The sequence below is a fragment of the Lepidochelys olivacea genome (assembly GCF_965140295.1).
Source record: "Lepidochelys olivacea isolate rLepOli2 genome assembly, chromosome: 14".
Lineage (NCBI taxonomy): Eukaryota > Metazoa > Chordata > Testudines > Cheloniidae > Lepidochelys > Lepidochelys olivacea.
This window is the reverse complement of record NC_140424.1, coordinates 27,097,700-27,202,391: the sequence shown is the minus strand read 5'-3', so window position 1 is coordinate 27,202,391 and position 104,692 is coordinate 27,097,700. Positions and strand designations below refer to the sequence as shown.

Sequence of the window (104,692 nt, the reverse complement as noted above, 5' to 3'; positions counted from 1 at the left end):
AGAAGGTAGTGCAGGATCCAAAGGAAAGCCCTGGAGCTTTTTTGCAGCACATTCGAAACACGATCCAACAGTATACCAATGCAGATCCTAATAATCCACAAACTGAGGCAATTATTAAAAAACTATTTACAAGCAGGGCAGCCCCCGACATTAAGAGAAAGCTACAGAAAAAGGAGGATTTGATAAGTATGACCATGGCACAGATTTTAGAAGCAGCAAATCAAGTGCATAGTTTAAAAGAAGTAAAAAAAAAAAAGCAAGTAAAATTAATGGTAGCGGCAGTGCAGGCAGGCACGAAGAAAAGTAAACAAAAAAAAGGGGGCCGTGGCCACAGACGTCCAGGCCCGCGAAAAAGACGATTGGGGCGCAATCAGTGTGCCCTGTGTCGGCAAGAGGGACACTAAAAAAATAAGTGCCCAAACAAAAAGAAAAGGGGAAGTACCTCTATGATGGCGATAAAAAAACAAAAATAAGGGTGTCAGGGGAAACAGATCATCCTACCCCCGGAACCCCGAGTAAAAATGCGGGTGGGAAATGAAGAAATAAATTTTTTAGTCTCCTGAATTTTGTGGGACTCCAAGGATATCGGGTAGCACGAAGTAAGGCTCAGATTGCTCTCCCGCAGGTACAGTACCTCGGGTTCTACATACAGCAGGGGGAACGCCAGCTTTCAAATAAAAAAATAAAAGCCATATGCCAAGTTCCTATCCCGAGTAATCGCAAGCGGCTCAGAGCATTTCTGGGGATGGCAGGCTTCTGTAGAATATAAATCCCAGAGTTTGAACTATAGGCTAGACCCCTGTACGACTGTGTAAAAGGAGCAGACCATGACCCCTTTCATTGGACCCCAGAGGCTGACAGGGCATTTAAAATCCTAAAAAAAAAGCTAATGGAAGCCCCGGCTCTAGGTCTGCCAGATCTCTCCAAGCCATTTCAGTTGTATGTACATGAACGAAAGGAGGTGGCCCTGGAAGTACTCACACAGCTGCTAGGAGCATGAAAACGTCCGGTGGCATATTTTTCGAAATAACTGGACCAAGTAGCCAAGGGCTGGCCAGCGTGCCTGCGGGCAGTGGCAGCCACCGCCCTGACCCTGGCAGAAGCAGAGAAACTGACACTAGGGGGAACAATACAGGTTTTTACACCAAACATGGTACGCGCTTTACTGGATGTTAAGGGCGGCCTCTGGCTCACACAAGCGCGTATGGCAAGATACCAAGCAAAGCTCTTAGAGAACCCTGAGGTCACGCTGCAGCCTTGTCCATCCCTTAACCCTGCCACCCTCTTACCAAAAACTGAGAAACAGAAACATGACTGTTTAAAAATCATAGATGCCCAATATTCTAGCCGCCCGGACTTGAAGGATGTGCCCCTCCCAAATGCAGATTATGAGTGGTACACTGATAGTAGCAGCGTGGTAATAAATGAGCAAAAAACGGCGGGTTATGCTATTGTAACCCTCAGTGACACCGTGGAAGCTGAAAGTTTGCCCGCTGGGACCTCTGCCCAGTTGGCTGAGCTAGTGGCCCTGACCCGTGCACTCGAACTGTTCAAAAAAAAACAGGTCAATATTTTCACTGATTCCAAATATGCTTTTGGGGTGCTGCATGCTCCTGCTGGCCTGTGGAAGCAGAGGGGAATGCTGACAGCCCAAGGCTCCCCAGTCAAGTACGGGCCCCAAATCCTCCGGCTTCTAGAGGCAGTGCAACTCCCTTTGGAAGTGGCAGTGGGACACTATAAAGCCCATCAGAGGGAGGATCAAGATGTGACCAGGGGTAATGCCAGGGCAGATAAAGAGGCAAAGCATGCTGCCACCCTGCTGTTCCCTCAGACTAAAAACACCTATATGCATGCCCTTATCCCATCAGTGGGGAAGCTCCCGACCCCTCAGTATTCTGGGGAGGAGAAACAGCTAGCTGACAAACTTGGTCTCCAGGAAAAGGAGGGATGGCTTCATTCCCCAGAAGGGAAAGTCCTCTTACCAAAGGGCCTAATTCTGCCAGTATTACAAAAATTACATCAAACCACTCATGCTGGCAGGGAGGCACTTATCCAAGTAATAAAAAAGTACTTCATAACCTCCAGACTCGGAGCCCTAGCTGCCCAAGTACAAACAAAATGCCTAGTCTGTCAAAAGAATAACCCCCAATCAGGACACCCAGTACCACCAGCGGCCCTGGAACCCACTCCAGGCCCCGGACGGGTGTGGCAAATAGACTTTGCTAAGTTTCCCCGGACCCAAAAGTTCAAGTATCTCCTTGTCATAGTAAATGGATTCAGCAGATGGTCAGAAACCTTTCCATGTCTCAATTGCACTGCCAGGACAGTGGCTCTCAAGTTTGTTAAAAAGATTATTCCTCCCTTTGGACTTCCCCAGTGAATAAAATCTGACAATAAAACACACTTCACGTCAAAAATCGTCCAAAGCATCTCAGACACCGTACAGATTCCCTGAAAACTCCATACACCCTGGAGACCTCAAGCCAGTGGGGTAGTGAAGTGGATCAATCAGACCCTTAAGCAACATCTCTCGAAAGTATGCCAGGAGGCCTCCCTACTGTGGCCTGATGCCCTGCCCCTAGTTCTGCTCCGCAGCCGTGCTCTCCCAAAGGGTAAATTAAAGCTCAGTCCCTTTAAAATTATGTTTAAAAAAACACGGCCTATAAATAGTACACCGCTTATGTCAAAAAAAAAAGTAAAAATTAAAAAACAAGTTTCTCTCTCAGTATATGTGTTCCCTGTCTGCTGTTCTTTGTCTCTTCACAGGTATGCTAAGGATTCCCAGCCTCTACCCTTGGACTCACCCATCCACTCCCTGCAGCCTGGTGATTCAGTGCTTGTACGTACCTGGAAAGACGAGCCCCTCCAGAAAAAGTGGAAGGGTCCTGTTGGTCTCCCACACGGCAGCAAATGCCGAGGGACACAAGAATTAGATTCATTATACCCAGCTGAAAGACGTGTCAAACCCCCCCCCCCCGCCCCCCGGCTGAAAGGTAGACCGTGCATTCAGCCCCCTCCAGTGAAGATCTTAGACTAAAATTACTATTTAAACAGCAGCCCACCAAAAAAGCAAAAAAATAAATAAAAAAGTATATTTTATTCCCCCTCTTAGCCATGTGCCTAACCGGTACTGCTGTTTCAAGCATTGTACCCGTAGATACCTGGCTGGCACTGGCCCAGAGTGCAGTGAACGCAACGTCGTTCTCAGAGAACCTTATTCTCAGAGACTAAGGCAGCAGCTCTGGCCTTTTCTTTCGTTAGTATCCCTGGGCTTGTGGTGCATAATTACCACGCAGTAGAGCACCTTGCCTGCACAGTGGCAAAGGCCATTAATTTAACCTCAGCCGTCCTGGCCCAACTCTCACATGAGTTGGGGGAAGTACGTCAGGGCATGCTACAGAACAGGCTGGCTGTAGACTATTTACTTCTACGCCATGGTCACCTATGCCAGGAGTTTGCAAGCATGTGTTGCTTTAATATAACAGATGCAGAGCCGTCCGTAAAAGCTGATTTCCAACGCCTAAAGCAGCTAGCAAAGAGCATTCATCAGCAAACCAGAGAAAATTAGCTAAGCTCTCTATTTTCTAGTTGAAGCCTTTCCCCGTAGCTAAATAAGTTATTTAGCCTATTATTTAAGTTTTTTTTCCTGTATGAATCATGTTATATTTACTATGTTATATATAGTCCTGGTAAAAATGCTTATTTTGCATAGTTTTAAAAATCTTAATTTTATGCATAGCCCGCTAGTAAGTAAATAAAAATAAAAAAACTCAAGCAATAAAAATAAATAGTCTAAAAAAAAAATGTTAAAAACCCCAGGACATGGCCACTAGTTAAAGTAAAAAAATAAAAGGCCATAAAGGTCAAAAAAGTCTCCCTGCTAAAGCCCTAAGAGCTTCTTCTCAATCCCCCTTAATAAAATTCAGGCCTGGCTGGTTTGAGTAAGCTCTTTTGCTCTTAAAACAATGTAGCAGCCGCATATAATGCCTCATAGTGTAAAGTTTGCTAACGCCAAGTTAAAAATAATAAAAAAAACAGCTACAAGGCCAAACAAGATGTGCTGGTCGTTTAAGTTGCTAAAAATGCTTGTTAAAAGTTGCAAAAAATAAACATTGTTGTAAACCATATAAAAAAAGCAAAATATTTGTGCAAAGTTTTAATTACCTAATGTGTAGTGCAGTCGCATTAAGGAATATAAAAGTGTGTGTAATGACCTGCTCTAATGTGCAAAATTTAAAATTCTATTCCCCCTGTACCTTGTTTGCAGCTGCAAATAAACTTTTCTGCTTCTCCACCCCGTTGTGATTATTAAGTGACGCATACCGGGTAACAAACCCCCCCTGCTGTTGTTCGCCTCTGGCACTGGGTGCCGGCAACACCTCCATGAATTTAATTCTCCTCCCCTCACAGTGTCTTCTACAGCGCCTTGCCTACTGCTGAGCTCACTGACAGAAAAGCAAGAGGGAGCGAAAAGCTGGGATGTGGCCACTAGATGGGGACAAAGAGCTGCATCCGCTGGCCAAGAGCAGCTGGGGGAAGCCTGGGAGCAACAGGTATCAGAATAAGCAGGTCAATCTCAGACCGTGGCCTAGTTTCCAGACATCTCTGGGCCGATTCTTGGAGGACACAGCTCCTGGCAAAGCCACCCCCCAGAGTCAGGCCCTCAATGGTTCTCCCAGCGCAGTGGGCCCTGGGTGCAGCAATGGTGCAGAGATCGGTGTGAAATAGGAAACCCTGCAAGATGCTGGCTCTCCCTGCGGTCCCTGACCCCTCCAGGGGCTCCAGTGCAGCTCCCCCATACGCAGGCAGAGCTCAGAGCAGAGTCCGCAGCAGCCCCACCCCAGCGAGAGCTCCCAGTGAAGGCAGAGGCCTGGCAGAGAGAGGAGAGGGGCACAGGCAGGTCAGCGGAGAGCTGGAAGGTGGCTTCCACCCCAGGAGGATTAACAGAGAAAGAAGAGCGGAGCTGGGAGAGCACAAAACAGAGACACCCCCCAGCAAATCCCCCCCGCCCCCAGACACCGAGATCCCGGCCTGGGAGAGCCCTAGCAGAGGGGTTCACTCCCCGATACTTACTCATGACAGTTGCAGCAAGGGGTCGTTGTGGGGTGGGAGGAGGTGCCACCCCGCTCTGGCTGGCTGGCTTTGGAGAGATACAAGGGTGAAGAGCGCGGTGAGGAATTGGTGCCCTGGGAAAGAGGTGGAACAAGAGTAGGGGCTAAGGGCCGAACAGGGGTGGAGCATCTACGGGGAAAAATAAGTCAGTGCCCGTGGAGGGGAAGGCCGGGGGCTCTGTTCCACGAGGGCTGAGCATGTCAGAGCAAAACTCCTGAGCAGCGTCATTGTGGCCTCCCCGTGAGTGTCCCTGATTCCTCAGGGTATACTGCATTTCCCCGGCTCCTTCCCTTGCTAGGTGTAATTTCAGAAAATCACTCTCCTGTCCCTAACTCCCACAGCCGCTGTGTATGAGCCACTGCCAGGCCTCTCTAGATGGGCTAACATCTGGATCCTGCCCAAGCTGGTTCTATCCCACGTGGCCAATTGCAAGTGACCAAAAAAAAAAAAATCACAAGTCAGAGCCCCCCTGAAAAACGATTGTTTTTAAAGTCTCGTTGGTTTTAAGCCAACAAGTTTGGGTTCTGTTCTCCAGCTCCTGGTGTTGGAGCCTTTTGGGGGGGGGGTCACCTTTTCAAGCTTTTCTCCCCATCCAGGAGAGCAAGATCATGAAAAACTTCTGCCAAGAATGGCCAACCCCGCCAAAACCTTCTACCAGCACCGGAAAACAGTTAGTCCCAAATTGGGGAAGAAACAAAACAAAAAACCCCACATCATCCAAACCATTTTTGGTTTTTGAATTTTCCAACAAAAAATTGATTTTTTCCTGTTAAAATGACACTTTCCACAAAAAATTGTCTTTAATCGAACACCCAATTTTCCCTAGCACAAAATGTTGATGGAAACATTTCAGTGTATTAGTTAAAGTTGCTGTGAAATCCTCACCTCCCCATACCTCCCTACCAGCACCAGCCCCAGCACCTATGGGGCGTGCAGCTGTGCAGCCTGCCTGGCTGTAGGGCCCCTTCCCTGCCTCCCAAACAGCAGCTGGAGCCAGGGAGCCATCGGGGATCCCCACAGGGACTGGCTGCACTTGCTGCTGCTCAGCTCAGCCCCACAGGGTCAGCATCAGCCTCTCCCCATCCCTTTCCTGGGCAGAGAAGCGGCAGTACCTGGAGCTCCGCTGCCCTGAAGATGCCCCACGGGCTGCGGTGCCTTGGCGCAGGGAGAAGCTGCTGGATGCGGCTGGGCTGGGGGTGAGCGCTGGGCTCGGGAACCTCTGGGACAGCCGGGCGGTCGGTTTGCGGGGCTGGTCCTGCTCCTGTGAACACAGCGCGCTTCTCTCCAAGGGGAGCTTGAACAGGGCCTCCAGCCCCAGCAGGAGGAAGCGTCTGCAACAGCCCCGGGGACCCAGCACAGAGACACCCCCGACCCCAGTGAGCTCCCCTGGGGCAGCAGCAGCCTGGCCTGAGGGGAGAGAGGGAGAGAGACACAGCAGGGGAGAGTAATGGGATAGTTCTGGTTTTGCACCAGGCAGCTAGGGAGAGCTCAGCTGAGCACCCAGGGCAGGCAGGGTGTTAGGGCAAGGGGCTGACAAAGGAGGAACTAGAGAATGCCTGAATCCTGTACAATCCTCTAGTAAAGCTCAAATCTTGACCGCCTCAGGAAGCAAAGCATGGCTCGGAAAACTCTCCTCCCATTGCAAAGCCATTCCGGAGTTGTTAAATGAATCTCTAACCGGCTCTGTTGATCGTCTGGTGGAACTGCCCATGCCCCGTTTACACCACCAGCTTACTGCGCTTTCGTAGAGTCAGGTGACGGGGGGCTGGCCTTAGCTTTTGGTGAAGTTGCCGCCGATCTCGCCCGTTCCTTTTGCGCCTCTGCCATGCCGTGGGTCGGGGTGTTTCTGGGGCTCTTCCTTCCAGCCCGCCCCTCTGGGTTTTTGGATGGCACTTCAGGGAAGAGATTCCATCTCCCGTCTGGACCGTTCAGTGGGGCTGGAGTCCTAAGCAGAAAAGGGGAGGGGGAGGTGTGTTGTCTGGGGGTTAGAGAAGGTAGAGCTGGGGCGGGCGGGCGGGGGGCATGGCGGGGGGGCAGCTGCAGGGCCCATGTGTTCCCAACACCTCCGCATGCCCCTTTCTTCAGGCCCTGTCCCGCCCAGGGGCGCTGGAACCATTTGTACAGTGAGGGGGCAGAGAGCCACTGAGCCAAACTGTAAACCCTGGATAAGATGGAAACCGCTTCAAGCCGGGTGTGGGGGGGCGGCCCCGCCAGGTCCAGCACTGGTGGTCCTGCCCATGTCGATTTTACAGAAAATATTTGGGGCTTTTTTGTCCAGTTTTTTTATTTTTATTTATTTATTTGCAAATCCCCAGCTGCTGGCTGAGCAGGCGAGACTGAGAGGCGCAGAGAATAGGGACGGAGGGAAGAGCGCGTGGAAAGAACACACAGAGGAGGGGGGAGGGATTATTTTGTAAACTTTCTTTGAATGCAGTTTAGCAGCTGGAGACAGAGAGGATTGGCCAGCGCCTTGCATCCAGCCAGCCCCACTTGATCACAAGCAGAGAATCCCCTGGCAAGCCCCAGGTTAGGGAACTGGGGCTGCGGGGTGGGGCAGGGTTGAAGCGTGTGTTTTCTCGAGCAGGGGGAGTCGACCTTGGGTTTTAAGGTCTTGGGGCTGGGGGGAGCATGTCCTCACTGCAGAGTTAACTGGAGTTATGGACCCTGGGGGTTATAATCTGCTTGCAGAGATGTGCTGTGTAAATGCATGAGATGAAATCAGATCTGGTGCCGGCGTGAGAGGTGTGCATGGCGTGATGGGGGGTGTGTGTGTGAGTATGAGAAGCAGCCCTTGTTAATTACACGCTGCCCACTCATGGCAGGGAAACCCCAGCACTCACCTCTAGATCTTTCTGTGATCTACCTACAGGAAGGAGCAGGTGGATGTGAAACCCCTTCATTCCCTGTCTCAGGATCTTCCCAGGCCTTCCTCACCTCTGACTCCGCTCTCCCGGTTGATTGTTAGGGCTGAGCTCTGGCTCTTTGTCCGGACAAGCCCCAGCAGAAAATGCACAAGCCCCATGCCTGTAGAACGAATTGTAAGAAGCTTGGGGTCACATTCTTTTAGATCAAAACCCCCTTTGTTCTGCCACAGCAAATATCTCAAACTTTTTGGTAGCAAGTTGTTCGTTTAAAATCTTTTTGTTTAAGAAGAGTCCTACCTCTCTTCGAGCCAGCATTGTTGATGTTCCTGGAGATGTTTTGCTCAGTCATGGAATGTCGGGGGTTTAAAAAACGCATGGTTTGCTACGAAAAAGCTCTAAAAGTCTTGAGCAGGTTTTGCAAAATAATGCTCAGAGTTCGGCTCCTAAATCCAGGTATAAATGGGCAGCGCCCTGCAAATCTGCAGAGATCCGCTTCGTAGCCGTGGATCGTGTGCAGAAACAAATGTTGTACTCGCACAGGGCTCTATAAACGTGGCCTGATGCACAAGAGTGTGAGACCCTCTCGCTCTCACTGCAGCTGCTGAAGGCCTGGCACTTCAGTGTCCTTACAGGACCAAGAATGGATGGAAGGACATGAGAATAATTGCATTGCACGCTTCCCGTTGTGCTGCCCTGCAGCAGAATTGCATGAAGTGCAATGGGTGGGGAGTGAAGGGTTGTCAAGGGGAGAGGTACCTTCAGGAACAAGACCACCTGAAGGGGGAACCGGCACCTATAACTGAGCTCCTCCTGGTTAGCAGAGCTCTGTGGTTCGTTTTCCGCTGTAGTGCTAAGATTCTTTCCTAGTGTTACATGGGGAAGATCTCAGCTGAGCATTTCCTGGTTTTCTAACAGCTGAGTTTGGGGCAGTGACACCCCGGAAGGGCCTGGGGAGCAGAACTGCCTGTTGGTCAGCAAAAACAGGGTGGATTTGATTTTAAATCAAATTGATTTAAATCACTAGTCAGGACGACTCGATTTAATCATGGATTTCTACATAAAAGTGTATTCTTGTTGGTTGTTATAACCTTAATACATGTTCTTCACAACTCAGAGATAGATGTAGGTTTCATTTTTAGAAGGTACACACTATACATTTTTAAAGGGTGATTTATTCTGAAAACTTTTCAGATGAGTTTTACAGCTATCTCAGAAAATGAATGATTGTTTGGTTATTTCATTTACCCAAGGTTATTGAAGCAGATAGTTCCCCTCCCAATGACTTCATAAATATCTCCAATTCAACAGGTTAATCGTTAATATTTGGAGGATTTTCTTGCCAGGCTGTATATCACCTCTCCATATTTATTTATTTATTTATTTGAAAACATTTTTGCTGTTAACAAGCATGTTACCTCTGGAGACACAAATCCACAGTTTGAGAACTGCAAAACTAAGCATCTCTGATGGTATCTTCTAGACTGAGCACTGAATCCCATTGGGTAGATAGAAAGATTAACCTACACAATCTATACAGAAGCCTGTGGAACCCCATAAGATTGGGTCCTTCATCCATGAAGTATTGGAACTCATTTACAAAACTTTTCTTAAACATTACATGAATATATTGTCTCATACTATAGAGTTAGAATTTATCATCCCTATTCCATGATGAGAGATCTTGGAGCTAGAATGTATCTTAATTAAAACTATCTTTAGATAGCTTTTTGAGGGGCAAAAACCATTTTATCAAAAAAATCCAATTTTTTTGATTTGTTTTTTTAAATCATTGATTTTTATCCACCCTGGTTGCAAGTGAATAGCAAAGGTGGTCCCAGCAGGGAGCCAGAGCGTCCAAATTCTTAGTTGGTGGGAGAGCCTGTCTGTGAGCATCTGTAAAGCATCTCACTTCAACAGTGACTGGTTGAACGATTTATTGTAAGGGACGCCCTTTCTCAGACCCTTTCCCTTTATTGTCTCCCAACCCCTCACGTCAGTCCCTGACCCAGGATTGCCAAGCCAAACTCAAATACAACTTGTTTGAAATCTCACAGCTCGCCAAGATTACCTAATTGTCCAGGTGGCTGAGCCCGTTTTCCACAGGGTCAGTCTGAGTTCAAGTCAATGCCGCAGGGCATTTCAGGCTGCTGTCCTGTCTGGTCCAGCCCAGGGGACAATATCTGATGCTTCCAGGAAAAGCAAGAACCCGCTGAAACATACATGGCTAGTTTTACCATGCTGTAAATGCAGGTGGGGAATTAATTACTGACCTCGGTGGCGTTCAGACTATGTCCTGGAGCATGGGATTGGGCCAGAGGGACAGCTAGCGCTGGACAGTGTCTAGGGTCTCGGAGTGGGAAGTTCCTTGGAGAATTCCACTGGGTGGGAGACTCAGCTGTGAAGGGAGGGGGCGAGCAGGAGCATCTCATAAACCCAAGATTGGAATAACTGAAGTAATGTTCCTTTTACATGGAGCCTCAGCTCTCTGGAACCTCTGCAAACGCTTTAACCACATGTTTAACTCCATCTGTAGGAGTAGCCTTGGATCGCAGTGGGAGGGCTCAGGTGCGTAAGTGTTTGCAGGGTGGGCGCTCAGGGCAGTCCCTGACACGAGGGCAAAGCGGATGTGACGTGCCACTGTCTGGATTTGGGAGCCTGCCTGCACACCGAACTCAGTAGGCGCTGGGTGCATGACTGCAAGGCGCTGGGCTGGGGAAAATCAGCCCCGGGTGGTTATTTTGAGTAGAAAACCAGAGCCACTTCTGGGGTCTTTCAGCTTCTAATGCCCTTTCTCTTCTGCAGCTGGATGTAAGCCTATGATAAAATCCTTCTCAATGCCAAGTCAGTGCCATAAATCACTGGACTGGGTGCAGGAATCAGTAGGCGACGTTCTCTGGCCTGGGTTATGCCAGGGCTCAGACTAAATTATTCTTCCCAAAACTTTTAAAAGCTGAGCCCCCTCCTCAAGGCAAAGAAACCAATCGTGCCCCTCACCCATCAGCAATGTGTTAGTGACCCCACCCCCCATTTTCCTCTGTACATCTTCAAACCCCACCCTTCCCACCATGGCTAGCCCTTCCCCACGCTTCAGGAGACGCTGGAGGAGATGATCCTAACCGTCCCCTCTAACCTTAAGAACCTGAGGGACCCCATCTTGGAGCATCTTAAAAATCCCAGTTCCCAGAGTCTGGAACAGGGGCTGCTTTGCCAGGCTCACCTTTCTCCCTCCGTCAGGTTGGCCGATGGGGATAATGAGCCTGGAGATCTCATTCCCGCTGCTCTGAGTGCTGCCCATGTGCACTCAACCCAACTCAGCTCTTACTGTACCCCAGGAATGTCTTCATCTTCTGGGATCCTCATGGCAGCAGTGGGATGATTTAACGGAGTCCCTTAGTCATGGGGCCTTTCTCTCTCTTTTGTTTCAGAGCCAGCGTCCTGGAATCGTCTCATGGTGCGTGGAGTGGTGGGGGTGGTGGGTGTGCTAGTCTTACTATACCTATGTGGGTTTTGGAAAGGTAGAGGGAAAGTGTTTGCCTACTCGCAACTAGTCTTCAGGAAGCTGCTGACTCATCCCTCCCAGTACCTTGGAAGTCCGCAGGATTCCCAGGAATCTGAGCTCCCCACAGTGTGTGACAGGGACGGGGACCAGGCCCAGGGAACCAGAAACAGGAATCGAGACCCAGCCCTGGAGAATGGGGAAGGAGACCTGTTTGCGAATTCGTATCCAGTCTGCTGAATTGTTCACGTCCAGACCCTCCCCGCAGTTCTTAAAAAGTCGAAGCATTTCATTTAGACACTTTCCAAACAAACCATTTTGATTTTTCAGTTTGAAACTATTTTTTATTTAAAAATGTCCTTCACTTTTATTTTAAAAATTCAAAAAGTTATAACCCTTGAAATGTTCCTGGGTCTTTTCTTTTTTTTTTTAAAGCTTTTTGGTTCATCAAAAATTTGGAAAAATGTTAGTTTTGTTCAACCTGAAACTGGTTTTTTTCCATCTCTTTTTTGGAATTGCCAGTGACTAAAAAATTCTGTTTGCCCAGCTCGAGGTGCGGGTCAGGATTTTGGCGGTTATATTGTGGGTCTCTAAGTCCCCTTGTTGCTCAAAGTTTTCTTACTGCAACAAATTAATTTGGGATGAGGGCAGGATGGGCAAAAGCTTCCTAAAAGTGGTGGTGGGGGGGGGCTGCTGGCACAAAAACTGTGGCCCACCCCCTGTGCCACCCCTTCTCCTCGAGGTCCTGCCCCCTCAAGCTGCCCTTTTCTCTGAGCCCCCCCCTCACACCGCCTTTCTCCCTGAGCTCCCACTTCATGCCACCCCTTGCCCACAAAACACTGCCCTCCCCACTCCCTTCTCTCCCCCATCATCCAGTCGCTCACACTTATGGCCAGTAAAAAGTGGTGGGCCCTGGTCTCCCCTGTTCTGGCACCCCTGGATGAGAGTGGGAGAGGATGAAGAACTCCTTTCAAATATAACCCCCCCCACCCTCAGAAAAGCACAATTTGCCAGCAACAGCAAAACATGCACCTAACCAACCCGGGCCAGTCACGCTGTGTTGTGTGTGACATTCCCGTCCTGGGGCGGTTTATGTCTTGGAGAATGTGAACCCTGCAGGCCTGGGTGTTTCTCTGCGTAATGTGACCTCAGTGCTCCTGATGAGAGCCATTGTTTGTAAATGTTTCAGTAGCAGACATATTTATCATTCATGTACAGACAGACATTTATTCACAATTAGAACTGGTCAAAAATAGGGAGGGTGGAGAGGGTCATGAAAATTGAAGAAGAAACCACTCCCCCCCCCATATTCTTCCAACTTATTTGGAAATGTTTTTAATGATCAAATTTTTGTTTCGTTTTGGTGGGAAAAACTCCATGTTCTCTCTCAAGTGGGCAGAGAAATCCCAAAAGTTTTTTTTAAAGAGGTAACTTTTTTCAAATGATCAATGTAATCCAAAGTGGCATTTTTAGTTCAAAGGTTGCATTGTCAGTGTAAAACCCTTTTGAACCAGCTCTGTTACTGTATAACAAGATGAGTTTATTTTTCATGATGCATTGTTTGGGCCAGGTTCCAAGTGGCATTTCAGTTTTTGCACAGCTCTTCTCTTCTTGCATCTGCACCTCTCATAAGCTGTGGCCTTAATCTTGGGCCTGGAAACACTTACGTGCATGTTTAACTTTAATTACTGCTGTGAATAATTCCATTTCAATGGGACAACTCTGAGATCGGCTTTACACTACGGCCCTGTATCGGTGTACCTATGTCATTTATTTAATTTTCTTTCTTTTATATGTGAAAGTTCTTGAGAGGTTAAAGCAGGTAAAATACATGAACAGGTTCGGACAGTCCGAGTTTGTCCGTGCAAAGTGACAGCAGAGATGTGGGATCTGCTAGTTTTCCATAAGTCTCTCAGGGTTACCCAGGATAACTTTGGGGATCTCTGTCTTGCATCGGGAATGTTCCCTGAAAGTGTCCAAACAGCTCAGAGCTACAGAACCATTCCCTGGATCCATTCTTCTAGCTGTCTTCCCCAGAAAGCAGTCTGGCAAGTGTTCCTGTCAGCTCATTGCTAAGTTATCTGTCAAAACACTAGAGTTTTCAGGTGCCTAAGTAGCCCCTGGAATCATGGTGAAATTATCCTCCCCGCCACCACCAAAATTGGAAATGGTGCCCCGGAGTGGACGGTACCCTACCGTGCTTCCCCCATAGGAACTGCATGAACAGGCAACTCTGCAAGTTCTCTGCATGCCTCTGCAAGTGACCCCCATGCCTCTCCATTTCCTTGGCCACATGTATCCTGTCCCCATGCCGGCGGTGAATCCAGAAAAAGAGGAAAAGCTCATCACTGCGACCACCTGAGGGCGGTGTTGGGTTTAGATCAGCTGGTCAAAGCAGGCAATAGGGCCAGAATCTGAGACTTGAAGCTCCTCGAGCGACCTCTGACCTTTCTAGACCTGCCCTTCAATCAGACACCGCGATTGTAAAGTTGAATGTGATAGTAACTAGACCCATTTTAAACCCTTCACCACACAAGACAAAGCCCCTAGGATTCATCATGAACTATTTATTTCTCCTCCCCTGGCTCCATGCAGCCACCAGCCACCTTGAAGCTTTCTCTCGTCTCTCCCAGGCTGTGCTCACTTGATTGCAGGAGCTCAGTGGAGGGTCCAGCTTTGCTCTTTCGCTTCCATTCTTTACCTCTTTGGGTGGCTGCATTTGCAAGTGAGCAGCCTGATGGAAGCACTGAGTCCTCTGTCTCGGCAGGCAGGCCCAGCCGCGAAAGCCAAAGACTCCCTGAGAACAGGGGGAGGTTCGCCTGAACTCTCAGGAGTGGAGGCTTGGCCCATAGGTTAGGGTTACCATATTTGAACTTTCAAAAAAGAGGACACTCTGAGGGTGGGGGGGGAGTGGTAGCCCTGCCACCTATCTACTCCCTCCCACTTCCTGCCCCCTGACTGCCCCCCACAGAACCGCCATCCCATCCAACCCCCCCTGCTCCTTGTCCCCTGATCACCCCCTCCCAGGACCCTGCCCTCTATTTAAGTCTTCCTTCTCCCTGTCTCCAACTGCCCCCTCCTTAGACCCCTCCACCCTAACTGCCCCCCTTGAACTACACCCCCTACCTGTCCCCTGACTGCCCCGCCCCCTATCCGCACCCCCGCCCCCTGACAGACCCCTGGCTCTCCCACACCCATCCAACTAATCCCTGTCCCCTGACTGCCCCCGCAGAATCCCCAACCCATCTAATCCCCCCTGCTCCCTGCCCCTGACTCCCCCCCGAACCTCCGCCCCGTCCAACCCCTCCCACTCCCTGTCCCTTGACTCCCCCAACCCCTCTTCAAATGCCCACCCCCTGACAGGCTCCCCCCAGAACCCCTCATCCATCCAACCCCTCCTGCTCCCTGTCTCCTGACTGTCCCTTGGGACCCCATGCCCCTTCTCCAGCCCCCCCGGCACCCGTACCCTGCTGCTCAGAGCAGTGTGTCTGGGGTGCGGAGCCAGACACAGTGCTGTGCTCCCCCACAGAGCGCGCAGCTCCCCCTCTGCCCCCAGAATGCTGCCTTGGGAGGGAAATCCCGGCCCTTTGGAGAGTTTTACAAATTCCTCCCTGCGGGCAATTTAAAACCCAAAAAGCCGGACATGTCCGGGAAACTCCGGACGCATGGTAACCCGACCACAGGGACTCCAAGATCTGCAGCTGCTACCACCAGTATGGTGAATCCTCCGACTCATCACCAACCAGCTCTTCCCCATTCTGCAACCTGGCCCCATGGTCTGACCGTGCAGGAGAACAGAAACCCTTTGGGACAGCAGGAGAGTCTCCTCAATGCCGCACTCTTCGCATGGCTTCCCGCGGTCATCGTGAAACACGACTACCCTGCCCCCAGAAGTGTCTCAAGGAGCTGCCGGCGCAGTCACTGGGCACCCACTCGTAATGCTCTCGGGCAGTGGCATTGCAAAGGGAGCTGAGCAGACCATCCCTCTCTGACTTCCTGAATTGCTGCCAGGACGGATTCTCCTCTGCGCTTGGGAGAGTCCCCGAGGACAAGCAGCTGTGGTGGGGGAGGGGGCAAGACAAACACTCCCCATGAGCCCTTGACTAGCAGGCAAGCAGGACTCTGGGAGCCAAGGCATCGGTTTGTCTTGCTGGGAGAACAGAGCTGGAGAGCAGAAAAGGGCATTGGAGGAATTGTAGAAAAGTCAGTGTCATGGCTGGGTCATGGGCAGCCAGACCTAGTGGTCAGAGGCAGAGTCCACACTCACAAGACAGGAGTCGAGAGTCAGCTGGGTCAGGACACTGGAAGGGCAAAAGCAAAAGACCAAATTGTGTTCAGCACCTCAAGTCAGATGAGTCACCCCGAGTCAGGATGCCAGGAAATCAAGCCTGGGGAGTGGGAGCAGGAACAGCCAACACACGGTCCAGAGCCGGAGAGGAGCTCGGCTGTTCAGACAGCTTCTTTTTCCTGCTGCTGGTTTAAGGAGGTCCTGGGGTCCAATTAGCTGCTCTGGGACTCTGCCGATAAGAGCCTCAAACTGGGTCTGGACTTCGTCAGTCCTACTTAAGCAGTTTTTCGTAGGCTTCCAGGTGGCGTGCTGGAGGGTGGCTGCTCCCAGGAACCCTGCAGACCCGGGTTAATGACCCAGGGGTCAGGACAGTGAGTGATCTCTCCCCGCTCAAACCTCCTGCACAAAACAGTCTCCAGGGTCCCGGGCGCATCCTCTCAGAAGAAAGAAACACAGTCATGAGGACAAATAGGCTATGGAACAGGAGCCCCCTCTTTGTTGCAACAGCCCCAAGTGCCCAGAAGAGTGGATGGTTCTTACCTCCAGGAGATGCCTGGGATCTTCCATCTAAGCCTCAATGGGACACCTGTTGCTTGGTCTGACAGGAGGAGATCATCTGTCCCCACTGCTCCCTGCACTGGGCTGGCTGCAGCACACATCTGTGTAAGAGGCTGGGCCAGAGAGATGTTACAATCAGGGTCCAGGCAGCCCAGAAGGAGAACAGAGGGTCTGAAACCAGAAGACGAAGCAATCAAATCAGCGGATTCGACAGAGAAGTTTTCTACCCTACAGGGACATCAAAGAAGGTCTGTTAGGAAAGTTGAGATGTTAGTCTGGAAACTGCTTAGGCAAAGATTGTGACTTGTTAAGATTCAGTTTTAGTCACTACAAAGTGTGTTGTGTTTTGTTTCTCTCTTTGAAATGTGTCTCTTTCTCTTGCTTAGTATCACTTAAATCTCTTCTTTGTTACTATGCTTTCCAAACCACCTCAGTGTTGTGTGTTCGAGTGAAGTGTGATTCTCCAGCCTACCCAACAGGCTGAGCTGTGCCCTGTCTCTCTGAAGGTAGCGAATAATTTCTGAGCGGTGCTGGGCCCAGAGTCCAAGGGCAGTTCACCAGACATCTCGTGGGAAGCCCAGAGACCAAAGGAGCAGGAGAGAATCCGGCCCCACTGACCCATGGGAACTTCCCACAGAAGAGCCTACACAGGGCTCTAGACACGGCAACTTTGGGTGTGTACCAGAGTTCACTCACTGCTAGATGCTGGCCAGGCCTCGTGTCACCGCTTTCTCTCTGGGCTAGCAACCCCGCTGATACTCACTCTTGCTGTTTGTTGGCTGGGAACTCAGCCCTCCAACCAGGTGACTGTCCTTTACTCCACTCCTTCCTGGGTTGTGCTCCTTGCAAACAAAGTCCCAAAATGTCTTGAACAGAAACAAGGCCTTCCACCCTCATGGGGAGTTCTGCCTCAGCCTGATTTCGGTTCCGGTTGCCCTTCTTGGGTTTCTCTGGTCTTCTATGTCCCCTTCCTTCGGGATGGTGAGAGAAGCCAGTCCGACCCTGGACTCCAGAGTTTGGCCCAAGGCCATGTACTGAACAGCTCACTCTACTTCTGGACTTTTGATGCTGTTTTCCCTTGTTTCCTCTCAGGTGGGGCTCACTTGATCATCAATTTGGCCTAGCCCCAGGCTAGGCAGCCATAGGCCAGGCCACCCTGTTAGACACCTCCTCCTTCAAATCCGGTCCAGCCTGGCTGACAGGTTTGCTGAGGGGAGGGGGAAACCCCTCTGATCAGAAGGAGGTCAGAGTCTGTTCTCTAGGAGCTGAAGGTCCGTTTGTCCTGCTGCGGGAAGTGGAGCTGGAGGGCAGAGATGTTAGGTGAAAGAGACTGCATGATGGAGTTGGAGACTGAGGGATGGGAGCCTCCTCCCAGAAACCCTGCCAGGAGAAGAGGTTTGAGGAGGAGTTCTCTGGGGAGCCTCTTGCTTGGAAAAAAACAAGGGTGGCACATTGATGGAGATGTCTCTGTCCCAGGGATGGGGGAAGCTCCCAGCCAGGCTATGCAGCAGGGATCCCATTTCTCCCCCAAGAAACCCAGATGCCCAAAGAAGTCAATGGCTCTTACCTCCAAGAGGGAGCGGGGTCTTCCTTCTCAGCCTCTTTGAGAACTACCACTGCTTGGCTTCCTAGGACAAGGGACCTGTCCCCACTGCTCCCTAAGGTGGTTCAGCTTCTGACTGCACCCATCTGGGAGGCTGTCACACACCCCAGGACCTAGAAGACACGGGGGGAGGAGGCTCCTCTTCATCTCAGACTCGGAGAGCCCAGAGAAGGGCCAAAGGAGGAATAAAGGGCAGGAGATGAAGCTAGCCCTGAGCCTCTGTCCCATCCTCACCTCTTCAAATGTGGAGCTTCCTGAGCTTCAGTTGGGCAGACAGTCTGTAGCCCTGACCCAAAGGTCCTTCTGCGCCATATGGGGCAGGAAGATCTCTGCCTGGGAGCACGGGGAATGGGATGGGGGTGAGATCAAGGAAAGAGGGGAGGGATATGGGTATGAGGGAAAGAGCTCCTGCCCCAGATGAAGGTATCTGGGGGGCCGTGGGAAGGACACAGCTCCACAGAGATGGGAGAGAATTTCTGTGAGTGCCAGGTGCCTCCATTTCCGCTTCCACTAGCCTGGCATTTACAGTGAGACAGCGCAGTACCTGCAGCAGGGAGTGGGACTTGCTGAACAGGGAGGGGAACCTTGAAGAGCGTCAGATGAGCCACAGCCCTTGCAGCACCTCGGGCATCTGGTGCAAGTGCCGGATGATGTGAAGCTGGCACATGACCTTGGCTGTGACATCCTCTTGCTGCAGGGGGACGAGAACATGGCAGAGACTGAGACACTCCCCAGGAATCAGGGAGGATGAAGGGCACCTGGAACCAGCACCATCATTTCCAACCAGCAGCTGCTCATGTCTGAGTGGTAGATTCACCCTCCTGACCCCCAGGATGGAGGCTTGCTGTCCTCTCTAGTGACCTCCAGTGCCAACCCCCCTCCTTGTCGGGTGAGCTCCTGCCACCTCCCCATCAGTGCCCGTGACAGCTGTTCCACCTCCAACCCACCTGGGGACACCGCTCAAGTTCGGAGAACCCTCTCTTCCACCCCTACCTCCATCCCCACCCAGGTAGGGCATGGAGGGGGCTCTAGAAGGGTGGCGGGAGGGATTCTGGCAGCAGTGAAGTGGGATGAGGAGAGCTTGAGACCTTTCCCCAACACACACCCCCAGTGACAAAACCTGAAACCACAGGATGGCAGCCCTGTTGAACGGGGCAGGTCAGCAGCCCCTGCCAACTGAATCCTCCCAATCTCTCGAGAGCGGGTCCAGCCCTACCAGCAGCAAGACCAGCTTCCCACGCCCATGTGCCTCAGTCAGTCACCATCACCACTCAGTCCTTAGCCTCCCAGGCTGCCAGGGATGGGAGCAACTCTCGATGGTGGCTCGGGTGACATGGACACTAGGTCATGGGGAAATGGGTGCAGCTCTGTGGGGCAGGAAAGGTTCCCAGAGGGCACTTAGGAGACTCTCCTGTCCTTCCCAGGAGTGATAGCAGAGCACCACATCCTAAGAACAGAAGTCCATGAAGGCCAGAAGTCCCCACTAGGCTCCTTGCGACCAGGCCAGCGCATGGCGAGAGGATGGGAATGAGGCCCTGGGCCCCACCCCAAGCTTCTGAGTCGATTGCAGCTGCTTACCGTGTCCCGCATCAGTTGCTGGGCTTCCCCCAGGAGGGAGTAGACGAGCACCAGCCCAGCCTGGCTGACACGCAGCAGGGGGTCGTGGATGGCCAGCAATGCTGTCTGCACGAAGGATCTTCTCTGCCCGACGGAGAAGAATTTTCCAAAGACCTAAAACCAAGAGGACATGAGGCTCGAGCAGATTGCCCAGAGACAGCCTCCAAGTCCTGGCGGTACAATGGCGTCTCATGCCCCAAAGGGCGGGGAAGAGACCTGCTGTGGCCAAGGCAGTTCATTCCCCAGGAGGCTTTCAGGCTCCCAGGGCTCAGGGAAGCCCCTTTATTAAAAGGTCACAGATGCTGAGGGACCAAAGCCTCCAGTGGCTCTTTCGGGAAGGCAATTTATGGCAGGGGCCAGGATGGGCTGGAAATGGATCTCTAATGTGTGTGAGCAGGCCCAATCTGCTGTGCAGGGCACAGAGATGACAGGGGACCCTGTCTTGCTTCCAGCAGAGAGATCTCCTGCACTTCAGCAACTAGAGGAGAGTGCATGTGTTCTTACGTGGGGAGGGGGTTGGAGCTGACAGACCAATGGTCTCTTCCCCGAGCTAAGTGATTTCTCTAGTTGCTGGCTATGGCCTCTGCAACTCCTTGGTTTCTTCAAGGGGAATCCAACCTGCAGCCTGACAAGAACAAGGAGACTCATGGCCCAGTCCCAGTGTGGGACCTTTAGCACCAGCGTGTCCCACTGGTTGCTGGATGAGGAACTCTGAACTGGAAATAAGGAGCGGGCTCTTTTCCTGTCTCCAGGAGGCATCCACTGCAGGGAACCCAGCTAGCTACACTCCCTGAGCTGTGTCATGCCCTGGCACAGTGCCCTTACCTCCCCCACTCTGGCTGTATTCTTGTAGCCCAACAGCCTGCTGTCCTGGTGCCAGTCGTAGCACCAGAGATCTTCCGCCTCATGTATGGTCAGGCCTGGAAGAAAGAGAGAGAGAGAGACTTTTCTCCTCATTCTGGTTGCAGTTTCTGTGTCCTTCCAATCCCATTGGTGGCTGCACAGTGGAGTGGAGAAGAACAGAGGCAGAGAGAGACTTGTCCTCCAGCTGGGGTCAGTCTAAGAGAAATGGTCTGGGGTCCCATTATCAACCTGTGGTCACTCTCAGTCCGCTATTGAGTTCCGTGTCCCAGCTGGGTTCCTTACCCCTCTGTTGGAGCAGCAGTTGGTAGAGCCGGTAAGTCCCCTCCCTGGCCTGCCGGCTGATGTCCTTGTCTGGATCGCTGACAAATAGAGCCAGCTGGGCCACATGGTGCCCCATCCGAGGGAACTCGGCTGAGATCTAATGGAAGGGAGAGCAGAGGGGTCTCCATCAGCATTTTCCTCTCAGCTCCCTGTCTGCCCTGGGCCAGAGGGCTCCTTCCCCTTAGCCCCTCTGCAGGAGATGCTGGGGGAGAGGAGCTTGAGATCGAGCCTTCATTTGCTCTGCTGCCAAGGGAGCCCGGAGCTGCTTTGGGATGCCAAGCAGGGGCTGGAGCGTGGGCCCCTTAAAGGCTCAGGGACAACACTGAACCAGGACAAGAAGAACTTGACTCAAGCCTAGCTCAATCCTGCTCTGACACTGCCTCCCCATGAAGAACCCTCCTAAGCCACAGCCCCGGCAGCAGCAGCAGATCCTGCAGCCCGCTGGAGCCAGCCCACCTCCTCCTGGAGCCAGCAAGCTGGGCTTGGAGCTCACTTACGTCAAACTCAGGGAGGGTGACTGTGTATCTCAGCAGGGCTGTGCTGCTCCTGATGGCCCTGGCTCGCTCCTGGGACACCCTGGACACGACCCAGAGGTTGACATGCTGTGGGGAAAGGAGGCAGGTCAGACTCAGTGGCCAGCTGCTCCTGCTTTGCAAATGAGCCCCCCACGCCCCCAGCCCCAGGGGCCTGAGACATTCTGCGCAGGGGGGAATATCTGAGTCCTTGATGGCAGAGCTTTAGAAGGGGATTCTTTCCCCCAGGATGCAGCTTGTACTCTTCAGGTCACAACTTCTCTGCGTCTCTCTAGATTGGGACAATGTTCGGGGTCGGGGCTGGTCCCATCCTCCCAGAATTCCTGATTCCTGAACAGTTCACCAGAAAGAAGACTGAACCCTCGGCCCTTCCCTGCTACGCAAATCCTTGGGGGGATGTAGGGAGTGACTGAGAGTACAATCCCCCCAGGAATTTCAGAGCAGATCAGAGGGAAGGGCTGATTCCCTGGGGCCCTTCTGTTTCTCTAGGAAGGAGCATGTGCCTCTTCTCTGAGAACTATCTCCCTAATCTCATGGGCTCTGTGTGTTGGAGGGGAGGGGGAAGGGTGGATTTTCTGACTCTCACTCCCCAAGACAGCCAGGAGCCCTGTGCTTAGTGCTCAGCAGAACCAGGCAGAGCTCTGGCTTGGAGTCCCAGCTCCTTACTCTGTTCCTCAAAAAGGAAGGACCTGACACTACATTGCACTCACCCACCAACCAAGGACGGCCCACTGGGGACCCAGCTAGGAGGACAGAGTAGAAAATGGATCTTCCAGTCTCTCCTTACCAGTCCCCCAAAGAGTTACGGTGAAATGGGGCTCACCTCCAAGATGAAGTGGAGCCTGTCTGTGTCTGGGGACTCTGCCAGCAGGTTCCCCAGCATGGCATCCAGGACCTCTGGGATGACTTTGTGCAGAGTCTGCAAAGCATGGGTCAGACTTAGGGAACCTGAGCCTACACCTGCCACAGGATGGGAAGAGGGGTCTCTGGAAAGCACTGGGGAGACTCCCAAACACATCTCCCAGCCTCTCTCCTTCACATCCCACTGCAGGCAATTTGCAAGAATTGATGACCCCTGGACCTTTGATCCATGAGCTTAGCAGGTCTCTGCAGAGGGCCTTGTAGGCAGAAGAGTAGGAAACAGCCAAGTTGATATGGATGGAAGCTGGGCTTCTGGGCAAAACACGGCTTATGAAAGAAAGAAAGAAAGAAAGAAAGAAAGAAAGAAAGAAAGAAAGAAAGAAAGAAAGAAAGAAAGAAAGAAAGAAAGAAAGAAAGAAAGAAAGAAAGCAATCCCCCAGGGTGGCGTAATCTCTTCCCTGCTGGAGGGAAGGATCCAAGCCTGCAGCTTGTTCCATCTCCACTACCCCACCCCTAAAGATGGAGCTCCAGTGAATCAAGAGAGGAGGGACCAAGGACCACTCTGGAAGAGGAGGAGGATGGAGGAGGAGGAGGTACCTGGATGCCGGTGGTGTCCTTCTCCGTGCCCAGGGTGAAGACGGAGTGAAGGGCAGCTCGCAAGAGGTGGGTCTCTAGGGCTGGCTCCAGGGCAGGTTTCATGGTGCTGGCAAGAGAGAGGAGCTGCTATTAGACTGTGCAGTATGGGGGTGGGACTGTCGCCAACACAGACACCAAGCCACAGGGATAGAGGCACAGTCTGGCGAGAATGGAAACTGAGGCACTTAGCTCGGGAATGACAAGGCCAAGGCGTCCCAGACAGACAGTGGCAGGACAGGAATAGCTGCTGTTCCCTGGAGCCTGCTGCCCCTCCTGTATCTGATCCCCGGAGTGAGCCCCTCCCCAAGGCCCCTGTCATGTTATGGGAGTGAAAAGAAGAGCCCCGCCAGGAGAGAGTGACCCTTCCCACCCCACCATCTCTGCCAGAGGCACCACTCTTGGGAGGTGACCTGGGAGGGACAGTGACGGTGACTCCCAGCCTTGGGCCTGAGCAGCACTGGGGTGAGGGGAGCCGGCAGGGTGGGGGGGTGGGGCTGTCTCAGTACCAGAGGTAGCCCACTGCAGCCAGGGAGTGGGCGAGGACGGCGCTGGGTGACGAGTCATCGGGAAGCTCCTCGATGAGCTCCTGTGAGACGTGAAGGAGACAAAGGAGCGTATGAGATTCAGGCCCGACTGACACCTCCCAATGACGAGATGACACAGCCAGTGCCCCACATGGCCAGCAGGATCCCCCACCACCTCCCGCTCCTCCAATTCCTTCCTGCCCATCAAACTTGTCCTCCTTCCCAGATTCCTGCAAAGCTCACTCCCAATCCCCTTCTCTCCTCCTCCCTGTCAAAACTGCCCCCATTCAGCCCCATCCTGATGACCGAGCTGGGACCATGTGATTCCTTGGCCCCCACTCTCAGCTGTCCTCCAGCCCCACAATTCCCCCCCTGCCCACTACTGACCAATCTCACAATTTCTCCCTTCTCTTCTCCCAAGTCTTCAGCCCGAGGAATCCTTGTCCTCTGCTGCCCCCTCCAACACCACCCAGTCCCCACCCATGAGCCCAGCCATACCCCTGCCAAACCCATGTCTCTCTCCTCCCTCCAGCTGCTGTATGGCGTGTCTCACTCACCACGATCCTCTTCACCACAGCCGCCTTGCAGCAGCGCGGCTCCAGCGTGTCCTCCCCTCTCTCCCGTGCAGCCAGACATGCGGGGTAGATGGCCTGAAGGAACAGGAGCTGCTGCCCCTCATCCTGTACCCACTGGGAGTGGGGTATAGCAAGAGAGAACCTGTTAGCTAGGGACCTTCCTACCCCACCCAAACCAGCTCCAGGGCTCAGGCCTCAATGGGCGATTGTGGGGACCCGCCTATTGTCCAAATCCCCCACCACTCCTACACAAGCAGGATCAGGAAGTGGGACAGTGCCTGTGGGAGGAAACGACCTCGGCTGTTGTGGGACAAACACCCCCTTCTTGGGGGTCCCACATCATGGGTGTAAAAGGGCCCCATTAGGGGTGGTGGATCATGAGGGACAAGACCCTTGGCAGGGGGTGGGGATGCTGGGAAGGGACAGGGCAATCTTGGTTCAAGCCCAGGTGGGGAACATTTGTACCTTATCTCTGCACTGGAGCTGCTCTCGGATGACCTTGAGAGCAGCTACATCTTTGGCCATGTGCACCCCTTCCTCCTGCTCCGAATCCCGGGGGGTCCCTGCACCAGGGAGGGAAGGAGAGGGGCGTGGTGGGCAGAGCAGGATTCAAGATCCCCCTTCCCACCTCAGGCACCCAGGGCAGATCGGGCCCCAAACCTCCCTCTCAGGGATGCCTTCAGGCCCCAACAGCTTCAGAAGCCCAGAGCAGAGCCCCCCTCCCCTGCCCAGGAGTCCAGGGCAGGTGCCTGTTCTCCCAGCCCTGGAGTAGCAAGGACCAAAGTGGCAGCAGCTCTTCACGCCCCCACCCCCAGGTCCCCGTGCGGAAGGGGCAGCTGTGTGACGGCTGCTGCTGTCCGTGGGGTTCCCGTGGCTCAGGCCAGACACCTGGGATGGGGACCTCCCCCCCCCCACCCGTATCCCTGGGAGAGTGTCTGGGCCCAGGGTGTTCACATCCCCGTCCTCACCCCTCCCACAGCCCAGCCTGGCTCCTCACCTGGAACAAAGCAGTGGCCTCCATCGGCCTGGCTGCTGCCAGAGGCCCAGGTGCTGCCACTGTCCCATGCTGAGCTGCCGGTGCTGGGACAGGGACCTTCCCCCTCCTGGCCAGCGGGGGCTGGAAGGGCCTCAGAGACTGGGCAGGGCGAGGCCTCCTGATGGGAAGGAGGGCTGGGCTCCTGGGGCCGCTGCTGCCCACACAACAAGCCCCAGAGCCACCCTGCCCGGCGCCCCTCCTGGGCTGGGTCCTGTCTGCAAAACCGCCGCAGCCTGGGCCAGCTACATTGGGGCCTGGTCGGGGCCTCTCCCAGCTCGGCGCCTGCGCCGGGAGCTGGGGTCCTTTTCCAGAAGGCCGGGCACTTCCGCCGTCTGGCCTGGACGGGAGCTGCTTCCCCGCCAGCGGGGACGCAGGGGTTGCTCTGCCCCTTGGGAAGGTGGCAGCTGCTTCCCTCAGGCTCTGGGGCCACCTGCAGAGCCTTCCTCCGCAACATCCGCAGGAGCCTGGCCATCCTGGAACTGAGCGGGGAGCAGGGGTGAGACTGGGCTCAAGGCAGCCTTTCACTCCTGGGCCTTTTCTGTCCCTCCTCTTCCCTCCTCCAACCACAGCAGCCCCTTCTGCCCCCACAGGAGTGCAGGGAGTGCCATCTACACACACGGGCAGGAGTTCATTGCATGATCTGCTCCCAACGTTCCCCCTCGTAATCCCTGCTGCTGCAATAGCCAGGAAGTCTCATCCTTTTCCAGCAATGGGGTCAGTCCCAAAGACCATCGGTTCCTCTGGACAAGCAGTCCCCTCCTGTCGTCCCAGGCCATTCTCCCACCCAGGCTAGAGAAGGAACAGAAGCCAGGAGTCCGGACTTCTCCTGGGAAACCATTCCCCACGTCAAAGTCACAAAGAGCCTAGGCACAGGAAGACCAGGGCCCTCCTCGTTCCCCCTTGATTTCCAGACTCAGCAGCTCACAGGGTCTGGCCCAGCTCCGAGACTCTCAGCCTGGGAACAGTGTCCCACAAGGGAAGGGCTGGGAGCCCCATTTCTTGAACCTTTCCAAACACACTGGAGACGGCTCTGGAGAAGCCCCTGCCTGGCCTAAGTGTGAGGGGCTCTTGGGGGCTGTTTGCAAAGGAAATCCCCCTTTGGAGATAGTCTCTCCCCATTTCTGCCTCTCCCTAGACAGACAGGGGAAGCCACCGAGGAACCCGAATGCCACTCACTTGCTCTCAGGGATGGGATGATGGATGGCGGATGTACAGGGTCAGCAGACGTCCCACGCCCTCCTCCTCACTCTCCAAGCCCAACGCAGGCTGGAGAGGGTGGTGACCTCAGGAGTTACCCTGCCCAGCCAGCAGGCAGGGTGATGACACTAGGGCGATCGACTAGCTGTGAAAACAAGAGTCTGTCTTATTGCCAAGGGACGGAGAAACTCAGCCAGCAGCAGGGGGGTGCAGAACACTGCCCTAGGGCGGAGGTGACAGCGCCTCCAGGATCCTGACATCCCAGCACTTGACACACCTTCCTGGAGCCTCCCAAACCCACTGAGCTGTAGCCATGGGATCCCAACCCTACTGATGGAAACGGGCCTCAGCTAGGAGCACAGGGTCACACTGAGTGTCAGAGCCATGGATGGACCCCTTCACTAACCACTGCCGCACACTCCCTCCACAGCTGGCAATTGCAACCAGGCCCTAATGGATGGTCCCCCTGCCTTTGAGAGGGAGGGTCACTCCTGCTTCCATTGCTGCCTCTTGATCTGTGGGACTTTGGGCAAGTTGCTCCCCCTCTCCATGGCTCTCTGGGACTCACATCCCTGAATGGGCTTTAAAAAAAAACATTGGTTAAAGTTTGGCCCCAACTAGTTCTTGTTTCTCGAGACTAGCCATTTCAACAAAGTTTAGAATTCTTGACATTCAACACCTGGAAACATCCCTTTCTCCTTTGCAGACGGCCTTAACATCCCTTATCTCACCCAGGCTCCCTGCTGCCTGGAATTAGAGAATTGACCCTATTCCCACTGGACCTACCCAAGGTGTCACACAGAAAAGCGTGACGGAGCCAGAAAGAGAAGACAACAATCCTGACTCCTGTTCTAACTAACAGACAACAACCCCCCCAGAGGCAGGGATAAAGCCTGGGAAATAAGGTGTGAACATTTTCATGGAAACCGTTTTCTGTCTGAAAATCCATTCAGATAAAACCACTTTGTTTCTTGAAATCATAAGAAGTAGGATGAAAATTCTTTGCAAAAATATTTGTTTGCAAAACAAGAGCATCTCCTGTTTGTCACAGTGCATTCAACTGTCTCGTCGTACACAAAGGGGAGACACTATGATCTAGCAAAAAGAAAAAGGAGTACTTGTGGCACCTTAGAGACTAACGAATTTATTTGAGCATAAGCTTTCGTGAGCTCCAGCTCACTTCATCAGATGCATCTGTAGCTCACGACAGCTGTAGCTCACGAAAGCATGTGCTCAAATAAATTGGTTAGTCTCTAAGGTGCCACAAGTCCTCCTGTTCTTTTTTGCAAATACAGACTAACACGACTGCTAATCTGAAACCAACTATGATCTAGAAAATTAGATGAGATGCTTCAGTCTGAGCGAAGTAGTTGCTGCTCTTCACAATTTCAAAAGAATAAAATACAAATAAAAGAGAATATTAGGTTATAATCTGATATGGCTCAGTGTGATCGGACACCTCCTAGTCTGTACTGCTCCAAGTGACACTCTTCAGTGGATCCCCAGCATCCACCCATGGCGAGGTAGGTGGGAGAGCATTGTTATTCCTACTTGACAGAAGGAGAAACAAAGGCTGAGAAACGAGCAGGGACTTGTCTTAGCTGATGCTGACAGTCAGTAGCAGAATTGCTCTCAAATGAGCTACAGACCAGCAATTGTTCATAGTAATTATGCAGCAAGTATTTGAGAAGAATTAGATTGTTCAAGAGGATATTGAACTGCTCCGAGACAATGAATGGAGAGCAGCATCCACATTGGTCAGAGATATAACTGGTTGTGACTTATTTGCTTGGTCATAAAAGAGAACAACAAAGACCAGAGTTTCCTCCCTGTCAATAGCTCCCTCCTCAGCCAATCAACGTTGAGACTTTGAGGGGGGGAGGCGAAGGGTTCTCATCAAATAGCCCAAAGAATGGCCCTGGTCACCACCGAGGCGATCATTCTCGGAGCCCTATTCCAGTCTCACCTCTCTGTGAGGGCCTCCCACAACGCCCCCGGCCCCCGCTCCACACACAGAGCTCCTGGTGGTGGGAGGAGAGCAGAAGAAAATGACAAAGGAAGCAAGAAGAGAAAGGTAGGAGGGACAGAGGAAAAGGGAAAACAAAAAGGAGAAAAACCAACATCCCCAGTGATTCTAAGGGACAAAGTCCTAGATCGGAAATAAAATACTTCCGCCACAATCTAATGTTTTCCTTTCCTAAAAATCAACCGGCACCTGATGGATCAGACTGAAGAGGTTCCAAACCTCTCCGAGGCTCTTACCTTCTATACAGGGATGTCTGTTTTCGATCAAAACCACTACAAGAAAAGGAGAAAACTCCAAAGAGGGTCCTCCTTGTTCACACGAATGTGAAAGTGAATGCTCTCTCAGTCCTCCAGGAGAGACCTCGAGAAGGAGACGTGCTGAAGCAAAGCCACAGGGATCTCCGAGCTTGCCCCTGTCCTGCACCCCTGTCCTGCCCGGCTGATGTCAAGATCTCTCTGTGAGATCATCGCCTCCCCGCCACCTTTGTCCAATAGGCTGAGGTCCTGCCAAAGGCCCTTGTGATGTCACTGCCACACCCACCCCTCCCTTGCAGTGCTGATGTCCTGCCCATGTCCAGCCACATTGGATGTTTCAGCCGCTTCCCCTGGATCACCCCACTCAATGACTCTTCCTTGTGGGGATGACACCCACTACACAGTATAACACAGAGCTTCTTCCCCAGGCCGCAATTAGGTTTTCACAAGTTAGTTGACTTTATGGCCAGAAGCAACCGTTAGAGCATTTAATCTCATCCCCTGCATATCCTAAGGCCTCCTGTATATCAGAAGAGCTGGGCTTTTCTTTTACTCAAATGTTTTCCAGAAAGGCATCTAGTCTTTATTCGAAGAGATCAAGAGATGGAGAATCCATCATTTCTCTTGGTAGTTTGTGCCAATGACGAATCACCCTCTTACAAATCCGGGTCTTATTGTCTTTATACTTTTTCTGATTTCTGCTTCCATCCATGGGGTCTTGTCATGCCTTTCTCTGCTACATAAAAGAGCCCTTTTATACTCAACATTTTCTCTCCATGAAGTCAAGCAACTCACCTCTCATTTGTCTTTTGTGGATACTAAACAGATTGAGCTTTTTCAATGTCTCATTAGAAGGCATCATCCCCATCACTTAATTACGAATCTTTTCTGTACCCTCTCCAATTGTTTTAACATAATCTTCAAAATGTGGACACAAGAACTGGATTCAACATTCCAGCATCGGTCTCACCAATGCTCTTTCACTTCCCTTTCCATTCTCACTACTCTATCCAGCCAAGAATGGCTTTAACCTTTTTTAACACAGTTTCACATTGACGGACCGTGCTGAGCAGCTCGTCCTCTATGGCCCCGAAATCCTTTTCAGGGTCGCTGCTTTCCAGCGGATTGTCCCCCATTCTGTAGGGTGCCACCTGACTCCTTTGTTACTGAAGCTATGGGGTTGCATTTGGCTTTAATTAAACCTAATTATTTCGTAAGTATTTTAGAAGAACTAGCCCATTAGAGAGAGAATCGTGACTTACTCCAAGACAATGAATGGAGAAAAGCGGCAAGAGCAATCAAATACATGTTTGGTTATGGCCTATTTCCTTGGTCTTAAAAGAGAGTAAGGAGGACCTGAGTCTCCTCCCTCACAATAGCCCAAGCTCCCCCAATCAGCATTGAGACTCTGAGAAGCAGAAAGCTAAGAGTCCTCACCAGGTGTCCCGGGTCACCACCGGAGGGAGTCACTCTTAGAGCACCATTCCAGCCACATGTCTTTGGGAGCAACCCCCCATCCCCAACTCCACATGCACAGACAGGTCCTGGTGGTAAAAGGAAACCAGGGGAAAAGGACAAAGATGCAAGAGAAGACGAGAAAGGAGGGAGAGACAGGGAAAGGGAAAACAAAAAGGAGAAACCCCAGTGTCCCCAGTAATTCTAAGGGACAAAGTCCTAGGTCTGAGTTAAAATGCTGCCCCCACAATCTAGTGTTTTCCTTTCCTAAAAATCAGCTGGCACCTGATTGATCAGACTGGTCAGGTTCCAAACCTCTCCGAGGCTCTTACCTTCTATACAGGAACGTCTGTTTTTGAGCAAAACCACTACAGGAAAAGGAGAAAACTCCGAAGAGGGTCCTCCTTGCGCTCACAAATGTGAAAGTGAATGCTCTCTCAGTCCTCCAGGAGAGACCTCGAGAAGGAGACGTGCTGAAGCAAAGCCACAGGGATCTCCGAGCTTGCCCCTGTCCTGCACCCCTGTCCTGCCTGGCTGATGTCAAGATCTCTCTGTGAGATCATCGCCTCCCCGCCACCTTTGTCCAATAGGCTGAGGTCCTGCCAAAGGCCCTTGTGATGTCACTGTCACACCCACCCCTCCCCTGCAGTGCTGATGTCCTGCCCCTGTCCAGCTACATTGGATGTTTCAGCTGCTTCCCCTGGATCACCCCACGCAATGAGCGTTCATTGTGGGCTCAAGCCGAACACAGTAAAACATCAGAGGCTTCTCCCCATGCTATGCTCAGTTTTTCATAAATTAGCAGACTTTATGGACAGAAGACACAATTAGAGCATGTCATCCGACCCCCTGCATATCACATGCTTTCTGTAGAGCATAGGAGCTAGTTTTTGACTACACACGTTCCAGAAAGGCATCTAGTCTTCATTAGAAGACATCAGGAGGTGGGGAATTCCCACCACTTCCCCTTCTGGTTTGTTCCTTTGGTGATTCATCCTCACGGTTGAATATGTGTGCCCTCTTTCTAATATGAATTGGTCTCTTTTGAGTTTCCAGCCACTGGGTCTTGTTATTCTTTTCTCTGCTAGATTAATGAGCCCTTTCATACCCGATATTTTCTCTCCATGAAGTCACTTCAACACTTCAATGACGTCACCTCCCAATCTTTTTTATCATCTAAACAGGCTGAGCTCTTTCAATAGCTTATTCACAGGCATTTTTCTCAAGCCCTCAAAACGTTTCATTGCTTTTTGCTGCCCTATCTCCAATATTTCCAAATCTTTTTTCAAAGGTGGATGCCAAAACTGCATGCAGGATTCCATGACCAGTCTCCCTCATGGTTTCAGAGTAAGAGCAATGTTAATCTGTATTCGCAAAAAGAAAAGGAGTACTTGTGGCACCTTAGAGACGAACCAATTTATTTGAGCATAAGCTTTCGTGAGCTACAGCTCACTTCATCAGATGCATACTGTGGAAAGTGTAGAAGATCTTTTTATATACATACAAAGCATGAAAAAATACCTCCTCCCACCCCACTCTCCTGCTACTAATAGCTTATCTAAAGTGATCACTCTCCTTACAATGTGTATGATAATCAAGTTGGGCCATTTCCAGCACAAATCCAGGTTTTCTCACACACACACCCCCCACCGCACACACACAAACCCACTCTCCTGCTGGGAATAGCTTATCTAAAGTGACCACTCTCCTTACAATGTGTATGATTATCAAGGTGGGCCATTTCCAGCACAAATCCAAATTTTTTCATGCTTTGTGTGTATATAAAAAGATCTTCTACACTTTCCACAGTATGCATCCGATGAAGTGAGCTGTAGCTCACAAAAGCTTATGCTCAAATAAATTGGTTCGTCTCTAAGGTGCCACAAGTACTCCTTTTCTTCCTCATGGTGTGTCACCTCCCTATGCTCCTCACTGCTCTTTTCATCCATCTAATGATGGCTTTAGCCCTGTTCACCACAGCATCACCCTGGGTGCTCATGTTGAATGGCTTGCCTAGCATGGCCCCGAAATCCTCTTCACAGTCAGTGCTTTCCTGGATACACTTCCCCACTCTGCAGGTGTGGCCTGCATGCTTTGTTGCTAGCTATAGGACCCTTCCTTTGGTTCTTTTCCAACTTGTTTTCTTTGAATGGCTCCACTTTATCAAGGGATCCCATTGCTCTGTGTCACTGCCCTCTCCTCATCATTAATTACCACTCTGCTACTATTTTATCACCCACCAACGTTAGCAGCAGTGATATTTTATTTGGGTTGCAGTTCATTGATATTTATTTTCAAGAATTAGTCCTTGAGAGCCTCTTCATATCCCTCGTGCCCATAACCTGCTCCACACAGCACAGTGAGAAAAGGCCGCCCAGCCCAGCTGTGCCCTAGGGGCTAAGCACAGAACAAATGTAGGAGCTTGTGTCATCCATAGCTTCTGAACAACATGTGGGGGTCATCAGCTTACAAAGACACTCTAGACCGGTAGCATAGACAGGCCCCAAATGTATCTAAGTGTCCCGCCTTGAAAAACAGAAGACAAAAAAAACATAACCTTGAGTAGCTTTATTTTATAGTCGTGGAAACTGAGGCACACAGAAGCAAAGAGATTCGCTCATGGTCAAAAAGTCAGGAATAGAAAATGGACAATCTGCTGATAGTCAGTCCTGGGCCCTAGCCGTGTTTGTCTTGGCCTCTCTGCTTCAGCTCCAGTAACAACCCGAGTGGAGGTTTTCTTCCTCTCCGTATCCTTTAACTTCACGTCACTGGAGAAGAAAGATTGCTTCTGACCAGCTGGCTCTAATGCTTAAAAACCTTCATTTTTTTCTTTTGCTAGGAGGATAACGCTGGACGTTTTCTCTCATTCACTTTCCTTTGGAATAATTTCAATGCAGTCCAAAGGATTTCCTTTTCCATTGTGTCTTCAGTACCTTTCCAAGCAAACAGTTCCTGTTCGAGCACAGGTTTCCAGTTTCAGGCTGTCCCAGGGGGAGATGGCCATGAAAGGGGTAGTAGCTCAACTGAACCTATCCCCAGGTGAAGGGAATAAGTGCAGGGGTCACATGGGAAGGAGCAGCACGTAACTAGGATCCAGGCCTGTTGGGCAATATAAGAACAGCCTGTGCTCAGCCAGGAGAGAGACCCGCAATGGGAGCAGGCCTGGGAGGGGCTTGGATAGTCCTTTCAAGTCAGTTTCAGTACACAGTAGGGGATGGAACAGCCAAGCTGCTAGGGTTGGGAGCTGGGCCTCCTGGCAGTGCCCAGGAACGAAAGCACAGCACCTGCCAGGAAGGGAGTCCCCACAGAGGGACACCGTAATCTCCCAGGGAGAGAAAAGGCTCTCACTGCCATTTCTTAACCTCATGGGGTGTTCTCCTGCTCTGCCAACCCCACCCCTATTTCAGCATCTCCAGGTGCCTGAGGAAGCAGGCACCAGAGGCCATCCTGCAGCTGGGACAGAGATGCAGGTTGATGACCTACCTGCCCGTGGTGACCATGGTGCAGGACAGCCCTCAGGACATGCGAATGCAGCTCCAGATCTGCAGAATGCACCTTCCCTTTGCTGGCACGAGACCTTGCAGGTTGCGGGAGGTGAGACAGGCACTAACTTTTGGTAACCCTCAGTGGGATCAGAGGGTAATGGTTTGTAGAAAGTGGTGTTGGAGAGCTTTACAAAAACTAGGCAAGCCATTTACAACACACACTTTGTTTCTCTACAAAAGAAAAAGGACACTAAACTATCAAAACTCCTACATGCCACAAGGGGCCACAGCAGTGGTTCCCTTAACCCACCCAGCAATATTGTTAATGTATCCAACTATACTCTTAGCCCAGCAGAAGAATCTGTCCTATCTCGGGGCCTCTCCTTCTGCCCCTCCACCCCCACAAATATGATACCGTTCTGTGGTGACCTAGAATCCTATTTTCGATGTCTCCGACTCAAGGAATATTTCTCACACCTCTGAACAACATACTAACCCACAGAGAGCTTCCTACCAAGATGACAAAAAGAAGGATTCTGGGTGGACTCCTCCTGGAGGTCGAAACAACAGACTGGACTTCTACAGAGAGTGCTTCTGCCGACGTGCACGGGCTGAAATTGTGGAAAGCAACATCACTTGCCCCATAACCTCAGCCGTGCAGAACACAACACCATCCACAGCCTCAGAAACAGCTCAGACATCATAATCAAAAAGGCTGACAAAGGTGGTGCTGTCGTCATCATGAATAGGTCAGAATATAAACAAGAGGCTGCTAGGCAGGTCTCCAACACCACTGTCTACAAGCCATTACCCTCTGATCCCACTGCGGGTTACCAAAAGAAACTACACCATCTGCTCAAGAAACTCCCTGAAAAAGCACAAGAACAAATCCGCACAGACACACCCCTAGAACCCCGACCTGGGATATTCTATCTGCTACCCAAGATCCATAAAACTGGAAATCCTGGATGCCCCATCATCTCAGGCATTGGCACCCTGACAGCAGGATTGTCTAGCTATGTAGACTCTCTCCTCAGGCCCTATGCTACCAGCACTCCCAGCTATCTTCCAGACACCACTGACTTCCTGAGGAAACTACAATCCATCGGTGATCTTCCTGAAAACACCATCCTGGCCACTATGGATGTAGAAGCCCTCTACACCAACATTCCACACAAAGATGGACTACAAGCCGTCAAGAACAGTATCCCCGATAATGTCACGGCAAACCTGGTGGCTGAACTTTGTGACTTTGTCCTCACCCATAACTATTTCACATTTGGGGATAATGTATACCTTCAAGTCGGCCGGATTGCTACGGGTACCCGCATGGCCCCACAGTATGCCCGCATTTTTATGACTGACTTAGAATAACGCTTCCTCAGCTCTCGTCCCCTAATGCCCCTACTCTACTTGGGCTACATTGATGACACCTTCATCATCTGGACCCATGGAAAAGAAGCCCTTGAGGAATTCCACCATGATTTCAACAATTTGCATCCCACCATCATCCTCAGCCTGGACCAGTCCACACAAGAGATCCACTTCCTGGACACTACGGTGCTAATAAGCGATGGTCACATAAACACCACCCTATACTGGAAACCTATTGACCGCTATACTTACCTACATGCCTCCAGCTTCCAACCAGGACACACCACACGATCCATTGTCTACAGGCAAACTCTAGGATACAACCGCATTTGCTCCAACCCCTCAGGCAGAGACAAATATCTACAAGATCTCTATCAAGCATTCTTACAACTACAATACACACCTGCTGAAGTGAAGAAACAGATTGACAGAGCCAGAAGAGTACCCAGAAGTTACCTACTACAGGACAGGCCCAACAAAGAAAATAACAGAACGCCACTAGCCATCACCTTCAGCCCCCAACTAAAACCTCTCCAATGCATCATCAAGGATCTACAACCTATCCTGAAGGACGCCCCATCACTCTCACAGATCTTTGGAGACAGGCCAGTCCTTGTGTACAGACAGCCCCACAACCTGAAGCAAATACTCACCAGCCACCACACACCACACAACAGAACCCAGGATCCTATCCTTGCAACAAAGCCCGTTGCCAACTGTGTCCACATATCTATTCAGGGGACACCATCATAGGGCCTAATCACATCAGCCACACTATCAGAGGCTCGTTCACCTGCACATCTACCAATGTGATATATGCCATCATGTGCCAGCAGTGCCCCTCTGCCATGTACATTGGCCAAACTGGACAGTCTCTACATAAAAGAATATATGGACCCAAATCAGACGTCAAGTATTATAACATTCAAAACCAGTCGGAGAACACTTCAATCTCTCTGGTCATTCGAACTCAGACCTAAAAGGGGCAATTCTTCAACAACAAAAAACTTCAAAAACAGACTCCAAGGAGAGACTGCTGAATTGGAATTAATTTGCAAACTGGATACAATTAATTTAGGCTTGAATAATGACTGGGAGTGGATGTGTCATTACACAAAGTAAAACTATTTCCCCTTGTTTATTTCCCCCCCTACTGTTCTTGTCAACTGCTGGAAATGGCCCACCTTGATTATCACTACAAAAGGTTTTCTTCACCCTCCGCCCCCTCCCCCGCCCACCCCTGCTCTCCTGCTGGTAATAGCTCACCTTTCCTGATCACTCTTGTTACAGTCTGTATGGTAACACCAATTCTTTCATGTTCTTTTTGTATATAAAATCTCCACACTGTATTTTCCATTGCATGCATCCGATGAAGTGAGCTGTAGCTCATGAAAGCTTACGCTCAAATGTCTTTGTTAGTCTCTAAGGTGCCACAAGTCCTCCTTTTCTTTTTGTGGATACAGACTAACATGGCTGCTACTCTGAAACAGTGTTAGTCTTGCAGATGCAGACTAACACGGCTGTTACTCTGCCATGCCTCCACCCACTTTAACCCAAAACAAACTCAGGTTTGGGGTCAAAGGGGGTAGAGGCATGGAAGAGAGTATATAGTGAACAAAAGACTGATTTTAAAAGTGTCAGAAAAATATTGTGAAAACAGGAAATTCCTAGTCTTGACAATCTTTCACGAAAAAACCCTTGCATTCCAAAAATAGTCACTTTTCTACAGACAATCCTTCCTTTGGAAAAGATTTTCAACCGTGTCTAGAAATTGCTCCCAGGTCAGTGTCTCTCTGAGCGTGGGGTGCACTCATTTGCCCTCCCCTTCCCCTGGGGATGTGTATGAAGCACTAGTTAGAGGGGTACAGAGGAGGTATAAATAAAGATGATTAGGTCTTGATGAATACACATGTGGAGGGTGTGGGGGGAGAGAGACATGACTGATTGTATTGTCCTGAAGCAGTGCACAGCTTCCAAAGATTTGGTGAATGCTTCTCTGGGGGTCTGATTCTGCAAACCAACTTCCAGGAGCATCAGATGTGCATCTGACAAGGCCCTGCTCCCTCCTCATGTCCAGGCCACTTGGCCAGTGGCTTGGCATGAGTAACTCTGATGCTGGACTACCATTTTCCTACCCCTGCCTCTATGTGCATTGTGAGCAGCTGCACTGCTGCACATCCAAGTGGCTAAAGAACCATCAACAGGCTTCACTCTTCTTCACTCTCTGGTCACGCAATTACAGACATGAAAGTTGCGATATTACAACAGAAAAACTTCAGAAACAGACTCCAACCAGAGACTGCTGAATTGGAATTCATTTGCAAATTGGATACAATTAACTTAGGCTTGAATAGAGACTGGGAGTGGTTGAGTCATTATGCAAGGTAACCTATTTCTCCTTGTTTATTCCTTCCCCCTCCCACCCACTGTTCCTCAGACATTCTTGTTAAACCCTAGATTTGTGCTGGAAATGACCCACCTTGATTATCATACACTTTGTAAGGAGAGTGATCACTTTAGGTAAGCTATTACCAGCAGGAGAGTGGGGTGGGGGAGAGAAAATCTTTTGAAGTGATAAACACCCATTTTTTCATGGTCTGTGTGTATAAAAACATCCTCACTGTATTTTCCACTTTATGCATCTGATGAAGTGAGCTGTAGCTCACGAAAGCTTATGCTCAAATAAATTGGTTAGTCTCTAAGGTGCCACAAGTCCTCCTTTTCTTTTTGCGAATACAGACGAACACGGCTGCTACTCTGAAACCTGACTACACAGAGTGCTGTCATTTGCACAAAGATAAAATGGAGGAATGTTGTGTGTGTTTAACCTCTTTCAAACAGTGGGCTCTTAAATGTTGCAAATAATTTCTAGCTCAACCAGAAGTTAGGGGCTTGAGGTAGGAGTCTCCCAGGCATTGTCTTCACTGCAAAAGTGTGTTTACATGGAGATAGCTAACTTGATGTAAAATCCGAGTGGAGACATAGAATAGAAACATAGAATATCAGGGTTGGAAGGGACCTCAGGTGGTCATCTAGTCCAACCCCCTGCTCAAAGCAGGACCAATCCCGAATTAAATCATCCCAGCCAGGGCTTTGTCAAGCCTGACCTTAAAAACTTCTAAGGCAGGTGATTCTACCACCTCCCTAGGTAACGCATTCCAGTGTTTCACCACCCTCCGAGTGAAAATGTTTTTCCTAATATCCAACCTAAACCTCCCCCACTGCAACTTGAGACCATTACTCCTTGTCCTGTCCTCTTCTACCACTGAGAATAGTCTAGAACCATCCTCTCTGGAACCACCTCTCAGGTAGTTGAAAGCAGGTAGTATCAAATCCCCCCTCATTCTTCTCTTCTGCAGGCTAAACAATCCCAGTTCCCTCACCTCTCCTCATAAGTCATGTGTTCCAGACCCCTAATCATTTTTGTTGCCCTTCACTGGACTCTCTCCAATTTATCCACATCCTTCTTGTAGTGTGGGGCCCAAAACTGGACACAGTAGTCCAGATGAGGCCTCACCAATGTCGAATAGAGGGGAACGATCACGTCCCTCGATCTGCTCGCTATGCCCCTACTTATACATCCCAAAATGCCATTGACCTTCTTGGCAACAAGGGCACACTGCTGACTCATATCCAGCTTCTCGTCCACTGTCACCCCTAGTCCTTTTCCGCAGAACTGCTGCCTAGCCATTCGGTCCCTAGTCTGTAGCTGTGCATTGGGTTCTTCCGTCCTAAGTGCAGGACCCTGCACTTATCCTTATTGAACCTCATCAGATTTCTTTTGGCCCAATCCTCCAATTTGTCTAGGTCCCTCTGTATCCTATCCCTGCCCTCCAGTGTATCTACCACTCCTACCAGTTTAGTATCATCCGCAAATTTGCTGAGAATGCAATCCACACCATCCTCCAGATCATTTATGAAGATATTGAACAAAACCGGCCCCCGGACCGACCCCTGGGGCACTCCACTTGACACCGACTGCCAACTAGACATGGAGCCATTCATCACTACCTGTTGAGCCCGACAATCTAGCCAACTTTCTACCCACCTTAGAGTGCATTCATCCAGCCCATACTTCTTTAATTGCTGACAAGAATACTGCGGGAGACCGTGTCAAAAGCTTTGCTAAAGTCAAGAAACAATACATCCACTGCTTTCCCTTCATCCACAGAACCAGTAATTTCATCATAGAAGGCGATTAGATTAGTCAGGCATGACCTTCCCTTGGTGAATCCATGCTGACTGTTCCTGATCACTTTCCTCTCATGTAAGTGCTTCAGGATAAGTGCTTCAGACAAGGCACAGGTGGCTTTAACCTCTGTGTCACTTGTCCAGGTAAATACCAGGCTGAGCGTATAACATTCCTGGACTAGCTACATCAAGGTAAAAGACACCTCTCCCTCACCTCTACTAGTACTTTACATTGAGTTTGCCAGCTGAGTGTAAACACATACGTTTTGAGCTGGGAGGTTGATTTTTTTTGTTTTGTTTTGCTGCTTTTTGGTGGTGGGGGGGGGAGGGCAGTGAAGCCATAATAGTGACATTCTCTAGCCTGTGTTATTTGTATTACTGTAGCACATAGGAGCCCCAGTCATGGATCAGGAACCAATTGTGCTAGGTGCTGTACAAAAAAGTACAAAAGACAGTCCCTGCCCCAAAGAGTTGACAATCTAAGTATAAGACAAGAGACAGATGGAGACAGACAGACAGGGGAGTGCAAGGAAATAATGAGACTGTATCGGTCGGTATGATAGGCAGTGGTCTGAGCGCCCCAGGAGACAGGCTGTTGAATTTTTGGTAGACACCAGGGCAAAGAAGAGCATTGATTTGGGAATTGGAGATGGATAATGAGGTAGGTTTGCGAATGTTTAAGGGGCTTTCCTCCCGAGCATGTAGGGCATGTGGCAGAAAGCATGAAGGTGGTTGTCTGAAAATTTAACAAGTGGATGTTGCTGGCAGCATGGACCGATTGGAGGTGGGAGTCAACACCTTGGTACGGTGAATGAAAGATGTCCAGTTGGGAGAGGACAGTACGTGAAGGGCCTTGAAAGAGAAGACAAGCAGCTTCTGTTTGATGCAATAGAGAAGGGGGAGCCAGTAGAGGGATGCAAAGAGGGGTGACATGGTGAAAGCAATGGGCTAGGAGAATGATCTTTGCAGCTTGCTGCAATATTCTGAATGGATCTGAGCTGGCAAGAGGGAGAAGAGAAGCATGTTGCGGTAACTGAGATGTGATGTGATCAGAGCCTCGATGGGAATTTTAGCTGTGTGGATGGAGAGGAAAGGCTGTGTCCTCTCCATCCACACAGGAAAACTCCACAAGACTTAGGCACAGCCCTGGATGTGAGGACCTAGAGCAGAGATGGGCAAACTATGGCCCGCGGGCCACATCTGGCCTGTGGGACTGTCCTGCCTGGCCCCTGAGCTCCTGGCAGGGGAGGCTAGCCCGCGGTCCCTCCCCTGCTGTCCCCTCGCCCCTGCAGCCTCACCTCACTGCGCCATCGGCGCTCTGGCCCGCTGCTCCTACCGGGCAGTGAGGTGGCGGGGCTGCGAGCTCCTGCTGCTCTGAGCAGCATGGTAAGGGGTTGGGGGGTGTTAGATAAGGGGCAGTCAGGGGACGGGGGCAGTTGGATGGGGTGGAGGTTCTGGGGGGCGGTCAGGAGATGAGGAACAGGGGGGTTGGATAGGTGTGGGATTCCCGGGGGGGCTGTAAGGGAGCAGGGGTGTGGATAGGGGTCAGGGCACTTAGGGGACAGGGGTTGGATATGGGATGGGGTCCCAGAGGGGGCGGTTAGGGATGGGGGTCAGTCAGGGGGCAGGAAGTGGGAGGGGGTGGATAGGGGGTGGGGGCCAGGCTATCTGGGGAGTCACAGCCTTCCCTACCCGGCCCTCCTCCGGTGGGTGGGGGAGGGAAATGAACAATTCATGAAAAGGAGTCAGACTGATCTTTGAAAACAGTGTGAGAAAACTCAAACGCTGTAACCACCATTTCTGGGTGGGATCTGGGGTCCCGCCCACCTCAGGGCCAGGGGGCACAGGAGGAGGAGGAGGGGAGGGTGGCGTGGCGTTGATAGCCATGTAAACAGAGTATTAGGGAAGGTTTCTGGCTGTAACAACCGTAACACAAAATGTCCACTGGAAACCAAAGGACAGCACATTGTTCATCACAGAGAGCAGGGCTCCCCTTGAAAGCTCCTATCCCCACACCCAGAGAACGGGCTGCATGCAGAGCAGACTCAGGAGAGGGGGTGGGGAGAACACGCGGGGCGGGAGGGGAGAGATTGAAATTGAGGTGAGGAAAGGAAGGAGGGAGGATTAAGAAAAGGGGGAACAGGAGAAACGCAGGAAGGGGACGGGGGAGAGAAAGAACTAGGGTAGAAGCAGGTACTGGAGAAGGAAAGAGAGAGAAGAGAGGAGGGAGAAGAAGAAAAACCTGAAAGAATCAGGGAGGGAAGGTGGGAGCAGCTCCCAGCGACTGCGACAAAGAAAACCCAGAGGTGGGAATGAAACCTACAGTCACGGCCCCTGGAATCAAAGTGCACCTCTGAGAGGTGAACCACTGAGGGGGGTTGGGGGATCAGATTGCACCCTTCAGCATGGCCCCCCTCCATGCACCATGTAACCTAAACCAGCTCCCCACATCTGCCTGGAATCAGGGAGGTGTTTGCTGCTAGCCAGAGACGCCCAGGTGGGATATGTGAGCCGTGGCTCCAGGGCTCCCTGGCTGGCCACCAACCAGTTGTTCCAGCAGCCCCGGGGCTGGATCGGCTAGCAGGAGGCGCTCGGGGGAGGGGCGGAGAGGAGCAAGTGGCAGGCGGGGGAGGGGCCTTGGGGGAGGGGATGGAGAGGAGTGAGTGGCGGCCATGCGGGGCTGGACCTCGGGGGAAGGGGGCAGGAAGAGGCGGAGCGAGGGCTGGGCCTCGGGGTGGAGCACCCACCAGGAGAAACAAAAGTCTGCACATGTGACGGGCCGGGCCTCCTCTTCGACCACACAGCCTCGTGCCTGTGTCACGCTCTGTGCTCCCCCCTTCCGGGGGACCTGCAGGCCGCTGGTCAGCCACTTCCCTTAGTGGCTACTGCAGCGTATTGTCTGGCCATTTTCTCATGGCCCCAGCATCCTCTTTGCCCTCGCCTCAGGGCCTCAGCCTGCAAGCCCCAGCAGCCTCTCTCGCTCCCCCATTCCCCGCACACGGCCCCTTAGGTCAAGTGGCTGCAACGCGGCTGTTAGCCCATCCTGGGTCTTTGTCCCAGCCCTGCCGCCAGCCAGCCATGGGCCCTGCATAATCCAGCAGGTTTTGGTCATTGCCTGACTGCTGCGTATGATCTGCATGCTCTGGGCCTCTTTGGCTCCTGGCAACCAGCAAGCAAGAAGTGGCCATGAGCCGCGAGGCTCCTATCATGGCTCTAAATCACGTGCTTGACCCCCTGGGTCCTGTACTGCCGTGGCAGGTTGTTAGACACTGCAATGGCCCATGCTGTCTGTTCCCTGCTGCACACGTAGGAGGGCTGAACCAAAGGGCTCTGTCCCCCTGAAGGGATTTGGCGCGCTTTGTGCTAATCTGATCAGTGTCATTACAAATGTCCCGCCACGCTGGTCAAGTTTCATTCATTTCAACAGCGGATGTAGTTAAGGCTCTTGGTGCCTTGTCCAATCCAGGATCAGGATGCTAATAGAGTATATGGCCATGCCCCTGTGTGTATTGCAGTCCCCTTGCGGCTGGCTTTTTTCGCGGGTTTTTCCTTGCCCTAGCAATGGGGGAAGACATGATGTGTGTGAAGGGGGGAGTTCGGGCTCCCCCCTCAGCGAATGCACAGAGCGGGGGAGATGGAGCAGGGACCTGAGCTGCAAGGAGTGCTGCAGCCATGAAGTCCCTGGACGAGGGAAGCTGTGATCTTCCTACGTAGCAGTGGCTTGTGACACTGACTCCCAACCCTCTGCTCTGCAAAGAGGGACATGGGCTTGGGTGGAGATCAGAGGTTCTTTGGGAGACCCTGATATTGCAGCAGCCCTATTGTTGTTTTTACAGCCCCCAAAGGTGGGCTAAAGGGCCTCCCAGGACACATGAATGATGTACTATTATTTGCAGATTTAATAATTTTATTAAGATGATGTTGAAGAAAAAAGAAAATGGTACAGAGTTTAAGCATAGAAGTTTCTGGTTATCAGGGAATAAGGTACAGATTACCAAGGGGTGCGAAATTTGGTTTAGGAACAGATGGCGTAAGGAATACATAATCTGCAATCTCCCCGATTGGGGGTAAAAGTTTAATGGGTCAAAATACAGACATTGAGATATGGGGTCATGTTGTTCATATAATGAGTATGTTCAGATGTGGAGTATAATGAGTGGATACCATGATGAGGCTGGATTTACCCTCATTTGGTGGGATTTAATGTTCAGTGATTTATGGCTCCCAGCAGAACAGAATCCCATTGTGCTCGGTGCTGTATCTGTATGTAGTAAGAGACTGTCTCTGCCCTGAAGAGCTGTGCTAGGTGCTGTAGAGACACTTAGTTAGAACTGCATGGTCTCTACCCTGAAGCTGGTATGATCCAGTTTCACATGTGTCACCAGGAAAGGGATGAACAAAATACCTGAAAGGAGGATAGGTGTGTTACTGACTCAGTTTCTATAGATACAGGTTTTTTAGACCAGTACTGGCCAGTACTCTGTTCTGAGTCTTCAGCTTGCCTAATCCCTATGGTATATCACAGCCCCAGTGCATGAAATGCAGCCACCTCTGGGTTGGGGCAGCTGGCAATAGCCATGCAGCAAGGTTGCCCAGGGATTGTGTAGGCATATTCTTAATATTTGTGATTCTGTTCATAATAAATTGTAAACCTGCAATATTGATTAATTGTATTTGTAAATCTGCATTTATAACATTTATAATTCTTCCATTTGACATAATTGTAAATCTGCAATATTGATTTACAATTCTGTATTCAAGCTTGCAAACCGTACCTTGCAAACTGCTCAACTGGCTCTGCTTTCTCTGAAGTGATACTTTCTCTCATTTGTTAGTAAGACTGACGCTTGTAAAACTAAACCGCTCAATTGATTCTGCTTTCTCTGTATTGAGGCTTTCCATTGATTGTAATTGAGATTGACGCTTATAAATGTAAACCAATCAATTAACGTGACTTTCTTAAATGGTTATGTTCAATTGGCTCTACTTTGCAAAGGGATACTTTGTGATGGAGATTGACATGATTTATGTAACACGGTCAAGAGCCGCGATTTGGAGCGGCGCTCATAGAAATGCCACATAGAGACTCCCACCCTCTATAGTTTGGATCAGGAATGTTAAAAAACGGGGAGTCTCAAATAAATAACACCTTTGTATGATAAAAGAAAGTCAATACCGAAGGAATGTTAAGAGACAGGGAGTCTCAAATAAAATAACAATAGTCGGTGAAATGAGAAATGTGTTTTTATTAAAGTAAGGAATGTATGTGAATGAATGGTGGGTTTTGAATAATCAGGGAAGTGCCAGCCTAGGAATTTAACATCAATTGGCCGAAGAAGACGCCAGGTGGAGACAACCAGAGAACCCCACCGGAGGGCAAATTAGGATCCACCCGACCAATTCAAAGGATGAAGAAAGCTGATGAGCACCTGACAGCCGTCCTGGAGCAGTCATGTCTAACAATATGACAAAGCAAATTCCACGGACTGGCATAGGAAGAAATTCCTACAAAAATGGACACTAAGGACTGAGAACTTTGAGTCTCCACTTCTGCCACTACCCTTCAGGAGCATCGGATGCGCATCTGACACGGACTTGGCTCCACTCTCGTGTACAGGTTACCTGGCCAGTACTCTGTCACGAGCAACTTCTAGGCTGGTAACTATAACCCCTATGCAGAACTGGTATGAATGAATGAATGAATGAATGAATGAATGAATGAATATATATATATATATATATATATATATATATATATATATATATATATATATATATATAAGTAAGGAATAAGTAACAATACAACAGTGTGAGTTTTATATTTCTTTTTATTATATTTACAATACATGTGGCATTTCACTTTGTCCCTTTTATAAGATCCTGCTGGTTTTTATTTTATTGGTACAACAATTGCTTGCCAAGTACTGAAATATAACTGCCTCTGGGGTTGGGTGCAGCAGCTGGTTGACAGCCATATGGTAACAATGCACAGCGATCGTTCATCCAGTGCTGAAATGCAGCCATCTCTGGGGTGGGACTCATCAAATGTTTAAATGTATATCAACATTTTTTGCAAAAAAATTTAGTTGCATTTTTTCCACTTAGAACAAACTCAGGTTTTGGGTCAAAGGGGGTGGAGGCATGAAAGAGAGTATATAGTGAACAAAAAATTGATTTTAAAAGTGTCAGAACAATATTGTGAAAACAGGAAAGTCCTATAGTCTTGACAATCTTTCCTGAAAACCCTTGCATTCCAAAAATAGTCACTTTTCTACAGACAATCCTTCCTTTGGAAAAGATTTTCAACCGTGTCTAGAAATCGCTCCCAGGTCAGTGTCTCTCTGAGCGTGGGGTGCACTCATTTGCCCTCTCCTTCCCCTGGGGATGTGTATGAAGCACTAGTTAGAGGGGTACAGAAGAGGTATAAATAAAGATGATTAGGTCTTGATGAATACACATGTGGAGGGTGTGGGGGGAGAGAGACATGACTGATTGTATTGTCCTGAAGCAGAGCACAGCTTCCAAAGATTTGATGAATGCTTCTCTGGGGGAAGCAGTGAAACTGACTACACAGAGTGCTGTTAGTTGCACAAAGATAAAATAGAGAAATGTTGTGTGTGTTTAACCTCTTTCAATCAGTGGGCTCTTAAATGTTGCAAATAATTTCTAGCTCAACCAGAAGTTCGGGGCTTGAGGTAGGAGTCTCCCAGGCATTGTCTTCACTGCAAAAGTGTATTTACAAGGAGATAGCTAACTTGATGTAAAATCCGAGTGGAGACAACGCACAGGTGGCTTTAACCTCTGTTTCACTTGTCCAGGTAAATACCAGGCTGAGCGTATAGCATTCCTGGACTAGCTACATCAAGGTAAAAGACACCTCTCCCTCACCTTTACTAGTACTTTACATTGAGTTCGCCAGCTGAGTGTAAACACATACGTTTTGAGCTGGGAGGTTGATTTTTTTTTGTTTTGTTTTGCTGCTTTTTGGTGGGGGCGGGGGAGGGCACTGAAGCCATAATAGTGACATTCTCTAGCCTGTGTTATTTGTATTACTGTAGCACATAGGAGCCCCAGTCATGGATCAGGACCCGATTGTGCTAGGTGCTGCACAAAATAGTACAAAAGACAGTCCCTGCCCCAAAGAGTTGACAATCTAAGTATAAGACAAGAGACAGATGGAGACAGACAGACAGGGGAGTGCAAGGAAATAATGAGACTGTATCGGTCGGTATGATAGGCAGTGGTCTGAGCGCCCCAGGAGACAGGCTGTTGAATTTTTGGTAGACACCAGGGCAAAGAAGAGCATTGATTTGGGAATTGGAGATGGATAATGAGGTAGGTTTGCAAATGTTTAACGGGCTCTCCTTCCGAGCATGAAGGGCATGTGGCAGAAAGAATGAAGGTGGTTGTCTGAAAATTTAACAAGTGGGTGTTGCTGGCAGCATGGATCGATTGGAGGTGGGAGTCAACACCTTGGTACAGTGAATGAGAGATGTCCGGTTGGGAGAGGACAGTATGTGAAGGGCCTTGAAAGAGAAGACAAGCAGCTTCTGTTTGATGCAATAGAGAAGGGGGAGCCAGTGGAGGGATGCAAAGAGGGGTGACATAGTGAAAGCAGTGGGCTCAGAGAATGATCTTTGCAGCTTGCAGCAATATTCTGAATGGATATGAGCTGGGGAAGAGGGAAAAGAGAAGCATGTGGCGGTAACTGAGATGTGATGTGATCAAAGCCTGGATGGGAATTTTAGCTGTGTGGATGGAGAGGAAAGGCTGTATCTTAGAAATGTTGTGCAGGAAAACACCACAAGACTTAGGCACAGCTCTGGATGTGAGGACCTAGAGCAGAGGTGGGCAAAGTATGGTCCGCGGGCCACATCCAGCCTCCGGGACTGTCCTGCCCGGCCCCTGAGCTCCCAGCAGGGGAGGCTATCCCCAGGTCCCTCCCCGCTGTCCCCTCGCCCCTGCGGCCTCACCTCACTGTGCCGCTGGTGCTCTGGCCTGCTGCTCCTACCAGGCAGCGTGGCTGTGAGCTCCTGCTGCTCTGAGCAGCGTGGTAAGGGGGTGGGTTGGATAAGGGGCAGTCAGGGGACAGGGGGCAGTTGGATGGGGTGGAGGTTCTGGGGGGGGCGGTCAGGGGATGGGGAACAGGGGGGGTTGGATAGGTGTGGGAATCCCGGGGGGGGGGGCTGTCAGGGATTAGCAGGGGTGTGGACAGGGGTTGGGGCACTCAGGGACAGAGGTTGGTTAGGGGATGGGGTCCCAGAGGGGGCGGTTAGGGATGGGGGTCAGTCAGGGGGCGGGAAGTTGGAGGAGGTGGATAGGGGGTGGGTGCTGCTGGCTGCTCGGCGGTGGCTGGCTCGCTCGCTGCGCGGCGGGGTTTGCGGGCCGGTTCCAGCCACCGCCGGACTGGGGCAAGGGGGGACCGCGGGCCCGAATGGGGAGGGGGAGGGGCCGGGGCTTGGGCCCGAATGGGGGGTGGGGCTCGGGCTCAGGGACCAAATGGGGAGGGGGAGGGACCGGAGCCCAAATGGGTGGCGGGGCTCGGGCTCGGAGCTGGGGACCGCATGGGGGGCGGGGCTCCGAAGGGGGGGCGGGGCTCTGGGCCAAAGGGTGGTGATTCCGGGGGCAGGCCCTGGGCCGAAGAGCGGGGGGGGGGGGTTTGGGAGAGCCCCCCCGGAAGGGAAAGGAGGGGCTGGGCAGAGGAGCGCTGGACACTGATTCAAGTCCCGCCCTTCAAGGAGGGGGCTGGACCAGGGACAAGGCTGTTTCGAGCCCCAGCCCCTCCCCTTCTGATATCCGACTCACACTTACTTCTAAGAGGATTGTGTGTGTGAGGAGGGTCTTCTCCCCCACCCCCCAGCTGGGTGCCTGTCACGGGTGGGAGGGGCCTGTAGTAGATCAGGTCTCTGAGGCCCTGGGGGCGGAGGGGCCGATAGGAGTTAAGGGGTTTTAATCATCATGGCACCGCCTTTGGCAGGAGGTTGGGCTGCTGGGCAGGGAACAAGAAACCACAAATAGCCTCCCCCACCCCTGACCTGTCCTGCTTGGTCCGTCTCGGGTTCAGATCGGCTGGAGAGTCTGGAGCAGGGACGGGGAGCCAGGGCCAGGACCTCTGCCTCGGCTTTGCTGCTGCCAAATTGGACCCACTCAGACTGAGAGGAGCCGACCCCAGCCCAGCACCTGCAGCAGCGTCTGTGGCCTGAGTGTCGCTGAGAGGGACAATGGGGCCAGCAGCTGGGTTGCTGAGAGCGAAGAGCCGCTGTAGGAGTTGTGTGTTAATGGCAATGGACACCTGGAGACTGGAGGGAACCCAGGTAATGGGGCATCTCTGCCTGGGGGCAGGCTGGAGAGAGACACTGAGACTGCCTGGGGTGCTGGAAGGGGGCGTGGCCCTCCCACTTTTTGTCATTGGCCCCGCCCCTCCCCCTCCTCTTCCCCCTGAGGTCCCCCCACCCCATCTCTGGCTGGGAGCTGGAGTCCAGGCAGTTGCAGGGAGCCGTGGATGACCCTCCACTTGCCTGGGGTGGGGGGCTGAGAGCAGCCCCAGGTCCGTATCCCTCCCCCCAGGCTCCCTGCCCAGAGCAGGGGGAGGGTCTGTAGTTCCCCACAGCTGCGTCTTACCATGGCCTGGCTGCTGCTCTGAGGCCCTGCTACCCAGCCAGAGCCGGATCTTGGTAACAGCCCCAGGGTAGCTCTAGGGAGCCATGGACCCTCCATCTGCCCTTGGTGAGGGAGTCTGCCTGACCCTCTGGGCTCCCCTCCCAGAGCGTCTGACGGAAGGAGCAATCGACAGAACGGTGCATGTTCCAGGGCAGCTCCAGCCCCGGTGCTGTCAGTGAGACGTGTCCTCCCAGCCCTGCCTGACGGGTCTTTCTGTTGCCGGCACCTAGTGCCGAGAGGCTGAACAACAGCTTGAGTTGGTTCGTTGCCCGGTGTGCTACACCCAATAATCACAACGGGGTGGAGAAGCAGAAAATTTTATTTGAAGCTTCAAAAAGGTACAGGGAGATTTGAATCTCAAATCCTGTACAACAGAGCAGGAAATTACACAGGCTTTTATACATCCTTTTTCCCAGCATACTTATCCAATAGCAAGCTGCTCCAAGTATCCATATAGCCAGCCAATCCAGTTCCCAGCTAGTTCCCTGATTCTCTGTATCATTTGTTAAACTATACATAAAGCTGCTTTATTCAGCATTGTTCTTCCATATCTCCCCTGTTTGGCCTTGCTTAGTTTCAGGCAGTCTGACTCTGCAACATACTGTTGCAGATTCTCAGCATAACTGCTGTGAGTGCCTCCAGGCGGGGGGGCCAAGGACACTTGGGCCTAGCACGCAGAGCTGCTGCGAGTGCCTCCAGGCAGGAGGGGGGGCCAAGGACACAGGGGCCTAGTGCGAGGGGGCTTCATCGATACTCGTGGTCTTCCATCCCCTCGAGTTACCTAGTGGCCATGCCCCAGTGTTCCCAACATTTCTGTTTCAGACCCTCCTTGTAACTGCAAGAAAAGTCCAACCCCTAGAGTTGTGGTTGCACTGACAGTTGTATCGTCTGCTTTGATCGCTGCCATCATTGCTCTGGCAGGTGAGTTCCCAGCTTCCGCCCCCTCCCTTCCCCTCCATCTACGATCTCCGTGCATCCCATTCCCCCGTGACCTACCACGCTCACTCTCTCCTCCCGGCCTGTCCGGCTTCTGCCCCTTAGACAGAGAATTCCTGGGGGATGTTCCTCCCCGACCCTCCTCCTGCTCCCTCCCAGACCCCTGCACCTGGGCACTCTGTGTCAGGACGATCTGAGTGACATTAGCCCCTCAGCCCATCTCTGAGCAGTTTGGACCCAAGTCGCCTTTGCCACGTGCCATGAAGCAGTCCCTGTCCAGGGTGTCCAATGGGACAGGGTGCAGTGCATCCCTGAGCCCTTTGCCTTCCCTGTGTTGCTCTGAGGTTACCAGCCTGGCCTTCCTGGATCTTCAGGTCATGCCTGTGGCCGAGTGGGAGGTGCTGCAGTGTTATTGAAATGAGCCGTAGAACTCAGTCGAGACCCCTCCAGTGTGGAAACCCACAAATCGCTGAGCTTGGCCATGAAGGGTCCCTTAGCACCATTCACACCCCCGGGCTGTCCAGACAGCATGTGCTCGTGCAGAGGGCATCTGTTTGCCGTGAACATGAACCCTGCTGTATCCCCCCGTCGTCTGGGGCAGGGCATGCTGGAGACTGTCAGGGATGGGATTTCTCTATTGCCCTGGGATCTGATCACTGGGCCCCAGGAGGGTTTAGCAGCTGGCAGAGGGGATTGAATCCAGGTCCGTCTGCATTAGGAATCCTCTGTGCCGATGTCATGACGTCCGTGCAGTTGAATTGGTGCAAACCGCTAAAGCAGACGCACTGCACTGGTGCACAAAGGAGCTTGCCTTGGTGCAGTTCGCTGCAGGAAGTTACCAGAGCGAGCCGCACTGCTCCAGTGTATCTCCAGGAGGTGTTTGCCCGGATGTCACTGCGTCACTGTGATTATACTGGTGCAGCTTGCTCTGATACAGATGGGCCCTGAATCCCAGCTCCCTGCTGTAATGGCAGGCTGTTGCAATGGGCAGCATTGGCTCTCACTGTGTAAGGTGGGAATCTGTGAGCTTAGGGTTGGTTACACACCTGCAGGTGCAGGGAGCTCTGCAGAACATGTGGCATCTGACCTGGAGATGGATGGTGGAGACAGCCTGTGCCATCAACTGTTAGTCACTGACTTCTCTGCTCAGTTCAGTAGGGCAGGGGTGTGGGCTACCATGCACTGGACAGTTAAATCTACAGGGTCAGACATGCCTTGTGCGTGAGGTGAACACATGCTCGTTTTCTGATCACCGCTGCCACGTTTCCTAACTCTTCCAGACTTCGAGTGTCTGTTCCTCGCTGAGCGCCAGCCACATGAGAAGGCTTGAAAACCAGCTACCGAGTTACTGTGGTGCAAACAAAAGTGACGTGCTCGAAAACATCTGGAGGGGTTTGAGTCCGACCCCTCTCAACTAGACAGGTCTTTCAAATCCTCTTTGGTGTCACTTATGGGTGACCCCACTGCTGCTCTTTCATGGCTCTGAAAGGGTTACACTGTGAAGTGAGCTGTAGCTCACGAAAGCTTATGCTCTAATAAATTGGTTAGTCTCTAAGGTGCCACAAGTACTCCTTTTCTTTTTGCGAATACAGACTAACACGGCTGTTACTCTGAAAACTGCCGTGAGGACTTCCAGAAAGTGCCTTTCTTGCTGCTGTGTTTGGAGAGAGAAAAGTCTGCAGGTAGGAGGTGAAATGCTCTGAGCTGTGTCAGTCCCTTGCAGGCTGGGAGTGTCCCTGGAATCCTTCTTGCCAGGCAAATTTACAGTGACAAACGTCTCCGTCCCCCTGCGTCTGATTACCATGGTCCAGCCGCAGCTGGGGGTCCCAATGGGCTTGGCAAGCCGGTCAACTGACTGCCTGTTTGGCCACAGTCAAATACTCCAGCGAGAGCCCTGGGGGTAGGAGGCTGCTGTGCACCGGGTGCCTCCCTGGCTGGGATCAACAGTGAGCAGGAAATGGTGAGAGACTCTCGAATTGCCATACACTGATCTTGGCACAGTGGTGGCTGCTGCAGTAGGCCCTGGGCTCTGCCCCGTGGGGTGAGGAGCAGCTCTGAGCCCTCCCGTGCTGGGAGGCCAGAGTGAATGAACTTCCAGCTGCTGAACGCCAGCCCTGGCTGGGCCCAGGGCCCTACTGTCTGTGTGTGATCACAGGGATTGCCCATTCTCAGCTGCCCCCCTCCCCAAATAGGGAGACAGTTTCTTTCTAGGGCAGGGCTGGCTCAGGCATCTCCTGGCCTGCTGGCTGCTGGAGTGGGACTGAGAACCCAGCTAGTGCTCCTGTTGTGGGGATGGGAAAGGAGCAGCCAGCCGAGGAGGCGGGGGAGGAGGGGATCCTCTCACATTGACTTCAGCTTGACTCGCTCCCACTTCAGCTTGACTCGCTCCCTCCTCCTGCCTTGCTGTGGTAAGCGTGGGCTGATCTGTGAGAAGAGAGGTCTCTGCAGAGAGCTCAGACCCAGCAGCTGCCCCTAGCCCAGGGGGACTTGGGGTGTGGGTGACTGGGAGCACAGGGGTGGGGCTGCTCTGTGCAGGGGGAGGGTTAATACTGCCTGGGTGATCTTGTACTTTGCAAAAGGCAGGGGAACACCCCCCCCCCCAAAAATAAACTGAGCACTCTTCAATATGGGGGGAGGGATAGCTCAGTGGTTTGAGCAATGGCCTGCTAAACCCAGGGTTGTGAGTTCAATTCTTGAGGGGGCCATTTAGGGATATGGGACAAAAATCTGTTGGATGATTTAATTGGGGATGGGGGTGGGACTAGAAGATCTCCTGAGGTCCCTTCCAACCCTGATACTCTATGAATATGAGACTGGGATTCTCTGCGGCACAGAGCCCTGGAGGGGTGGGGGTGGGGAAGCACCGGTGCTGGGGCTGATACCTGCTGTCCCTCGGCTTTCTTGAAGGCGTTCCTGCTGCGACATAAGGGTGTCCAGGACCACTGGATCGGCCTCCGGAGGGAACAGGGTCAGCCCTGGAAATGGACCAACGGCACCAAATTCAACCACCTGTGAGTCTCTCTCACCCCTCTGGACTAATTCCCTGGGCTTGGGGATTCTGGTGTCTGAGCGGTTTGAGCTCAGGTAGATCCACCATTCAGTGCTAGTGAAACCACCAGACACGACCCTGGTCCGTTCGCGTCCTGCGTGTATCGGAGACCGATGGGAGCCGGCGTGTCCCTGAACTCTCGGCTCCTCCCCGCAGCACGGTGCTGGGCCGGAGACAGAGCCCGCCATAGCCAGAGGTGCCCTCGCAGCGCGCTGGGATTTCAGCTGGGACACTCGCTGTTCTCCCCCAGCCCTCTTCAGCAAGGTCCCTGGGGTGTCTGACCCCCCCCGGGGAAAGGAGGCAGCAGGGAGCTCAGGTTAACAGTGGCTGCTAGAGAGGGCCGCATGCGGAGCGCTGCATGGCAGGTGCAGGTCCTGCTGGGGATTGCAGCCGGCAGGTTTGAGTGACTTGGCTGGTGAGGCCTCTGAATCCACAACAAGGCACCGATGTTAAAGGAGCCTGCGGTTCACAGGTGCTGGACGCCTGGGGCTCCCACGGGAACGGGGTACAGTAGTGATGGCTGCCCAGCCACCACCCCGCGATGGGTTTCAGTGGGCTCCAAGTGTTATCACAAAACCAGTGCTACTTGAACCCTGGGACTTCAGGACTAGAAGCATGAGCCTCTGCCATAGGAGCGAAAGAATCCACTTCTTTAACTGAAACTCCCCCCCGATTGATAAAGCTCTTTTGCAGGCCAGCCATTAGAGGGGGATGGAGACCCCCCCACTTCTCTGGTCTGGGTTACTTCAGTACTTTGAAAAATCAGGCTCTTTTGGCGCTGGGTCAGGGCTCCCCAATGGACAGTCCCCATTCTGCTGTATTGGACCCAACCTTTGGATCCCACCTGCTTCCAGCCTCACTGGGTCTGAAGAGCTACCAGACACTGTCCTGAGTTCGGGCCTCTGTGGCACTCTCCTGGGGTACAGACTCCCTGTCTGGTATGCTCCTTAGGATGTGGGACCCTGCAGATCAGCTGCTGTAGGACCCAAAACCAGTGCTGAACCCTCCCAAATCTCCCGAGAGGCATGTTGTCCCTAGAGCTCCACCCTCCACACCAGATGAACTCTGGGAGAGTCACGTGAGGGTTACAAACAAGGAACACATGCTTTCACAAAGGAACTTCTTCAACACTCTCTTTTTCCCCCATCCCCAATGGAAAGCTCAAGAGTTATAGATCAACGGAAAAGGAAACCCCTGAATGCAATTTCTTCTTTCAGTGTCATCTTGGTTCTGCTCCATGTGTTTCAAGGAGGCGAGATCCCTCCTGTCCCCCGCTTTTCCTGCTCAGTCGTCTGGTTCTGGTGATGGTCTGCCCCTCTTGTTAGAGGGCCGGTCCCTTTTGACAATCAGTCTAACAAATTCTCTCTGTCCTGCTGGGGACTGTCCATTCTCCAGTACCCCTGTGGGCTGCTCAGCATAGAGGGTCAGGAACAGTCAGCGGTTCTGCAAAGCCCCCGCTGTTCTGAGCTCTGCTCCTGAGGGGCTGGGAGAGTAGCTGCTCCGCACTCAGGCCTGCACTGTGGAGAACGGCTCCCCTGGCTGGGACTGGTGTGAAATGCCTGGCCTCTGCCTGACTGCAGCTCCCTGGCTTCTGTGTTGCAGGTTTCACTTAAGAGGAGGAGGTGACTGCGCGTATCTGAATGACGAGAAAGGAGTCAGCAGCTCACGGTGCTACATGGGAAGACGGTGGATCTGTAGCAAACCTGAGGTGTATGTGATGGTGTCATAAATATAAAGGGAAGGGTACACACCTTTAAAATCCCTCCTGGCCAGAGGAAAAATCCTTTCACGTGTAAAGGGTTAAGAAGCTAGGATAACCTCGCTGGCACCTGACCAAAATGACCAATGAGGAGACAAGATACTTTCAAAAGCTGGAAAGAGGGAGAACATCAAAGGGGTCTGTGTCTGTCTGGGTGAGGCTTTTGCCAGGGTCAGAACAGGAATGGAGTCTTAGAACTTAGTAAGTAATCTAGCTAGATATGCGTTAGCTTATGATTTCTTTAAATGGCTGATAAAATAAGTTGTGCTGAATAGAATGAATATTCCTGTCTGTGTGTCTTTTTGTAACCTAAGGTTTTGCCTAGAGGGATTCTCTATGTTTTGAATCTAATTACCCTGTAAGGTATTTACCGTCCTGATCTTACAGAGGTGATCCTTTTCTTTTTACTGTTTCTTCTATTAAAATGTTTCTTTTCAAGAACTGAATGCTTTTGTCATTGTTCTAAGATCCAAGGGCTTGGGTCTGTGGTCACCTATGCAAATTGGTGAGGATTTTTACCAAACGTTCCCCAGGAAGTAGGGTGCAAGGTTTTGGGGAGGATTTTTGGGGGAAAGACGTTTCCAAACAACACTTTCCCAGAAACCCGGTTAAACGTTTGGTGGTGGCAGTGGAAGTCCAAGGATCAAATACTTTGTACTTTGGGGAAGTTTTAACCTCAGCTGGTAAAGTAAGCTTAGGAGGTTTTCATGCAGGTCCCCACATTTGTACCCTAGAGTTCAAAGTGGGGAAGGAACCTTGACAGATGGGAAAAGAGACTGCAATCGAAAGGGGCTCAAAATGAGACTCCTAGAAGTGACACTTATACAACTCACACCTACTTGAACGAGCCAAGATCTCAAAATCAGGCAGTGGGGCCCTCAAGCAGTAAGTGTGTCTCGTTTAAACTCCGTATGTGCCTTCTGCTTTTGAACCTTTTAAACTCAGGGTCACGTTGTCAAGCTTTTCTCTGCAGCTGAGAGGGAGTGATCTCATGAGAAGGAGTCTTACCTCATTTCCCCAGCATGTGGCTAAGGGAAGGCCTTGTTCATTTAGACTCCAGAACAGCATTTCTCAAATGCAGCCACCAGCTGATTGTTTGCAGCCACAAGAGCCTCCAAAGTGCCCCAACAATCGCTCAGATGTTAAGTATTAAAGGTGTCTTCTAAATGCCATAAATCCTAATGCGTGCTCCCTTTTAAATAGTACCATGCCGGCAGAGCTGAGCTACATAGGTGTGGTTTTCTTTCAAGTCACAAAGTGTATTCTTTGGCTAAGAACATAAGAACGGCCATACTGGGTCAGAGCAAAGGTCCATCCAGCCCAGTATCCTGTCTGCCAACAGCGGCCAACACCAGGTGCCCCAGAGGGAGTGAACCTAACAGGCAATGATCAAGTGATCTGTCTCCCGCCATCCATCTCCACCCTCTGACAAACAGAGGCTAGGGACACCATTCCTTACCCATCCTAGCTAATAGCCATTCATGGACTTAACTTCCATGAATTTATCCTGTTCTCTTTTAAACCCTGTTATAGTCCTAGCCTTCACAACCTCCTCAGGCAAGGAGTTCCACAGGTTGACTGTGCGCTGTGTGAGGAAGAACTTCCTTTTATTTGTTTTAAACCTGATGCCCATTAATTTCATTTGGTGGCCCCTAATTCTTGTGTTATGGGAACAAGTAAATAGCTTTTCCTTAGTCACTTTCTCTGCACCACTCATGATTTTATAGACCTCTAACCACTGTGTTTACATCTCATGTTATTGTAGCTCTGTAAGTGGCTATGGGCCATCTCACTGCGTGGTGTTTGGGTAGGTTGCGATTGTTCATGGGGGTGGGGAGGGAGGTGAAAAAGTTAAAATGTGACTGGGTATCAGAAAGTATTTCAGATAATCTAGTGCCAGAAAATGACCTTGAATGTGACAGCAGGTGGCTCCTCTGGGACCTTCTGCTAAGAAAAGCAAAACATAGAAAGAAAAAGAAACACTTCAGCACCAGGGGGAAAGGCAGTTTCCTGTGTTTCCGAAGCCATCTGATTCCATTTCTGAACAAGTTGCAGTGTGAGAGAGAAATTCATCAAATTGAAATGTATGTCGTGCAACGTCCCTACAGCACTTGTGCAAGGGAAGTTGAACCAAATTACTACGGTGAGCTTCAGAGGCGCAAGCTGTTAAATGATGCAAAAACCAAGCTGAAAAGACAACAGCAACGGCTCAGATTTTGTTGTTACTGTTATCATTATTATTACTGGGCTACGTTGATTGGGTTTTTTTGTCTGTGAAAGAAACTTTGGACATATTGGCAGATACATTCTTTCGTTATTAGTCATTATCCTTTCTATTATGTAAAGCATTTTTAAATTTAGTTCAGAATTGTTGTACAGCCGTCCACCTTTGACCAAAAGAGCAAAAGAACAACAAAAAAGACAAGACTCTGCAAAGCACTGGTTTGTTCTGTGTTTAGGTCCAGTAAAGATAAGACACAACTAACTGTACCTTATATTTATTATTGAGTCTGCAAAAAATCCCAATGTAAATATGCACATGTAATTTATTTATTTGTTTTTCCTACAGTTAGTTAAGTATTGTCAGAGCCTCATTCTGAGGCTGCCAAAAATTTGTGAGAACCTGTAGCCAGACAGCCAGCCCCCCCCCCCCCGCCCCTCCCCTCAGACCAGCATTGCTGGGAACACAAGGGAGCCAAAACAACAGGGCACTTAACATCAATTCCAGCACAGCCTTTGAAGCTGTGAGAAGCACAGGTGTGCTGCTACAATGTGCCTCTGGGAACATATACAACGATTAGGCTCACAGCAAACAGAGAAGCTGTGACAGACATGGCTCTTAGCCCCCACTAAATAGCGTGATGCACACACCCCAACATCCTAGGTGGGAAAATATTTACCCTAATAAAAGGAATGTCCAGTAGTCAAAACTTATTGTTTCTCTCCCTTGCAAGTGTAAACTACTCTTGCGAAAGCTGGCGTCACCCCGACAGACCAGCCTCAATTTGGCATAAGAAAGGAGAAAGAGAATAAAGGAGTACAGAGGTATAAGTATGGGACCTACAGCACCATGATTTTTGAGTGCTTTTCACTATCTATCTGCTGGTCAGATAGGTGACAGCCTCCCAAGGCTTCTGCAGCTAAGAGGGTCCCTACGCCTTGTCCCTTATTCGTCTTTCCGCGGAATTGAGTGACCGATCCTGGCTTGGCACCGCTGGAATCGAGAGATGCAAGGAGGGTAAGAAGCACCCACACCTGATCTCCTATCTTTAGTGTACACATATTTTGAAATAGAGCTCTATACTTTGTTTTCTTTCTTTGGGATTGTGGCGTCAGTTTTGTAACTTGTTTGTATGTGTAACATCTCTACATTTAAATAAGTAGGCACTAGCAATTTTGTAACCACATGATTAGAATCTAGTTTAATAAATTTTGGTAACCATTTGTGCATAAGCCTGACTTGTTTCTCTGGTTTACTGTAAAGCAGCCAACACAATTAAAGAACCTCAGCCGTTTTGGCTATAAAGCCTGGCCATTAGGTGACAGTACTAAGAGCCTAGCGTTGAGTTGTGCCGCCTCCACGGGGCAAACTCTTGGGGTGCCTGTCAGTCAATCCTGACTGCCCACTGCGAAGGAGCTCTGAGCTCTAGCAGTTAAAGTCACGGGTGTTTAGGACCTTGGGGCATCCTTCAGCCTAGCCCGGGCTGCCCGCTGCGAAGGGACAGTGTGTCCTAGCGGTTAAAGTCACGGATGGTATAAAACGGGCATAGCTGGCACCTCACCAAACATCCTTGGCCATCGGCTAACACAGGAGACCTTGCAGGTTGAGCTGGGGTGAGACAGGCATTCAGATGGGCAGGGAAGTTTGGGGAACAGGACAGAGGCCAGGGCTGGGCAAGGAGGGCAGGGACTTGGGAAGAAAGAGAGAAGATCAACCACTTTCTGAATGTGGGTCAGGATTATCCCCAGTTTAGAGAGTGGGAAATTGAGGTGCCACATGGGAGCAGGATTGCCATTTGGCCAAGCGTCTGAAGAATCGCTACAGCCAAAATAGAAAAGCTATTAAGTGTCAGAAGAAGATTAATCATGGAATTCAGAGTTCGGGGCTGACCAGCAAAGATGTCGTATATGTCATAAACCAGTCTGTGTTCTGCCACCTCCCTGGTCTCAGAGACAGGGGTACATCCCTTGGACAGGGCTTAGAGAATCTTTCTCTCAGACATACAACTGTGGATAGTTTGGAAAACAAACCCTACTTAGAATCATAGAATCATAGAATATCAGGGTTGGAAGGGACCCCAGAAGGTCATCTAGTCCAACCCCCTGCTCGAAGCAGGACCAATTCCCAGTTAAATCATCCCAGCCAGGGCTTTGTCAAGCCTGACCTTAAAAACCTCAAAGGAAGGAGATTCTACCACCTCCCTAGGTAACGCATTCCAGTGTTTCACCACCCTCTTAGTGAAAAAGTTTTTCCTAATATCCAATCTAAACCTCCCCCACTGCAACTTATAATGTTGTTCACTGGCCCTGCTAGAAACTCCACCCTCCAACCATTGTGAACCAGGACCAGGGACACCATTCCCCTCTCCTGTCTACAGGTACCTGTGCACCTGCAGACATTGCAGCTGGCACATGCATTGGTGCAGGCTCTGTCACGGAGCTGGATGAATCACCCTGCTGGCCCACATACCCAGCGTTCTCTCCCTGAGCAATCCGTCCCGCTGTCTGAGCCACCTCTCTTCATCCAGGAACCTCTAGAGCAGTCTCTCTTGATGGACTGTGTCCTTCTCCTTCTTGGCTCTTTTGGAAGCAAGGTGCTTTTGGCTTCTCTTTGCCTCTATTGGCAAACCTCCTGCATGGTCCTCATCCTTCTGGCCCACTGCTGGCCACTTGTAGCACCCGCAGTCCCAGGCAGCAGTCTTGGCCCAGCAGGTGTGCAAGTGTCTTCCAGTGGAAGGAAACAGAGGCTATATTCATTGTACTGCCTGGGGTGGGGTGAAGAATCCCCCACTTTGCTTTCTGTCTGTCCGCAAGGCCATGATTTGCAACACTGTGGAATGCTTCTAGATCACTTTTTCATAAATTCTCGTGTACACTCCATCTCACTTCCGTCCCTGGAAGATTCACAGAGGCACAAGCAACCTGTCTTCCGACAATGGCCAATGCCAGGTTCTCCAGAGGGAATGAACAAAACAGGTATTCGTCAAGTGATCCATCTCCCGTTGACCATTTCCAGCTTCTGGCAAACAGAGGCTAAGGACACCATTCCTGCCCATACTGGTTAATAGCCATTGATGGACCTTTCCTTCATCAATTTCTCTAGTTATTTTTTGAACCCTGTTATAATCTTGGCATTCACAACATCCCCTGGCAAAGAGTTTCATGGGTTGACTGAGCATCAACCTCTTGTTTCACTTTAAATCAATTACAAATAATTAAGACGCTGGATCTGGCTGACGCAGGGTAGGCTGCAGTTGTGTTTTGGGGACCTTTACCAATCCTGGCTCTGACTTTGGGGAATCCCTTAATATTTTAGAAATATCAGAAAACCGAGTAATTTTCCAGGCAAGTGATTGGATCGCATCAAAGTACACAGAGAAGCTGTTGAGGGCAGTGGTGTGTGAACAGCACATCAGTGAGTGCAATGGTTTTATAAGATACCGGGGACAAGGGGAAGGTGACCTACAAAAACTCTCTCTACCCAAACATTTGAAAAACTCATCTAGAATTCATGCTTCAAAAAAAAATTCCGAATATCACCTTCCAGGAGCAGAAGCAAATCAGGAGAAAAAGTAACAAACTTTTGAATTAGAATCCAGTCTTCTGCAGGCCGCAGAGTGGATTCTCTCTAACCCTCCTCCCAAGCCTGGCAACAGAGATGCCAGGATGACACAGGGCAAAAGAATGTCTGCTGAATGAAGCATCATCTAAAGTCACCTTCCAAGGAGTTCAAGAGAAACCAAGATAAAATCAAGGATTCAAAATTCCTATTGTTACAGCTAGGTGGGGTAATAATTTGCTACCCAAAGAATACATCTGAAGAATTAGATAAAAGTACCAATAGAACAAAAAGCTCTACTTGCAAAAATAACCCCTCATGCCTGCTAGGCTTGTTAGCCATTAACAGTATGGAAAGCTGTACCTTCAAGGTTTCCCCCCCTCTGTTTGGACTTGTGATGGGGAATACAAATCCCACACTGGGCAAGAAGGGGTTAAGGAGGTTAAGGGGTTAACATAGTAACAAGCTCTCCTCCTGTAAATGGATGAGTAGTTTTGCTGGTATTGCTGACACGGGTTCTGTCATAAATATAAAGGGAAGGGTAAACCCCTTTGAAATCCCTCCTGGCCAGGGGAAAGCTCCTCTCACCTGTAAAGGGTTAAGAAGCTAAAGGTAACCTCGCTGGCACCTGACCAAAATGACCAATGAGGAGACAAGATACTTTCAAAAGCTGGGAGGAGGGAGAGAAACAAAGGGTTTGTGTGTCTGTCTGTAGTCGTCTTGGCCGGGGACAGAACCGGAATGGAGTCTTAGAACTTTTAGTAAGTAATCTAGCTAGGTATGTGTTAGATTATGATTTCTTTAAATGGCTGAGAAAAGAATTGTGCTGAATAGAATAACTATTTCTGTCTGTGTATCTTTTTTGTAACTTAAGGTTTTGCCTAGAGGGGTTCTCTATGTTTTTGAATCTAATTACCCTGTAAGATATATACCATCCTGATTTTACAGGGGGAATTTCTTTATTTCTATTTACTTCTATTTTTTATTAAAAGTCTTCTTGTAAAACACTGAATGCTTTTTCATTGTTCTCAGATCCAAGGGTTTGGGTTTGTGGTCACCTAGGCAAATTGGTGAGGCTTTTTATCCAACATTTCCCAGGAAAGGGGGAGTGCAAGTGTTGGGAGGATTGTTCATTGTTCTTAAGATCCAAGGGTCTGGGTCTGTAGTCACCTAGGCAAATTGGTGAGGCTTTTTACCAAACCTTGTCCAGGAAGTGGGGTGCAAGGTTTTGGGAAGTATTTTGGGGGGAAGGACGCGTCCAAACAGCTCTTCCCCAGTAACCAGTATTAGTTTGGTGGTGGTAGCGGCCATTCCAAGGATAACGGGGGTAATATTTGTTACCTTGGGGAAGTTTTGACCTAAGCTGGTAAAGATAAGCTTAGGAGGTTTTTCATGCAGGTCCCCACATCTGTACCCTAGAGTTCAGAGTGGGGGAGGAACCTTGACATGGTGGCACAGTGGTGGGATTAACCTGAAATCATTTTGAGATCCAGTTGAGATTTTTTGAACTAGAAATACAGATTTTAAAAAGGAATTTTTAGGAAGTCCAGAAGGCAGCTTTGAAACTGAAAGCAGCTTGGTTTCTCTCTGCTTTGTGGCCAAGCAGAGACAAAAGGGGATTATCTTGTGAATTGCAGGTTTTCTTGCCTGGAGGCAGGGTACTTAACTCCTGCAGGGAAATTCACAGTCTTCCAACCCAGAGGTTTTTTTTTTTTTTTCTTTTCTTCCTAAAAGTAAATAGGGGGTGTGTGCTCTACCCATTTGCCTGGAGACAAAAGTGGCAGGGTTTTTTTTTAGGATTTTGATTTTTTTTTGTTTGTTTTACAAGGAGCACAGGTTTGAAAAGAAATTTTTTTTTTTCTTTGGGCTGGGTAAGCAGTTTTCCAAGTAGTTGGAGGTTTTTTGCTTTAATTTGGGCCCAGAGCAGAGACAAGGGAATTGTCTTTTTCTGTAGGCTGACAATCACTATCAGAGAATAGGTACTCTATTCCAGCACAGCAAAAGTTTACAGCCAAGTTTTGTTTGTTTATTTCTAAACCTCGGGTGTAAAGTTAGTTAAAAACAGAGAGGTTAGAATGGCCAAATCCTCAGTTCGACTACAGCTGGAATTAGCCAAATTTCAGGCTGAGGAAAAACAAAGGGAACATGAAAGACAGATAGAACTCATGCGGCTGGAGAAGGAGGTACAGGAGGCTGCCCACAAGAGGGAAATGGAGGCAAGGAAGCATGTGGAGGAGATGGAGAGGATAAAGGCCCAGCAGAATATACCAACAAACCCTAGCAATCCTTCTCCAGGTACCACTTCCCATCCCAGAAAGTTCCCCACCTACAAGGCAGGTGATGATACTGAGGCCTTCTTAGAAAACTTCGAAAGGGCCTGCCTTGGGTACAACATCTCTACTGACCAATACATGGTAGAGCTGAGGCCGCAGCTCAGTGGACCCTTAGCTGAGGTGGCAGCTGAAATGCCTAAAGAACACATGAACAAGTATGAACTGTTTAAATCCAAGGCGAGAGTCAGAATGGGGATAACACCCGAGCAGTCTCGTCGGAGGTTCAGAGCCCTAAGGTGGAAACCAGACATGTCATTTACCCGACATGCCTACCACCTTGTAAAACATTGGGATGCCTGGATATCAGGAGCAAGTGTTGAATCTCCAGTAAATTTGCCCTTCCTAATGCAAATGGAACAATTCTTAGAGGGTGTTCCTGAGGAAATAGAAAGATACATCCTAGATGGGAAACCCAAAACTGTAATTGAGGCAGGAGAGATTGGAGCCAGATGGGTGGAGGTGGCAGAGAAGAAGAAAACTGGTCGCAGTTGGAGCGGAGACCAGAAGGGACCACCCCAGACCACAACCTATTACCGGGGGCCGCCCAAAGCCCCACCTACCTCCCAAAGAACCCTCCAGACCCCTTATCGTCCCACCACCCCGTTCTCCAGCAACCCTCCTCGCCCCAGTGACCCGTCAGCTGGACGATGTTTTAAGTGTAACGAGCTGGGGCATGTAAAGGCCAACTGCCCCAAGAACCCCAACAGATTACAGTTCATTGCACCGGAATCACACCAGAGGTCCACAGGCCCAGATACCTCCCAGATACCCTTGGAGCGGAGGGAAACTGTGAGTGTGGGTGGGAAGAAGGTCACCGCGTGGAGGGACACCGGAGCACAAGTGTCAGCTATCCATGCTTCCTTAGTGGACCCCAATTTAATCAACCCAGAGATCCAAGTGACGATTCAACCCTTCAAGTCCAACTCTTTCAATTTGCCTACAGCCAAGTTGCCTGTCCAGTACAAGGGCTGGTCAGGAATGTGGACTTTTGCAGTCTATGATGATTATCCCATCTCCATGCTGTTGGGGGAAGACTTGGCCAATCATGTGAAGCAGGCCAAGAGGGTGGGAATGGTCACCCGCAACCAGGCTAAACAAGCCGTGAGGCCTAGCTCTGTTCCGGAAACTTCTATCAGGACCCAGTCAGAGGTGATGGACCTGGACCCCAGGCCAATGTCTGCAACAGCAGTAGTGGATCCAGTCCCAGAGACCCAGACGGAACCAGTCCCAGAACCGGAACCAGCCAAACAACCAACACCAGACCCCGTGCCAGCACTGAATCCAGTACTTGCAACCTCAACACCAGAGGGCCCCACCGAACCTGAACTGGCAGCAGCCGATAACCCTACACAAGAGGCTCAGCCGGAGCCTGAATCCCAACATAGTGCACCAGCGGAGAGCGGTTCACAGTCAACAGAAACAGCTCCATCCCCTATATCGCTTCCAGAGGGACCAAGCCTATGTCCCCAATCCAATGAGGAACTGATGTCTCCAGCATCAAGGGAACAGTTCCAGACCGAACAGGAAGCAGATGAAAGCCTCCAGAGAGCTTGGACGGCGGCACGGAGCAACCCACCGCCTCTCAGCTCTTCTAATAGATCCAGGTTTGTTGTAGAAAGAGGACTTTTATACAAGGAAACTCTTTCTGGGGGACACCAGGAAGACTGGCATCCTCAGAGACAGTTGGTAGTTCCAACTAAATACCGGGCCAAGCTCTTGAGCTTAGCCCATGATCACCCTAGTGGCCATGCTGGGGTGAACAGGACCAAAGACCGTTTGGGGGGGTCATTCCACTGGGAGGGAATGGGCAAGGATGTTTCTACCTATGTCCAGTCTTGTGAGGTGTGCCAAAGAGTGGGAAAACCCCAAGACCAGGTCAAAGCTCCTCTCCAGCCACTCCCCATCATTGAAGTTCCATTGCAGCGAGTAGCTGTGGATATTCTGGGTCCTTTTCCGAAAAAGACACCCAGAGGAAAGCAGTACATACTGACTTTCATGGATTTTGCCACCCGATGGCCGGAAGCAGTAGCTGTAAGCAACACCAGGGCTAAAAGTGTGTGCCAGGCACTAGCAGACATTTTTGCCAGGGTAGGTTGGCCCTCCGACATCCTCACAGATGCAGGGACTAATTTCCTGGCAGGAACTATGAAAAACCTTTGGGAAGCTCATGGGGTAAATCACTTGGTTGCCACTCCTTACCATCATCAAACAAATGGCATGGTGGAGAAGTTTAATGGAACTTTGGGGGCCATGATACGTAAATTCGTAAATGAGCACTCCAATGATTGGGACCTAGTATTGCAGCAGTTGCTCTTTGCCTACAGAGCTGTACCACATCCCAGTTTAGGGTTTTCCCCATTTGAACTTGTATATGGCCGTGAGGTTAAGGGGCCATTGCAGTTGGTGAAGCAGCAATGGGAGGGATTTACACCTTCTCCAGGAACTAACATTCTGGACTTTGTAACCAACCTACAAAACACCCTCCGAACCTCTTTAGCCCTTGCTAGAGAAAACTTACAGGATGCTCAAAAAGAGCAAAAAGCCTGGTATGATAAACATGCCAGAGAGCGTTCCTTCGAAGTAGGAGACCAGGTCATGGTCTTAAAGGCGCTCCAGGCCCATAAAATGGAAGCATCGTGGGAAGGGCCATTCGTGGTCCAGGAGCGCCTGGGAGCTGTTAATTATCTCATAGCATTCCCCACCTCCAACCGAAAGCCTAAGGTGTATCATATTAATTCTCTAAAGCCCTTTTATTCCAGAGAATTAAAGGTTTGTCAGTTTACAGCCCAGGGAGGAGACGACGCTGAGTGGCCTGAAGGTGTCTACTACGAAGGGAAATGTGCTGGTGGTGTGGAAGAGGTGAACCTCTCCATGACCCTTGGGCGTATGCAGCGACAGCAGATCCAGGAGCTGTGCACTAGCTACGCGCCAACGTTCTCAGCCACCCCAGGACTGACTGAACGGGCATACCACTCCATTGACACAGGTAATGCTCACCCAATTAGGGTCCAACCTTACCGGGTGTCTCCTCAAGCTAAAACTGCTATAGAATGGGAGATCCAGGATATGTTACAGATGGGTGTAATCCGCCCCTCTGAAAGTGCATGGGCATCTCCAGTGGTTCTAGTTCCCAAACCAGATGGGGAAATACGTTTTTGCGTGGACTACCGTAAGCTAAATGCTGTAACTCGCCCAGACAACTATCCCATGCCACGCACAGATGAACTATTAGAGAAACTGGGAAGGGCCCAGTTCATCTCTACCTTGGACTTAACCAAGGGGTACTGGCAGGTACCACTAGATGAATCTGCCAAGGAAAGGTCAGCCTTCATCACACATCTCGGGCTGTATGAATTTAATGTACTCCCTTTCGGGCTGCGAAATGCACCCGCCACTTTCCAAAGACTTGTAGATGGTCTCCTAGCGGGATTAGGAGAATATGCAGTCGCCTACCTTGACGATGTGGCCATATTTTCGGATTCCTGGGCAGACCACCTGGAACATCTACAAAAAGTCCTTGAGCGCATAAGGGAGGCAGGACTAACTGTTAAGGCTAAGAAGTGTCAAATAGGCCTAAACAGAGTGACTTACCTTGGACACCAGGTGGGTCAAGGAACTATCAGCCCCCTACAGGCCAAAGTGGATGCTATCCAAAAGTGGCCTGTCCCAAAGTCAAAGAAACAGGTTCAATCCTTCTTAGGCTTGGCCGGTTATTACAGACGATTTGTACCGCACTACAGCCAAATCACTGCCCCACTGACAGACCTAACCAAAAAGAAACAGCCAAATGCTGTTCAGTGGACCGGAAAGTGTCAGAAGGCCTTTAACAAGCTTAAAGCGACACTCATGTCTGACCCTGTACTAAGGGCCCCAGACTTTGACAAACCGTTCCTAGTAACCACAGATGCATCCGAGCGTGGTGTGGGAGCAGTTTTAATGCAGAAAGGACCTGATCAAGAATTCCACCCTGTAGTGTTTCTCAGCAAAAAACTGTCTGAGAGGGAAAGCAACTGGTCAGTCACTGAAAAAGAATGTTATGCCATTGTCTACGCTCTGGAAAAGCTACGCCCATATGTTTGGGGACGGCGTTTCCACCTGCAAACCGACCATGCTGCACTAAAGTGGCTTCACACCGTCAAAGAAACTAACAGAAAACTTCTTCGGTGGAGTTTAGCTCTCCAAGATTTTGATTTCGACATCCAACACATCTCAGGAGCTTCTAACAAAGTGGCTGATGCACTCTCCCGTGAAAGTTTCCCAGAATCAACTGGTTAAAATCGTCCTTGAGATGTGGAAAATATTGTTAGTCTTTATGTACTTGGTAGTATATTTAGAGATGCATGTGTCTTATTAACTCTGTTTTCCTAGAGCTCCAGGAAGAAATCCCAGCCAGTGTTTCACCCTAGCTGAGATTTGGGGGGCGTGTCATAAATATAAAGGGAAGGGTAAACCCCTTTGAAATCCCTCCTGGCCAGGGGAAAGCTCCTCTCACCTGTAAAGGGTTAAGAAGCTAAAGGTAACCTCGCTGGCACCTGACCAAAATGACCAATGAGGAGACAAGATACTTTCAAAAGCTGGGAGGAGGGAGAGAAACAAAGGGTTTGTGTGTCTGTCTGTAGTCGTCTTGGCCGGGGACAGAACAGGAATGGAGTCTTAGAACTTTTAGTAAGTAATCTAGCTAGGTATGTGTTAGATTATGATTTCTTTAAATGGCTGAGAAAAGAATTGTGCTGAATAGAATAACTATTTCTGTCTGTGTATCTTTTTTGTAACTTAAGGTTTTGCCTAGAGGGGTTCTCTATGTTTTTGAATCTAATTACCCTGTAAGATATATACCATCCTGATTTTACAGGGGGAATTTCTTTATTTCTATTTACTTCTATTTTTTATTAAAAGTCTTCTTGTAAAACACTGAATGCTTTTTCATTGTTCTCAGATCCAAGGGTTTGGGTTTGTGGTCACCTAGGCAAATTGGTGAGGCTTTTTATCCAACATTTCCCAGGAAAGGGGGAGTGCAAGTGTTGGGAGGATTGTTCATTGTTCTTAAGATCCAAGGGTCTGGGTCTGTAGTCACCTAGGCAAATTGGTGAGGCTTTTTACCAAACCTTGTCCAGGAAGTGGGGTGCAAGGTTTTGGGAAGTATTTTGGGGGGAAGGACGCGTCCAAACAGCTCTTCCCCAGTAACCAGTATTAGTTTGGTGGTGGTAGCGGCCATTCCAAGGATAACGGGGGTAATATTTGTTACCTTGGGGAAGTTTTGACCTAAGCTGGTAAAGATAAGCTTAGGAGGTTTTTCATGCAGGTCCCCACATCTGTACCCTAGAGTTCAGAGTGGGGGAGGAACCTTGACAGGTTCTCTGAGAGAAACAAGCCACACCGCAGGAGCATTTGTAAGCTGGTTTAACCACGTTTACACGAGGGGTTTGACCGGTATAGAAATGTTGCCCAAAAATCACACTTCCAAGCTGATGTGCTTGATGCTTGACCATTGCTATGATGGTGAAAGTTTCTAGTGTCGATCTGGCTTCTGTGTTTCTTTTTGTGAGATTACATTCTAAGTGCAATGTACTGAGACACTGCTTTCAGTGTGTCTTTGCTAGTCAAGTGTACTGCTCACATGTGTGTTGTTGTCAGGGTACATTATTGTGAGCGTATACCTGAGTTGAAATCAATGTGCATGTGAGTTTTCTATTCCTGTGTGTGTCCTTGAGAACAAACATGATGTGAATGTACAATATCATGTCTTTATTTCTGAAAAATGTTGTGTACCTTTTTGTGCCTTTTTGTGTGTGTCGTCAGTGCTTCTTCTGGCGTTCAAGTGTGTGTTATTGTTGTGTTTGTGAACACACACCGTGTGTTTATGATTGAAAAATATTGTGACTACATGTGTGTTGTGAATGTGGATTATTGTGTGTGTTTCTACATGTACATACTTGTGTTTTTATGGGCAAATACTATTTTGTGCATGCGTTATGTTTGGAAGTGAACATTAGTAAGGACTTACCGCTGAGCCTGCGATAAACATCAAAAGCTGCTGTCTTCCTGCATCTCCTCAGACAGTGAGATTTTAGTCCATTCAGAGGTGATGCCTACAATGCATCATTTCCTCACATGCCAAGTGCAGCTCATTTCAGGAGTCCTTCAACGTTTGTATTTGCTGTCTTGTTAATTTTAAAACAAAATTTGCAATCCTTGTTTTGAGCCACATTTTCAAATGTGCTTTTATTCTGCATCCTGAAAGGACTCCAGAATGGTGCAAAAAATTCCATATTTGGGCTTTTATTTTCAAGGGAGTCTAAGGAAGTTCATGCAGTCGATAGGAATTCAGAACTTGTTTCAGGCCCAGCTCCTCCAAAGTAGCATGCACCCAGCTCTCATGGGACTTGGTTTTTGGTTTTGCCACTGACATACTTGGTGGCTCTGGGCAATAGCCAATACTTGGTGCTTCACAGAAGGTGAAAAATCAACTCATCCAGTGCTGAACATGGAATGTAACTTACTCCTTATGCCTGGAGGCCAGCTCAGAAGAACTCAGATCACACTCAGGCACCAAACTAAATGGTGCCCATGGATGAATTTAATCTGAGAATGACATCAGCCTCATGATAGCCTCGAATGGAAGGAACTGTCATAACTCAACTTTGTAGATGATCAGGGGGAAAAGTCACATTATTTACTGCTCTATCTAAAGTGTCCATATGGCTGCCATGACCGCATTCCATCACCATGTTTTCCAATGTATAAAGTGCAGGGTTCACCAAACAAAACTTTCACAGAAAGTCTTCACTTTCCTTTTACATTTTCTCTTTTTCATTTAAAGAAATGAAAACTGGGAAAACAAATAATTTTGGCTGAAAAAATGTATTTTTAATTTAATTTAATTTAATTTCATGTTTTTGACCGTTTTCAGAGAAAAAAGTTCAGTTTTGAGAAATGTTGGGGATTTTCTTTGACAAAAAAACCCACAAAATTTTCATGAGGAAACAAAGTTTCCAACCACCTCTGTTTAAACCACTAGCTCTTTAATATATTTATCCTCAACCCAACCCTACAAGGCAGGGCAGTACTATTATATCCATGTTATAGATGGGAACTGTTGTCCAGACAGAATGAGGTGCCCAAGATCACACAGGAAACCCATGGCAAAACAGGTAGCTGAGCTGGGTCTCTCAGGTTCCAGGTTAGTGTCCAGACCACCTAAAGGAGGAGTGCTAGGCAGAGACGGACTCCACCTAATGAAGAGAGGGAAGAGCGTCTTTGCAAGCAGGCTGGCTAACCTAGTGAGGAGGGCTTTAAACTAGGTTCACCGGGGGAAAGAGACCAAAGCTCTGAGGTAAGTGCGGAAGTGGGATACCGGAAGGAAGCACGAGCAGGAGCACGTGAGAGGGGAGGGCTCCTGCCTCATACTGAGAAAGAGGGACGATCAGCGAGTTATCTTAAGTGCCTATACACAAATGCAAGAAGCCTGGGAAACAAGCAGGGAGAACTGGCACAGTCAAGGAATTATGATGTGATTGGAATAACAGAGACGTAGTGGGATAACTCACATGATTGGAGTACTGTCATGGATGGATATAAACTGTTCAGGAAGGATGAGGTTCAACAAGGACAAGTGCAGAATCCTGCACTTAGGGTGGAAGAATCCCATGCACCGCTATAGACTAGGGACCGAATGGCTCGGCAGCAGTTCTGCAGAAAAGGACCTGGGGTTACAGTGGATGAGAAGCTGGATATGAGTCAACAGTGTGCAGTTGTTGCCAAGAAGGCCAATGGCATTTTGGGATGTATAAGTAGGGGCATTGCCAGCAGATCGAGGGACGTGATCATTCCCCTCTATTCGACGTTGGTGAGGCCTCATCTAGAGTACTGTGTCCAGTTTTGGGCCCCACACTACAAGAAGGATTTGGAAAAATTGGAAAACGTCCAGCGGAGGGCAACAAAAATGATTAGGGGACTGGAACACATGACTTATGAGGAGAGGCTGAGGGAACTGGGATTGTTTAGTCTGTGGAAGAGAAGAATGAGGGGGGATTTCATAGCTGCTTTCAACTAGCTGAGAGGTGGTTCCAAAGAGGATGGTTCTAGACTATTCTCAGTGGTGGAAGAGGACAGGACAAGGAGTAATGGTCTCAAGTTGCAGTGGGGGAGGTTTAGGTTGGATATTAGGAAAAACGTTTTCACTAGGAGGGTGGTGAAACACTGGAATGCGTTACATAGGGAGGTGGTAGAATCTCCTTCCTTAGAAGTTTTTAAGGTCAGGCTTGACAAAGCCCTGGCTGGGATGATTTAATTCGGGATTGGTCCTGCTTTGAGCAGGGGGTTGGACTAGATGACCACCTGAGGTCCCTTCCAACCCTGATATTCTATGATTCTATGATTCTATGACAGGCATGGCAGAAAAGGTGGGGGGAGTTGCATTGTATGTAAGGGAGCAGTATGACTGCTCAGAGCTCATGTATGAAACTGCAGAAAAACCTGAGAGTCTCTGGATTAAGTTTAGACCTGTGAGCAACAAGGGTGATGTCGTGGTGGGAGTCTGCTATAGACCACCTGTCAAGGTTCCTTCCCCACTCTAAACTCTAGGGTACAGATGTGGGGACCTGCATGAAAACCTCCTAAGCTTAATTTTACCAGCTTAAGTTCAAACTTCCCCAAGGTACAAACTATTTTACCTTTTGCCCTTGGACTTTCGCTGCCAACACCAAATGTCTAACCAGTATTATTATTAGGAAAGAGTCCGTTTGGAAATGTCTTTCCCCCCAAAAAAATCCTCCCAAATGTTACCCCCCTTTACTGGGGAAGGTTTGATAAAAATCCTCACCAATTTGCATAGGTGACCACAGACCCAAACCCTTGGATCTTAAGAACAATGAAAAAGCAATCAGTTTCTTAAAAGAAGAATTTTAATAGAAGAAAAAGTAAAAAGAATCACTTCTGTAAAATCAGGATGGTAAATACCTTACAGGGTAATTAGATTCAAAACATAGAGAATCCCTCTAGGCAAAACCTTAAGTTACAAAAAAGACATAAAAACAGGAATCTACATTCCATTCAACACAGCTTATTTTTCTCAGCCATTTAAAGAAATCATAATCTAACACATACCTAGCTAGATTACTTACTAAGTTCTAAGACTCCATTCCTGCTCTGTCCCCGGCAAAAGCATCACACAGACCGAGAAAGAGAGAGGCTTTCTTTCTCCCTCCCCCCAGCTTTTGAAAGTATCTTGTCTCCTCATTGGTCATTTTGGTCAGGTGCCAGCAAGGTTATCCTAGCTTCTTAACCCTTTACAGGTGAAAGGGTTTTTCCTCTGGCCAGGAGGGATTTTAAAGGTGTTTACCCTTCCCTTTATATTTATGACACCATGTCACAGCTCATTCCAACTCAGGTGCCCAGTTCTCTCTGCTGAATTTATCCCCTCTCCTATCGGTGCCCCCTGAGCTTTTCCCTTCTCAGGATTGTTTTATGGCACCTATAAAGAGTCTACGTCTCAGATCCATACAGGAGAGATGTTAAAACCACTGCACTGTAGATCTTCAATTTGCTGGCGAGACGGATGTTGTGTTGGTTAAGAATTTTTGTTCGAAGCCAAGGGCGTGGCTCTGAATGAACTCTCTCTCCGGACAGCTAGCTGGGTGATTAGATAGTAGACGGACGACTGAATATTCAGATTGAACAAACTACTTCCACTGCAACTTTTGAAAAAGAAAAAGACACCAGAACCTTTCTAACGTTATTGGGTTTGTACAAATTGTTTTCATGCATAATATCAGTTGAAGGCCTAAACCAAACAACAAGGTGACCCAAGGAACATATTTCCATTTTATCATAAAGACATGACACAAAAACAGAAGCTTCTTTGTGCAGTTGAATTAGGACAGTGCAAAGAGCTCTAGAAAACTTTCCAGCCCCATGAAACTAAATACATCAGGCATGTGGATCTGCTGTAGATACTATATTTACTTTTTAAAAATCTCTTATGCAGCTGAGAACTATACATAGCTGTTCTCCCGCAAGACAAGTGGCCTCAGTACATCGACTGCTTTCCAGAAATGCTGAAAGAATTTGATTAAAATCCTAGAATAAATTAATTACTTATCTGCTTCTTGACTGCTTCATATTCATAGTAAGTTATTCTCTTCTCAGTACTTCTGTAACATGTGAAACGTATATATTCTCTTACTCTTTATCTGGTGATAACAATAATCAGCTTTTATCTATGTAGTTCTAAAAGGATAGGAAAATGTATCAGAGATTAATGTAACATAATTTTGCACCCCTTTGGTTAAACTGAATTCACTCTTGCAACTGTGCAATTCTTTTTCTAGAAGAGAACTGTCATGAATACAACGACAAAAGGCTTTGACTATAATGTGTAATAGTGAGGAGGAAAATGAAGCCTATCTGATAAAAATAGGGCCACATTATACCATTGATTTTCAAGCTAAGTTTTCTATTGAAACTGTTAAAAACTGGTGACTTGCTGTGACTGCTGCTGTCTAACATAATCCATACATTCTGCTTATCTTTTCCATGAATGGAGACAAGGATTCATTTTAAAAGATATCTTGAAAAATATGAAGAATGCCTCAATTCCATTGTGACTCTAACCTGGTCTATTTTCTTTCAGGTAAAAATGGGTGTCCTTGCTGTGCTTATTCTTCCTTTGCTCCTTTTTGGAATCAGTGGAATTATATATATTTACCGAGCAGTTGGTCGGCTAATGTCAAAATCAGCTGTGCAAAACAAAGTGGTAGTGATTACTGATGCCATCTCTGGATTGGGCAAGGGTAAGTTGTCTGGGTTTGGGGGTGTTTTCACTGTTTCATAGAGTGAAAGAATTATTGTCTCTAGCATGGGCATTCTCAGATGACCTTATATGTTTGTTACCTTATATAGGATATGTTCACCTGCAAAATGGAGAGAAAGCAAATATAAATAGAAACACGTGCTACAATTTTGGAATGTGCACTCTTTATTCCCCTTTAGAGGCACTGCTGCTGATTTAGATGGACTACATTAGATTGATCTCAGTTGAATAAGAAGTTTGAGAGGGAAATGAAGATGGAGTTATTTTTAGCATGCTGTCACTGTGAGATCTAATTATGTGTACAGTTACTATCAGGTGGCAGCATTTCATTATAAATAGATGATTCATATAACCAATATGACCCATAAGGTCTGTACCACTCCAGCTCCACCAGGCTCTGATTATGCAAACATTTATATGCATGCATAACTTTAAGCATGAGGAGTTCAATGGACTTCAGTAGTAAGGTTTGCAAGATCTAGGCCTAACTGAGTGGCTTTGCAATGGCATCGGCACATCTGTGTGTGCGGCAGCAGGCAGTAAGTATCACAGTGGCCAAGCGGCACTGCTGTCTCAGTTCATGCTATATAGTCACAGGAAGCTAGCACAGCGGTTCATTTAGATGCATGTCGGTCTTGGGTAGTTGCTCTAGACACATCACGTTGCACTTACACATTATTTTATTTATATTTGAATCTCTATTGATTGAAAAATCGAGCATTATATTCATTTGCATTCCTTTTTAATGGTTTGTTGATTATTAGTAGTATATTAGGCCTTTATTTCATTTCATTTTTAAAAAACTACTTCACCTGTTTGTGTTTTCTGGGGCCTCACCACTCCCTCCAGCGTAGAAGGGCTGAGCCATTTCCATCCTCTCTGGGGACAGGACAGCTGCTGCTCTTTGCTCATACAGTCTAATATTACATGCAGAACATGCCTTCTAAAGGAATTTTTTAATATTTAAAATTGTGCCTTTGTGATTTCATTTTGGATTTGGTTTGGTTTACAAGAACCACAGCCTTTACAAAAAGAAAAGGAGGACTTGTGGCACCTTAGAGACTAACCAATTTATTAGAGCATAAGCTTTCGTGAGCTACAGCTCACTTCCTCAGATGCATATCGTGGAAACTGCAGCAGGCTTTATATATACACAGAGAATATGAAACAATACCTATTCCCACCCCACTGTCCTGCTGGTAATAGCTTATCTAAAGTGATTTCCAGCACAAATCCAGGTTTTCTCACCCTCCACCCCCCCACACAAATTAAGTTTGTGTGTGTATGGGGGTGGGGGGGATGTGAGAACCTGGATTTATGCAGGAAATAGCCCAGCTTGATTGTCATGCACATTGTGTAAAGAGTTGTCACTTTGGATGGGCTATCACCAGCAGGAGAGTGAATTTGTGTGGGGGGGTGGAGGGTGAGAAAACCTGGATTTGTCCTGGAAATCACTTTAGATAAGCTATTACCAGCAGGACAGTGGGGTGGGAATAGGTATTGTTTCATATTCTCTGTGTATATATAAAGCCTGCTGCAGTTTCCACGATATGCATCTGAGGAAGTGAGCTGTAGCTCACGAAAGCTTATGCTCTAATAAATTGGTTAGTCTCTAAGGTGCCACAAGTCCTCCTTTTCTTTTTGCGAATACAGACTAACACGGCTGTTACTCTGAAACAGCCTTTACACTTTGTTTTTTCTTTCCAGTTTTTCTACATTAAATGGGAGATGTTTGGAATGGATTTCTATTTTCAGAGATGTTTTCTTCAGGGAATTAGCTGCATGGTAGAAAAGGAAACCAGGCTATGTTATGTGTCACTAAACAGGGAATATAGTTGCCATGAGAAAGGGATGGAGTTGGGAGCAACATTACCTCCCTCCTGAACGCTCTGATATCTAGCATCTTAGATAGGTGTCTGCACTACCCTACAGTCGTGCCACACAGAATATAAGAACATGCATTGAAAAAGCATTCAGAGAACCCCCTTCAGAAACTTTGGCCAGCATCCCATGCAAAACCAGCCAAGCAAGTACATACTCAGAACAACCGACTCCCTCAGATAAATAGCTGGAAATATCCTTCTTCTGTGTGTCCAGTCTGCTGGAAGATCCACATCTCCGCTCCCACCCTTGCTCCCTCAGCAGTCTCCATATCCCAAAGCTACTTCTCACACTGCATGGTATGTAAACTGGAAGACTCAACATTAATGGTATTTATACAGTTGGTTTCTTAACATAAGGCAGTAACACAGAAAGCAGGTCTGCATCCTCTGCAAACACACAGCTCTATGAAACAGAATCTAGTAGGCACGACTGTAATTCAATATGGCTTACCTGCAAAGCCAGAGAGAAACAATACAATGCTTCATAACTAGGTGTGGTGAGCTCTTCCTTAGAGAATCCTGTTTCAAATATCAAATCCATCTTTCTGCATTACTGATGTGGCTTGAATCTTTACATGGGTAATGATACCAGGTCCTTCCAGCAGTGAGCTATCCTATACAGTATATGAAATTGTTACTGTACATGAGGTGAGGGACAAGTCCATTTTACAGAGCCAAGTCTGAGGCAGAAAGCTGAATGAGACACTAGACCAGAACATCTGGGGGAGGGGGGTAGGAAAAAACAAGAGGAAATAGGCTACCTATTAGAATAGATATGTGGGCACAATTGGCAACGGGCTTTGTTGCAAGGATAAGTTCCTGGGTTAGTGGTTCTGTTGTGTGGTATGTGGTTGTTGGTGAGTATTTGCTTCAGGTTGCGGGGCTGTCTGTAGGCAAGGACTGGCCTGTCTCCCAAGATTTGTGAGAGTGTTGGGTCATCCTTTAGGATAGGTTGTAGATCCTTAATAATGCGTTGGAGGGGTTTTAGTTGGGGGCTGAAGGTGACGGCTAATGGCGTTCTGTTATTTTCTTTGTTAGGCCTGTCCTGTAGTAGGTAACTTCTGGGAACTCTTCTGGCTCTATCAATCTGTTTCTTTACTTCTGCAGGTGGGTATTGTAGTTGTAAGAAAGCTTGACAGAGATCTTGTAGGTGTTTGTCTCTGTCTGAGGGGTTGGAGCAAATGTGGTTGTATCGCAGAGCTTGGCTGTAGACGATGGATCGTGTGGTGTGGTCAGGGTGAAAGCTGGAGGCATGAAGGTAGGAATAGCGGTCAGTAGGTTTCCGGTATAGGGTGGTGTTTATGTGACTATTGTTTATTAGCACTGTAGTGTCCAGGAAGTGGATCTCTTGTGTGGACTGGACCAGGCTAAGGTTGATGGTGGGATGGAAATTGTTGAAATCATGCCCACATATCTATTCAGGGGAAACCATCACAGGGCCTAATAACATCAGCCACACTATCAGAGGCTCGTTCACCTGCACATCCACCAATGTGATATATGCCATCATGTGCCAGCAATGCCCCTCTGCCATGTACATTGGTCAAACTGGACAGTCTCTACGTAAAAGAATAAATGGACACAAATCAGATGTCAAGAATTATAACATTCATAAACCAGTCGGAGAACACTTCAATCTCTCTGGTCACGCAATCACAGACATGAAGGTCGCTATCTTAAAACAAAAAAACTTCAAATCCAGACTCCAGCGAGAAACTGCTGAATTGGAATTCATTTGCAAATTGGATACTATTAATTTAGGCTTAAATAGAGACTGGGAGTGGCTAAGTCATTATGCAAGGTAGCCTATTTCCTCTTGTTTTTTCCTACCCCCCCCCCCAGATGTTCTGGTTTAACTTGGATTTAAACTTGGAGAGTGGTCAGTTTGGATGAGCTATTACCAGCAGGAGAGTGAGTTTGTGTGTGTATGGGGGTGGGGGGGATGTGAGAAAACCTGGATTTGTGCAGGAAATAGCCCAACTTGATTATCATGCACATTGTGTAAAGAGTTGTCACTTTGGATGGGCTATCACCAGCAGGAGAGTGAATTTGTGTGGGGGGTGGAGGGTGAGAAAACCTGGATTTGTGTTGGAAATGGCCCAACCTGATGATCACTTTAGATAAGCTATTACCAGCAGGACAGTGGGGTGGGAGGAGGTATTGTTTCATATTCTCTGTGTATATATAAAGTCTGCTGCAGTTTCCACGGTATGCATCCGATGAAGTGAGCTGTAGCTCACGAAAGCTCATGCTCAAATAAATTGGTTAGTCTCTAAGGTGCCACAAGTACTCCTTTTCTTTTTGCGAATACAGACTAACACAGCTGTTACTCTGAATTTCTGATTATTGCACTTTGTGATTAGGTGTCCTTATAAACACAGTATTTGGTTTCAGAGTTCCTTTTATTAACTGCTTCTTTCAGCACAGATGTATTTCACTAGTGTGATAAGTATGCTTGATTGCAAGCATTAGCCTTATTTCTTCACTTTATCACTTAAACTAAAAGAAAGCATTATGAGTACAAACCCTGTCTTTCCCAGCAGGATTGCCCATGAGGTAAGCCCTGTCACTAAAAATTACAGTATTTTACCCAAAGCTGTATCATTTATAGCTGACTTCCTTTTATACACATTTTAATCACAAAATTAAATATAGATTTTAACTATGAAATCTTGTTAGCTGAACAAATGGTACATTCTTATGAAAGGCTATAGCAACTCTGGGTTCCCTTGGACTATTCCAGAAATCTAGCCGTTAGTTTTTGCATGTTTATTTGAATAGCATCAAATCCTTCCCTAAACAACTCCAAGGAAAACTCTACAAACTCCTCCCCCACAAACTCACCAAAGGACCTTCTACATGCTTCTACATACACTACAGATTGTTGTAATAAGCCGTAGATCCAATGTCTTTATTAAGACCATGATTTTTAGTGACTAGCAAAGTTGTAAATTTAAGTTCCTGGGCTTGTCTTTTAAAAGTGGTGTGCAGGTTTCCTTTGAGGATGGGGACTGATAAGATGAGGAGAGTGATTGCTTTGTGAAAAGTGTTCACCTGTGGGTGATATGGTGTTTTTGTCTTATATCATTTTCCTATGTGTGTTCATTTGAGAACATAGTGATTATCTGCTAGTTGATATTGGATCATTTAGTGCACTGGAGGAGGTTCACCATGTGTGATAATCATTTGTAGGACCCATGGATCTTGAAAGGTGTGTTGTAGGGGAGTTTTGATCATTGTAGCAGTGGAGATATGTCTGCAGGTTTTGCATCTGTTGTTCTGGCAGAGTCCGCTTTGAGTTAGTGTGTCCTGATCTGTGGGGAACTTGCTTTTGATGATGAGCTTGGAGAGATTGGGGGATTGTTTGAAGGTCAGAAGAGAGGGTTCAGGAAAGATTTCTTTCGGGATAGGGTCCCCATTGACTATGGGTTGTAGTTGTTTGAGATAGCCCATATGGGTTCCAGTGTGGGGTATTAGGTGACAACAAGGAGTGTAGGATCAGCTACAGAAATACTGCATACAAAATTATTTAGTTAGTCAAGGTTAAGGAAGACTGCAAGGAATTTCAAAGGAACATAACCAAGACAAGTGAATGGGCTGCTTGAGGGCAGATGACATTCTATATCAACAAATGCAAGATATTACCACACTGGAAGGAATAATTTCGACTACTAGTATGTGAGTACGTAGACAGAGGTGCCAGTGGGCTTGTGCAGCCCAAGCTGAAGGCTGTGGGCACTGCAGTCTCACTGCAATTTAGTGAGTGCGATGATCCGTCAGGGTTCCCACAACCGTATTACCCCCTCTGCTTCAGCAGGTGAGAACTTTGCTGCTGCTAAGCTCTGCATATTGTCAGCTTCCTGACTCTCTAGCCTGTCTGTCTTGTCAGCAAACTCTTCAGGGCTCTGCCAGTCATAACCTTGCCTAGCATGTAATCGTCAGTAAACCTCAATTCCCAAGTTCCTCACAGATGCCTTTCTCTGCAGTGTTCAGCTCTTCTTACTTTAGCATCCACAAATCTTATCACATTTGTTGTGCCTTCAAAGAGACAGTTCACAACCGCTTATTAACTTAATTTATTCACAAAAGGATGTAGGTTTACATGATACCAAATATAAGGAATAAGTAATGGTTACAAACAAATGAAAGTAAAAATATTCTTCTAAGAATCCCCCCGCCCCCCCAGCAAACTAGAGTCTTTTCTTCAAAAATGTTTTTCTCACCATGGTTGGCTTATATAGCTTTAGCCAGGACCCAACATATGGAACTCAAAACACTTGGTTTTTGACTCTTCAGGTGAATGATAACCTAGGGCAGGGGTCTCAAACATGCAGCCCATGGGCCGCATGTGGCCCACGGGGTTATTTTCTGCGGCCCGCCAGCTCCCCACGGGCCCCCCGCCCCCCGAGCATTTACCTACAGTGGCTCCAGCCCAGCACACACTGGCGGCAGGGCAGGCTCCCTGCCTGCCTGCCCTGCCCCAGCGCCACTCCGGGAAGCGGCCAGGACCTGGGGGAGGAGGGGGGGCACAGAGGTCTGTGTGTTGCCCTGGCCATGCCTCCGGGTACCTCCCCCAAAGCTCCCATTGGCCGGGAACATAGAACTGCAGCCAATGGGAGCCTTGGGGGAGGTACCTGGAGGTGCGGCCAGGGCAACACACAGACCCCTGTGCAGCCCCCCCACCCCATCCCCGACGTCCCAGCTGCTTCCCGGAGTGGCACGGGGGCAGGGAAGGCAGACAGGGAGCCTGCCCTGCCCCCAGTGCACGCTGGGCCGGACCCACCCCCCGAACCCTTCCTGCAGCTAAAACCCCTGCCGTGATCCCCCTGCCGCACCCCACACCCCTCCTGCACCCCAACCCCTGCCCTGAGCCCCCGCCGCACCTTGCACACTGACCCCCCTGTCCCACCTTGCACCCAGACCCCTGCCCTGAGCCCAAACACTTTTTAGGGACATAATTCCAATACATATCCATAACTCTTTGTACGCATCCTGTACATGCACCACACAATGAGTTTTGAGACCAGTGTGTTACCAGTTTGCATATGATACCTTACATGACACCTTTTAGGTACATATTCTGACAACATTGTGTCAGGTACAGTCAGTCAGGCCTGACAAGAGTTGCTGACACTGAGTAGAGAACCACCAATGGGCCTCTGTGTCACACTGAGCTAGTTAGATTAAAGATAGTGCTGGTAGAGCTCCATGAACTGCAAATTACAGCCTCCTTGCTGTGTAAATGTAGCCTCAGAGCCGTGACCTGCAAGCTCCTTGGCTATTTAGAGTTTGATTAGATCATGGGGCTAGAGTGCACCATTCTGCATGCTTTTAATATTGTAAAAGATGTTAATCTGTTTTGTACTTACTGTTCATGTATACATTTCCTGTCCCGTGAAGGGGTTTATGTTTCTTCATTATTTTTATTGTTGCTTTTTCCAAAATTAATGAAGTTTGAAAAAAACACTGAATTCATCAACAGCAGAACAATCATTTCAAAGTGAAATTACTCCAACTGACTTTTTACTATTCCTTATTAATATATTTATTTTCCAGAATGCTCTCGAGTCTTTCACTCCGGAGGAGCTAGGTTAGTGCTGTGTGGCAAGACATGGGAGAAGTTAGAAGCCTTGTATAATGCTTTAATCAGTGTGGGAGACCCCAGCGTGGTAAGTATGTCCTCTCCTTGCTTTGTGCCTTGTCAAAGTATACAGATCTGGAGGGAAAATATTAATGATCTGGTGCTTGGCACAGTTTTTACATACAAATGAATTTCGGACAGTGGCTGTTAGAATGTTTACGGCTTGTATAAAGTCCATTTTCAGTCCTAGTGCCACATGCAGGCTGCTTAAGTCATATTTAGATACTCAGATATATACAGCCTGATTTCCAGAAGTGCCAAAAGTCCACAAGGTCTGCTGAGACCAAAGGGAGTTGTGGGCACTCAGTCTATTTTGAAAACAGGGCTACTTTTATTTAGGTCTCTAAAAATAGCATGTGGACCCTAGTTTTAGACACCTGGTTTTGAAATGCTTGGCCCCAGTGCTTCAACTCCCAGTTCTGCCCCAATTTAACAAAAATCAACATGCACATCAATTACAGGGACTAGCCCAGGTTTTCTGCTCATGCTAAACTTTATGCTACCTTAGAGGTTTCCTGGCACTGGCCAAAGCATAGGTTAGCCACAGCAGCTCTAACAGGTTTCAGAGTAGCAGCTGTGTTAGTCTGTATTCGCAAAAAGAAAAGGAGGACTTGTGGCACCTTAGAGACTAACCAATTTATTTGAGCATAAGCTTTCGTGAGCTACAGCTCACTTCACGAAAGCTTATGCTCAAATAAATTGGTTAGTCTCTAAGATGCCACAAGCAGCTCTAACTTCTCCACTGCCCACAGGGTCACTTGCCCCCAGTACCGAGTGGCTGGGAAGGGGATAGACGAGTCAAGCTGGCATCCAGGCAAACCCAGGAGTCTAAAGTTTGGGAAAGGCAAGATAATTGGCAAAAGGAATGTGATGATGCACCTCCACCTTCTCTGTTCCCACCTAATGCTCCCTGGGCCTAGGGAACAGACTACAGAGGGCATAAGTTCTAGTAGGTCACACATTTTTCTGCCACCCTGTCCTTTCCTGTCCCTGTTTTCATTCTGAAGAGGGGAGGGTTAGGGGACGGCCCTTTCTGTTCACACTTCTCCAACCACTTCTCCTCACAAAATGTCTCCATGTAACGACCCCTGAAAATATCATCAACATGCAGGGGATAGCAGGAGATTCATCTGTGTGGGAGTGGGGTCAGTTTGCTACATGCACCCCAGCATTTACTTTAGACACAATACTAGCCACTAGTGAAGAGAAGGGAGGTGGGATTTACCCCAGTTGTGGACCTCCCAAGTTGCCTAACAGAGGGGTCTCTTTCAGCAAAAGCCACATTTTCAAAGGTCATGAGTTTGGCCATCAGCTACCATGGGATAATTTAAAAACCATGAGATTTTAAAGAATAATGACTTGGGTTCTTTTTAGAGAGAAGGTGAGTGAGGTAATATCCTTGATTGGACCAACTTCTGTTGGTGAGAGAGACAAGCTTTTTCAAGCTATGCAGAGCTTTGCCTCAGGTCTTGGAAAGGTACTTAGAGTGTCACAGTGTTCTGGCTTCTGAGCCTTTATAGTGCGTCAGGTCAGGTTCCCAGCTTTTCTTCATACGCACAATGGCTAGAAATTGACTAGTTTTAAAAATGAAAGCTGAGATTCTCCCATAATTTCTGGGCTTCAGGAACTGGGATTTTAAGAACTACATCAGGTATTGCAAGAGTCATGATAAAATCATGTGAGATGGCAACACTGAGTCAGATTCCTCTGAGAGTGGGTAAAAAGGGAAAACAATATTCTCAAAATGATGCTGAGAGCACTTTCTTCGCATATGACAGTAAATACACTTTAAAACAGAGAGTTGACACAGTCTCCTTTCATATAACCTTGTATGCCTGAAATAACAAAATACTATTTCCTTTTTTTAAAAAAAGACATTTACACCAAAGCTCGTACTTCTGGATCTCTCAGACATAAACTGCATTCAAGATGTAACTAAAGAAATATTGGATTGCTATGGATGTGTGGATATACTGATCAACAATGCTAGCATGAAGGTGAAAGGACCAGTGCAGAGTATCTCCTTGGAACTCGATAAAAAGATTATGGATGCCAACTATTTTGGACCTATAACACTAACCAAAGGTATTTTGATTTTTTTCTTCTTTTGAAAGTGCTATTTAAAGATTGGGTGCCAAGTCATTGTGTTGTGTTGTGGCATGGCTTGGGTCAAATTTTGTTTTCATCTCCATCAGTGTAAATCAGAAGAATCTCTACTGAAAATCAGTGGTTTGAAATTGGAGCAAATGAGAATAGAATCAGGCCTCCTGAGTTTGAAGAGAAGAGTGTTTATCAACAATAAGTGACATCATGGCCCAATTTTCAAAACACCCAGTTGTATGTTTGCAAGTGACCCCTGTAGGCATGTGCTTCTACTGTCACAAATCAATAAGGAGTGCATGCAGCCAGGCTAAAACTTAGCCATGACAAGACTGTATCCAGCACATAATTGTGTACAAATTTGGGGTGCACTTAGGCTCAATCATGCAAGATGCTGAGCACTCTGGTCCTGATGCAGCAAAGTACTTATGCACATCCTTAACTTTTAGTATGTGAGTTGTCCCATTGACTTTCCTGGGGCTACCCACGTGGTTAAAGTTAAGCACATGTTTAAGTGTTTTAAAGAATTCGGGTGAGAGCACCATACAGGATCGAGCCCTTAGAGCAGAGGGATTTTGTAAAGGTACTTCAGAGAGCCAGATATTTTGCTGCCTTCTGTTTCTACCACCTTTCTCCTTCTTCCCTCCCTCATTCTTTGTCTGCTGTCCCAAGAGCAACCAAAGTTTCATTCAGATGCTCTTGGTTCTACCCTGTTGCTCTTTCTTATCATCCCAGGGAAAGTATCTCAAGACTGCTATCAGCTCTGTTGCAGGGAGTACACCTCTAGAACTGCCAATCACTCACATTCATTTATAACTTTTTAACATTTTTCACTCTTAAGGAAAAACCAGTCTGGGGGGGGTGTGTGTGTGTGTGTGTGTGTGTGTGTGTGTGTGTGTGTGTGTGTGTGTGTGTGTGTGTGTGTGTGTGTGTGTGTGTGTCCAAAACACTAAGCTGTTGTATACACCCCTGGGAAGGCTGAGAACTGGAGTCAAGCTCTGACAGAGGCTGAAGAAGGATCTCTCAGTTGCCAGATCTCTTCATGAGAAAGATGGGAGGAAAATAGTGGGTCTCAAAATTACACTAAATATACAGATGGTCAAGAAGATCCCAGCACAACCACAGAAATCAGTGCCAGGGGCAGACTCGCGTGCGATCCGGCCATGGCAAAGAGCCATTGGAGCAGGGACTTGAACATGACCCTCCCAAGGGAGTGGTCCAACCACTGGACTATAGAGTCCTCACACTTCCTTGGTCTCTGTCTGACCCAATGAATATTGAGTTATTTTATACAAAGTGGAACAGCTTAAACAGGAGAGATATGGATCTGGGCCCTAAACCCCACCCCTTTCTTCTGCATTTCACTCAGGGCTAGCTTAACTAGCAGCCTGCTCAGCTTGATGGGTTCTAAGGATCCCTTTCTTAGGCACCTAACTCTTCCCATACAATGCAGCTTCAGCCCCCTCGCCCCGCCTCCACACCTCCCTCCCCGCCCAGAGGTATGTGATTAACCTGTTAAGAATTGACAGGTTAATTTGGGTTTAAGTTAATTGCAGGCATTAACTGCAATTGATTGACAGCCCTAATTGCAACCCATACTTGATGGGGACCACACCCTGAAAGAAATCCTTTCTGAGCCCCCTTTTCTGGCCTTCAAACAGCCGGCCAACCTCTCCAAGCTCATCATCAGAAGCCAGCTCCCCACAGACCAGGAAACATCAACTCAAAGCGGCACCAGACTCTGCAAGAACAACAGATGCAAAATTTGTAGACATATCTCCATTGCTACAATGATTAACACCCCCCACAACACACCTTTCAAGATTTTTGGGTCCTACACATGCCTATCACAACGTGTGGTGTACCTCATGCAGTGCACCAGATGCCCCAATAAATAATAATAATAATTAATAAATAATTAATAATTAGGTGGGGGAAATCAGTCAATCACTATGTTTTCAAATGAATTCACACAGAAAAAATAATAAAAGATTAAAACACCCTACCACCCACGGGCAAACACTTTTCACAAAACGAAAACTCAGTATCTGACCTCTCAGTCCTCATCCTCAAAGGAAACCTTCACAACACCTTCAAAAGATGAGCCTGGGAGCTTAAATTCATAACTTTGCTAGACACTAAAAATCATGGACTGAATAGAGACACTACATTTATGGCTTATTTTTATTACAACAAGCTAACCCACTAATCCCCCTCCCCAGCCTTTTTAAATTCCCCCACTCCATGACTGGAGGGATGTTAACTGACCATGTTCCCTTGAATGGTACCTTGAAATATGTGTTAACTATTTGGGCTAAACAATCTCTTTGACCTTGTGTTTAGCTGTGACACACTGAGTACATTTCCCAGACCTGAAGAGCTCTGTGTAAAGCTTGAAAGCTTGTCTCCTTCACCAACTGAAGTTGGTCTAATAAAAGATATTACCTCATCCATCCTGTCTCTCTAATATCCTGGGACCAACATGGATACAACAGAGTTTCTGTGTCTCAGCTTAGTTCACATTCATATTTTTTCACTTTTTCCTTTTTGTTGTTTTTTCAGCCCTTCTTCCCAACATGATCTCAAGAAGAACTGGCCAAGTTGTCCTAGTAAATAATATCCAAGGAAAATTAGGAGTCCCATTTCGTGCTGCTTGTAAGTCATTACAAGACAAAATTTACATTTTAAAGTGTGAACTATAGCTATGACATGATGATTTTGATATTAGCTCATTAAATATGCTAATTTGGAGTAGGGTTCAGCAAATCATCTCTATGACTTCTGGGATGAATAAATTGCAAAGGACTGGCTAGTGTGGTATTGGGCTTTATTTATTATTTTAATCTGTCATTATGTTCTATGCAGTTGTTAATATAGTTTTTAATTCACAACAACCATGGCCTTGGCCAACTGGGAAATATCAAATCAGGCCCAGACCCTGCAGTGGAATTAATGACACTTCCCAGGAGTGCACACGCCTGCATCAGATTGCAGGATAGGGGCTGATGGCCTCACAAGTGTTACTGATAGGTTACACAAAAATACCCCAGAATCTATATGCTTCTGGAAATAACATCAATGTATAGCTCTGAGATAATAATACATTTACCAGCATTACATTTTAGTTACAGACTTATTGTATCAAGATTAATTCTTACGAGGCAGTGAGGAGACAGAGGTAATGGGCTAGATCCCTCGCTGGTATAAATTGGCAAAGGTCCACAGAAGCCAATAGAGCTACACTGATTTATGTCTCCTGAAGATCTGGCCCACTGTTTTTGTTTTGTTTTGTTTTGTTTGGGGGGGGTGTTGCAAAAAGATAGTTATAAATCTTCTAATCTGGTTTTTCCTAATTCTCCTCTTTCCTTCCGATAAATAATTATCCTCCACATTTGCTATTCAGATATATTTTACAAAATCAGTTGCATTATATTAGCCATATGTTTCTTCAGAACCTAGTGGATCCAAGCATATCCTGCAGGGTGCAATGTTTATAGCTCAGGTATGACTGGCAGATTAAGATACTCAAACCTTTGGTGACTGCTTTATTGTCTGCCCTAGTGTGGTGTGGCAGGTAGGATGCCTGGACAAGTATCAGGTTAAAATAATGTTAACTCTTTAGTAATCTGAATACACAGGGTTGGACCCTAAGTACTTGTGCCTGGGAAAGATAAGGACAGGAACCAGAAGAGGAAAGGATCAAAAAGCCAAGAGCAAACAAGAAGAAAGAAAAAAGAGAAAGAGAGTGTGATCAGCAGTGTGGAATGCAGCTGAGAGGTCAGGGAGGATGAAGACTAAAGAGGCCTGGTCCCCGTCAATCCCCCTTCATTTTACTGCTCCCCAGTCACTTACTGCAGGAAGTGCCGTCTACGGGGTGCAGTAGATCCCACCGCTACCACCAGTTGTCACGGAGTCCCCGGGAGATGCTCTGGAACTGCTCCCCATGAAGCCAGGCAGGACTCTGGGGCAGTCTTCTTTCTGTGAGCAGCCTGTCTTCAGGACACAAAGCTCACACAGCTTCCACCTTCCTGGGCCTGACCTTGGAGCATTCAGCATCCTCTACACCTCCGTGCGCTTCCCACAGCGAGTCCGCTCAGGGGGTCTCCTGGGGAAGCCAGAGGGTCCTGCCCCCCAACTTCGCAGTCAGACGTGACTCTCAGCCAGCCAGTAAAACAGAGGTTTATTAGACGACAGGAACATGGTCTAAAACAGAGCTTGTAGGTGCAGAGAACGGGACCCCTCAGCTGGGTCCATTTTGGGGGGCAGTGAGCCAGACAACCACGTCTGCCCTTCACTCCATGTCCCAGCCAGCCTCAAACTGAAACTCCCTCCAGCCTCTCCTCCTCTGGGCTTTGTTCCTTTCCCCGGGCCAGGAGGTCACCGGATTCCTTTGTTCTCCAACTCTTTAGCTCTCACCTTGCAGGGGGGAAAGGCCCAGGCCATCAGTTGCCAGGAAACAGGGTGTCGGCCATCCTCTGTGTCCAGACTCCTGCACACACATGCCCTCTAGGGCTCTGCAGTGATTATACACCCTTACCCCACCACTTAGATACTTAAGAACTGACTAGGGGAAACTGAGGCACCCCCACAATATTCAGAGGAAACATTAAGAACAGTCCCACTTCGTCACAGATGCCCTGAAAGTTCCCCAGGCAACTGTTCTCAGAAACTTTGGCAAGAGAAGTTTCAGGGGAGTGGAGAGGGCTGAAGCCAGACTGGTGTTATCCTGGCTGGAGTTAGAGGAGAGGGACTCCAAGAGACACATTCAAAGAGTCTGGAAGTGAAGGCTGAACTGGTGAGGGGGCAGCAGATAGAGAGGTGCGTGTTGGTGTTGGTGGTGTTGAAGGGATGTTTTTGATGATGTGGGAAGACCAGATCATGGTGATATTGTGTGGGAGAGGAGCTGAGAAGTTACTACATAGTAACTGAGTAGTTAAGGAGGAGTATCAGGTGCTATACTGTTTGAGGAGTCTGATCTCGCTATGACCTTCATGTGTGCCTGCCTCCTCACTCTATGAGCTCTTCCTTTCAGCTGCCAAGAAGTAGACACAGTCATCTCCTCTCTGAGGCCTGGTCTACACCTAAAAGGTATTGGCTATAATACTTTGGATTAATTTCATTTGTTGGGTTTAGTGTGCACAGGGTTGGTGGCCTGTGATATACAGGAGGTCATACTAGATTACCTGGTGGTCCTTTCTGGCCTTAAAGTCTCTGATTCTTTAATTTACCCAACAAAGCCAGAACCAGAGGCAACAGCTGGGAGTTGAAGCTAGACAAATTCACACTGGGAATAAGGTACAAATAGTTAACAGTGAGAGTAACTGGAACATTGAAACAGCTTCCCAAGAGATGTGGCAGATTCTCATTCACTTGCCGTCTTTACATCAAGACTGGATTTGTTTCTAAAAGATACACTATAGTCCAACCAGAAGTTATTGAGCTCAGTGTAGGAGTCACTGGATTGCATGGCCTGTGCTATGCAGGAGGTCAGACTAGCTGATCAAAATGGCCCCTTCTGGCCTTAAATTTCATTAATCTATGGTGATGAGCATCCCAACACGCATCTTCATAAGACACAGATGTCAGGGTCTTTTGTATTCACCCAGAGCTGGGGACAAGAAGGAGCTTAGGCCCTGTAAAGGGAGTAGTGATGGCTAAAGGAGTGACATCATGCGGGAGACCAAAACATGAGGACATTTGCTTCTGGAGTAACCAACTACTGGAGTCAGATCCTTGCCATTTGGAGGAAGCTGTGTGATGGGTCTGTAGAAGATGGAGGCATCATACCCCAATATGCTTCACCAAGGGACATCCTCCACAAGTAGGGATCAGTGCAATGGCAAAGGAAGAAGCCACCATTTGGCACCAGATACGTTGTAGGAAGGAGATCCTGTGGACCAGTGGGGAAGAAAGCCCTCACTGGAGTCTGGCTTGTTCACTCTGAACTCAGTAAATTCCTACATGCCGTTTGGGATTACATTGCAAGTGGATGGGGTTACAGGCAGGGTGGGATACAGGAGCAGTGTTCTTCGTGGAACCTTGCTCTCTTCAACAAAGGGTTATGGTCCTCTTTCTAGGCTTGGAAGAGACAATTTCCCTTCCTTGGTACCAGCCTCACCAACACATTCATTTATAGCAATCTACAAAGAAGCAGGATGTGCAATCAGTTGGCCAGAGTGGAGAGGTACCTATTTTCAAGTTAACATATTAACACATTAAGTTTACACAAAGTTAATTTATATGGGTGTTTCCTCCCATTCACATACAAACACTCTCTCATGAGTATGGTAGTGCTTTCAATCCAGGCCAGCCTGGTTTAGAGCAGGCTATAGGCTAGAGCCTGGGTGCTGCTTTCACCTTGCAGTGAGGATGCAGGCTAATACTCCAGTGTTGATAATCTTCCAATGTCTTCTCACAAGTCCCTGTTTGCCCAGAACAGGCAAGTTTCCCCATAATTCACTTTAAAGTGATTCGGCTGACTGCAGCATTAAAGACCATGGGATCTGTCCCCAGAAACACACAGAGAAGTGCAGCATCAGTGAGGACACAGTAATTTGGGTATGGTTTGCAGTGTGGCTGCTCCCATCCTGACAAGGCTAACTGGGGAGCTCAGGCCCAAGTGCTGATCAACTGAGCTAATTCTTCAGTGAAGACACCCCCCCTTTGGACAGCTCTCTTTGGCCCGGTTTCTGTCTTTCTTCGACTGTCCTACTAACATACACTGCTGAAGTATCATGAGCTCCAAAGGTTAAAAAATTATAGGTTAGAGCCCAAAAATCATGAAGCTTTAAAAAAAGGATTATATCATATTTCTGGATCTGTCTTTTCTTTGTTGATTCCTCCCCCCGTCTCACCCCTAGTACGTGTGTGTGATAATTAGAGTTGCCAGCTGTGAATACCAGGGTGCAATCCAGATCAATGAGTAGCTGTGTCATCCCACCCTGCAATATGGGGTGCTGCTGTAGCCTCCAACCTGGACTGCTCACAAACAGCCTCCAGCATGTAAATCACTCCCAGCTACATCTGTGTCTGCTGCAGCCAGCCAGCCAGTCACACCTTGGCTCTTCCCAGCCTAGGTTATGCTGCATGGTGACCCCAACACAATTCCAGTCTTAGGTTTTCCTCCAGAAACGTATGTTCTGTACTGCCCAGCTCTCTCCTGGACAGTACAAATATGTTAAGTCCCTTATTCATTTAACAGAACAATACACACACAATTTGTTACCCCAAATGAAGTTACCCAGACACTTCAACTTGAACACACAGGATTAGATAAAATAGTAAAACAAGTTCATTAACTACAAAGAGTGAGATTTTAAGTAAGTACAAGTAATAAGGCTTTAAAGTAGGAAGTGGTTACAAGAAAAATAAAGATAAAACACATACTGGTGCCTAACTTAATGAACTATGTTAGATTCAAAGCAAAGTTTTCTCACTACACGCTTTCAGCAGTCTTACTGACCAAACTCGTACGGTCAGGACTCCCTACCACCCCCAGAGTCCAGCTGCCACTTCCTTTGTCTATTCAGGTGCAGTGAATGTGATGGGCAGTGTGAGAGAGAGAAAGGGGTGCCTTGGGGTATTTGCATTTCCTTTTTATAGTTTCAGTCCCCCTCTTGAAAAACATTTCCAGCTGAGAACCAGGAGCCTATGTGGAAGGATAGTCTCTATTGGTTTTTTAACCTGTTTGAACTTCCTTTGTTTTCCCTTCCTGCTTGAAGACTCTGTTTCCTGCTTGGATGCAAATTAAGGCTAGCACATATTCCTTCCTTTATTTAGGACAGACCTGACTTCTGCCTGGGCAGGGCTATGGGGTTTGGAATGTGTGTTAATAATACCAGAGAGGGGAATCTTATAATTTCACATACAATGTTGCCATACATATTTTACCAGGACAATACTGACCAGCAAATTATGATTTTTCAAATGATACCTTACAAGGTGTAAGCCTGGCTTAACATATGTGACTTGCCTCATTTCTTAGTAGGCATGACTGGGAAGGTGAATAGAAGGTTAAGTTATAAGTAGGGGCTTGACAAACTGTATGCTTGAGTCAGGATAGTGCTAACTAAGATAATCAGCAAAACTCAGAGCTAGAGACAATGGACAAGATAAAGCTGGAATGTAAAGATCAGGTCCCCTGTGACCAGCACGTGGATAGAGCATGCTGTATAGGGACTGGTTCCTGCAAAGTAACCAATCCAATAACAAAATGTGTGATTTAATGTAGAGAAAATACAATGTAATGTGTTAATGTATATAAAGGAAGAGTTTTTCTGTGTAACTCTGGATCTGTGGTATGCCCTATACCCACCCCTACCTTTGAGTCTGAGCAACACAGTAGCTTTGCTGTAGGTCAAATAAAGGAACCTGAATGATGAAATCCAGAATAGAACTGAAAGTTTTGGATCCCAGAGAACTGGATGAAATGTTCTCCCAGAACTGGAAAAGGTGTTCTGGATAAGCCAAGTGGAAAAGGTCTCAGAGGGAATCTCAACAAAAGGCATGCTTTGTGTAAGATTATTAGAATAGTGTGTAGGACGTAAATACAGGGGTGTATTCAGTCACACCAACTCTTCCAGATTTATTGAGGGAGGTGATTCTGTTCCCAGCAGCAGGAGCTCTCACTGCTGTCTGATGGTGCAGAACTTTCAGCTTTTCTTCAGACTCCCGAATCCCAGGAATTAATTCTGTCTCTCCCACCTGACACCTACCTAATCCCCAGCCCTGCCACTAATTATATGCCCCCACTGCATGTCAATGCTTGCCCAATATCCACACCCCCACCCCGCTCAGCAATTAATTCTGCTCCCCAGACTTCAAATCAATTCTGCCCCCACATCTGACAGTCACCCAGGCCCAGCATCAGCCCTGTGCCCCCTCTAGCCTCCACCTCTGCTTCTCCTGCAGTTCTTGGGGGATCGTCACAGCCTGCTCACAGGCTTTGGAGGGTCAACTGCAGCTGACCACTCTTCACTCCCCCTCCTCCTTTTCCCAGGCCTGGTACTGCAGGATTCGGGGACAGAAGAGGAGGGAGCAGAGTGACCCATTACATGGGGAGCTGCCCTGAACTGCTGGGCTCTTTCTGCTCCTTCTCCCTGTTCTACTACCCAAAAGTATTCTCTGGCTCCCATGGCAGCGGGGAGAGTTCTGCCTGCCCCTACTTCCTGAGCAGAGAAGCCAATCGGAAGCACAGGCTGGACTGGAAATGTGCGATAGCGGGTGTTTCTCAATAATGCTAGCCTGGCTCCAGCAGGGGTCAGAATTGGGTTATTAGATAAAATGGCCAGAGCTGGCAATTATTTTGAACTCAGACACCCATTAACAGATTTCCTTGTAAATTCTCATAAAAATTATTCTCTATGCAAAGAGTAAGTGCTGTAGGTTTGGGGGGGATACAACTATTTAACCAAAGTGGTTAAATCCTTGGTTTAAATGTTAAATTCAGCTCAACCTTAGCTATGGAGTGATGATCAGTGCTTTCATAACTGTGTCTGTATGATGTACTACTGTCCATTTCACCTGCCCTCAGCTGCAGAGTGAATCTCTTCGATAGTTGACTTTGGTTTCCTCTCCTATCTCTGGAAAACTGTTATCATGTGCAGGCAGAGTTACGAGGCAGAAATTTCCAGGTATGCATTAGTCAGTGTTTCTGCATTTTATAAGGCTGTTTCTCCTGTTGCTTTTCTCTTAGATGCTGCTTCTAAGCACGCTGCACAAGGATTTTTTGATTGTCTTAGAGCTGAAGTGGAAGAATTTGATGTTTGTATCAGCACTGTGAGTCCAACATTCATCCGTTCATACCATGTTCAACCAGAGCCTGGCAACTGGGAGGCCTCCATTTGGAAATGTAAGATTCAAAGAGCAAATGAGAACCAAAGGAGCGATAGAAGTAGAAGATAGGGAGGTAGGGGGTGGGTGAATAGAAGGGAGACAAGAGGAGTGTGTTTCAAAGTGGATCAAAGCCGATCAAAATGTTCTAGAGAAATGTTAGTGCATGACAGCAGAGTCCACATTTTAGTGCAAGGTAGATTTACATCCCACCTTGCTGTGAGCTAAGGGTACATCTACCCAGCCTGTGGAAGTGAGCTTCTCAGCCCAGGTGAACAGCTCTAAAACTAGATGTATTGACAGCTCTTTGAAGTTGCAGTTTGGGCTGGAGCCTGGGCTCTGAAGCCCACTCCCATCCTTAGACATACGGTAAGTGTTCATTGAGACAGGCCCCCAGAGAGAACAGATGATGGGGGCAGAATAAAAGAGAGATTGCATAAGACATGTGAGCAGTGTAGGGAGAGGAGGAAGACATGGGAGAGTGTAACAGAGTGTGTGAAAAGAAAGGCACCAGGCAGGGGAGTGAAAGCGAGGGAGCTGTGATGGGTAAAGGAAGTGGAGATGGGGAAAGGTGTGATGGGAGCATGGAAGAGAAGGCCAGCAAGAAGGGCAGGTGAGGAAGGGAAGGACAGTGGAGGAGGAGTATGACTGGGGTATTGAGAAGAATCAGTGAATGAGTTCACTTGGGTGAGAGAAAAGACCATGCAACTTTACTCACCATTCTGCCAGACGAGTATTCAACTGGGAAAGCTTTTGCAGCCAGTTGATCTGTTTCTGTATTGCCAACCCAAAGCACCGAGTCAGACCCCCAGAAATCATGAGAATGACTTAAAAATCATAAGATTTTTTTAAAAGTACTTGGGTCTGTTTCTTTCTCACCTGGTCTTAGTCTTTAGTTTTCACTCAGTTCACCTTTTCAGGCTTTTCCTCATGTCAGGTGGGCTAAAAACTGGGAGTTTGGTGGTCCATGTGTGAGATGAATTTGGTGGGTCTCAACTCTGATGACAAAAGCTCCCCACTGTACTTTGCATTAATGCGGGGGCTCCCAAACTTTTTGCCAGTATGACCCCATTTTAGCGATTTATCCTCCTGGGACCACAGACAGCAAGGAAGATGCCATTTTGAACAGCAAAATGGCATTCTCCACACAGTGTGTCTTCACATGTACTGTTTCATGTAGTCCATTGGTTCGACAATGATGTTTTCATGCTATCTCTTTTTGTGGATTCTGGAGTGACTCTGAAGTCCAAAGTGTGACACGCATGCCTGTGAGCGGATTGAGCAAAGTCATTGGTGAGTGTCTTGGTAGCTATAGCAGTGGTATGAAGCTTTTTCCCTTGCAGCTGACAGTCAATTATTTCTGTCCTCTTCAAAGGTTTGGAAAGCTCTGAGTGTTGTGTGTCACTATGCTGATCTATTTGATCAGCCTTCTCGAGATCATCCGGTTTTATTGCACCAAAGTGTGTGCTGTTCTTGATACTGTCCTTGTAGTGCTTTCTGGGGTGGCCTTGATTCCAAAGTCCTTGTGCCAATTATCCATAGAAATTTTTTCTGGGGAGTCAATGTTCAGGCATCCTAATGATGTGTCCAACCCAGCGTAGCTGGGCTTTTATCAGCATGGCCTAAATGCTTGTGGCATTTGACTTTTGGAGAACCTCCAGGTTGGTAATTTTGTCTTGCCAGCAGATCCCCATAATGGCACGCAGAGATTGCATATGGAAGACCTCTAGCTGTTTGATATGCCATTTGTATGGTGTCCAGGTCTCACAGCCGTAGAGGAGAGATGTGATCACAAAAGTATTGTAAAGTTTTATTTTTGTTGAGAGGGTTATGTTGTGGGACTTCAGGACTTCGTTACATAGCTTTCCTAATGACTGAGAAACTTTCTGTATCCTGTTCATGATCTCTTTATCAAGAGATCCATCATTGGAGACATTGCTGCTGATATAGGTAAAATTGTTGATTTGATTTAGTTGGGTTCCACTAATGGAGGTGCTCGGGGATATGGCCTGGAGGGGTGAAGATGACTGATGCAACACCACAGTTTTCTCCAGATCGATTGTGAGGCCAAACAATTTTGATGCTTCAACGAAGCGATCTACGATGCACTGGAGATCTCCCTCTGTTTGTGCTAGGAGGGCACAATCATCCGCAAAGAGTGCTTCTCTTATTAGTAGTTCTGTTACTTTTATTTTTGCTCTAAGCCTTATAAGATTGAAGACTGAACCATCCTGTCTGTATCTGATGTTTATGCGTCTGTTGAGCCTGTTTGTAGCATGGTTGAGAACTTGGGTGAAGAAAAGATTGAACAATACAGGGGCAAGGACACAGCCTTGTTTGACTCCATTTGAAATGGGAAAGGAATCTGAGAGATCTCCATTAAAAAGTACCTGACTTTGCATCCCCTTATGGAATAAATGAATGATCTTTACCAGTTTTGGTGGGCGACCAAATTTTCTGAGAATCATCCATAATCCTCCTCTGTTGACTGTATCAAATGCCTTTGTCAAATCAATGAAGATGCAGAACAGATCCATGTTTTGTTTGACACATTTTTCTTATATTTGCCTGATACTAAAAATCATGTTGAAGGTGCTACAACCAGGCCTGAATCTGCACTGAGCCTCAGGTAGATTGGCTTCTGAGACAGACGAGATCTGTCAGTGCAGGAGGATATGAGCAAAGATTTTTTCAGAGACAGACAGGAGAGATATGCCACAGTAGTTATCACAGATCATTTTGCTACCTTTATTTTTAAATGAAGGAATAATTATGGCATCTTTGAAATCTTGTGGTATTTCTTCGTTCTCCCAGATGTCAGCAAGGATCTTTTGGAGTGCTGTTGCCATCTTTGGACCAGCAGATTTATATATTTCTGCCAGTATTCCGTCTCTGCTTCTGGACTTTCCTGAGTTTATCATATTGGTTGCCTTTTCTGTTTCTTCAAGTGAGAGTGGTGAGTCAAGGTGGTGTTGAATAGGCTTTTGAAGCACTTGTTTCAATTGAGGATGTATGGGGTGTGAGGGAGAGGTAATACCTTTGAGTGATTCCAACTGCCGCACTCTTTGCCTGGTTCTTTTCCTCTCTGGTCTTCAGTGTACACCCAGCTCTCACCTATGGCTGCCACACCCTGGTAAACTGCCTCGGCAGGTGGGCTGAACCAGGTGAGGATAACCGGAAGTGTGGAAACTGATGGTGATTTAGGGATTGCCCTCCCAAGCATATGAAGACTGTTCTGGTAGCCAAGGCGAAAGAGACCATATAGTGTTCCAATGGCTTGAAAAGCAGTGCAGCAACGCATTGTGGAAGGTGACAGGCATGATGGGGCACTAAAGAAGTCATGGCTATCCACTTCAGCTAAAGAAGCCTACAGTTGTAACAGCCTTTGTGCCACTGGGCCAAGCTTCAGCAGCTGAGAGAATGGGATTGTCCCAGTGCAACGACTCCCATTTTAATCAGCCTCACACACGCGTCATTCATGCACATCTCTCTTCACAAGTCCCATGGCGATGGAGTGGCAAAGCAACAGGTGAAGATGATTACTGGCAGGGTAGCCACAAGCCTGCATGGAGGCAGCCTGGGACTTTGGTCGCCCATCCCTGACCCAAGGGCAGCAGAGAAGCTCAGCAACTCCCCAGGCAATGGAGCGATCCTTTTTAGGATTGCACTGCTCTCCCTTTGTACGGGAAGGGGCTAGAAAAGGTGCCTCAAACTTTGCCTGCCCAAATCATATCTGGCCAGCTTACCACAGCTGGTGGATCAGCCTCAGTGCTGTTGAAAACCAAAGATAACTAAAAAGCACTAAAGATTGCTGCTTGGAACTTCAGGACTATGATAGATAAAGACAATACCTCTCGATCTGAAAGAAGAACAGCTCTCCTTTCAAAAGAGCTAGCCCAGTGTGACATTGACATTGTAGCCCTCAGTGAAACTAGTTTGGCAGAAGAGGGCATTATTACAACAACCAGCTGGGGGTTACACCTTCTTTTGGAAGGGAAAAGAACCACATAAAGATAGAATCTATGGAGTGGGAATTACCATCAAGACCAAACTCTTGCAGTGTCTTGAAGACTTCCCAATAGGCATCAACTAAAGACTCATGAAACTGCGGTTACCCCTAAATAAGTTGTGATTTGCTACCATCCCACAGTTTTGGAACCAATGCACTAATGGGTCAACTCAGCAGAGATGCCAAGAACTGTCTGGGCCGTGGGGACTGAGCTATCCCTGGGGACCTGTGATGGGGGGTGCATACCCTGCATTAGGCAGGAAAAGGTTAATCCCACACTATGGGTGGAAGAAATCATGCCCTTCAGATCCTGCTGGGCATGCTCCAACTGCTGTGCTAGTATAAAGGAGAGTAGCCCAGCTAAGTCTGGGCTGACAGCCAAGGAAGAAGGATACTTTGGGAGGCTCCAGCCCAGGAACTGTTATAACCCTTGCCTGCGGGAGCCAGATACCCTGATACCCAGATTGGAGACCTGTTACTTACTGCTGACCAGCAGGAGTCGGAGTCCCAGGGAGATACCTGTGCCAAGGAGCCCAGAGACCCCAACACCATGTGGATTACAGCTTCAGAAATCATGGTAGGAAGTATCCCAGGGAGGTGCAGTGAGTGGTATCTCCCACCCGTGTGAGGTCAGCAGGTTGGATTCCCTGCTGACCTAGTGGCGGACAACTCCGCCACTGTTAGGGCCCTGGGCTGGGACCTGGTGGAGTTGGGTGGGCCCAGGTCCCCCTACCCTAGCTGCCACTGCCCTTTGGTGGTGGCCCCCCAGATCTAGCCACTAGGCCACACTGCCCTGTACTCGGGAGCTGCTGTATTGTCTCTGGTCATTAGGCCATGCAGCCCAGAACTCAAGGGCAGCCACTGTATTGACGCTGGCCGCTGGGCCGCGCTACTGTGAGGCCCAGGACAGTCTGGTAGACTGTAAGTGTGGTGCCACCAACCTATGATCCACCCCAAAGGGGGATGGAGGGTACAGACACTGCCACAGGCCCCTAGAACAGTTGTTCTCAAATGGGATATGTGCACCACTGGGGGTACGCAGAGGTCTTCCAGGGATTAGGTAAACTAATTGTCTATTTTACAATAGAGTACACGAAAAGCACTAACGAAGTCAGTACGAACTAAAATGTCATACAGACAATGACTTGTGTATACTGCTCTATATTCTATACCAGTGTTTCTCAAGCCGGGGGGCTGCCGTTTATCTTATAATTACATGGTAAAAATGAAAAAGTAAGTAATTTTTTCACCACTTTTGTATTTTTATATCTGATTTTGTAAGCAAGTAGTTTTTAAGTGAAGTGAAACTTGGGTGTACGCAAGACAAATCAGACTCCTCAAAGGAGTACAGTAGTCTGCAAATGTTGAGAACCACTGCCCTAGAGGAAGTTCTCCCCTAACTCAGGGCTGAGCCATGCTGCCAGGGCAGTGTGTGGGGAAGTTTTCCCTCATGCTGCCCTATAGATAAACAAAGGGCAGGGCTATAGGAACAGAAACCCTCTCAGCTGGTGCCACAGCGTCTCCATGTGGCAGAAAGCAAATGCCTGCTTGATCCCCATGGCCCAGCTGGCTGCATGAGCTCGGCTGGGTGCTGGAGAATGATGGGGCAGTCAGATATGTGAGTATCTGGTGTGATGCACAGCATTTGGCTGCCCTGATTCTCTGACATGCCATCTGGGCATGGCTGATGCACGGGGTCCTTCCCCAAAGTGTTGTGATTCTGTGAACGCATGAAATCCAAAGGCAGCCTTCCTCTGTCCGAACCCACCCTTTGTGTCAGTGTTCTGTCTGTATCCCAGAAAGCAGGGCTGGCACTAGACTTCCTGGTGCTCTAGGAAGATCTTCCCTGGCAGAAACTGTTGTGGCTGCTAGCAGGCATCAAAGCCACAGGGAGTTGCATTGGTGCAGCCGTTCCCAGGCATGGCTCCCGCCTCTGGGGAAGAGCAGCTCCCACTCCCCAGCTGCCACTCTAGGGGAGATGTGGGGGCTGGATTGAAACCATGCTGGTGTGGTGACTCTGGGCTGGATTGTCAATGGAATTTAGATGTCTAAAAATGCAAATAGGTGCCTAGAGGGATTTTCAAAAGCACCTAAACACCTGTCAGAAATTCCAGGAGGTTCACAGCAGCAGCTGTGCACCTCTGCAAGCTTACAGCAGTGTGAACCACCCCTTCAACTCTACAGGGTGTTCTCCTTCAACAGTGGTGTCAGCGCTGAGTGCCTATGGTGTGCAACAAGTTTGGCTCCTCAAATGTACCTGTAACAGCACCGTGTGCCTATGCCATGCACTGAACCTGCCCATTCTCAGCTTGTCAGCCTGGTCTCAGCATTGTGTGTTAGTAGCAGGCAATCAGCCAATATTTTAAAAACAGGTTTTCTGAGGGAGGGGCTATATTTCTGTATCCCTGACTAAATAACCCCAAATTTGCAAATAATTCTACACCAGGCTTTCAACCAGGCTAAACCCCAATAATTCTACACCAGGCTTTCAACTGACAGCAGTCTTCAGGCCAGTCAGACTATTCATGTGGATTTTAGAGCACTTTGAAAAATCAAAGCTCTGAACAGATGGCTCTGCTCAACCTTAGCTATCATGCTGCAAGGGCTGCATCAGAATTAACTGTTCTAAGCCTGCTTCTCTCCTCCTAGGTTTGTCCCTCTAGTCCTCCACCATTCTCTCCTGAGAGTTGAAGTTCCAACAATGTGCTCAGTCTTGCCTCCTGTCCATAAAACATGGATCATCCAGGCAGGAACAAGAAAAAAGCCATATGATAGGTCTCTCTAGGTGCGTAGATGGTTTCCCCTACTGCGATGTCTGGGGGCCTCAAGTGATCAGTCACAGTTCAGACGGTGAATACCTGAATGAGCAAGTATAGGGAGGAGTTCATGTGCAATGAATTTGAATTTGGTCAAACAGAATATGCATTGAACAGTTTACATATAGCAAAGAAATTCATAAAAGGTGATCTCTGGCTATAGATAATTCATGATAATTAAAAGGGTCTAAAATTCACAAAATCCATTTGTTGCTGCTTGAGACAGTCCCCTCCCTAGTAGCTTTATTTCAAATGGTCATCCAAAAGATAGGACAGAGCAGAGCTTGGGCTTTGTTGCTAGCTCCAAATTAAACATGCTATTTCTTCTATTAGGACCTCCTCTGTGGTGCTATCTTTTGCCCTTTACACAATAGTAACAGTAGAAGAAACTATACAGGGACAGTGGGACCCAAATGTACTAAATATACACAACATCATGTAAAGTCTAGTTACAGACACACTGCTTCTTTGGCTGGCTTCTAAACCACCACTAGATCAAGGCCAGAAGGGACCATTCTGATAATCTAGTCTGACCTCCTGCCTAGCACAGGCCAGGGAACTCCACCTGGTGGTTCTTGCATCCAGCCCATAACAATTTCTGGTTGAACGTTTGAGCAAAAATGGCTCAACCACTTTTAAGAGAGAATAGAAAGAAAAAAGACATGCTTGGGAATGTGGCATGTTCTCCATCACCCAGGGTCTTTAAACTGAGACTGGATATCTTCTTGTAAGAGATCCACTCTAGCTCAACCCGGATGTTATAGCAGAGGTGGGCAAACTACAGCCCGCGGGCTACATCCAGCCCGCAGGACCGTCTTGCCTGGCCCCTGAGCTCCCGGCCGGGAGGCTAGCCCCCGGCTCCTCCCCTGCTGTCCCCCTCGGCAGCCTCAGTGCACCACCAACACTCTGGCCCACCGCTCCTGCCGGGCAGCATGGATGGCATGGCTGGCTCCGGCCAGGTGGTGGGGCTGCGAGCTCCTGCCGCTCTGAGCAGCATGGTAAGGGGGTGGGCAGCGGTCTGGGGTGCAGTCATGGAACGGGGAACAGTGGATTTTGGATGGGGAGTGGGATCCCGGGGAGGCGGTCAGGGTTGGGGGGTCTCAGGAGGGGACGGAAAGGGGACAAAGAGCAGGGGGTTTGGATGGGTCAGGGGTTCGGAGGGGGGCAGTCAGGAGGTGGGAAGTGGGAGGGGGCAGATGGGGGCGAGGGCCAGGCCATTTGGGGAGGCACATCCTTCCCTACCCGGCCCTCCATAGAGTTTCACAACGCCGATGTGGCCCTCGGGCCAAAAAGTTTGCCCACCCTGTGTTATAGGCTTGGTGCAGGAACCTCAGGGTGATGTTCTCTGCCCTGTGTTCTGTAGCATGATCAGAATGCCCCCATCTGGCCTTAAATTTATTAATCTAAAACAGAAAAAGAAAAGAACTGGATGGTGGTTTTGCCACAAGCCCTGTGCCTGGGGTGGCTGGTACCTGTGCTGCAGCAGGAGCAGTGCAGGAAAGGAGCTCTGCCTCCAAAGGGAACAATTTCCTTTCCTGCTTCCCCATTGTTCCCAGGGGTGTAATAATTTCTGCTGTCCTACACCAATTGAATGAGAACACCCTCCACAACAGTTTAGCTGAGCTGGACAGTGCAAGGCTCTGCCCACTCTTCACCTACCTGCTCCAGGGCAGAGAGGTAAGCAGTGAACACACTGCAGCTGCTTGCACACCTCAGTTCAATGTCAGGGTGCCTGCAGGGGGGTTGGGATATATGTAGGGAGAGCGGATTGTACACCATAGGTGCCGACTTCCCCTGCTCCCCATGGGTGCTCAACCCCCTCCTCTGCCGCCAGCCCCGTCCCCTCCAACCCCTTCCCCAAAGTCCCCACCCCAACTCCACCCCCTCCCTGCCAATATTCTAACTCTTTTCCCAAATCCCAAATCTCCACCCCGGCCCTGCCTCTTCCCCTGAATGCGTCACATTCCCGCTCCTCCCTCCCCCCTCCCCCGGAGCGTGCTAACGCCGCCAAACAGCTGTTTGGTGGCATCTGGGCAGGAAGTGCTGGGAGGTAGGCAGAGGAGTATGGATGCGGCGCACTCAGGGTGAAGGAGGTGGGGCTGGGGGAGCTTGGCTGCCAGTGGCTGCTGCAGCCCCAGAGCACCCACGGAGTTGGCACCTATGTTGTACACCACTGTATGCTCCTGCTTGTCTGATCATCCTATGTGAGGATCTAGCCAATCGGATTCATTCTATTTCAGTTCATACTAGGGCTGTCAATTAATCCCAGTTAACTCAAGCAAATACTGAAAACAAATTAACCTGATTTTAAAAAGTAATCACTGTTTTAATTCCACTGTTTAACAATAATAGAGTACCAACTGAAATGTATTATAAATATTTTGGATGTTTTTCTATGTGTTCAAATATATTGATTTCAATTACAACACAATACAAAGTGTACAGTGCTTACTTTATATTATTTTATTGCAAATATTTGCACTGTAAAAAAGATAAACAAAAGAAATAGTATTTTTCAATTCACCTCATACAAGTACTGTCGTGCAATCTCTTTATCGTGAAAGTGCAACTTACAAATGTTGAATTATTTTCTTTTACATAACTGAATTAAAAAACAAAACAATGTAAAACTTTAGCACCTACAAGTCCACTCTGTCCTACTTCTTGTTCACCCAATCACTAAGACAAACAAGTTTGTTTACATTTACAGGAGATAACTTTTGTAGCCAGCATTGCAAGGTACTTACATGTCAGATATGCTAAGCATTCATATGCTCCTTCATACTTTGGCCCCCATTCCAGAGGACACACTTCCATGCCGATGATGCTCACTAAAAAAAATGTGTTAATTACATTTGTGACTGAACTCCTTGGGGGAGAATTGTATGTCTCCTGCTCTGTGTTTTACCCTCATTCTGCCATATATGTCTACAGAACCCAATCCACAAAAAGTAAAATCAACCTCCCATTGGTGGCATCTCATTCGGATGATGAAAATGAATGTGTATTTGTCTGCACTGCTTTGGATCATTATTGAGCAGAACCCCCAATCAGCATGGAAGCATGTCTTTTGGAATGGTGGTCGAAGCATGAAGGGGCATACGAATGTTTAGCATATCTGACATGTAAATACCTTGCAACACTAGCTACAAAAGTGCCATGCAAATGCTTGTTCTCACTTTCAGGTGACATTGTAAATAAGAAGCTGGCAGCATTATCTCCCATAAATGTAAATAAACTTGTTTGTCTGGGCAATTGGGTGAACAAGAAGTAGGACTGAGTGGACTTGTAGGCTCTAAAATTTTACATTGTTTTATTTTTGAGTGCAGTTATGTAAAAAAAAATCAACATTTGTAAGTTGCACTTTCACGATAGAGAGATTGCACTACAGTACTTGTATAAGGTGTATTGAAAAATACTATTTCTTTTGTTTATCTTTTTACAGTGCAAATATTTGTAAGAAAATAATATAAAGTAAGCACTGAACACTTTGTATTCTGTGTTATAATTTAAATCAATATATTTGAACATGTAAAAAACATCCAAAATATTCAAATAAATGGTATTCTATTATTAACAGTGTGATAAAAACTGCGATTAATTGTGATTATTTTTTTAATTGTTTAACAGCCCTAATTCATACACATATTCTCCTCCCCCAAACATCCCTCCGCAATAGTATCCCCCGATTGCCAGCTTCTTTTGATATTGACAATATATCACATAAAACGTATATTCCGAACTTTGCATAAAACACCAAAGGCCTGACTCTGATCTCTCTCTCTTGGAATTAGAAGTAATTCCATTGACATCACAGAGCTCTATACAACAGGTGCAAGGACATTCAGAACCAGGCTTTTATTCCTAGCAAAGAAACCAAGACAAACATGTAGGGTTGTGTAGGTTGTGCATATTTCCTGAGAGAAGAGTGAATGCTCAGTGATTATTATGTGGCAGTGAGGAGTTTTCTGGATACCTTAATTTCATTTCCAGACTTTCTAACAGTTTCTAAGGGGCTTTTCCTTAATTTACAGAAATTCTATAGCTGTAAGTGTAATATTTTTAGGTGGTGGTGCTGTTGGTAATGTTACCTGAACTCCATTGAAATATGCTTTTAACCTTCTGCTTATACAAAGCTTCTTGTCTGGAAATTTCTTCAGGGTTTTAATAACATTAAAGATGTGCTCAATGTTGGAAGGGCCTGTAGACTTTCCAACTCACACAAGGATTGTGTGTATGGGAAAAGGGAAGCCAGGAGAAAGAGGGAACAGAAGGAGATTTTTGTAAAATGATTAAATGAGCTGGGGATGGAGGGAGAGAGGAGGGGATGGGTCAGATGGAGGGTGGGAGTGGGCGGAACTGGGGGTTCAAGAAGCAGGTTGGGATCTTCTTAGCACTAATTCACAGCTGGTCTGTCTGTTGCTCCATCACTCCCCAGGTCTGCCTCAGTGAGGCTATACTTTTGTCCTGCTCCACACCATCTGGCTGCTGCTCACTCCTCTCTGGTCTGATTTACAGTCTTTTTCAGAAAGCTGACATATGGCGTGCATCCGATGGAGGTTGCTGAGGAAGTTCTGCGCACAGTGAGCAGAAAGAAACAGGAGGTGTTTATGGCCAACGCCATCCCCAAGGCAGCTCTTTACATTCGCACTTTCTTTCCGGAATTGTTTTTTGCCATAATTGCCTCTGGTGTTAAGGAAAAGCAGAAGGTAGAAGAGAAATGATTTTGTTCAGCTCTTTTTTCTGTTTGTGGCCTGAATAAAGTCTGTGTTTCAAGAGTGAGCATTTTCAGCTTCCCTTTCAGTGAACAGTAAAGCTGCCAGTAAAGCCAGGTTGCTGCCAGACTGCAAAGACTTTAAAGATTGCACCTTTAAAGATTGCAAAGCCAGTGACTAAGATAAAGTATTCTGTTATTTGTATTAAAGTAGCACCTAAGGCCCCTTTGTGCTGGGATATGCACAGACACAGAGTGAGAGACAGCCCCTGCTCCAGATAGTGGACAGTCTATAACTAGAGAAGACAGACAGAGGGTGGAGGGAAGAGCCCCCTGTTGGGGCTCCCCCGAGACCTCTTCCACTCATTTTCCCAAGTACTCAGTTCAACTCCAGACATTGTCACTTAGGTATTTTTATTTGGCATCCAGCAATGCTAGGCTGAGTTGATCAGACTCAGACCCAGAGGGATGGATGCAGGGTACATCACAGTTCCAAAGTTAC

The 104,692-nt window shown here is 48.4% G+C and overlaps 1 protein-coding gene across 6 annotated transcripts; it reads left to right on the top strand.

The window, feature by feature from the left end:
* The first annotated feature begins 47,686 nt into the window (after window positions 1-47,686).
* DHRS7C (dehydrogenase/reductase 7C) lies at window positions 47,687-104,234 on the top strand. Of its 6 annotated transcripts, none has more exons than XM_084647247.1 (9): window positions 47,687-48,184; window positions 49,353-51,148; window positions 52,374-52,477; window positions 73,017-73,176; window positions 80,636-80,748; window positions 82,595-82,805; window positions 85,383-85,475; window positions 92,515-92,670; window positions 103,995-104,234. In XM_084647247.1, exons 3-9 carry the CDS (start codon window positions 52,448-52,450, stop codon window positions 104,198-104,200), a joined length of 969 nt encoding a protein of 322 aa, XP_084503373.1. In that variant the 5' UTR covers window positions 47,687-48,184; window positions 49,353-51,148; window positions 52,374-52,447; the 3' UTR covers window positions 104,201-104,234. The 6 variants fall into 6 exon arrangements, with proteins under 6 accessions (XP_084503373.1, XP_084503372.1, XP_084503371.1 ...); XM_084647246.1 differs by having other exon boundaries at window positions 49,353-51,426; XM_084647245.1 differs by having other exon boundaries at window positions 49,353-51,958.
* Window positions 104,235-104,692: the final 458 nt, after the last annotated feature.

Excerpts from the sequence above, each read along its gene's own strand:
- DHRS7C (XM_084647247.1), top strand. The coding sequence starts at position 52,448 with ATGGACCAACGGCACCAAATTCAACCACCT. Across the intron at positions 73,177-80,635 it reads CATCTCTGGATTGGGCAAGG|AATGCTCTCGAGTCTTTCAC; the intron begins GTAAGTTGTCTG and ends TTTATTTTCCAG. Across the intron at positions 92,671-103,994 it reads GGAGGCCTCCATTTGGAAAT|TCTTTTTCAGAAAGCTGACA; the intron begins GTAAGATTCAAA and ends TCTGATTTACAG.